The sequence below is a fragment of the Pleurodeles waltl genome, chromosome 1_2, assembly GCF_031143425.1.
Source record: "Pleurodeles waltl isolate 20211129_DDA chromosome 1_2, aPleWal1.hap1.20221129, whole genome shotgun sequence".
Taxonomy (NCBI): Eukaryota; Metazoa; Chordata; class Amphibia; order Caudata; family Salamandridae; genus Pleurodeles; species Pleurodeles waltl.
The window spans coordinates 621,562,483-621,706,661 of record NC_090437.1 but is presented as its reverse complement, the minus strand read 5'-3'; the positions used below and the strand labels follow the sequence as shown (position 1 = coordinate 621,706,661).

The following is a 144,179-nucleotide window of genomic DNA, read 5'->3' as shown; positions in this document are numbered from 1 at the left end:
CAGCTCCTGGATCTCCAACTCACCCTGCACCTGGCCGCCCTGAGCCTTGCATTGCAGGATCTGCTGTGTGGCCCGGGTCTGCAACCTCAACAGCCCACGGGGACCCCAAGGCACCATCTTTAAATCTGCAAACCAGCTCCTTTTCCAAGTGGCCCTCCAGGTGGCCCTGTGCCTGTCCCAAAAGACTCTCCAATGCTGCTCCTGCGGGAACCGGGAGCTGCCCGAGGAACTCCAGCTGTTGAAAGGTGTCCATCGACTGCTGCGACCATCCTGCAAAAGAAGAAAATGGTAATTCAAATGCACAATTTTATATGCATTTTTAAAGGTGACTGTTGATGGTTCCAATGGTACGTAGTTATGCACAGAAAGACTAACTTTATTAAAACTTTAAAAAGTCCACTTTCAAAAAGTATTCTAAAGATTTTGGTCTTAAAATGTATATAAACGTCTGAAGTATTTTTATAAATTCTGGTCTCAAGTTATTCGTTGAGTGTGTGTGGTGCATGATGGGATTTGTTAGTACAGCAAATACTTAGCACATCTCCTCGATTAGCCTAACTGCTCGACCAGCTACCTTAAAAATTGAAGCATTGGGTGGTCTAATTTTTACCTCTGGAAACCAATGTGTGGTTGCCTGAACCCCCTGCACAGTGTGTCTAGTTTTGCACACTACATGAGGGCCAGCCTCCTACACCCAGAGTCCAGGCCGCTTACATAATTTATTACAACAGAAGGGGCTTATCGATTTAACCACTTCGCTGCCAGGCCTTTTCCCCCTCCTGTGCCAGGCCTTTTTTTGCCTATTTGGGGCAGTTCGCGCTTAGGCCCGCATAACTTTTTGTCCACATAAGCTAACCAAGCCAAATTTGCGTCCTTTTTTTCCAACATCCTAGGGATTCTGGAGGTACCCAGACTTTGTGGGTTCCCCTGAAAGAGGCCAAGAAATTGGCCAAAATACAGGGAAAATTTTGTTTTTTTCAAAAAAATTGGAAAAAGTGGCTGCAGAAGAAGGCTTGTGGTTTTTCCCCTGAAAATGGCATCAACAAAGGGTTTGCGGTGCTAAACTCAGCAGCTTCCCAGCTTTCAGGAACAGGCAGACTTGAATCCGAAAACCCAATTTTTCAACACAATTTTGGCATTTTACTGGGGCATACCCCATTTGTGCAATTTTTTGTGCTTTCAGCCTCCTTCCAGTCAGTGACAGGAATGGTCATGAAACCAATGCTGGATCCCAGAAACCTAAACATTTCTGAAAAGTAGACAAAATTCTGAATTCAGCAAGGGGTCATTTGTGTAGATCCTACAAGGGTTTCCTACAGAAAATAACAGCTGAAAAAGAAAAATATTGAAATTGAGGTGAAAAAAACATCAATTTTTCTCTACTTTTTACTCTGTAACTTTTCCCTGCAATGTCAGATTATCGAAAGCAATATACCGTTACGTCTGCTGGACTCCTCTGGTTGCGGGGATATATAGGGTTTGTAGGTTCATCAAGAACCCGAGGAACCCAGAGCCAATAAATGAGCTGCACCCTGCAGTGCGTTTTCATTCTATACCGGGTATACAGTAATTCATTTGCTGAAATATAAGGAGTAAAAAATAGCTATCAAGAAAACCTTTGCATTTCCAAAAAGGGCACAAGATAAGGTGTTGAGGAGCAGTGGTTATTTGCACATCTCTGAATTCCGGGGTGACCATAGTAGCACGTGAATTACATGGAATTTCTCAAATAGATGTCTTTTTTACACACACCCCTATATTTGGAAGGAATAAATGTAGAGAAAGACAAGGGGCAATAACACTTGTTTTGCTATTCTATGTTCCCCCAAGTCTCCCGATAAAAATGATACCTCACTTGTTTGGGTAGGCCTAGCGCCCGCGACAGGATATGCCCCAAAACACAACGTGGACACATCACAGAAAACAGAGCTGTTTTTAGCAAAGTGACTACCTGTAGATTTTGGCCTCTAGCTCAGCCGCCACCTAGGGAAACCTACCAAACCTGTGCATTTCTGAAAACTAGAGACCTAGGGGAATCCAAGGAGGGGTGACTTGTGTGGCTCGGACCAGGTTCTGTTACCCAGAATCCTTTGCAAACCTCAAAATTTTGCTAAAAAAACACATGTTCCTCACATTTCTGTGGCAGAAAGTTCTGGAATCTGAGAGGAGCGACAAATTTCCTTCCACCCAGCATTCCCCCACGTCTCCCGATAAAAATGATACCTCACTTGTGTGGGTAGGCCTAGCGCCCGCGACAGGATATGCCCCAAAACACAACCTGGACACATCACAGAAAACAGAGCTGTTTTTAGCAAAGTGACTACCTGTAGATTTTGGCCTCTAGCTCAGCCGCCACCTAGGGAAACCTACCAAACCTGTGCATTTCTGAAAACTAGAGACCTAGGGGAATCCAAGGAGGGGTGACTTGTGTGGCTCGGACCAGGTTCGGTTACCCAGAATCCTTTGCAAACCTCAAAATTTGGCTAAAAAAACACATGTTCCTCACATTTCTGTGGCAGAAAGTTCTGGAATCTGAGAGGAGCCACAAATTTCCTTCCACCTAGCGTTCCCCCACGTCTCCCGATAAAAATGATACCTCACTTGTGTGGGTAGGCCTAGCGCCCGCAACAGGATATGCCCCAAAACACAACGTGGACATATCACAGAAAACAGAGCTGTTTTTAGCAAAGTGACTACCTGTAGATTTTGGCCTCTAGCTCAGCCGCCACCTAGGGAAACCTACCAAACCTGTGCATTTCTGAAAACTAGAGACCTAGGGGGATCCAAGGAGGGGTGACTTGCGGGGCTCGGACCAGGTTCTGTTACCCAGAATCCTTTGCAAACCATAAAATTTGGCTAAAAAAAACACATGTTCCTCACATTTCTGTGGCAGAAAGTTCTGGAATCTGAGAGGAGCCACAAATTTCCTTCCACCCAGCGTTCCCCCACGTCTCCCGATAAAAATGATACCTCACTTGTGTGGGTAGGCCTAGCGCCCGCGACAGGATATGCCCCAAAACACAACGTGGACATATCACAGAAAACAGAGCTGTTTTGAGCAAAGTGACTACCTGTAGATTTTGGCCTCTAGCTCAGCCGCCACCTAGGGAAACCTACCAAACCTATGCATTTCTGAAAACTAGAGACCTAGGGGAATCCAAGGAGGGGTGACTTGTGTGGCTCGGACCAGATTCTGTTACCCAGAATCCTTTGCAAACCTCAAAATTTGGCTAAAAAAACACATGTTCCTCACATTTCTGTGGCAGAAAGTTCTGGAATCTGAGAGGAGCGACAAATTTCCTTCCACCCAGCATTCCCCCACGTCTCCCGATAAAAATGATACCTCATTTGTGTGGGTAGGCCTAGCGCCCGCGACAGGATATGCCCCAAAACACAACCTGGACACATCACAGAAAACAGAGCTGTTTTTAGCAAAGTGACTACCTGTAGATTTTGGCCTCTAGCTCAGCCGCCACCTAGGGAAACCTACCAAACCTGTGCATTTCTGAAAACTAGAGACCTAGGGGAATCCAAGGAGGGGTGACTTGTGTGGCTCGGACCAGGTTCGGTTACCCAGAATCCTTTGCAAACCTCAAAATTTGGCTAAAAAAAACACATGTTCCTCACATTTCTGCGGCAGAAAGTTCTGGAATCTGAGAGGAGCCACAAATTTCCTTCCACCTAGCGTTCCCCCACGTCTCCCGATAAAAATGATACCTCACTTGTGTGGGTAGGCCTAGCGCCCGCGACAGGATATGCCCCAAAACACAACGTGGACATATCACAGAAAACAGAGCTGTTTTTAGCAAAGTGACTACCTGTAGATTTTGGCCTCTAGCTCAGCCGCCACCTAGGGAAACCTACCAAACCTATGCATTTCTGAAAACTAGAGACCTAGGGGAATCCAAGGAGGGGTGACTTGTGTGGCTCGGACCAGATTCTGTTACCCAGAATCCTTTGCAAACCTCAAAATTTGGCTAAAAAAACACATGTTCCTCACATTTCTGTGGCAGAAAGTTCTGGAATCTGAGAGGAGCCACAAATTTCCTTCCACCCAGCGTTCCCCCACGTCTCCCGATAAAAATGATACCTCACTTGTGTGGGTAGGCCTAGCGCCCGCGACAGGATATGCCCCAAAACACAACGTGGACATATCACAGAAAACAGAGCTGTTTTTAGCAAAGTGACTACCTGTAGATTTTGGCCTCTAGCTCAGCCACCACCTAGGGAAACCTACCAAACCTGTGCATTTCTGAAAACTAGAGACCTAGGGGAATCCAAGGAGGGGTGACTTGCGGGGCTCGGACCAGGTTCTGTTACCAGAATCCTTTGCAAACCTCAAAATTTGGCTAAAAAAACACATGTCCCTCACTTTTCTGTGGCAGAAAGTTCTGGAATCTGAGAGGAGCTACAAATTTCCTTCCACCCAGCGTTCCCCCAAGTCTCCCGATAAAAATGATACCTCACTTGCGTGGGTAGGCCTAGCGCCGGCGACAGGAAACACCCCAAAGCGCAACGTGGACACATCCTAAATTTTGGAAAAAAACAGAGGTGTTTTTTGCGAAGTGCCTACCTGTAGATTTTGGCCTCTAGCTCAGCCGGCACCTAGGGAAACCTACCAAACCTGTGCATTTCTGAAAACTAGAGACCTAGGGGAATCCAAGGAGGGGTGACTTGCGGGGCTCGGACCAGGTTCTGTTACCCAGAATCCTTTGCAAACCTCAAAATGTGGCTAAAAAAACACATGTCCCTCACATTTCTGTGGCAGAAAGATCTGGAATCTGAGAGGAGCTACAAATTTCCTTCCACCCAGCGTTCCCCCAAGTCTCCCGATAAAAATGATACCTCACTTGCGTGGGTAGGCCTAGCGCCGGCGACAGGAAACACCCCAAAGCGCAACGTGGACACATCCTAAATTTTGGAAAAAAACAGAGGTGTTTTTTGCGAAGTGCCTACCTGTAGATTTTGGCCTCTAGCTCAGCCGGCACCTAGGGAAACCTACCAAACCTGTGCATTTCTGAAAACTAGAGACCTAGGGGAATCCAAGGAGGGGTGACTTGCGGGGGCTCGGACCAGGTTCTGTTACCCAGAATCCTTTGCAAACCTCAAAATTTGGCTAAAAATACACGTTACTCACATTTCTGTGGCAGAAAGTTCTGGAATCTGAGAGGAGCTACAAATTTCCTTCCACCCAGCGTTCCCCCAAGTCTCCCGATAAAAATGATACCTCACTTGCGTGGGTAGGCCTAGCGCCGGCGACAGGAAACACCCCAAAGCGCAACGTGGACACATCCTAAATTTTGGAAAAAAACAGAGGTGTTTTTTGCGAAGTGCCTACCTGTAGATTTTGGCCTCTAGCTCAGCCGGCACCTAGGGAAACCTACCAAACCTGTGCATTTCTGAAAACTAGAGACCTAGGGGAATCCAAGGAGGGGTGACTTGCGGGGCTCGGACCAGGTTCTGTTACCCAGAATCCTTTGCAAACCTCAAAATTTGGCTAAAAATACACGTTACTCACATTTCTGTGGCAGAAAGTTCTGGAATCTGAGAGGAGCCACAAATTTCCTTCTACCCAGCGTTCCCCCAAGTCTCCCGATAAAAATGATACATCACTTGTGTGGGTAGGACTAGCGCCCACGAAAGGAAAGGGCCCAAAACACAACGTGGACACATCACATTTTTTTATAAAAAGCAGTGCCTACCTGTGGATTTTGGCCTGTAGCTCAGCCGACACCTGAGGAAACCTAGCAAACCAGTGCATTTTTGAAAACTAGAAACCCAGGGGAATCCAAGATGGGGTGACTTGCGGGGCTCTGACCAGGTTATGTTACCCAGAATCCTTTGCAAACATCAAAATTTGGCCCAAAAAACACTTTTTCCTCTCATTTCGGTGACAGAAAGTTCTGGAATCTGAGAGGAGCCACAAATGTCCTTCCACCCAGCGTTCCCCTAAGTCTCTCGATAAAAATGGTACATCACTTCTGTGGGTAGGCCTAGCGCCCACAAAAGGAAATGGCCCAAAACACAATGTGGACACAACATATTTTTTCACAGAAAACAGAGGTGTTTTTTGCAAGGTGCCTACCTGTGGTGTTTGGCCTGTAGCTCAGCCGGCCCCAGGGGGGGGGGGGGCAGAAATGCCCTAAAATAAATTTGCCCCCCCAACCCCCACCCTCCCCCGCCGGGAGCGACCCTTGCCTACGGGGTCGCTCCCCCTGCGTGACATTGGCACCAAAAAACAAATCCCCGGTGCCTAGTGGTTTCTGCCCCCTTGGGGGCAGGTTGACCTAAACTCAGCCAATCTGCCCCCAAGGGGGGCAGAAATGGCCTAAATACAATTTGTCCCCCAGGGGAGCGACTTTTGCCTGATGGGTCGCTCCCCATCTCTAAAAAAAAAAAAAAAAAAAGAAAAAAAAGAAAAATTCCCCTGGCGCCTAGAGGTTTCTGCCCACCCCCCCCGGGGGCAGATCGACCTAATAATAGGCCGATCTGCCCCCCGGGGGCGCAGAAATGGCCTAAAATAAATTTGCCCCCCCAACCCCCACCCCCCCTCCCCCTGGGAGCGACCCTTGCCTACGGGGTCGCTCCCCCTGCGTGACATTGGCGCCAAAAAACAAATCCCCGGTGCCTAGTGGTTTCTGCCCCCTTGGGGGCAGATTGACCTAAAATTGGCCAATCTGCCCCCAGGGGGGCAGAAATGGTCTAAATACAATTTGCCCCCCCAGGGGAGCGACCCTTGCCTGATGGGTCGCTCCCCATCTCTAAAAAAAGAAACAACAAAAAAAAAAAAACACAAAAAAAAAATTGCCCTGGCGCCTAGAGTGTTCTGCCCCCCCCCCGGGGGGCAGTTCGGCCTAATAATAGGCCGATCTGTCCTCCGGGGGGGCAGAAATGGCCTAAAATAAATTTGCCCCCCCAACCCCCCCCCCCCTCCCAGGGAGCGACCCTTGCCTACGCGGTCGCTCCCCCTGCGTGACATTGGCGCCAAAAAACAAATCCCCGGTGCCTAGTGGTTTCTGCCCCCTTGGGGGCAGATTGACCTAAAATTGGCCAATCTGCCCCCAGGGGGGCAGAAATGGTCTAAATACAATTTGCCCCCCCAGGGGAGCGACCCTTGCCTGATGGGTCGCTCCCCATCTCTAAAAAAAGAAACAACAAAAAAAAAACACAAAAAAAAAAATTGCCCTGGCGCCTAGAGTGTTCTGCCCCCCCCCCCCGGGGGGCAGTTCGGCCTAATAATAGGCCGATCTGTCCCCCGGGGGGCAGAAATGGCCTAAAAAAAATTTGCCCCCCCAACCCCCACCCCCCGCGAGCGACCCTTGCCTACGGGGTCGCTCCCCCTGCGTGACATTGGCGCCAAAAAACAAATCCCCGGTGCCTAGTGGTTTCTGCCCCCTTGGGGGCAGATTGACCTAAAATCGGCCAATCTGCCCCCAGGGGGGCAGAAATGGTCTAAATACAATTTGCCCCCCAGGGAAGCGACCCTTGCCTGATGGGTCGCTCCCCATCTCTAAAAAAAAGAAAGAACAAAAAAAAAAAACACAAAAAAAAATGTGCCCTGGCGCCTAGAGGTTTCTTCCCCCCCTGGGGGCAGATCGGCCTAATAATAGGCCGATCTGCCCCCAGGGGGGGCAGAAATGGCCTAAAATAAATTGCCCTCCCCCCCAGGGAGCGACCCTTGCCTAAGGGGTCGCTCCCTTTGCGTGAAATTCACGCAAAGAAAAAACTCCCTGGTGTCTAGTGGTTCCTACCCCCCTTGGGGGCAGATTGGCCTCATCAAAATAGGCCAATCTGCCCCCAAGGGAGGCAGAAATGGCCAAAATATAATTTTCCCCCAAGGGGAGCGACCCTTGCCTAAGGGGTCGCTCCCCACCAAAAAAAAAAAAAATGAAACAAAAAAAAAAAAATGGTCCCTGGTGCCTAGAGGTTTCTGCCCCCCCTGGGGGCAGATCGGCCTAATAGTAGGCCAATCTGCCCCCAGGGGGGGCAGAAAAGGCCTTCCCAAAAATATGCCCCCCCTGGGAGCGACCCTTGCCCAAGGGGTCGCTCCCTTTTGTCAATAACAATAATAAAAAAAAAAAAAACCCTGGTGTCTAGTGGTTTCTACCCCCCTTGGGGGCAGATTGGCCTCATCAAAATAGGCCAATCTGCCCCCAAGGGGGGCAGAAATGGCCAAAATATAATTTTCCCCCAAGGGGAGCGACCCTTGCCTAAGGGGTCGCTCCCCACCTCAATAAAAAAAAATGAAACAAAAAAAAACAAATGGTCCCTGGTGCCTAGAGGTTTCTGCCCCCCCTGGGAGCGACCCTTGCCCAAGGGGTCGCTCCCTTTTGTCAATTTCAATGAAAAAAAAAAAAATCCCTGGTGTCTAGTGGGGTTTCAAAAGCCGGATTGCAAGCAATCCGGCTTTTGAAACCCTCGGAGGGACTTCAAAGGGAAGGAAATACTTTTCCTTCCCTTTGAAGCCCCTCCGGGCCTCCCAAGTGATTGAAAAAGAAATGCTTTTGCATTTCTTTTTCAATCGCGCTGGAAGCAGAGCTTCCAGCGCGACTAGGGAGGCCCCTGTGACAAATCAGGGCGCGCTGACGTCACAGGGGAAGGGATTCCCCGGTCAGCCCTGACCTAGGGGGGTGGGGGGGCGGCCCTCGGGAGGAGCGCTAGCGCTTCTCCCGAGGGAAGCATTCAGGACGTAATGGTTACGTCCATGGCGCCACACGGGCGCTGCCATGGACGTAACCATTACGTCCGTGGCGGGGAAGGGGTTAAGAATAAGCTGTTTGGGCTGGCATCTGCTGCAGCAGTGTTCTAAACATTACATATTTTGGTGTTTGGAGAGAGTGTGGAGGAGCATAAAGTGCTACATTCTGTTTTGGGAAGTTTGCAGAAGTATGGGCTGACCATTAGGCTGGACAAATGTAAAATTGGAGTGAAAGGGGTTGAGTACTTAGGTTACTGGTTGGATGAGTATGGTGTGGCATATAAGCTGAAGTTAGTGAAGGCCATAGAACCGTGGTTCCCAACCTGTGGTCCGGGGACCCCTGGGGGTCCGCAAAGCCTCCTCAGGGGGTCCGTCAGTGCTTGAAATATTAATAGAATAATAAAGTTTATATTAATAAAGTGGCTAAATGTACAACTGGAAATTTTAAAACATACTATAAATGTTAAGGAATTTGAAATTGGAGGCTAAAAACGTAATTAGTATCCTCAGACGTGGAAGCAGTAAAGGAGCATCAAACAAAATATAGTATGGACGATGTGTGGCTTTAGTTGAATTTAGAAAAGCTCCAACCTTCCTATTAAAATATTTATTTTTATTTGACTTGTTTGCAAATAAATAAAATGTGTTCTCATTTGTGTATGTGTTTGACAGAATGCTTGTGTCTGTAATTTTTGTGTATTGTTTTACTGATCAAATAATCAACAATGTTAAGGCCAGGGTCCACGGCTTACGGTAATGACTTAGTGGGGCTCCCCGGATGCACTAATGATTCAGTGAGGGTCCCTGGGTTCCAGTAATGATAAAGTGGGGGTCCACAGAAGTCAAAAGTTTGGGAACCACTGCCATAGAAGATGCCTCATCGCAACAGAACAAAGACCAGCTCAGTTCGTTCTTAGGGTTAATGGTTATTATTCCCAGTTTGTCAAATGTTAGCAGATTAAAGCAAGTGCATGAGGAAGTTAATGGCAAAGAATGTCAAGTTTGAATGAAGAAGAGTATAGCATTGGCTCCAGCTTTAAAACCTTTTGACACATGGGGCAAGAGTATAATATGTACTGACACTATCAGTGTGGGGCTGGGGGCGGTCCTAATGCAGTACAGAGATGGCAAGGAGGTAACTGTAACATATGCTTGGCGACCTGTGATGGGGCAGAGTTGTTTTATTCCACAATCAAGAGGTTTTGGAATATTGGTGGGGGGTGAATCACTAGGAATTCTGTTTAGGGAATGGACTTTATGATTTGCACTGATCCTCGCACCCTGGTGGATGTTTTCACTTATAAGGGTGCCAGTCAGGCTTCATCTAGGATCACAAGGTGGGTGTTAAAATTATTGGAATTTACCTTCAGGACAGAATATGTTCTTTGCACATATCCTGTGCAAATCCTGTGGTGTCCGATTGACTGTCAAGGTTCCAAGTAAGTTGTCTAGATGAGGTTGGTGAGGGGGAAGAAGAGTGGCTCGTGGCGTACGTTTATACACTCACAGAGGGAAGTATATCACATGAGGCGTGGGTCCAGGCAGTGAAGGATGATGGTACATTACAAGAGGTCAAGCATATATGGCAAGGGATTGGCAAGCTAAAGGGAAGATGTTTGATGGGGCAGGGTCTTTCCAGAATGTGAGTGCACAGTTGTCTTTAGTAGCTGAAATGATAGTAAGAGGTCAACTTTTAGTTGTACCGGAGTGTGACTGGGTCACTTCTTGGGGTTGGCGCATGAAGGTTACACAGGCATGAGTGCAACTAAGTGTAGAGTAGAGTGAGGATGGAGTAGTGGTGGTAAGGGTTGGACAGAGATGTCGAAAGAGTGATAAGAGAATGCATACCATGCGACTGGAGGTACAAATTACAAACAACGGAGAAGTATCTACCAGTTAAAAGTGACAAAATGGATGTCCTGTGAGAGAAAATTGGTCTAAATATTTCTAGTACTTACAGGCACCTGGCCAAAATTTGCCATGGTAGCAATTGATTATTTCCCAAGGTGGCCAGAGATTACACTTACTGATCGTGTGACCACCGAAGATGTTATCAAATTGTTGAAGGAGCTATGAGAAAGGAAGGGGATACTGGAGTGTGTTGTGACTGACAGAGGTGTACAGTTCGTATCACATGAGATGGAGGAATTTTAAAAATTCAATGGGGTGGAGCAAATGAAATTATCTCTATATAACCCCCAGGGAAATGGCCTAATTGAGAGATGGAATAGAACTCTTGAGAGTGCTTACAATTGGTGTTCAGTCAAGGAAACCAATGGAGAAGTGAGGAGAAGAAACTGCAATGGGTATATTGCACTACATCTAACATCGTCACAGGTAAAATATCCTTTGAAGTTAGGAGTGGAAGAAAATCTACAGGGTTGATTTTCAAGTGTGTGGGAAAAGGAATGTGTTTTGGCAGGTAAATTATTGGAAAGATCAACAGGCATCATGAAGAAATTTGTGGAAGGAGAATGAGTGCGTGCACGGAAGGGGCAGAAAAAAGACCGGGGATTTGCAAGATGTTGGGAGCCTTTGAAGGTGAAGAAAGTGTACCCCTACACAGTATTGAGTGATTGGAAATGTGTGATACTACAAAAAAGTGGTGAAGGTTATAGACTGTTTGTTGAAGGAGGTGGCCAATGAAAGGGATGGGGTTCAGTCTAAAGAAAATGGGGCACAAGAGAAACAAGACTGGAGTCATGGGAGAACAATGTGGAGGCCTGTCTGGCATGGTGATTATGTAGTGTGTTAAGCCTTATTATTATTCATTTGATAATGTACTTCTCCATGATATTTCTGGGTATTATTTTTAAGAATATCATAACTCTTTTTCTTGTTATGTATATTATCCTACCTGTTTAATATGTCTTTGAGGGTATTAATATTTAATATTACTATTAGTATATGTGTGTGTGTGTGTGTGTATATATATATATATATATATATATATATATATATATATATATATATATATATATGGATACGAGTGTTAGTAGATCGAATTTTTTAAAACAGTTTCGCCTTCTAAATCACGGAAGGACAGAACAGAGGAAAGATTCTTTCCAACCCAGGGGCAAGGGCCGAGGACAGAGAGGCAGAGGAAGAGGAATCATGCAGCGAAGGTACGAAGAAAGAAAAGAAGGTCCCATAACATCGGGAATGACAACGAGAGCACGCAAAGCACCGCAATGACTGCGGTGAACCTGTCCAACAGAGTATTGACTAAAGAGGAGGAAAGTCTCCTACCCCTAGGCCTATCATTCTGCCCTACCAATAATTTGGATTATGTTCAGACTCGGATAGATCTTTTCCATTTTGTAAGGAAATTAAAATTGAAAAAATTGTATAAAAATAAAGTGGTAGGTGAAACTGTTTTGATGGAAAAAGATAACACTAGCAAACAATGCATCTCAGATATTGACCGGTTACATACATTATCTGTGTTGGATGATGATACGTATGCACATGATGATCCATTTGTGAATTTGGATAACTTGGGTATAGAAACAGATATTTCGTGCCCTAGTCCATTTAAGCCCAAATCTACCTTTTTACCAGCTGTTCAGAGTGAAGCTATTCAAGTATTTGAAAAAGATATGATAAATCAATTCAAGAAAATGAGATATGGTTCTAAGAATAAAGAATATGATAATCTTTCCTCCTCACAGAAATTGGCTCTGGATAGTCTAAAGAGAGATTCAAGTATTGTTATTTGGGAATCTGATAAGGGAGGCAATGTAGTTGTCCTGAATAAGAGTCAGTATCTACAAGAAGGCGAGCGACAGCTGAGTGATTCAAAATGTTATATTCGTGCTAATCTGATAAAGTTAAAAACATCCATTCTACAGTATCATGGGCTATTGGCAGAGTGGAGAGATAGGGGTTTATTGGAGTGGGATGAATATCAGTTTCTTAAATGTGATCAACCCAAGATTCCGGTCCTTTATCTTTTACCTAAGCTGCACAAGAGCAAGCAAAGTCCTCCTGGTAGACCGATTGTGTCAGCAATAGGATCATTACTTGAGGGCACTTCAAGATATACAGGTTTTTCCTTAGGACTTTTGTGGAAAGCTTACCTTCTTATGTGAAGGACACTATGCAATTTTTAAAGATGCTGGATGGCGTAGGAGGGGAGGATGATTTTCTGTTTTTAAGATTGGATGTTACGAGCTTATATACATGCATCCAACATGAATTGGGCCTTACAGCGGTCAGATACTACTTGAGAGTAAGATCTATATCACATCTAATGCATACTGAAATGATCTGGGATATGATCTGGTATTGCCTCACCAACAACTTTTTTTTATTTGATGATCAGATATACAAACAAGTCCAAGGGACTGCAATGGGTACATGTTTTGCTACCAGTTACGCAAATCTCTTTATGGGGCGGTGGGAGGAACAGGTGTCATCTGATATAGCAGATTATGAAGACAAAGTTATGTTGTGGTGCCAGTATATAGATGATATTTTCATCATCTGGAAAGGTGATGTAGAATTGGTACTAAACTTTGTTGAGGCTTTGAATGATAACTACAACTTGAAATTAAGTGAGCAGCACAGTAGTACATCTATTCAGTGTCCGGATGTAGAGGTGAATGGAGAGAATGGTTTGGTGCATACAAAACTATATAGGAAGATAACAGCAGGAAACAGTTTATTAAATGCTACGAGTGCCTACCCACCGAATTTGATTGAAAGCATTCCATATGGAGAGTTACTGAGAGCAAAACAAATTTGCAGTACTAATGAAAAATACCAGCAGGAATGTATGACCATGTGTACTAGATTTAAAGAAAGAGGTTATAGCGATAGGGTCATCGAGCAGGCTGTAAAAAAAAGTAGAGGGATGCTCGAGATTAGAGTTATTATATCGAGCACAACATCATACTATGACTGACGAAAAAATCAGGTTTGTTACGACCTATTCAAATCAGGCATATAATTTAAGACAGGCACTGATCAAAAGCTGGCATATTCTTCAGACAGATTCAGATCTATAAGATTTCATAGGAAATGCCCCAGTGTTAATGTATCGAAGGGGCAGATCATTACGGGATAATCTTAGTCAGAATATGGTGGTGAGTAGTAATATTTCTGACAATGTGAGACCTAAAGTGACAGGGTTTTACTGTCACCATCAATCTAAAGCATGTAAGTACAGTAATGACTATAAAAATGTAAGATTGGGTAATGGACAAAAGGATTATGAGATCAAGGGATTATTTACTTCCAGTACGGATTTTTGTGTATATTGTTTGAGATGCCCATGTGACAAAATATATGTGGGAAGTACGATACAAAAGGCAAAAAAGAGAATGTTAGAATATGTAAGGGCCATTCGTAACTTTGATCGTAGTTACACTGTGGCCCGACACTTTCATGAGCTGCATCAAGGGGATGAAAGGTTACTTAGTTATCTGGTGTGTGATCAAATAAAACTAAACTGACAGACAGAAAATGTTACATATTTTTTAATCTAAGTATATCATTAATTTTATGACTCTCTCCCCTAGAGGTTTGAATTTAAGTGAAGAGGTGAACACACATCTTGGTAGATAAAGTTTTTCTGGATATTTTCCTCTCTTTCTTCTTCTTTTTTTGACAATATCTAATAATTTAAGTGAGCTGTTTTTGTAAATATATGGTATTTTAAGGGTTTATTTTTGGGGTTTGGAGACTCGAAATATACAATTTTGGTGGGAAATATTGAGTAATGACAGTGATATTGATCAAGATTATGGGGACCTGGTTTAGATTGAGTTAATTATTAATGATCTGGAGTATCCAAGTAATTTTGATGTAATTGATTATGGACAATGAATCTGTATATATTAGGAATGGATTATAAGTCTCATTTAATCGATTGATTTAAGTATTTATATGGATTTATCATGTTTACGAGTCCTTACGAGATGGTGCCCACCTTTTTCAAAAATTGTATGGATGCATTTGAGATCGAGTCTTTCTTTTATGTTTATGGGTTTTGTATTTAAACATGCTGTATTGAGTACTTCCCCATCCGTGAACAAGGCTACGGCTGAAACGCGTTGGGAGGAAGTCCTTTTTTGTGCTTCTGATAATAGAATTTTTTTGCAACTACCAAAGGTGTCTTGGTTTTTTCCTTTAAATGGAAAAGGAAGTATTGGATGCAATTTAATAGGATTCCTGATCCCGTGCCAAGACCACTACATAGAGCCTCGATATCTTGGGAACATTCTGTTGAATATATATATATATATATATACACACACACACACATAGATAGATAGATAGATAGATAGATAGATAGATAGATAGATAGATAGATAGATAGACACACACACACGTAGCCTAAGTCATTGCTGGCTTGGATACAAATGAAGCAATTAAACATAGTTAGTGGGCCCAGGACCAGCTGAAGGATAAAAAATATATAAAATAAATATTTTTCCAGCTCTGACTGAGCCTTGGTTGTGCCAAAGTGTTTCCCGGATGGGACCTGGCCTACCTGGCCCAACTGCTAGAACCAGCCCTGATAGAGTCCTAGGACTGGTAAACAAATCTAGCTTGACTACCCTCATTACTATGTTAGCAGCTTCACATACCTGCCTTCGGAGGGTGGTAGTAATATGCGCACTCACTCTCATACAAATAGTTTATCAGTTCCAATTTATCTTGCGTTTTAGCATAGACGTTAAGGGTTTGCACCTATATCCCTGTGCCATGGTAATGCGGATTCTGAAGGGCAATTTGTGATAAGAGAACCTCATTACCCCACACAGAATTGGCTATCAAAGAAGTAGAATCTCTGCATGAAAATGATCACTTACAGATAAGGCCACTGGAATGATGCCGTAGGGTTGGACCCGATTATGCAGCAGGGTTGACTAAATTATGCGCTAAGAAAAGGCAAATTATGCAACCTAGTGCGGCACAATTTGTGATAGTAATACTTCACAAAGTTATTGTTTTTTCATACATTAACACTGTCTGGGCTAGGGTTTCATCTCATTAGTACCAGTTAAACATCCAAATACATCCGCAAGCAACTGTAAGCTGACCCGTCAACCTCTGCATGGGGCCTTCCCCAGTGCAGTAACTTTTGATTAATTTCAGCTCAAAACAAATATTTTTTGTTAAAATCTGCAGGTTATGAGCAGATGGTGGATTACGTGGCAAATGCATAATTATGCATAAAACGCCACTGCATATTCCAGTAGCCATGCTTATAAAACACAAGAATGGTAATGTACATTCTCCTCGACTCAGAAAGCGAACGTCAGGACTCTGTTTTTTAAATATCTTTATTATTTTATCACAGTGAACCAGATGCACATAACAGCAGAAGCAGTGGTACATATCCAAAAGGTGTGACAAAGTAATACATATCAGGCCATAGTTTAGTCTAGGAACCAATTGAGAAGAAACCAGTTGATCACTGAATATCAAATGAACAAAACAGTAACTCAACCACCTGTTGCCCACCCCCTTCCAACCGCATACAACCGCATACCCAACATATGATCACTCTCTGTGCACCATGAAACACATGTATCACATGGCACGTGGCAACCTCCTAACCCTCTGCACTCCCGGTCTGAACTATCTTGGGGGAGAACATCAGGTCTGGTTGTGAACAGCAGCCAAGGAATCTTCAATATTATAATATTTGGAGAACTAAGGGCCTGATTTACATTTCGGTGGACGGGTTACTCCGTCACAACGGTGATGGATATCCCGTCCCCCAAAATATAAATCCCATAGAAAATAATGGGATTTCTATTTCGGCAGACAGGACACCCGTCACGGTTCTGACGGGGTAACCTGCCCCCTAAAATTTAAATCAGGTCCTAAATTCTTACTTGCAGAATTGATATAGGTGAAACAGAGAGAATAATGCAGTGCTTAGATAAACACTCTTCGTTTACCATGTGTGATCAGTGTTACCCTCACATGGTTGCGCCAGAATGTTCTAACAGGTTGCATAACATCAGTCATGATGATGGTAAGTCCAATGAAGAGATCGTACCATCAACTTGAATCTACAGTTTTTTGCCCAACTATTAGGTGGGCGAGCCAACACACTTACAGGGAGAGCCGAGCCAAGAGTCGGATCTGGCTCTAGGAGCCTGAGCATGATATGATAAAATCTCTTCCAAATTTAAAAATAAGTGCATCTCATTAACATGCAGAGGCGTTTCACCTTAGTACATCAGATTGTATCACTGCATTGAGAGGTATTTATTAAAAGTGTTGGTTTTTAACATGATCTTAGAAACATTCCTGCCCTATCCCTGACAACAATACCACTGGGGAACTAAGAGGCAAGTCAGTTGCCAAGCGCACCTTATGTGCGGCCTACATCTTATTTTGCACATAGCAACATTACACGCTATCAAATCAAACACCATATGACTTTCTACAGCACACAATCTTAATTCATGTACTTGGAGGCGCTTTCTTTATGATAATAAAGAAAAAGGAAGCCGGGTAAAATAAAATATTTGCCTAGAATCACACAATTTGGTCAAGCCAGGACTGATCCTAAGCCATCTTCTTTTACATTATGCAATTCTGCAGCTAGATGGCTGGCTCTTTCTTTTGAACATCAAAGGTTTTTAAAAAAATTTATTTGTGCACGAAGGTGGAGAGTGAGTGGCAGGCAGAAGCTACATGAAAGCTCAGCTCGTTTTGATCTTGAACATCCAAGAGGACCTCGAGCTGAGCGAGAGCCAGACCTCTGCCTCCAGCCTTCAGTGACATGACCACCTAAGGACAAGAGGTTGCTATAAAAAGCATTCATTATGTTTTTTTGCTTGGTGTTTACGTTATAGGCTCTTATTGCCTTTAGTTACAATGAATCATCTAACAACTGTTAAATGAGAATGTCTTCAAAGATTTCCCAAGTCGCAGAGTATGTGTGGTTTGAGGTTCAACACTAATTATTAACTATAGGGATCAACAAAAATCCCAAATATGTCAGAAATTAAGATATGTAAAAAAAAAATAAAGAATCCCTCAATGGAACATAGTTTTTAAAATGTACATTTTACAGCTTTACGTTAAATGGCGATGGATGTTATTGCACAGTTTTGCACTGATCATATATCTACAAAGATGTTGTGGGAAATAAATATATATAGAACAAATGCAACTACACAGAGTGTAATATGCTATATATTACTATTTTTGAGTGTGAGGAGGGACCACGACACACAAGCTGCGAAACCTTGAGAGAGCTATGATGCCACTCCCCTTCCTAAACAATGGTAATAAATAGCATATTATACTCTGAAAATTTGGTTATTCAAGTGTATTTGTTTTAACAGAGAGTATTTAACAAAAACTAGGATCCAAGGGGTTAAATTGTAACGTAAGGTAAAATCAAACTGACTGGCTACTATTCCTCACTACTAGAAAAGCTGTTTCTCTGTGCGGAGTAGTTGTTACATGGAATCTGTGATGCAGTAAAAAGTGATTTTCAAATGTCACTTTTTCTTACTGTGGTAACAAGCCAGAATTTGACCACTGCTCAATAGGAATGAATGCGTAAATACAAGTTTATCAGAACAGTTGCTCTAAATAACATGTTACTAGGCTATATTTATTTTCACCACCATATATCAAAACCCATCTCAGGGTTAGAGTGGTGCATAAATTGTGCAAAAAAAGAAGAGGGAACTCTGGGTAATTTATCTAGCAAAGTTTTTAAGCGAGGATGACACTGCCAATCCTAAATTTAAAAGATTTTGCTGTACAAATGGCAAAAGACTTTGCCCCCTTCTAGCTCGGCATGGATAGCACCGTGCTAATCCTATGTTTAAAAATGTTGCTAGATAAACAGACATTTGAGGTGAGCAAACCTAGTGTTGCTCCTTACTGGAGCTGCTCTCCACCTAAATTTGGGAACTAACCAGAGTTCTCTCTTCTTTTTAATATATATATATATATACATATATATATATATATATATATATCGTGGCAATCACCAATGTGTAGTTCTAGCTAGGTCAGAGCTTCCATAGATGGAGAGTTTTTTGTTTCACTATTAAGTCTGGTGCTGCATGAAACCTTCCCAAAAAGGATTACATCCACCTGAGCTCTTTTGTGGAAAGTTTCTTGCTTATCTGTCAAGTACACGCTAAGAATAAGCAGAAAGGGAGACGGAGAGAAATTAGTCCTTAAAGAGGGGCTCAGATTGGACATGAAAGGTTTAAAAGTTAGGTATAGCTGAACAGTTGGCTCCATGGGAGACCCGCAGTATCGAAAAATTCATGTAACAGGGCCCCTTAATGGCGGTGGGAGCTTTTTCTCCCATTGCCCATTTGGGTACCAGTAATGAGCGATCTGATTGGCTGGCGACAACTATGAATATGATGTTGCCGCCACCATTACAAGACTCGGACCTCATGCCCTGAAAGCTTATTTTCAAAAGGGTGTAAATGGGCTGGGTAGGGACAACCTGACCCCTAGGCACTTGTGAGAAGACCCAGAAGGACCTCCCCTCGTCAGCAATTATAATAAATAATTTTGGGCAGTCGGAACCACAGTACACCCGCAGGGACCCAGTACAGCCCAGCCATGATATACCATGGGAGATGATATACAAGCTTCTATGACTGTGGTACCTGGTACCGGGCAAGCTTGGCCAGAGGAAGTTTGCATGGCGGGTGCAGAGGTACCCAAAAAATAATAGAAAGAAAAATAGAAAAGAGAAAGCAAGTTTGATACTTGAGGGGAGAGGGCAGAGGGCCTCCAGCCAACCCTCTAAAGGCCATGCACAGCTGGGGATTCAGGCTAGGTCCTGTGACTAACCAACTAGCTGCTCACAACCAAAGGCTATGTGCAGTGGCAGGACCGCCAACCACGGCGGGTTTGGGAGCATGGCCTAACCACAGACAAGGCCTGCGGCCAACCCCTTGCTGACCGCTTGCGGGGAGAGTGGGGGTGTTTAATTTTTAAATGTTTTTATCTCAGCCTAACGACAACATCACTTTAACCTTTGTGCTGTTTTAACTAATATATCTATCCATCTCTATCCAGATCTATCGCTGGCTATCAATCTTTATCACCATCTATATCTCTATGTTTATGTCTATATATATATATATATATATATATATATGTTCGTATGTAAATAAACATGGAGCATTGGGCCTCCGATGGTCTGGGTTGGCCATTATTTATTTCAGCAGGTCTTCTGTTTACCTAGACATTGCTATAATCATGTAGTAGTACTACACATGTAGTTAGTCTTGACTTATGCTTGAGCCTGGGCATAGCTGGGTGTCTAAAAAGCCGGGGTGAATTCACTGATCTTTTAAACACCAAATGTTTTTTTTTAACTTCTTGTGGCATGATTGAACTATGACCAAGGGCTCAGACTGAATACTTTCTGTAGGAAGCTGGCTCTGTATATACTATCTCAAAGTGAGAGACAGTGTGCACGGAGTCCAAGGGTTCCCCTTAGGGGTTGATAGTGGCAAAATTAGATAATACTAATGCTCTATTTTGTGGTAGTGTGGTCGAGCAGTAGGCTTATCAGAGGGTAGTGTTAAGCATTTGTTGTACACACACAGGCAATAAATGAGGAACACACACTCAAAGACTTAACTCCAGGCCAATAGTTTTTATATAGAAAAATACCTTTCTTAATTTATTTTAGAACCACAAGATTTAAGATTTGAGGTAAGTACATAAAATGCAAGGTACTTCAACACAGGTAAGTATGGAACTTTGAATTAAAGCAGTAGCACACACAGTATAGGTTAAAATGGCAATAAGCTAGTTTAAAAGTGGACACTGCAAAAATCAACAGTTCCTGGGGAGGTAAGTTTTGTTAAGTTTCTCAGGTAAGTAAAGCACTTACACAGTCAGTCTCCTGAGCATAGGCAGCCTGTCAGGTGCAGAGGTCAAAGGAGGGCCCAAAACACATAGGTGCCTATGGAGAACAGGGGTGCTCCGGTTCACGTCTGCTGGCAGGTAAGTATCTGGATCCTCGGGGAGCAGACCAGGTTTTTTTTGTAGAGCACTGGGGGGGGGGGGCACACAAACAGGCATACAAAACACACCCACAGCAGCACAAGGGTGGCCAGGTGCAGTGTGCTAAGTAGGTGTCGGGTTTGCTATAGGAAGCAATGGAGGGACCCGGGGGTCACTTAGGCGATGCAGGCAGGGCACAGGGGGGCTTCTCGGGCCAGCCACCGATTGGGCTAGGAAGAGGGCCGCCTGCTGGTCACTCCTGTACTGAAGGTTGGTTCTTCTCGGTCCTGGGGGCTGCGGGTGCAGTGCTTGGTCCAGGCGTTGGGTTCCTTGTTACCAGGCAGTCGCGGTCAGGGGGAGCTTCTGGATCCTCTCTGCAGGGGTCACTATGGGGTGCAGGGGAGTCGACTCAGGTTACTCACATCATCGCTGTCGCCTGGGAGTCCTCTCTGCAGTGTTTGTTCTCTGGAGCTCGAGCCGGGGGCGTTGGGTGCAGAGTGAGAAGTCTCACACTTCTGGCGGAAAGGTAGAATTCTTTCAAAGTTGTTTCAAAGTTGCAAAAATGATGCAGTTGGTGAACAGTGCCGCTGTTCTCTGGAGTTTCTTGGTCCTTCGGGTTCAGGGCAGTCCTCTGAGTCCTCAGAGGTCGCTGGTCCCTGTCAGATGTGTCGCTGTGCAGGTTCTTTGAGTCTGGAGACAGGCCGGTAGGGCTGGGGCCAAGTCAGTTGGTGTCTCTGTCGTCTCTGCGGGGCTTTCAGGTCAGCAGTCCTTCTTTCTTCAGGTTGCAGGAATCTGATTTCCTGGGTTCAGGGTCGCCCCTAATTACTAAATTTAGGGGTGTGTTTAGATCTGGGGGAAGTAGCCAATGGCTACTGTCCTGGAGGGTGGCTACACCCTCTTTGTGCGTCCTCCCTGAGGGGAGGGGGTCACATCCCTAATCCTGTTGGGGGAATCCTCCAATCTCAAGATGGAGGATTTCTAAAGGCAGGGGTCACCTCAGCTCAGGACACCTTAGGGGCTGTAATGACTGGTGGGTGACTCCTCCTTGTTTTTCTCATTATCCTCTCCTGCCTTGTTGCCAAAAGTGGGGGCAGTGGCCGGAGGGGCGGGCATCTCCACTAGCTGGGATGCTCTGGGGTGCTGTAACAAAATGGCATGAGCCTTTGAGGCTCACCACCAGGTGTAACAGTTCCTGCCGGGGGGAGGTGAAAAGCACCTCCACCCAGTACAGGCTTTGTTCCTGGCCACAGAGTGACAAAGGCACCCTTCCCCATGTGGCCAGAAACTCGTCTGGCTGTGGCAGCTGGCAGAAACTGGTCAGCCTAACACTAGGAGTTGGACTGGTATTCAGGGGGCATCTCTAAGATGCCCTCTGGGCGTATTTTACAATAAATCCCACACTGGCATCAGTGTGCATTTATTGTTCTGAGAAGTTTGATACCAAACTTCCCAGATTTCAGTGTAGCCATTATGGAACTATGGAGTTCGTGTTTGACAAACTCCCAGACCATATACTCTTTATGGCTACCCTGCACTTACAATGTCTAAGGTTTTGCTTAGACACTTTAGGGGCATAGTGCTCATGTACTTATGCCCTCACCTGTGGTATAGTGCACCCTGTCTTAGGGCTGTAAGGCCTGCTAGAGGGATGACTTACCTATGCCACAGGCAGTGAGAGGTGAACATGGCACTCTGAGGGGAGTGCCATGTCGACTTAGTCTTTTTCTCCCCACCAGCACACACAAGCTGTGAGGCAGTGGGCATGCGCTGAGTGAGGGGTCCCCAGGGTGGCATAAGACATGCTGCAGCCCTTAAACACCTTCCCTGGCAACAGGGCCCTTGGTACCAGGGGTACCACTTACAAGGGAATTATCTGTGTGCCAGGGCTGTGCCAATTGTGGGAACAAAGATACAGTTTAGGGAAGGAACACTGGTGCTGGGGCCTGGTTAGCAGGGTCCCAGCACACTTTCAATCATAACTGGCATCAACAAAAGGCAAAAAGTCAGTGGGTAAACATGCCAAGGAAGGCATTTCGTTACACCCTCACATAGGTAAGATGGCCAAACTACCAAGCCTGTGAAAACAAGCATCCTAGAAAAACAAAGGACATTCTTCTACTATAAGAGAGTCATTGCCCCAGATTTAAATCTGCAAGTAAAAGCAATACAATAATTCTACAATATTGACATTCGAGAGGTGTGCCTATGTAAATATTTGGGAACTGACTGACACAGAGAATAGAAAACACAGGAGTGGGAGCGTGGTATAATATTGGCATAACATGTCCCACTTACAAACATGTTCAAGTGTCATCGACAATAAGCCAAGCAAGAGTGTTAAGTATTTGTCTGCATCCATCATAGTAGCTATAGCTGCAAGCAAATGAAAATAATAAACAGAAGAACTACAAACTAGATCCACGGTCAGTGCTACTAATATGTATTGATGAAACAAAATCACATAAACATTAGGGTACTACAGACATGGTGGACTATATTCCTATCGGAGCAAAAGAGCCCCTAAAAATAAGCCACATACTTTGATTTTGTGCCATGGTGACTGAGTTCTAACAATACCTTTTAACTTGAGGAGACAGCATGGTGATTTATCTGTAGTGGAGGCTGCCCTGAACCCCCATAAATAACCTCCAATGCCCATTTCTTCACTATTTGCTTGGATATTGTCCCCAAAACTCTCTTTTTTACAACCCTGGTGTCATGTCTAAGAAGCAGTACTGCTATATAAAATCTATGTTCTCTTTTTAGGGGTGTGACTACAGGGCGACACCCCTTTCACTTGCTCAGTTTACGAAAAAAATTGCCTAACCTGATGGTAAGATATGGATCTTTTGGTATTTAGTTTATCGTTGCACACACACATTTACACTTAGCATGTCTAGGATAGTACATCATCACTGTGTGCTTTGTTCAAATTTTACTAGACATTTTAAGTACTAACGATGTGAGTTGCTTGATATTTTCTGTCCCACGTACTAGAGCAGATGAGGAACCTCCCCTATTTTTGACAAGTGCCCAGGCACGCAAATTGTGAATGCACTTTTGCATTTACGAATTAGGGTTTATGAATAGGCAATTCCTATTCAAAGCCAGAGACATATATAGGCCCTGAAGGAAGCCATGGACTCACTGGGCTCTTTGTAGAAGGCTGTAACATGAAGACCAGCTTAGCTGGAAGGGTAGGGCTAGCCCCCATCAATCGATGATAACAACCTTTGCAGTCTTTCTTTTTTAATCCAGCCAAATTAACCATTAATAAATTATTAGGTAGGGGTATGGAAGACGGTTAACTTTTACTTTCTCTGGCACTGGCAGACCACTCCTTCAAAAAAAAAAAAAATCTCCCTCCCACTGAAGGTGGTTGTAGCCCACTTGAACTCACGAGTATAAGGGTAGGAATGCCCAATGATTAATTCATGAAGAACACCATATTATGTGTGTGAAGGCGTTGCGATTCTCACTGGCACATCAGCCCCAAACTGGTGTTTTCAAAGACGATTAGTCTTTTTTTCTATTGGTGAGTGGACAGTATTGATAAGGAGGACAGAAGAATAGGTCTGTAGGACCTCTGTCTCATCTTGTGAAACAGACAAAATCAACAAAGCCACAAGTCAAAGTTAAACAGTTTCCAAAGGGAAACACACCAATTCGCACCCAACAGGGCAGAAGAATGATTCCCTCCTCAATAATCTTTGCAAGACCCAGGCATGGGTCAAAATGACACAGGGTGAGCAATTCCCAGCTGGTTTAGACCACTACAGATGAATATGAAAATGCTTATGTGGGAGTCCTCTCACTCCTGGATCACCTGAACGCCTCATGTTTCAGATGCTACCGCCACAGTGAAACTCAGAGGAGTCGCTTCCAAACAGGAGTAATCCAACAATGGAATAAAAGCTGCTCCCATGCCAGCACCCACTGAGCCACACCAGATGATTCTTTGAATGAGCGCCATGAAGAGATAACCATTACAGAAAGAGACGCGGCTGGTCAAGAAATATGCTTATCCACCTCAACAGAGCATCAAACAGCCAAAACAGCACTAAAGACAAACAGGAAAGAACAAAAGCTTTCCAATGCTCAATCTTAATAGATACCCACACCAATGGGTGCTGATACAGCCTCACAATGCCAATAGCCCTAAAACCCTTGTACCAAAGTCTTTTTAGCTGTGAAGCTACAACCATTATAGCCAGTCCACAGTGGGACCATTTTAGTCATCAAGAATGTGATAGCGTAGCAAATACTTATTTTATTTCCTTTGTACTAATCTGTAAGTAAAACTGGGAAAAGGGTACACTCATAGCCTTAGTCTAACTGGTACACCAAGCCCCTCATTACAGCTCAGGCAGAGTAGTATCCCCAGTTAGCAAACAGCCCTTCTCGATTACAATTGGACAGCTTTTCCATAACCTAGATATTCTGGGTGTTGGAACAATAGGCGCAATTTTACTGGCCAGGAAATCTGGCTGGTGGAAATCACGAAGATCAGGCAACGACTAGGGGCACATGCACAACCTGGTCCCAGCTGGCATCCTCCTATGGCACTGGGGAGCCATGGATCAGTCACCACTGCCTGACACCAGCCTCCTTTCAGACGCTCTCTACCTAATTCGCCCAGACCCGTGCTCCACATAGACCTCCCACTTTCATTTATCACCTGCTCAAAGCAAGTGGTAAAGGGGAAAGGAATTGCTCCTGGAATGGGAATTCACATGAGGAAAAGTACCCAGCAATTCTTGGTTTGCATAATATTCCTCATTATGAAGGCAAAGGGAGGATTTTGGTAAAGGGTACTTGTGGAAATATTATTGCAGGTCACCCTTTATCCCTTCACCTAAATCTGCCTTATTTTGTTTATCAGGTCCAGGTTGAATTGCCTTGAATATGATCTTTGGTTTCAGAAAAAAACATGAATAATTAAAAAGAAGACGAGTGATGATTGTAAGTTAAGGTACTAAAAAGATTTGATTTACATTATGTCTTTCACTTTATATATTAACTGAAAATGTGAAATTAAAGTTCAGTGAATACAAACCCTAGAAAACATTTAAATTCAGCAATGATGGTATGTGACACAAACTTAAACACTCACCCAGCTGTTTTTTTTCTTGACAGACAGCCTTTACTTCAGTCCCTTCTGCAAAAGTGTGTACTGAAAATGGCAGGAAAAGTGAGCTGTGAGGTGCATTGTGTGTTGCATATCATGATTGGGTGAATTTCATTGTTTTTTTGTTTGCTGGACAATAATTAACCTTTAACTAAGCATTTTCAGTTAATGTCAGTAATTTTTAAAATAGTACTTTCATCTGTCAAGTAACCATTTTTGTATGGCCTTCACCAGTGTAAAGCTAGGGATGGCCGCAGGGATAGCCTTGTGGTGAGAACCTGCAGCCCCACACCTGTGCATCCTACAATGATAGCACCAAACTATAGCCTTTATAGCATTACACTTTTTTAATTTCAATTTGCAAATTAAGCTTAGGAGTTTTTAGATTTGTGAAATTATGTTTTTTCCCCAAATACAAAATCACAAGCATGTGCTAGGAATTCACTTTCCAAAAACAATGTAACAATTCTCCTTGCAATTTTTCTGTGTTCATACATCTGGTGCCTAAAATTGGTCATTGTATCTCTCATCCTCTCATTGAAAATGTTTGCAGTCCTGGAATTCACAACTTTTTCGAAATTTGTGAATTCCAATATGGCAGACAAAATAATTCAGACTATCGCATTCTTTGAAAAAATCAAATGTGATTGATAGAATTGAGGACCCTGAACCTTTTTGCAAAGTTAACAGATTTCAATTAACCATCTGAAGCCTGCCTGACACTTTTTTCAATGTAAATATCCCAAAAACTACTGAACTGACATATCAACCACGAAAAGCAAGCTTTTCTGTGTAAGGTTCTACTTTCATGCCAAGACTCAAGTAAATCTGTGAAGCGGATTTTGCTGAAATGGAGAGCAACCAGCCTCATCTAGGGTGCCTGGAGATGGGAGGCATTTTTGTTGACAATGTGATGCATTTTTTCTTACTGTGATAACAAACATTGCACAAGGTCCAAGGTCAATGATTATTTGAGAGATACAGGAGATTCAGGGACCACTCATCACGTTGAGCGGGGGAGGGGGTGAAGGGTGGGCATCATTTTGTGTGACGCCACCAGTGAGTGACTCACAGATGCTGTAGGTCACGTGTGTATTTCAACTACAAATGATCCCGCAATTCAGGCCCTCTTATGGCTCACTCACAATCCCATGAGCCTGTGAGGAGGCTCCCTCAAGCATAATCTATTCTCTTTATGTTCACGGTTAAACCGTGATGATCTACGGTTTGTCTTAGTTAACCATGGCTTGAATGGGAATTACTGGATTGGGCACCATATATAAATCACAACAATTTAAAGTGATAACCAAGGATATGCCACTTACTGCATGCTGTGAATGTACGATGAGCGATTGGAAAACACAGATTTGTTATGCGGGGCAGTCTGGCGGTCTGGCACTAGCAGTGAATGTGCATTTTAATAGCCTCACACACACTGACCGCCTGGTACAGTTTTGTTCGTGTGGCTTAGGCCTTCTATCCCTTTATCAAAAGCTGTTCACATTCTGAATAATGAAGTCTATTGTTAATCCATATAACCGACAGAAAACAAAGGAATACACTTGCAGGCCCATCAGGACACATCCTGCGGGAGCCTTTCACTGCCTTCAATGTCCACAACTGTCACTTCATGAATCCTAGCCCTGACCCCTTTTCCAGACAGTAGAAAAATAAATTGCGATATATAAAATATAACCCAGGCGCTTATGGACACTATAAAGTACATGCTCCTGGACTCCCCTGCGCGAGTGTCAGCTGTATTTTAGATTTCATTCCCAACGATATTTGTTTGATGACCTGTGGGATGTGTGGTGGGATTCTATACAATACAAATCCAGCTCGTGGGCAAAACAGTGCGTACAGTGGGGGGATTCTGGGGTAATTCGAGATTGTGTACGTCAGTTGATGAGAAACATTCTACACTGATAGGAAAGTATATTTCTGCTTCCATGCTACTGTGGGCCCTTCCATGCTCAGATCACTCACAGAAGGATGCTGCTCAGGCTTGCTCTACTGTTTTGGGTCTGCACAACAAAATGTGCATGTGGTCAGTAGCAGATGTTTCAGCACAACAGCACATTACCAACTACAATTCTTATTACACGACGACTGTCAGGGACACAAATGTATCACGGCTCGAACATGAAGAAAGTGAAAAGAAAGATCTATACTCACTGCATCGTGATGAGAAGTTAGAGTGGTGAATATGGAAGACTGGGAGTTAGAATACCCAGGGGAAAAGCATGACAGAGCACTACAAATGATCACACCATTTGCACTAAGTTGTTGAGATTCTTCACTACTGCTGAACTTCACACTCAACTTTGCATTCCTCACCTTTTTTGGTTTGGCTCGCTGTCAGATTCCCAGTTTTGGAAAACTTTCTGATCACCCCCAGTTGGTTTGGGTAGAGCTTCTCCCTTGTTTAGTGGATCCCCTATTTTGCCACCAAGCCTGCAGTACGCTCCTGGTCTTGCTGTGATATCGACAAGATTCAGGGCCATTTTGCAGCTGCAGAGGGACCAGAGAATTTAGGCCCATATTTATACTTTTTTAGCTCCGCATGTGCATCATTTTTTGACGCAAAAGCGGAGCAAACTTACAAAATACAATTGTATTTTGTAAGTTTGCTCCGCTTTTGCGTCAAAAAGCAGGGCAAATGCGGCACTGAAAAAGTATAAATATGGGCCTTAGTGTTTAAGAGCAACAAGACTATTTTATGTGTTTCACAGAGATCACCACTATCATGATTTCTTTTCAACCTCCACATCTGATCTCTGGCTCGGGTTATCACCACTTACCACATTCAATACCAAGTACAAACGTATGCAGATGATATTCAACTTCACATCCGAGTGAAACTACATAAAATAAGCAAAACTACATCACAACAAGCCAGAAATGCATTTATTCCCAGATGAAGGAGAGCTCAAATTAGCATAATGATCTGAAAACCCTATAACTATACAAATGGCCCATGGACTACCTCAATTAACTTAAGTATAATCGGTAAAACATGCTGTGTTGTCGCTTGATACTGATTTTTCATTTGTACATCAAATTTCACCAGTCTTCGCTTCAAATGAAATCCAAGAGCATGCCCAACAACAGCACACACTTTTTCAATATCACCTACAAATGATCAGACTCAAAGCACGATAGACAGGACCCTCAGGCCACCATGCACACAACACAGTACTCAAGGTAAATTATTGGAAAAGCAGGGCACACCACAACATCATACACATTGATTAAATTTAACTTAGCACACCGCTCATAAGACGCACATTTGGATTGTGATGCATTTACATAAACACCACACAATGGACAACACGCAATCATACATAAAAAATAAAAAAACAAGCATTTGCAATGCAATGGGTCTCCCAATTGCTCGCGTTAGAGCTACTGGCGTTGTAAATTCTTAACTGGACTTTTCTTGCCACATAAATTTTAAATGAAAAGTAAAACATTCTTTGAGATAAGGGAGCCGATTCAAAGCACCATGGCTGCTATGAGCATGAGTGTGAAAGACCGACACAAAAGGAAAAAGAAGTTCACTCAAAGTCAAACATATCGGCAATTGTGCAATTATCCAACAATATCAAAGGATTTTTGAAAGGCAGGTCCATGAATGAGTGAAAGTGATGGGTGTGAGGAGGGCGTGGTTAAAAGCCCACAATACTTACAACAGGTCAAATCGCTTGCCTGCTCGATCTAAAAAGGGGAAAAAAAAAACACAGATAAGTACTTCAGCACAGGTTTCATATACATACAACACTACAAAGATCTCCCAAGATCAAACTTACTTTAACACTAAATTGTCAAGACCACTTTAAAACAGAACTTTGAACAAACAAAACTCTTCCAACCACACCCAATCAAACATCAATATTTGACACAGTCAAATGATGGTTTCTCAAGTTCAAGGGCTAGATTTCCCAGATGTGCACAAAGCCACTTAAAGAGTGGACTGAAATGATGCGACGATGTGGGTTCACTCTACACAATTGCAAAATAACTTGACATATAAAATGTTTCCAAAGAACTACACCAGCATCCAATACAATAAGGGATATTAGACAAAGTGCACTGCACCAACTACATGTCTTGTCTTGTGGGTGGTGCTGGGGGGTTAAGATTCTGTCAATTACCCTACCCTAACCCCATCCCCCTCAATATAGTTGACCCTCCGTTGCTACCTGTTTGGCAGTTTTACCAAATTGGGTCGCTCAGTGCCCATGGCACTCTGCCCATTAATCCCTCCCATCTCTTTGCACCAGCCCATCAACAGTGGACTATTATTTTACCTCACCCTTTGGCGCACTGAAGCGTCATCGTTAACAAATATCACTTGTACTCTGCAGTTTGGGGAATTCTATGACTGGTGGTTGGGATGCTATTTGACCTGTAATGCTTCCTTCTTATATTTAGAAAAATGCAATAACAATTGTTTGGGAAAAAAAACTATCCCTACTATGCTGGACTCATTCCTTTCACCTTTTTAGTTGGGTTAGTCTTTGAGTGGCACTACTGCTTGATGTCAGTCATGTTGGGCAGTGTGTGAGAGGCAAGCAGACAGTGGATTTAGAGGAGGCTTCAGACGCTGCATTACAGAGGTGATTCCAGCTGCACTGGGGTCATAGGAACAGAAAACGTGGCTGGGAACTTGGCTGATGCTGGGGGATGATGCTACTTTTGATACCCACCCTGTGTCTGGCAGATCTTATGAAACCTCATCATCCACTGGTGCACGAGGCCACCTGGACCACAGGTGAATGATTATAGTTAAGCCACAGAAACGTACACCATCACTCCTGCGAGGACGTTTAAAGGTATCTGCCTCTCAATCAATCAATCAGGAATTTGTAAAGCGCACTACTCACCCGTGAGGGTTTCAAGGCACTGAGGAGGGGAGGGGAGAGAAGGGGGAGTGAGGTGCTGCTATTGCTTGAACAGCCAGGTCTTGTGAAGTTTCCTGAAGGTAAGGAGGTCTTTGGTCTGGTGCAGGCGGGTGGGAAGAGTGTTTCTTTGGAAAACTCTTTACTACCTTGCACTTCAACTTGTGAGGGGCGAATGGGACTTGACAGCTGGATGAAGGGACAGCATCTGCCGTGGCAAGCAGTGAAAAGAGCGGTGGTGGCACACTTGTATCATCTTCCTAAAAAGAGGGAAAACTTTGAAATTAGATTTAGGGCTCTGGAGAGCAGACTAGAATGCATGTTGACATCTGCTCCTGGATGGGAGATCACAGTACAGATCTTGGAGTGGTGTCTGAATCAGTGCAGTCCAACAGTGAAAAATAGAAGAGAAATACACTTTCAAAACTGTGTGATGAATATGGTGTCCTTTGGGGGTGAGGGCGACTTCAGAGACTTGGAAATGGCAACAGTGCCGCATCCCAGAGTATTTGGCTGGCTAGGTGTGAGCCTTACAGACTCAATTGGATCATTCCAGAGTGAGGTGCTATTGTGATCAACTAGCCCTGAACCAATAGATCTGCCGAGTGGTGAAGCTGTAGTTTTGATGAAATTGCCTGAGGCAGCTCATAACAAGGTCATTGAAAAGTAAGCAACTGAGACTAAAGAGGTCACATACCAAGACCAATGTATCCTTTTCTTCCCCAGTATTAGCCCTGCTACATCCAACATCGTGAACGAAGTACCTTGTCAACTATGGTGTCCATGCTAGCCTGCAATACCTTCCCAGACTGAAAGTTGTGGTAGGCAAGAGGTCCTGTATATTTAAGCAGAAAGATTCTGCACATCAGTTCTCCTCTATAAAACACAGGTGAAACTTGAGATACTTGAAGATCGGTTATATATCAGACTTTATACAGTAAAACAATATCTTTAAGTCACATTCCTTTGTGTTAATGTTATAAATATTTTCGAGGGTCTGATTAAGACACACTGTTAAAGCCTATTCAGAATTCCTGAAGTACCCACCGAATGCAACGTACTAACCAAAGTTTAAAAAAAAAAAAAAAAAAAAAAAAAACACACATTGAGAATAGCAAAGAGTGGATCACCAAACTGGACAAAATGGTCCACAAAAACCGAGTAAAATTCATAATTCAAACAAAGCAGAGATGGGAATTGGATTTGGGCGACCAGCGGTCAATATATATCTAGATCGACATACTGTCTAATGGGCCACAAGTCTGTTTTTGCACGAGTAGTGGGAGCAGAGGTAGGGTGTGTCGCCAACCCTTGTATGAGGTAATGGCGTATGATCCATAGAAGATAAAGGTTGCCTATGTCTGATAAGGAGTACCATGCTTCTTTTAGCTAGCCGTTATCAGGCGCTGATGCTGAAGAAGACTGAGAAACATATGTTTGCTTATCATCCTGAAGGCGACGTGGGCTTAGAACAGAAAAGAGGATAGAAAAGGTAATTATAGAGTGCAATAAGACTGAGAAGGAAGAAGAGTTATACTTGTAAAATAGACACAATCATTTTTAGGCTACATTTTTGTGCTTTCTTACAACATAAGATGCTGACCATCATGATGGCAGGAAAAGCAAGGCAAAAGAAGAATGGAATGGAAAAACATACCACCCCACTCCGTTACACACTTTAACCTCTCCAGCTTCACCAAGAAAAAGTTCTGGTAGTGAAGTTGATATGGCTCTTAATCCAAAACCAGGAGATGGATGGCAGCCATGGTCCCTGTGTCTACGAGATGGTACCTCTAGTCCTAAAAAGCGTTCTTTCAGGGCAGTGGCAATTATAGTGTTGCTAAATCATGAGAATTAGGGTAATCATGAGGAACAATCCTATCGCTAGATAACACAGCATCCAGTACTAAACCAACACAAAGGTGGAAAAATCCTTATCAAATCTTAAGGATGGTTCATCCAGTAACAGCAATTCTCATGTTTTAGGAGTCCTTTGATCGGCAGCTGGGAGCATTGCTCGTCCACAATGAGCAGCTGTGCCCTGTCATGCCCCTCAACCCAGGCACTGGAACAGCAAGCAGAATTATTTCTGGGTTTCATGGCATAGCAATGGATTTAATTTTGTCTGGTACCAATAATACTTTCTCTATTACTGTATTGTGACAGCTGCAGGTACCTCAAACACACTGTGCCTTCCCCAACACCACAGGCAGCATCTATCAGATTTCCATTTATCCCATGCAAGTAGCTTAGCCAGAGTAGAGTAATAATACATCATCTACCTTGTACATAGATCCTTCCCTATGGGCTCCACGCCATATTGTGCATCCTGACAAAGACGCCCTCCCATTGGTCAGATGATTGTTTTTTTATTCTGCTCCTTCACCTGCATCCATATATTAAAGGCAGCCTAACCACTCCTTTTTTGACATAAGATTGGTGCATCAAGAGCCGGACCTGACAATACCTGTGATTTTCAATTTCCAGGAGAGTACAATCTACTTTATGGGTTTCAAAAGGTTTGACGTTAGGGCAACCCAAATCTTTTCAGGCAGTGAACCATTTATTCTACAATACTAGTGTGAATTCTGGGCTAGACCCAACATGGCTGTGCTGTGAAGGGAACAAGGTAGGCCGTAAGCTCTGCTAGCCCTGTCTCATCCTAATAAGGTTGCCATGTGGACTGGTTAGGAGTACACACTAATGGGTCTGAATTGCCTGCTTAGCCAAGGAACAGTCCATAGGGAGTAGTTGGTGATTATATGGTTCACAAAGAACCAGTGTTTGTCAGTTTCTTTGCACCGCCACTCTACTATATACTTCAGCTGAGTGGCTCTCCCCACTTGCCAAGGGTGCAGCACCACACATCTCCAAGCACTTAGAACGGCTTACATGTGAAAATAGTGCTCTAAATTCTGGTTAAGTTAGCTGACACCACCACTGGAAGCATCTGGAACATATACAGATTTCCTATTAGAACTGTAATTTTGACAGACGCAACCCTCCCCACCCTTGACATCACAGCAGCATGAAATGAACGCGCTCATTAAGGACTGCTCTCCTTAGAGTTAAGCTGTATTATTTGTAAATCAGTAATACATTGAGATGCCCACTTCTGGGGACACTGGGCAGAACGGGCTGTGTCCACTCCTTATGGTACTGAAAGGTTAAAGATATTCAATTCTTGACAGTTAATCTTGAAACAGCCTGGCCTATGCTAGCAGTCAAGCTTTTTCACGAGGTAGGGGGAGGGAAGGCGGTGTTTAGCCATTGAGAAAAGCACATCATTGGCATGCATAGTAGGTTTCATTCAAAGTATTTTTCTCTACACCCCCCTAACATTCATGTTACCTCTAACCCTGTAGTGGGCTTCCCCGCCTCATTTCACACCTGATATTGAATGAGTCCCAACCACATGAATCTTAATTTTGGCAATTACATGCTGGTGACCCTGGTTCTAAAAAGAGGCCCCATCATTACTACAAAACAGCCCGTGTTACAGGCACTACCAGCTCACTGCCAAAGGACTTTTTCCATCCAACCTAATGAGAATTGCATTCAGATATGTGCCTGTAAATTATCAATGACAAGCAGGGTTTTTCTGTATAATACACTCGTCTTGCCTAAACTTGAATAGCTGGTGTGCAGCAAGAATAACAACAGTTTATATTGCAGACAAATGTCTTGTGAAAGAAATGTTTATGCTTGTCTGGCCTGGTGGTGTTTACTTATTTCAGTTTGTTAAGTCACTTCACTTCTTCTGTAGGGATTTGAAGGGCTTGTTCTGGGGTAAGGTGGGAGACTTCAGCCTGTGTGTGTTGTCCATTTACTGTTCCTCAAAGCTAGCAATAACATTTTTCAAAACAGCTCTGTCTTGCTAACTACCACCGGGTCGTGGCTGAGATTATAATTTTTTACACTTCCACTTGTGCTCTGTTGGACTTGGAAGGGCCACAACTAGAGCAAAAGGGTAATGATCCGGGAGGGTGTTGTGTACCTTTTTATGAGCTAACCACCCTGAATTAGTTTAGGCGTCAAGAGTGTAAAACAAGAGTGAAGCGATGTGCTAAACAGCGATATTTACCTCTTGCACAAAATTGTTAACCTATGCAGAGAAACTAAAAATATAATAAAAGATCGTAGTACACACACATACTCCGTGGGTTTTCTCAAAAACCATGCAAAATGTAAATCCCCGCAGGAATCTGTAAATCCGGGGTGGTGGACCCATCAGCGGGCTTCAGTGCCACTTCACCAGCTGCACTGTTGATAGCTACACACCGGATCATGGTTCCCACACATTTCACATTTTTTATGCGACCCTCAGGGGCCAAGTGGTGATCCTGCGGTGTTTCTTCCCAAACCCCTATGCACTTTGTTACATTGGTAACTGGAGTAGTGGTGGTTGTGAGGGTTCTAGGAGAGGTACAGGGCTGTTTTTAAGCCCACTCATAACGGCCCCCTGACTGTAAACTAACAGAAGATCAAGTACACCACTTATGATACAGCTTAGCAAACCAAATCCCAAAACCAAGGCTGGAAGTTAGCCTGACTCGGTAACCCTGCAGGACAGTACTAATGCCAAAACGTGTGCGGCACAAATTACCAGCGCTTCATGCCTAGCAATGCAATACCGTCAACAATGGTGCGGATTTCACTTGCTAATACCACAGAGAATTTTTAAAGCGACACAGAATTTCGAAGCGATCTTATAATTTCCACAGCAGTAGATCGATGTGCGTGAGCGCTCTGTGAACTCCAAACTTCATGTCGCAAAGGACAACCTGCCAGATTCCTGTGGAGCTCCTATGAGAGTCCTATAGGATGATTTCATATGCTTCGCATCAAAGAACGTGAACTTTACTACACCAATTTTCTTTCTGCTGATTGCCCTGCACATCATTTCCTTTACCTTTCACATTAAGTAATTCTTCTGTAGACCCCTTGTTAAAGTGATTTTCTACATATGCTTCCACTTTCCATGTCTTCTTAGGACCTTTTTACAGTTTGTCAAGCCCGGCCTGAAAATGCTTCCTTTCTGTTTAAGGTGCAGAGAATTTTCATATCCCAAGGTTCTGTTACCAGGCAACAGGGTTCCACTTGCCAATTGCCACCATTTCCTTTTTGCAGCACTACAGGCCTCATTATTAGCAGATAAATTGCTGTCATTATGTGAAGTGGCTTCCTTTTGAGGTAACTCATTAACCTTAGGTATTTTACTGTGTGATTAGATTTGCTGAGAGCCACGGGCATGGAAAACCTTTGGCTCCTGGAGTGGAATTTTACCAAACCAGCAATTTAGCGCGCTTGGTTTTCAGAGGATTCTTCTATTTCCTCGTCAGTTGTTCCTTCGTTGTCGCACAGAGAAAAAATCTAACACCACATGGATTCAGTAGGTCAGCTGAAAAGGATTTTTCATGCTTGTGTATTACAGCATTTAATGCGAGAATTCTTGCCTCCTGTATATTCTCCTCTATTACTGGGCTGTGGCGTTCCTGACAGAATCAGAAACAAAACTTCACCTTCTGCCACAATACCTAAAAATATCTTCAGGGCTTTAAGTAGGATATAGAAAGAAAAAAAAGAAAAGAGAGTGGACTGGTGTTGAGTGCACTGGCCATAGAGTGTTGCAGAGTATAGTGGCGTAGAGTGCAGTGGCACGGAATTCAGCGTTGTAGAATGCATTAGCCTAGATTACAGTAGTGCATAGTAAAGTGCAGAGACCGGAGTGGTCAAGTGGCATAGAGTGCAGGGGTGTGGGGAGGTGAAGAGTGCATTGGCATAGAGTAGAGCGGTACAGGGTAGAGTTGAGGTGTATCGTGAAGTGGCGTACAGTGCAGTGCCGTAGACTGGAGTGATGCCGTGGAGTGGTGCAGAGTAGAATCCAGTGGTGAGGAGTGGTACAGAGTGGAGTGGCGTAGAGTGGAGTATTCATGGCGTGGTGCAAAGTCCAGTTGAGTGGCAAAGAGTGCAGTGGCATAGAGTGGTGCAGAATACAGTAGCATAGAGCGGTGAAAGCTATAGTGCCATAGAATGCAGTGGTGCAGAGCACAGTGGTGGAGAGTTCAGTGGCAGAGAGTGCAGTGTTTCACAGTAGTGTGTCAGTGCATTGGCATAGAGTGGTGTAGAGAGCAGTGGCGTAGAGTACAGTGATGCAGAACGCAGTGACCGTGGCGCAGAGTAGAGTGCATTGGCTTAGAGTGCAGTGGTTAGGAGTTGAGTGCTGTAGAGTGCAGTAGCATGGAGTGGGACAGAATGGCGTAGAGTGCAGTGGCAAAGAGTTGATTGTTTCAGAGTATAATGAAATGGCATAGGGTGGAGTGGTACAGGGTAGAGTTGAGTGCAGTTGCACAGAGTGGCATGGAGTCTAAATGGTATAGAGTAAAGGTGTGTAGAGTGCAGTGGCATAGAAGTAAGTGGTGCAGAGTAGATGAGAGAGGCAAACAGTGGATTGGCATAGACTGCAGGGGCATAGAATTGAGCGTTACAACGTAAACTGCATTGGTGTACAGTGTGTTGGCATAGAGTGCAGTGGCGCGGAGTGGAGTTGTGCAGAGTCGATTGGAGTGGTACAGTGGTACATCGTAGAGTAGAGAGGTGTAGCCTGAAGTGGTGTGGAGTGCAGTGGAGTATGAAGCTGGGTTCTAGTTGCAGAATCCCTCCATGTTTTGCTTGGTTTTTGATGCAACTTTGACTAAAGTTCACTAGGTTCCTGCTAACCAGATCTCCAGTGCCAGTGCTCCTTCCCCAAGGCCAGGCCCTTTAGCACCTCTGAAAGTCCCTAGTAACTGGTACCTAGGGCATAGGTACAGAAGAGGGTCCCTAAGAGCTGCAACACAACTTGTGCCACTCTGAGGGACCCACTTCCAAAATCATGCAGACTACCACTGCAGGCTGCGTGACAAGGTGCTCCAAAAAGTGAAAACGCGACATGGCACACAACCTGTGTGCCATGTCCCCTAAACACTGCATGTACTATTTATAAGTCACCCCTACAGCGGGCCTTACAGCCCTAAGGTAGGGTGCATTATATTACACATGTGTACATATCTGCAGGAGCAGGTGTGCCTCTGCTATGTCTTTATAGATTCTCAGACATAGGAAGTGGGCAGGGAAGCCAATTTAAGTAAATGTACTGGACACTGATGAACAGGAGTCCCTCACCTACATGACAGCTTCACTGAAACTAGGTATGCTTGCTATCAAAGATCTCATACTTATAAGCCCTCACTGATTCCAGTGAGGGGTTTATTAATACATTCACCCAGAAAGCACCTTAGAGGTGTTCCCTGAAAACCTACCAACGGCTGGTGGGCTCACTGACTAGTTCTAGCCAGCCACCAACAGATGAGTTTCTGACACCCAGGGGCAAGGGCCTTTGCTCTCGGGAGGTCAGGAACAAAAGTCTGCTCTGGCTGGTGTGGATACCTCTTAGGATGACCTGCAACTCTGCATCCCCAGACAGTAGGCTTCAAAAAAGCCCACCGCCTTTGGTATGCAGATCTGGCTGGCCTCAGAAGAAGATGCCGACACCCCTGCCCCAGGGACTATTTGGCACCTGGACAGGCATTCAAAATTAGCTTTGCACGAGGCGTGTTGCATTTGCAGACTGGACACACCCGTACGGTGACCAGCCTGAAGTGAACACAGCCATAGGAATTTCGCCATCTTGTGTGTGGTGGAATTATGAACTCTGGGACAGCGTGATGCCCACCTCCCAAAAGAAGTGGTCATCTAGGTATAGTAGCTCATTGACTACTACCCTTAACACTGCACCTGACCCTTGAGGAGCAACTGACCTATCTAGGCGCTGCAGCATCCAAGAACCCAGGAGAGCTGCCGGAGCTCTGCAAATTTCCAAGTTGAACTCCCTTGGAGTAGAGGAGCTGCTTCCCTGCATCTGCAGGCAACCAAAGATAGAAGTGCGAGGACTGGGATCACCAAAACCTGATGCAAGACATCACCACTGCACCTGAGCCGCCTAGCCTGAGCTGAAGCGGGCCAGCAGTGTCAACATGGTCTCCAGGCCCTCCAGAGAAGTAGCCCACCTTAAGATCACCCACTGTGGACTTCTCAGTGGCGTCTGCAGCCTGTTTTTGCAGATCACCCCTCTCTCACCGCAACCGGTAACTGCATGCAACCCAACAATCCAGTGCACCTCTGCACCCGGATGTCCGAACTGAGGAGAAGAGGACTACTGGTGCCACTATGTTCCCCAGAGCTTGCCAAACCCAAGTCCACTTGTTGGTTCGGCCGGGCTGGTGACCCAGTCCATGCCTGCAGGCTGTGTCTGTAGGCCCCCTGTACTGCAACAGATGACAGAAAACCCGACGGTCTAAACCACCTCTGCACCCGGCCGCCCAGAGCAAGGAGAACAGGACTACTAGTCCCCTACGTCCCTGAGCATAGTAAGAACTTGACCCAGTTGAAGGTTCACCCGGACTGGACACTCAAGCCCACCCCTGCAGCATCATTGTGACCGGAACGATCCCCACTGACTTACACGGGGCACCCGCCACTGACACTGCACCGGGCCGCCTGAGGTGACCTGTTGGTGTGGCCTAGGACCCTGCATTGTACTCACCTTAAGTCCCGAAGATTCGCCCTGTAAGTTGATGTGAAGTATCTGTGTGTCATGTATGTTTTCTCTACCATAGGGTAACATTTCAGCTACAGAAAAATTAACTGTCTACTTTTGAAAACTCTAAAAATCTGTATCTCAAAAAGTACTCACCTGATTCTGGTAATCCTAGTGTTTAAATGTATATAAAGGTATGTGTTATTTTTATAAATTGGTGTACGATATCCTTGAGTGTTTGTCTCATTTACTGTATGTGTGTGTGCCTTACATGCTCAGCAGTACCCTCTCTTATGCCTAACTGCTCACCCACACTACCACAAAAGAGAGCATTTGAGTTGTCATTTGTGTCTCTGTGATACCTTTGGGGTTTCCTGGACTCTTTGCAGAGTGTACCTCTTTTTGATCCACTATATAAAGAGACACCTTCCTACAAGTGGTGGAGAATGGAATGCTGCAGTGGTATGTAGTGGTGTAAAATGGAGTGGTGCAGAGTAGAATGCAGTGGTGTGGAATGGCGCAGAGTACAGTGGAGCATTAATGGTGTGGTAGCACACTGTCACTACAGACAACACATTTTCAGTTGATATGACTTACATTTGCACTGACATACAATTTTACCAATAAAACTATACAGAGCACAGATGAAAATGTATGGAAATTGCCATCACGTAGTTTATTGATTCATTTTGATCATATTAAAGTATTTGTTTCAAACACTTCAGAAATTACAAAAAATGTGCTCCTTTTGTGCGTTCATAATTCTGATATATTCTGAAATACTTCTACAGTTCATTTAAATGTTGGAGTGTGCTCGAAAAAAACTCTTTCCTATCCCTAGTATCCAGCAAGATTGTCACATAAATCCTCTTACTTTGAAGTCAGAGAAAGAAAAGTAAACAAGTGCCCTTGGAAGACAGCCCCTGACATTTGACCCCGGGCTTTGAATGGAGAGCAAATGTGATGAAATAAGAACAAGATTTAAAGGCTTGTTACCAGAAAGAGAGTTTGTGGAAGAATACAGAAAACACTGTTTAGGCAACAAGAAGGGCGAAGTGAACCTACAGCGCCTAAAGGGACTAAAGCCAGCAAATGGAAAGCCAGAAAGTGTGAGTTACAAACCACAAGGTCAGTGGTAATCAACCAACGAACTGCATTCCTAAGTCAACTTTCTGAAAGTTCTCAAGATGTCTTTAGCAAACCAGACAGCTACGCTGTCTGGTAGGCTGCGACCTAAAATGGCTTTGTTGTATATATTACTGAAAATGCTTCAGTTCTGAAATGATGAGTTGAATAACTATAAAGGCAGTGAAGGGTGATACTGCTGCTGAGTTTTAAAAAATGTTTGTCATCCTGAGCTTGAGGACAATAATGGAGTGCCTGATATGGACCCTTCTCAGCATCTGCTTTTTAGAACTGCCAGTGCGGTGCACTGGCAGGACAGGCCCACTTAAAGCCTTGCATATCTTCTTCACTATCTCTCTGTTGAGGTTAAAGGCCGTACAGTGAACGCCTCCAGCAAGGAGTGGTTTCTAATAGCACTGTTAGCTCAATCTCTCCACCAGGAAGTCCAGCTGAGTTTTAGAAGTGTAGGTATTGCAACCCTTTTTTTCACTACTAGTGAACTATTATGCTCCATGAGTGCTTAGTACACGTGTGCTTGGATATAGCTGGCACTCAAATAGACAGAAACAGACACTTCATAGCTAGTGTGTTCATTATACGATTGGCTGTGATGTGGAATTCTTATCATCTGATGCCATAGTATGGCTGTGACAAAGAAGTAGGGTTGTGCAAAATTATAATTAGAGGTCCTTTACCACGCCTACAGAGGTGGTTTAAAATGTACCATGCCAATGTCACTGGTGACATTTTGTATTTAAAATAAAAAACAAAACATGGAATTTCCTTCACATGACTCAGTGTTAAGACTTCCAAGCTGCCTGGAAGTCCCAATGAGGGCTCATTTGAAGCATCAAGACCAGTCAAAACTACAGGGGGCCAGATACATTCTCTGAAATGTCCCCATCTGTCACTTAGTGTGCATGGATTACAAACATGGGTAGGGCTCTGGTGGGCCAAAGGTGGGCAATACGGGACCAGGGCTCCCTGGGCCAGCCCACTGTGTCACAAAGTGCCCACAGTTATGGCAAACAAAGAAACGAAGGGACAGTGAAAAGAAGTGATTTGCCTATGAATTGCACAATGTGGTCAAGTGGAGCAAGTCAAATTATGAGCGGTCCTACTGACCCTCTTTGGTAACATTGGTAATGGGCTGAAAATACAATCAGGTTTCTACAGTAAAAATTGAGTGAAAACTTGAAAGTAAATTTTCCAGAGCAATTCACAAGACACTGCCTCGGAAACTAAAGACAGAAAAAGAGGAATGGTACAGTTACAATAATGACCTATCTTGAACTTGGCAATTATCAAAACTCCAGCATAGCGAATGTGCTACCATATTCACAGGCTTACTTTGCTCAAACCACTGGCTAAACCAAACCCATTTATAAACAGAGCACGTGATTCAAAGATCTGGGGCAAACAGAACACTAGCATTTTCAGAGGCTGGTAAAATCAGAAATATGGTAAAATCAGAACCTTTCTAGAATCCAACCCCAGATATAATGTGAAAGGGTATTATTAGACCTCACTGCATGGCACCAAAGGGGATACATGTATTTTATTTAGGACAAGCAGATTTCTGGAGCATCCTGTTCCTTCGCCAAATTTATATTTTATAAAATTTCATAAAAATCCATACCCTGGACAGGAATATATCACCATTTAAGAATCTGTTACTATTATAGTTTCGAGCAAAAAACAAAAAAAAAAAACAAATCATGCTTCTCGCCAAGAAGAAATACACTAATTAGCTGGCTGGGTGGCATTAGTCAGAAAAATCTGTTTACAAAACACATGTCACAGAAGGGCCAATGTGAAGAATGACAACTGCAGCTCTTCCGAAAGCTGGGTGCAAAAATGCATTCAGGTACAAATGCATACTGTCCTTCTCTCTTTTGACCCTAGTGGTGCATACAAAAAGAAGGTAATATCTATTTTCCAACTCCATCCTGGGTATCGGGACCTCAAGCCTTCATGAAAGGTGGTAAAATTTCCTAAAAGTGGGCTTTGTAATGCGGAGCTAGAGTGCATAGCCCATTTACTGTCTGCCAAGGAATTGTGGGTTGGGCTACCGCTCTCTAGTGAGCCTTTTTGCCTCATGAATATGGTCTCAGAGAGACTATGGGACTCTGTCTGCCAGAAGCTTGAAAAGTCATTGTGTCTGGCTGCCTAGCCCTGGAGTTTCCTTGGGTTAGTCTGCAGCCTCTGGCCTATCTGGGTCTCTCCATCCAGGTATAATGTCACATTTCAGTAACCTGTGCCAGAAATGAAAGAGCCTGGCAGGGGAGCCCCGCAGAGAGGTGCAAGAGAGCACCTCTACACTCAGAGGCCTTCTCTCGACAACTCCCTCGTAACTGAGACTAATAACTAGAAAGTCCCAATCATATCCAGACAACAACCCACTTTTACCCCAACAGAAAACAGTATTCACACTAGTTATACAAGAACCTATTTCTCAGTAGCTCTTACATCAGCATCTATCCCTCCTGAAGGAGATACATTGTCAGCTTTTTCCAAGGTCTTGTAAAGCCTACGCAAACCCTTATTATGGATGAAAGGATGAAACCGTAAGCCAGTCAAGGCTGCGTTAATAAATGGGCTTTGCAAACAATGGCATTCCTGACTGGAACATATGTGCGAATGTAAAGAATCAGCACAGCAGCCTGGATAAACCTCCATGGTCATACATACATATAAATCCAAGGTATGAAACTATACCTTTACAGAGAGACACAAAAGTTCAGCATGTGCTTACAGGAAGTATCCTAGCTAAGTGAACGTTTCCACCTGTATGATAAACCTATCTTCACAAGGGGAGAAGCAGTCTTAATTCAATATAGGAGAACAAACCGAATCAGGCCCCGTATTATGAAAAACCGAAGCTGTTTTTTCTCTTTCCAGGCCAGGACATAGGTCAGAATTCTCATTTTATTCCTGAGAAGAATTGCGGTTGGGAGCCTGTTAGTGAATCTTTGTTGGAACCACCCTTTTTGCTTTAATATGGGGGTACAACCTAAGGGACTGATTTGCATGTACCAGCTTTATTTTAAAAACTGAAGCATGTTAAAAGACAAATCTTCAAGGTCAACGCTTTCAGAGTGGCTCCTGTGCTGTTGATAAATCACAACTCATATCAAGGAGATTCATTTGAGGTTACACATTCCATGACAAGAATGCCTAAGAAATTTACCTCATATAACATTATTTATGTGATTACATTTCCTGTGGAGCTAACTGTATAGAGACATGCTAACCCGCAAAGCCAGAACCCAGCATAAGGAACAGAAGAAGACCATTTACTGATGTTGACTAACTTCTCATATACACCTTGCTATAGATATTCTGAGATGAACAATCATAGAGGAGCTTAAAACAACATGAAAAAGCCGGATAGTGATCCTGCATAACAAAAGAGCAGCAACAATTTTAAAACCAAAACTACTCCTCAATCCCCAGGTCAACAACACAAAATGATAATCAAACCCTTGTAGTAGTAGTAGTATTAAAGGGTTCTTGTCAGCCTGGAAATCCCCTGGAATTAGCAATATCGGCAGTGCATGCAAGGGCAGATGGCAGATCAGTTGGTGAACATCCTCTACTTTGTTGAGTGGTAAAGGGAGTAAGGATTTCTAATCTAAATACAATCAAATGTGGGATGCTATCTCATTGTGAGTTTGTTTATACAGTGTCCAGATAATGCGTTTTTTATCTCTTACACTGTTGGAAGCAAAATTGACTGTTTTACTGTATCTGGTTTCCCTCAAACGTCTGTCTGATGTTAAAGCTTTAACTGCTTCATCAATCTAATATACTCCTTGGACAAAAAATAACTTAACCTCTTGTGTGCTGAGGGCTTGTGCCGAGGACGACTTCAAGCTGTCCATTAGGAAAACAGACACAGGGGAAAGGAAAAAGTTGAGTTTTTCCTTTCCCCCTGTGTTTGTTTTTAGTGTATTCCTGCTCCACAATCATGGATGGGGCCGGAATCCTGAAGCAGAAATACACTCTGCTAAACCACCAAGGCATTTTTGTTGTTGGGGGAGCAGCCCCAAGGGCAAGGGTTGCTGCCCATGGGGGCATTATCATTTATCTATGTTTCATCCCTCCACAGGGGTGGTGGTGAGGGGGGGTTGGTTGTTGAAACCTACTAGATGCCAAGGATTTTTATTTCTGTGATAACTACCGGGAACAACCCCTGGGGTTTTTTTTTCTTCCAGTGGGACTTCTTTGGTGCTTGCTGTGTCTGTGCAGAGTAACTGCAATTTATACTCAAGTCTTGCTGTCTCCGGCAAGTGAGTGGTATCATTTTTTAGTACATAGGTCTTTGTGTGCTTTGTATTGACTTTTCCTTCCAGATTACTATATGCCAGTAGTTCTACTTTCTGCTTGATACAGCTACATTTGTTTATTACTTATTAAACACAGTGTTGGTTTTCATTGATGTATTTGTTGTGGTGCTTTTATTAGTAAGGATTATGGCTAGCCACAGGATTACCACTCAGCAGTTTGCTAGCTTGCTGTTTCAATCTTCCCTGACCATTGTTTTGAGACTGCCTTTGTATTAGAGGCAGAAGATGAAGTCCAAAATTCTGGCAGTAAATGTTCTGCCCAAGAGGAATCATCTGATGATGAAGCCACTCTAAGTGTGGAGGAAGTGACTCTTATGCTGATATACACTGAGTGGATCAAGAGGAGTCTAGATTGCAGTCTAGGACTGAAAGGCTTTCCACTGGGAGTGATGAACTCTTGGTTGCCACAAACATGGTGCAACCTGTGGTGTCTGCCTTTACTGGTATTGTAGCATGAATACTGAAAACCTTTTCCCTATAAATTTCTTTCAGTTGTTTATTGGCAATGTATTTTTGGATGAGCTTGTTGACCACACTAATCTGTATGCTGAACAGTATTTGAGGGACAACAGTGCCAGACTTGAGCCCAGCTCTAGAACTAGTTGGTGGCTTCCCACAAATCTGGATGAGTTGAAAAAGTTATTGGGTTGATCTTTTTTGATGGGCTTGATAAGGAAGTTGTTGCTGTCTTCATACTGATCTACTAGTCCCTTGATGGCAATGGCTATGGTATCCTGCAACTAGGAGTTGTGATTGGTGTTTGCTTCTGCTTCGGACTCTGCATTTTGTTGTTAATGCTTCAGCATTGCCACAAGATCACCCTGATTATGAACATCTCTTTGAGATTTGTTCCACTCTTGTTCATGTTGAAGATCGCTTTTAAGAAATCTGTGTTCCAGGAAAGGAAATAGCTGTGGATGAGTCTTTGGTCCAGTTCAAGGAAGGTTTGGTTTTTAGGCAGTACATTCCTAGCAAGAGGGCACGTTATGGAATTAAAATGTATATGCTGTCTCAAAATAGTACTGAATTGATCTATAATTTCAGGGTGTAGACAGGTAGGGAGTGTTCTAGTAAACCCCCTGGTTGTCCATCCACTTTTGGGGTCAGTGAGAAAACTGTGTGGAAACTTGGTAGAGAACTTCTTAGCAAAGGTCACCATTAATATGTATATAACTTTCACAATGGTGTGCAATTGTTCAAGGAATTGTTCCAAGTGGACACTGTTGCTTGTGGCACAATCTACCCTAACTGTAAAGGTTACCCTAAAGAGTTTGTATGTAAAAAAGTTCAGTGTGGGTGGACAGCGTGGGCAGGACAGTGCAGTGCTCTGCATAGTGATGAACATCTACCTGTGCAATTTTCCAACAGGAGAGATGTCCAGCAGTCTGACAACCATTCATAATGAGAGTACCTTACCTGTGACTGTTTGGGGTCAGGTTGCTGAACCGAGCAAACCTGTGTACATTTTAGACCACAATAAGTACATCGGTGGTTTAAATAGAGTAGGACATAGGTTGAAGCCTTGCACAGCCGTTTGTAAGGCTCACATTTCGTATAAGAAATTGGCTATTCATTTGTTTCATTTAGCAACCTCCAATGTTTTTATTGTATTCAAGGATTGTTCTCCAGAATCAAAGATGACTTTTGTTCTGTTTCAGCAGTCTGTGATAGGCAGCCTGGTTGTAGTGGAGCAGGGAAGTGCTCCTTGAGTTGGAGTGGTGAAGGATGAGGCAAGATTGAAAGATTGCCACTTTCCTGATTACATTCCTCCCGCACCCCATCCCCCAAAAAAAAGAAAGAAAAAAAAAAGTACCTGTAGAGTCTGTGTCCAAAGAGGCATGCAGAAGGAGAGTTGTATGTATTGCCAAGAGTATCCCGCATGTTTTAAATTGTATCACACACAACGGAATTGTTGGGAGCAACCATGAGCGTAAAAGTGAACTGACTGGTCTATCGTTTTATATATTAGTTTGTGTTTTGTTTTTTGTTCAAAAAAAAGTTTTTAAAAAGTGTGATGACAGTTTGTGTGGACTGGCGCCTGGCTGGCGAAGTGCTTGGACTGGAGGTGTGCAGGGTCAGGTGCTTGGCTGGCTGCATGTGTTGATGGCCCTTAGCTGGTGGTGTGGGCTAGTGATGTACATGGACTGGCGCTTGGCTGGCGGTGTGCATGGACTGACCCTTTGCTGGCGGTGTGGGCTGGTGGTGTGTGTGTGTGTGTGTGCTGGCACTTGGCTACCGGTGTGCGTGGATGGTGATTGGCTGACAGTGTGTATGGATGGCACTTGGTTGGCAATGTGCAAGAACTGGCACCTGGCTGGTGGAGGTGTGTGTGTGTAATGACTTGCTGCTGGCCACTACACACACACATTCTGTCAGACAAATGCCAGTCCACACACTCCGTCAGTTGCCAGCCAGTGTGATTGCTGTGTCAGTCAAGTGGGCGCATGAAAGGGATGTGCCATTGAATGGCACTGTCTGTTGATGGGACTGCTGCAATGTGCTGAACCGACAGCTGCCAGTGTGAATGGTTTTGTGTGTGTCACACACAAAAGGTGTGTGAATGGCCTGTAAAGTGGCTGATGCCTTGTTACCGCTTTACAGCTCATGAGCTGCAAGTCATTGGCTCAGTTTTTTTAACTTTCAATTACTAACAGCGTATTTCATTTCTGTGAAATTTCTTGTTAATAAAATTTACACTCTGAACCGTTCACTCACCCTCGTGCCAAATCCAACCAGTATGTGTGTGCACTTGAGGAATAGATGGTTGTGCAGTAATATTTGTCTTTTCTGTCTTTCTCTGACAGAGTGTACATTGTTTCTAGGAAAAATCAACCAACTCTAGACATTTTTGTAAACCCAACACCCAGGAGAGTACAGGGCGGTGTGCCTTGTGGAACCCATCAAGTTTTCTTACCCACAATGCCCTTTAAGCCTCGAAATTTGACTACAATCACATATTTCCTTGCATTTCTGTGCCATAGTCTTCCAGAATCAGAAGGAAACCACAAAATTCCTACCACCCAGCGTTTCCCCACTTATCCCAATAAAAATGCTCCCCCCCCCCCTTGTGTGGCTGGGCCTAGTGCCCGCGACAGGAACGGATCAAACTAACATCAATGGGAGTCCTCGCAAAGGGATCTTCAATGACCTTGATTTGATTTGTTCTGTTGCAGGCACTAGGCCCAGTCACACAAGTGAGGTACCATTTTTTATCAGAAGGCTTGGGGAAATGCTGGTTGGAGGAAATGTGGGTCGCCTCAGATTCCAGAACTTTCCATCAAAAATGTGAGGAAAATGTGTTCTTAACTCAACTGTTGAGGTTTGCAAGATGATCAGAGTCACACAACCTGGTGAAAACCTCACAAGTCACCCCATACTGGATTCCCCTAGGCATCTAATTTAAAAAAAGGTACAGGTTTGCTAGGTTTTCATAGGTGCCGTCTGAGTTAAGGCTCAAAATTCACAGCTAGGCACATTGCAAATAAAAAAGGCCAGATTTCAGTGGGAAATTGTGATGTTTCCATGTTGCATTTTGGGCTGTTTCCGTTTCCTGTTGAATGCATTAGGCCTGCCCTCACATGTGAGGTTCCATTTCTATCAGAAGATTTAGGGAAACACAGAATAGTAGAACAAGCTTTATTACCAACTGTATTTCTCTGCATTTGTGCCTTCCAAATGTAAGTGTGTGAAAGAAAGATGTTCTTTTGAGAAATGCCCTTTAATTCACAGGCTGATATGGGTACCCACAAATCCAGAGCTGGGCAAATGACCACTGCTTCTAAACTCCATATCTTGTGCTCATTCTGAAAATACATAGGTTTTTTATAACTATTTTTCACTATTTATATTTTACCACATGAATTGCTATATATCCAGTACACAATGAAAAACCATTGCAAGGTGCAGCTTAGTTATTGGCTCTGGGTACCTGGAGTTCTTGGAAAACTCACAATTCCTATATATCCCCGCAAGCAGAAAGGTCAAGCAGACGTAACAGTATATTGATTGTGTAAAGTTACAAATTAAAATGTTGCCACAAAATGGCAGTTTTTTCCTACTAATTTTCAATTTATTTTAATCCCCACACTCCTTTTCTTTGGGGAAAACCCTTGAAGGATCTACACAAATGACCCATAGCTGAATTCTGAATTTGGTCTAGTTTTCATAAATGTATAGCATTCCGGGATCCACCATGGGTTTCACACCCTTTTCCACCACCAAACTGGAAGGAGATTCAAAGCACAAAAAGAAATAGGAAAAATGGCTAACTCCCAGTAAAATGCCAAAAGTGTGGTAAAAAAATGTTGCTTTCTGAATCAAGTCTGCTTGTTACGGACAGCTGGGAAGATTGTGATTTTAGCACCACAAACCTTTCATAGATGACATTTGCAGGAAAAAACAGACACTTTCTTCTACAGCACTTTTTCCCCATCTCCCTCTGCCCAAAAACTAAATTTAGCTATATTTTGGCTAATACCTTGGACCTCTCCAGGGGAATCCACAAACCCTGGGTACCTTTAGAATCACAAAGATGTTGGAAAAGAAGTATGCATGTTTGGCATTGATAGCTTGTATGGACAAAAAGCTATGGAGGCCTAAATGCAAGCTACACCAAATAGCCAAAAAGGCTTAGCACTGGGTGGTGTCGGCAGGTGGAGGAAATTTGGGGAGGGAGAGGGGGAGGGGGGGGGAGAGGGTTTGACAGCCTGTCAGCGAAAGGGTTAACATATTTTTTTTTAATCATGTCTTCAACGAAATCAAGACTTTATTTCACTAAAGCTAAGAAAACCTCAATTTTCATTGATCTTTTTCCACAAAAGAAGCCTGAAAATTGTTTTCTTACTCTAGCTTGAGAGTACAAATAACTGCAAGTAAGCTTGTTTGACCTCCTTATTTGCCCAAAGCTGCAAATAAATACCTTTGTCAGAGACAGCACCTATTCAAAATTACAAAACTAAAGATGATATGCTGGCATGGATGCTTTAAGAGTCAGCAGACAGTGATTTGACATGACCTCTTCCTTGTTTGTTTCCCATGTGCTAACCAGTGGATGAATGAAATGGAATGTACAAAGCTGCCATTTGTGTATACTTTAACATTCTATGTATTTATATCGTCAATCCATATCTTACTAATAACTTCATTTTATTGTATCCATAACTGCCTATCCCTCATCTGCCTCAACGAGGGTGGGTGGACTGAGAAGCTGTCAGTCATATATACACCAAATGGCTCTATATTAAATCCGCCACCTGCAATTAGTCCTGGCTTTTTGCCAATAGCATTCTGAAACTTTGAAGGCCATAACTATAATGGAAACAATACAAGTCCCAGAAAGCAGTGTTCTCATAGTTAAAAACTGATTAAAGGTGTGCCACAAAGCAGAGGGCAGTTTGGAAGCTGCACAGTCTTTTTCTGTGATAGAAGGGAGACATGGACAAGGTCAATCAAATGCCAGCATTAACCATGAAAAACATGCAGAATTTATTTTACAAGTGCATGCTCGCTCAGAGAGCATCTTGGCTTTTAGAAGGAACAGCCTCTAACCACTCAAGAAGTTTAGCCCTCAATGGCCAATGGATCTTCATCTGGTACACGCCAACCTCACTCAGGGGACATGTACCAGTAAAGGAGAATCAGAAGAAAGGGACCTTCTAGAAGAGGGTTTAGCAAATCGCCCATATAATCAGGCATTTCCAAACCATGGTAAAACTTGTGGAAGCAGCAGGCAACCTTAAAATGAGCAGACTATTTCACTGGTAGCCATAGGCTTACTAGAGGGACATTATATTTATTTTTAAGGATCTTCGTAATGGTGGCTAAGTTTTGAAATAGCTAAATATGATGTGTTTATGAAGGCGCAGGTAAAAGCTGTGACATTACTCAAACTTCAAGAGTATATATGCTGAATTGACCTTCACATGCGCAAGTAGGTATGGAAGGTAGGTTTTTTTCAGCTGAATGAGAAGGAAATTTGATTGATCTACGTTTGGAAGGGAAGATCTTCATTAAGTGAAATACCCAAGGAACAGGCAAGGGGACTTGGTGAAGGGTGCTAAATGGACTCATGTTCAATATGCAGCAGCACGGTCTTGTTGCTATTTAGTTTCAAGAAAGTGCTGCTGATCCACAGCTTAATGGCACAAACACATTCCTGAAGGTTGGAAAGAGAATGTGGGACATTTGGGTCAAGAAGCGCAATCAACTAGGTTTTGTCTGTGGGTAAAAGAAAGTAGAGAAAAAGAGAATCCACATAATATAAACAACTATGTTGGTGTGAAAGAAAACAACATTGGGATAGCATCTACAAATCTAACATACGTCTAATGCAAATTAGCCAGGAAGAATGCAACAATAAAGCAAGGCAATTGCTGTTTCAATGGCCAGAATTTGACCCTTGATTGGTAGGAGCATGTAATGCTAAAATCCATACATATTTTTTCTTTTCATTTGTATACAATTTCAGTCAATGCAAGTAAATAGAAGCAGGGACGTGTTAAAATAGAAACTTGCATATAACTACTAATGAGCAGGTGCCAAAAAAGTCTTGTGGAAGGAATTTTAGAAATCCTTGAGAGTAAGATACGCTTAATTCTAATAGGAGTCGACTCTACTCATTTTGAAATCCTCACTTCATTGTGCCAGCTTGAGAAGGAGGCTACGCTTTGCTAGCATGAGACAGAAGAAATGTGCAATGTACAACATGGAGTATCTGAAATATAATCGGTTTAAAATGTGTAAGTGTGCAGTAATATCTAACACTAAAAAATCAACATTGCAATTAAAATATAAAAGTGCATGTTAAGGTACACTAAAGAATTACTATTTACACAAAAAACATAACGCATTTAAGCACACTCCTTCGGGATACCTTGCACACTTCTGCTTGATCCAACACGTTTTTCATTTTCAGAGGCCCACTCCTGTAACAGACAAATCTTTCAGGGTAGGTATGAGAAACAATTCAGTTTGTACAAAATACATAGCAGCATCAGAAGTATGGGACAGAACAGCCTTTCTAGCAGTTGAGTCAGCGAGAGCATTCCTTCAGGACACTTCGTCATGAAGATATTGGTAGGCAGAGCATCTGACCACTGAGATCTCTCGGCAACAAAGATTTGATCAAATTATGCACATGTTGACCGTTTTTCACTGGGGTTCCAGCTGATGTTGGAAATTCCATTTCCAGCCAGAGCAGCCCAAAGAGATGCATCAGTCAAAGTGCCCCAAAAGTTCAAGTATATAGTTACAATCTTTTTCTTGGCCAGGATATAGGCTCGAGTTAAAGCAATAAGTTCAACAACCTGAGCAGATTTACAGGTTTCCACAATCTGATACACAACACATATAATGTACCTTGTCAGGACACTCCTCATTTCCGAGACATGAACCCATCAACAAAATATATCAGTTCACAACTTGGTGCAGGAATGTCAGTTAAATTGATACATGGTTTGGTGATGTGAGCGGTGAAGTTCGACTCTTCCCCACCATCAAGGGTGGGCATCAGATGTTCAGAATTCGAAGCGGGATAGTGAACATGAGTAATATGAGAAGCAGACAGCAACAGTATTTCATTCTTTGACAATCTGGGAATAGAAAGATGTTGAGTTTTGGTGGCAAGGAGAAGAGCAACAGCACGAGGCACACCAAAACTCAGGGTGGAGCTTAGTAGAGTATTTTCAGATACTTCAATGAGATGGGCAGCCACAGCCTCAGAGCAGAGACGTGGAGAGAGCCCAGCCACGATTAGGTCCAAACTGTGGAAGAATGCACTACACACTTTTCCTGATCACCCATGGTCTTGGACCAGTAACCCAAGCACAAATCCACATTTATGGCAATACAGAGTAAACTGTTTGGAACAGTCAAGAAGCCCCAAAGATGGTCACAGAGGTTGGGGCTTGTGTTATTTCTAAAAAAGTGTTTTGCGCCTCTTTACACCACTGCTAGGATTAACGGGTATCTTTTTGGACATAATCATCATATTTACTTTTTTTGGCCAAAGACCATAAAAGTACAGTACGTCTTCACAAAATAAATGACATTGCATAAAACGAAAGCCAATTAAAATATCATAGGGTAAAACAAATTAAAAAAATGCAGATAAAATCTCTTAAATGATTTAGAATTGAACAAAGTGCATAATGCAAATCCACATAAAAAACAACACAAAATTGAACGAAGATCACAGTTAAGAACAAGTAGCTACAACATGACACAACCCCACAGTCTAAAGGGCATAAGTTGAACATAGTCTGCTATTTATATAAGTGAACAGCAGACACCTCGTCTAAATGCAGAAGCATATGCTAGTGTGAAACAAGCAGTAAATCGAGGATTATAACAACATAACATTAACCCAGCCCACCATAGGAACCAGCCCCTATGCAGAGGGACCAACTACTTGAAGAATCTTGTCAGAACAATAACTCATACGTTATAGCATTTTAGCAGCTAACTGGCCCACCACAGGGCTAAAGCGCCTTTATACAGAGGTGCCAAGCCCACTTAAGATATCTAGACAGGGGAAATACAATAGGTCCAGCTGTCCCAGTTTTCAATATACGCAGGGCTGTTGCACACTGCCTAACTACCAAGTTGTGATAAAGAGGAAGAATCCATCTGTCTTGCGGGGCTTTTTATTTATGACAATACAGTAAGAAATGGACATTAGTTTCAGCAGTGTTGGGGCAAAAAAGGCAACCCTCCTGACCAGAACACCAGACTCCAACGTGGCAGTGTTGGAGCGTAGCTCTAATAATCAAAATTAATATGAAAATGTTTATGAAATAATGCATAATAATGTCACATAGAAAATGTAATAATGTGTTTTACTAACCTGAGTCCGAAATGTGCCCACGGGGAGTGGCCACCAATACATACGGGGACTAATGAAATTGACTAATAATTAGTTATTAATGCACTAATATACGATTTTGTATTAATATTAAGAACTATACATTAAGGTTTTGCTAATTAATTCACTAGGCCTTCGTTAGCATGAGTCGGGCCTAGCTGCCCGGTTTCATATTAAATGTGTTTTTCTAACGTGCAGTGTGCTGACATGTAATAGTATTTTTCCAGAAGATGAGTGTAACTGTAGTAGATCCGTTCTCATGAAACTCGACTTGCTCAAGGAAACATTCTTGCTGAATGCAACAGTGTAGACTAGCAACAGGTACAAGGTCGCCTAAACCGGTATAGACAATGGAACTACTGACTGGGGATGCGAGAAGACCACGAAAATATGATATCCTACAGGATATTCTACCCGGTGGGGACGTCAATCACAAGAACCAAGAACTGTTATGAGGTGACAATTTTGATGGTATGACTGGAAAACCATTGGATGGAGATAGTGGGGTGCCAAACCTGCCCAATTAGAAATTAGGGGACTGTACAACAGAAAAGGGATAAAAACCTTTGACACAAGGAGCCATTAGGAGATGCCATTGCAAATTATTCTTGCTATTACCCAGACACTTTGTCACTCTGCCTAAAGACTTTGCTGTTTGACTCTTCAAGCCATACTCACCCTTACCTTGCCCGTTCTATACTTCTCCTCCTTATGAGGGAAGTGTCCCTACTTACCCCGTCTTGCTGAACTTTGCTGTGTTTCCTGGCTGATGGCGAATCAACTGATGTCCTGAAGACGAAGACTGACTCTGTATGCTGACCCATTACGGAGGGTAACTATGTGATGATGAAATTGTAATTGTCTGTTTGCCTTTCCTTTCTAGTTACCAACTGCTTCTTTTGACAGAGACCATAGTTAGATGTTTTCTAAATTTGTGTTGCTAAATTGTTTTGCATGAAGCCCAAAATGCCAATGCTAATTCGAGGTTAGTTAAGGAGTTCACTAGATGGACGCAGATAGACAAATGACTGAATCAATGCTTTGTTGAATAACGCGCTAATGATACTCTGCTAAGGTTAACCTATGTTGACGTCGTGTTATGTTCTAAAGTTCGTGATCTTTGCTTTGATGAAATCTTATTCGAGTTGCCATATTACGACAATGATAATGTGCTTCATGGTTTTAAGACTAATAAACTTACTAGTAGAATTGTAATCAATAGGGAATAAACATCATAAAATCGTACTAAACTGGTCTGGTTAATCATGACTGAAAGGTCATGGTGGTTTCCGAGTCTTATTAATGTTATTGATTAATCTAATTGATTTGTTATGGTGAATATTGATGACGTTATTGATTGACATGGTGATTAGTTATCTCGTCTTAAGGTGTCTTCAATCAGGGTCAAAAGATTTACCGGCCTAAAACGAGTCCCAGAGTGAGTAAATTATCTAGTGAGGGACGTGTTAGCAGTTCTGGTAGCAGAGGACGGTTTGGCCCTTTGGGGGCCCTAGGACAAGGGACCATTGTTTAAAAGTGTTTTTCGAAATAATGCAAATTGGAGGTATGATGTGTCTCTAAGTCCCAAATGACTTTCCCGGAATCTCAGAGCTTGCCTAAGTGAGTTGGGTATGTTCTCGGCACCCTAGCATGTGTGAAATGGAATTTGCGCTTGCTCAGCTTATGCATATCGCCGGTGATTTGTGAAGTTTGTGTGAATTTAGGCCAAGCAATGTTTTAGTAGGAGTGGGCGTACTCCGCAGTATGAGAGTAGGGAAGTTGGCAAGCTTCATGTGAGTGTGGCGCTTCGTGCTCAAAAATTGTCCACGTGGTTGTTGGTGATGTACAGACCTGTCGTGGTCTGAGACTCCGGAGTATATATTGAGAAGTGTATGAGACACTTGGTTTATGTTGTAATTTGTGCGGTTTAATAGGTCAATCGGGCGTGGTTGACAAGTCGAGTTTGAGTCAAATGTGTGAATGCAACCTTCGTTGGAGATTTGGCAAGTTCTAAAGTGCACTAGAACAAACCATTGACAAGTCGAGAGTAGGATTTGCGGGTCGAATTCTGCCTGCGAGTGCGGGAGCTGAGAAGGAAAGAGTAGCGGCCGAGGCTTCAAGTGAAATCTCTGTAAAGTTCTGAAGAGATTGTGTTACCCTTCCTGTAGTAAACTGGCAAATTTGAGTTTATTGTTAAGGTGCTCGCAATATATTGCATTAGTTTCTGTGTGAGGAAGACAAATCGCAAGACTTTGTCAGCCGCAGTGTGTGTGAGTGTGACGTCATTGGAGCCGCGCTGGGATAGGTCAGTTGCCGAGAGGGGTCGCACACGGATTGGCAGCCATCCGTGAGAGGCAATTAGTTGAGGAGGTAGGCGAAGAGTGTTCTGGGAATTAAAGTCACTTCCTGATTAGATTCTAAACAAATAAAAGACGCAAAAATGAAGATTTTCAAGGCTCTAAAGAGTGCTTTGAGGGGAGATACAAACATTACAGCGAGTGTGGGGGAGCCTACACCGCCAGAGGATACTCCGGCTTATACCGTAATGGAGGAGAAGGGAGTCGCGCCATGTCTTTGGCTAAAGCAGTGGTGCAAAATGACAGAAAAGGAGGGATGTTTGGCGTTTCTGGAGTACGGAACGTTTAATATAAGGATTTTGGAAAATTTGCGGCGGGTGTTAAGTGAACAAAAACCGCCTCCGAGACCAGCTCAGTTTGAGGCATTAGCGATTTGGGATTTAATGGCCATACAACAGAGGCAGCAGAAATTTGTGAGGAGAATGAGAAAAGCAGAAAGGACTCAAGCGGAGGCTAGATGGGATAGTGAAACCAAGATGTGGAGAAGGGGAATAGTTGACGGAGTTAGGATGTTTCCGGCAATAACACAAGAAGCCAAGACAGAGGGAAAGAAGGCCACTTGTAAGACAGACAAGGGCTCTAGTAAGCCAAAGGAGACTCAGAAGTCTTGGGCAGATCGATCGCCACCATATGCCATGAATGATAATGTACCAAGTACTAGTGCGGGTCCTGAAGGTCCGACACAAGATAAGGGAATCACAAATACAGTACAGACAAGCAATACAGTTAAGATACAGAATGGTGTCGGTGTACCCACTGCACCAGACACGCAGATACAGTTGCAGCCACCGCCAATTCAGAGGGTCTATCCTGATGTCCCAGTATTAGAGACTACTATGAGTTTGATGGTGCCGCCTGATCCAGTGTACACAAAAGCAAAGTTAGTGTAGATTGAGCCAACTCCACAATTGCTAGCCCAGCCGCAGCAACAGCCGGTTCCGAATTACACTTCGGTCGCAGGACCACAGTCAGTAGCCACAGCACCCATGATGAATCAAGCTATGGGAGTTAATGCCCCACAGTGTTAGGGAATTGGACAAACACCAGCTGCTATATCATTGCCAATTACTGTTGGTCCGCCAGTACCGCTGTATGCGCAAGCTAAGCCTAGCGTATGTGACCAAGAAGTAATGACCCAAGAGGCGATAAGAGGAGGGTTCACAGGAAACTTGCAGGGAATAACACAGGGGGGACAGACAGCTGAAAGGTCTAGATCCTTGTTGGACTTCAGTCCGATTGGGGTTCCTTTGGAGACAATCAGGCAAGCAGGGTTGGGTACCTTGAACCCACAGGTGATGAGTGCAAGTACGTCACAGACATCAATGATGTAGTCTGGAAATGTCTTGTTGCAAGGCTTAAAAGTGCAACAATTGAATAAGTGGTTAGACAAACTCAACACTCCGCAGACTACCTCAGCGACTACAGAGAGATCAGAAAGAGAGGAATACCTGAATTTTGTGAAGTTGGGTGTGGAAGCAACAGAAATAGTAGAAGGAACAATGGGGGTGAACAGATTAGAGTCATACACGGAAGCAGAATTGAGGTTTCTGTGCCCCAAAATAACCAAAGAAGGGAGCAGGGTACATCAGAGGTTGGCACACCTAGCGGACAAATACGGCATAGACTTAGACAATACTTAGCATCTGAAGAGGAGTTATAGGTTAGATTTTGAACCTAAAGATTTCGATCACATGAGATCCACCGGAATGAAGGCACATCTTAAAGCGATATTGAAGAGTCCTCAAATTTGGGGAGCATTAGAGAAGTGGGAAGGCAGATGGGCAAAGAAGAGAGATAAAGAGAAAGGTGATTGCCCAGAACCAAAGGAGGCGAAAGCTGTACCAGACATGGGAACAATAAAAATGTTACCAATGAGAGAAACAGCTGGAGGGGTTCTAGTCCATGTACCGTGGTCTAGGGGTGACATCCTGTCATTCACAAATGACTATCCCAGGTTGAGGGAGAAGCCAATAAAGTGGTACTAGCAGATGGACAGGGTTGTGAAGCTTGCGTCTTTGGGAAGACTTGAAAACCCTGTTTGAGATCATAGTCCCAGCTGACTTATTGTTTGGGTGCAAGAGGGGTGTGGATTGGCAGACAGAGGAGCCGGCAAGGGACAAGATTACTGGAGCACCGTCTTCTGAAGTGATGAGGTATTACCATAAGGTGATTGAGTTTTTGAAACAGAAAGTGTCGCCGAAAGTTATTGATTGGCAGAATACTGACATAACCTCAAAAGAGGGCAAAGAGTCGATACATGCTTACCATGAGAGGTTGTTGAAGGCATTCAAACACTACAGTGGTACTGAGGTCATAGAACCGAAAGACATGAATCACCTTGTGTTCAGGTTCGTTGAAGGGGTGAGACCAGAGATTAGCCAGATGATTAAGAATCATTTGATCTGCTGGCAAGCGAAGCCGATTGATGAGGTGTTGCAGTATGCGAAATACTGTAGTGATGAGATTGAATTGAAACAGAGAAAGATGAAAGAAAAGATGATGGTGATGCAAATTAAGGCAGCTCAAGCAGGGATGCAGGGAAATGGGGTACAGCAGGTGGTACAACAACCTCAAGGAAACGGAATGTTTCAGACGCAACAAAGAGGCAGAGGTCGAGGAAGTTTTGTGAACCGTGGTCCAGATTTGAATACCGTTGTGGTTCAAAATGATGTGCAAGGGGTGAAAAAGGTGTTACCATGTCACGCGTGCTGGGGCGCCCAATGATGGTGCAGGATGGTGTTGTTCAACAAAGCAATGATGTCGGTACATTTCAAAATGTGAGGGGTCCAAGAATAAGAGGTCAAAATCCGAACTTCAAGAATAACATGGTGCAGATGCAGGGTCACTTTAGCAACACAAAAGGATGATGGACGGAGTGCTGAACAATGCAAACACTCACCCCCAGTCACAGATCTGGGTTTAATCCATCGTTCTTTTGCTCACCATGCCACCCCAGTTTGTACCCAGCCATATGCAAATCAGTCTTGACCCAGATGCAGGGTCTCCAGCCTATGCAACAAATGCAAATGCCACGTGTTCAACCAGCACAGATGCAGCAGGTACAACAGCAGATTACCACTAGCTCCAATAGGACAGCAACAGGTGATGCTTCCTCAACAGGTCAAACAATGAGTCAAAATGATACAGTACAACAGTTCCCACTGCGTGGTGAGGATGAAATAAACGATGAATGGTCGGATGATTGTTCAGATAGTGAGGAGTGCAGGCTTGCAGCATCCCTAGAAGTAGATCTACTTCTCTGATCAGAGGGGACCTTATGTTCAGGGAAAGGTGATAGGTCATAAGGTTTCGTTCCTAGTTGATACAGGAGCCACACGCTCTACAGTCAGAAGTGCAGAGGTTCCTAAATTGCCACTTTCGGGGCGTACCATAAGGGTGGTAGGAGTAGCAAATCAGCTCCTGACAAATCCGATTACAGATCTGGTCCAAGTTGAGATTGGTAACTTCCAAGGATTACATAGATTTGTAGTCTGTGACTCGAGTCCCGTATCCCTACTGGGAAGAGACTTACTTTGTAAGACGAGGTGTTCGATTACCTGTTCTAATGGAGGGATTGAGGTGCAGACAAACAGCGATGATGAAGGGGACGATGGTCAGATCTCAGAGACGGAGACCGCAAATGAGGAGTACCCTTTGATAACCTTCTTCCCGATGTTCACAGTGACTGATTTACCAGTCGAATTACAGGGAACAGTGACAGAAAAAGTGTGGGACTTGACAGGAAAGGAAGTGGGATTAATAAGAGGAGTAGAGCCAGTCAAGGTAGAAGTGAAGCCAAATGCCGTGTTTCCCCAGGTACTGCAGTGCCACATGGCACAAGATGTTCTTATACAGGTGACGCAGATAACTGCAGACTTTGTAAAGCAAGGGGTTTTAAAAGAAGTGATGAGCAGCCCGTGTAATTCACCAATAATGGGTCTGAAAAAGGCTTGTTGGAAAGTTCGAATTGTTCAAGACCTGAGAAAAATTAATGAGATTGTGGTAAAATGTTGCCCCATAGTGCCAAATCCAGCCGTGATTATGTTTCAGGTTCCATGTGATGCAGAATGGTTCACAGTTGTGGACCTGTCTCAAGCATTCTTTTTGGTGCCTCTTCATGAGGACAGCCAATTTCTCTTCAGTTTCAAATTCCAGGACAAGGTTTACAGTTGGTGTCGAATTCCTCAAGGGTTTTCTGAATCACCTTCCATCTTCAATCAGATATTGAAGGAGGACTTGGTATAATTAAAATTGCCTTTTAGTTCGACTCTAGTACAGTACATTGATGATTTGCTAATTGCGTCCAAAACAAGAGATGACTGCAGGTACAATACTATTGTCTTACTGAATCATTTGGGGAAGAACGGACATAAAGTGTCCCCAAAGAAGTTACAGTACTGTCAGAAAGAGGTGAAGTACTTAGGTCACCTGATTGAAAAAGGGTCGAGGAAAATATCCAAAGAAAGGGTGACAGCCATATTGCAGATGAATCCCCCGACAACCAAGAGGGACGTTAGGATGTTTTTGGGAATCGTGGGCTAATGTCGTCAGTGGATTCCCAACTTCTCGATTATCTCTAAACCTTTGGTGAGGTTGACTGTCAAAGAAATTCAAGACGGCCCGGGTGCCATAACCATGTCGAGGAAAGAGATGAGGGCATTCATTGAACTGAGGGAAAGCATGTGCAGGGCACCAGCTTTAGGTATGCCTGATTACACAAAGCCTTTTGTATTGTTTTGTCATGAACGTGATGCTTGTTCTTTTTCTGTCCTGACACAGGTCCATGAAGGTGCAAACCGCCCAGTAGCATATTTTTCAGCTACTTTGGACCCAGTCGCAGCAGCCTTACCGGGTTGTTTGCGTGCAGTTGCAGCAGTTGGTCAAAGCCTCACTCAGTATGAAGGTATAGCGATGGGACATCCCTTAACAGTAATGGTCCCACATTCAGTTGAAATTCTGTTGACCCGAACAAAGCCTCAACATATGACAAATGCTCACCTAACTAAGTATGAAACAATTATTCTGGGGTCACCAAATGTTTCCTTAAAAAGATGCACTGTGTTGAACCCAGCAACTTTGCTTCCTAATGAAAATGCAGACATTGAGGATGCTGAGGAGGTAGTACATGATTGTCTTGAGGTAACAGATCTGTGCACCAAACCGAGACCCGACATTAAAGATACCCAATTGGAAGAAAATGATTACATTATCTTTGTTGATGGTTCATGCCTGAGAGACTCAGTAGGAGTACTGAGAGCTTGATATGCCGTGTGTACAATCTCTGGTATCCTAGAAGCATCCTGGCTCGAAAGAGTATTCTCTGCTCAAGTGGCTGAATTAATTGCTCTTACTAGGGCATGCCACGCTGCTGAGAACCTGAAAGTCAATATCTATACTGATAGCAGATACGGATTTGGAATTGTCCATGATTTTGGCCAGTTGTGGTCAAAGAGGGGTTTCAGGAGCTCTTCTGGTTCCCCAGTGAAAAATGGCGAAAGAATTAAGGAATTGTTGCATGCGATTCAGTTACCTCTTGAAATTGCCGTGGTGAAATGCAATGCTCATGTTAAATCACAAGACTTTGTGTCAATGGGAAACGGATATGCAGATCAAGTCGCGAGGTTTTGTGCCTTGAACTGTATATTGTTTCGAGACCAATGGGAATTGTTACCTGAAACTGAAAATGAGACATGCTCAGGGTATGCATTAAGGGTGGTTGACACAATGGATGAGTTGAGATCGTTGCAGGGACGTGCCAGCAAAGAGGAGAAACGCTCCTGGCTCAAAATGCAATGCATACAGAGATCTGATGATTTATGGGTTTCAGAAGAGGGGAAAATGGTTTTGCCAAACAGCCTTTTGTTACAGTTTGCGAGGTTTTACCATGGTCACGCACATGTTGGGAGAGACGCAATGATCAGGTTGTTCAAATTCGATTGGTTCAATCCAAAATTCAGACAAGCTGCAGAAGTTATCTTTCACAGGTGCATTATCTGTCAGCAGATGAATGCGGGGAAAGGGACCGTGGTGAATTTGAGCCACATTGGGAGAGCAGGATGTCCATTTAGCAGAATGCAGATGGATTTTATTGAGATGCCTGTATGTGGAGGTTTGAGGTACGTGTTGGTGATTGTGTGCATTTTCAGTCACTGGATTGAAGCTTACCCTACACGTAGAAATGACAGTCTCACAGTAGCGAAGCTGCTGCTTAGGGAGTTGATACCACGTTTCGGGTTTCCGATCTCCTTAGAATCAGATAGGGGAAGTCACGTCAACAATGAAGTGATTAAGCTCTTGTGTGCTGCCCTGAACATTGAACAGAAATTACACTGTAGCTACCGCCCGGAAGCATCAGGAATAGTGGAGCAGATGAATGGTACCCTGAAGTCAAGAATGGCAAAGATGTGTGCAGCCACAAATTTGAAATGGCCAGATGCATTGCCCTTAGTGCTGATGTCAATGAGAAACACACCCGACAAGAAAACAGGACTGTCTCCTCATGAAATTCTTATGGGCCGAGCTATGAGATTGCCCGCAGTGCCTGCAAATGCTCTTGTGAATATCACAGATGATATGGTGTTGGACTACTGCAAGGGTCTGGCTGACGTGGTCCGCTCTTTCTCTCACCAGGTGGAAGCTACCACATTGCCACTGATAACTGATCCAGGTCACACCCTAAAAGCCGGTGACTGGGTTGTTGTCAAGAAACACGTGAGGAAGTTGTGTTTGAAGCCACGATGGAAGGGGCCGTAACAAGTAATACTGACAACTACTACGGCTGTGAAATGTGCAGGACTTCCAAACAGGATCCATGCCAGTCACACAAAGAAGGTGACGTGTCCAACTGATGAGGAACTCGAATTGTCGAAAACAACAGCTGCAGAGAAGGAAGTCTCAGGGCCGGAGAGTAATCAAAGGGGAACTGAGCCTGATGGAGAGCCCGTTAAGGACGGCTTGGTCACTCAAACACCAAAATAAATCCAGAGGGGTGACGGTGAGCCTATCTCAACTGAGGTGCCAGGAGGACTGACCCAAAGAGAGGTTCTCCCAGAAGCAGACGGATTCGAAGTTGAGCCCTTGACCGACCCTGAAGGCGAAGGAGGCGAGGTAGGAGGTCAAAGTGTTCCGACTCCTCCTGAGCCGCATGCAGATCCATCAAGAGAAAACACCATAGCACAAGAAGAGGGCACTGTTCAACATCCTGAAAGGCTGAGCGGTAGGAGAACACTTAAAGGAGATAATTGTCCGGAACCACAAGCTGCGTGGTCCTTAATGAAACAATAGAAGAAGAAATCGACACAACAAGGAAAGAAGATCTCAGTGAAGGAGAGTTGCAGGGTGATCGCAAACTGAAAAGAAAGAGTTGCAAACAGGAGGTATGCAGGCCCTGAATGGGCTTATGCGACATCAGCTGAGTGGCAACAAGAATTCTTGGCATTCTGTTTTCATCAAAAAATTCCAGGTCAATACTACGGCACCTGAATTCAACCATAAAAAGAGACTGTGTTAAATTGAAATTAAATAGAGAAAGAAACCTAAGAAAAGAGACTCATAAATTACCAGATGTGACACTGTTAACCTGAATTGACTCTGAAAAACCGATTATGACAAGCTGCTAACCTGATTTGACAAAGGATCCTGGGAGTGAGTGAAACACTGTAAATACTTACCAAGAGAGAGACTTTGCACTAAAAGAGAAAAAAAAAAGGAGCTTTTAGATCTTCCTCAAGTTGATTGTTTGCTTTATATTATTCTGCTCTCTGATTCTTTACAGATCATGAGTAACACTAGAAATAATGATAATAGGGGTAGGATTCGTAGATGGTTGAGTGTTATTTTGGGTGTTGCGTGTGCAATAGTAATTATAGGTGTGATTGTGGGAATGCCATTAGTGGATAAGAGTGTGACTAACAATGCTCCAACTCCTGAGACTGCTACACTAACACCATGGGAAATATTAGAGCAGGATACGAAGTATTTGCATGAGGGAACTAATATGAAAAAGGAACTATCTACTAATGTCTTCTATCACTTGTTGAATGAGTATTTTGAAACAATGGATGCGAAGAACTGCTATGTGTGCACGAAAATTCCCTTGTCAGTACAAGAAGGGGTTACTTATCATAGTTTCCGCTTACCTATGGAATAAGCTGTAGTTTGCAATTAACAAGATTCTATGATCAAGAACATGTTCAATACTTCTATTCTAATCTAAATGTAGTGTTTTCTTTTGTGCCTATAATTGAGTTTTTAAATAAAATAGCTAAGGAACATAACATAAAAATAGTTAGGGGTTTCTTTGAGCCAACACTGACATTTGGGACAGCTTATGCGCACCGCAATAATCTAACCTGCTTACTAACGCCTGTAGGGAAGAGCTTCTTAGATCACACTGATGACAGAAGAAAAGCGTTAAAGGAAAAGCTAGAAAATGAATTAGAAAAACGAACGTTTGCGAATGATTATGCTTATAGTGCAATAAAGGCGCAAGCCAAGCTATCTGTAGATGCATTACACGTAGGAAAGCTTTGTATATAGAGGCCAAAATCTGATCATGACACTTTATTTTTGGGAACGAGTGAATGCAGACATGTGTTTTTGTTTCAGAGTAAGTGGACATTCATGTTAAATGGACAGGATCCAGCGATCCCTGGGATCTAATACATATGTAGACTTAATGCTTATTACTGTCTTCCAAAGGGATGGTATGGGACATGTTATTTGGGAATAGTTTTCCCAAAGATCTATCAATTTGACAACTTAAAGAAGTTTCCTAAAATGTCTGAATTACATCATACTAGACAAGAGCGAGAGACAGCGGCTGCTGTCGTAGGTGATATATTTGGAGCCATAAGTCCTTCAGTGGGGGTTATCTTAAACTCCATAAAGATTCGAAAGTTGTCTATTATTGTGGATAACATGCTGACAAACTTCTCAGGGGCTATACTCCTGATGGATACTGAACTTGCTGCGGAGAGGGCTAGGACTCTTCAAAACCGGCTTGCTTTAGACTTCTTTTAGCGAAGAGGGGCGGAGACTGTAAGATGCTTAATGAGCGCCACTGTTGTGCATTCATACCTGACAATAGTAATAAGATTAGGAGTATGCTTACTAACCTAACAAGAGATAGTACAGATTTGAAGGAGTTGAAGGAACCTGGAGTTTGGGAAAAGGTTGGAAAGGGAATTGCTAAAGTAGGGAATTGGTTTAGTAGTATTTGGAATGGGATACTTGCAGAAATAATATGGGGTATATTGATTGTTCTAGCTTGTTTATTCGGACTATGGTTATTGTGCAAAATTAGTAGAAGAATTAGAGAAAAATTGGCAAAACGCAATAAAAGTAAAGAAGAAAAGAAAAAGGAGAAAATATTAAAAGAAACTTATGCAAAATTAAGGAAGGGAGAAGAAATTGAAATGCGTAATTTAAGAAAGTAAAAGGTTGTGAAAGGAAAGTTTTTTGGTGTGATGACAAAGTGTCATCAGAGGAGGGATTGTTGGAGCGTATCTCTTATAATCAAAATTAATCTGAAAATGTTTATGAACTAATGCATAATAATGTCGCATAGAAAATGTATTAATGTGTTATACTAACGTGAGTCCGAAATGTGCCCACGGGGAGTGGCCATCAATACCTAGGGGTACTAATGAAATTGACTAATAATGAGTTATTAATGCACTAATGTATGATTTTGTATTAGTATTAAGAACTATACATTAAGGTTTTGCTAATTAATTCACTAGGCCTTAGTTAGCATGAGTCGGGGCCTAGCTGCCCGGTTTCATATTAAATGTGTTTTTCTAACGTGCAGTGTGCTGACTTGCTGAAGGACATGTAATCGTATTTTTCCAGAAGCTAGAAGATGAGTGTAACTGTAGTAGATCCGTTCTCATGAAACTCGACTTGCTCCAGGAAACATTCTTGCTGAATACAACAGTGTAGACTAGCAACAGGTACAAGGTCGCCTAAACCAGTATAGACAATGGAACTACTGACTGGGGATGCGAGAAGACCACGAGAATATGAAATCATACCGGATATTCTACCCGGTGGAGACGTCAATCACAAGAACCAATAAACTACGTGAGAACTGTTATGAGGTGACAACCATTGGATGGAGATAGTGGGGTGCCAAACCTGCCCAATTAGAAATTAGGGGACTTTACAACAGAAAAGGGATAAAAACCTTTGACACAAGGAGCCATTAGGAGATGCCATTGCAAATTATTCTTGCTATTACCCAGGCACTTTGTCACTCTGCCTAAATACTTTGCTGTTTGACTCTTCAAACCATCCTCACCCTTACCTTGCCCGTTCTATACTTCTCCTCCTTTTGAGGGAAGTGTCCCTACTTACCCCTTCTTGCTGAACTTTGCTGGGTTTCCTGGCTGATGGCGAATCAACTGATGCCCTGAAGACGAAGACTGACTCTGTATGCTGACCCATTACGGAGGGTAACTAGGTGATGATGAAATTGTAATTGTCTGTATGCCTTTCCTTTCTAGGTACCAACTGCTTCTTTTGACAGAGACCATAGTTAGATGTTTTCTAAATTTGTGTTGCTAAATTGTTTTGCATGAAGCCCAACATGCCAATGCTAATTCAAGGTTAGTTAAGGAGTTCACTAGACGGACGCAGATAGACAAATGACTGAATCAATGCTTTGTTGAATAACGCGCTAATGATACTCTGCTAAGGTTAACCTATGTTGACGTCGTGTTATGTTCTAATGTTCGTGATCTTTGCTTTGATGAAATCTTATTCGAGTTGCCATATTATGACAATGCTAATGTGTTTCATGGTTTTGAGACTAATAAACTTACTAGTAGAATTGTAATCAATAGGGAATAAACATCATAAAATTGTACTAAACTGATGTGGTTATTCATGACTGAAAGGTCATGGTGGTTTCCGAGTCTTTTTAATGTTATTGATTAATCTAATTGATTTGTTATGGTGAATATTGATGACGTTATTGACCTATTGATTGACATGGTGATTAGTTATCTCGTCTTAAGGTGTCTTCAATCAGGGTCAAAAGATTTATCGGCCTAAAACGAGTCCCAGAGTGAGTAAATTATCAAGTGAGGGACGCGTTAGCAGCAGTAAAAGATCATAATTGCAGCATTCCAAAGCTGAGGCAAATATACAGGGACTTAGCCTCCGCTGGAACAACTCCATCCAGATACCATTCATATTGAGGGCAGGGTTAATGGCTCAGGAACTTGTCTACAAACCCTTGAATTTTGATTTACGCCATGATCTTAAGAGGAGATATTCCTAATAAATACACTTTCTATGTTTGGCTGTAGTCCCATATATTGTGACAGGGACCTCTCAAATACTCAATTTAATTTACAACATAAAGATCTTACAGTACACAGCCTAGGAGTAATACAGATTTTATCCAAAGAAATTAAGCTCCTGCAGAGCTGCTTTGTATGGCATCAGCTATACGGATGTCCACATCCTAACCCAAAAAGTCAGCACTTTTAGGCAGACATCTTTATCAGCTCTATTCAATTTTAAGTCCCACCTTAATGGTGTTGGGGGGTTTCTGGACGGAAGATTCACTAAGGACTTAATGAACCTATTTTCTGTTATGGTGAGCCTAGTAGCATCAGCCTGACCCCATATCTCTGCCCCACAAAGTGCTCGACCCAAGGTCACCACCCGATACACCTCAAGCACTGGGTAGACATCTCTAGTATATAACAGTCTATGTTTCCAAGCAATCGCCGCTGACTTATGGGACACAAGAGAATTACTTTTTTGTAGCTGTAAATCACAGGTGAGTTTCTCCAAAACCCTAACATCGAAATAATCAAAGTCATACTTGCTCTGTGGGGGGCCCATCAAAAGTCAAGGTGTTTCTAAACGAGCAGTGAGGGTTTATTACTATCAATTTGGACTTCCCGGCATTAATTTCCAGGCCTCTACATTTACTAAAGTCAACAAATTAATCAAGCAGATGTCGTAACCCCATGGAAGTACAAGAAATCAACAGGGTGTCATCTGCAAAGAGCAGGACTGGTACCCATACTCCAGCTATCTTGGGAGCATTGTGCTGACTTTTTTTTTTTTTTAATAAAGATATTTTTATTGATTTCAAACAGGTACAAAACGTAAATATACATATTCATCAAACCAAAATAACGGAAAATGAAACGTACAATTGATAAAAGCATTGTGATAAGAGCTCCTTTCTTGACACTAAACAATAAAATCTAGAGTAAACAATAAATAATGAGAAAGCGTCAAGTGCGAATTGTACAAATTATTAAATGTGAGGAGCATAAGGTTTATTAGTGGTTGAGACAACCGAGGTATGACCAGGGACCTGATTCTATCGGGTATTAGGTTTTGTGGATGCAAGGTATGCGTGGACCAATGTGTCATGTGGTGTTGAGTTTGGAAAGTTCCGCCTCGAGTTGTGGGCTATCATCAAGTGAGAGAGGGGGTCGGAGGGAGACCTTGTCTGGGGGTCGCCCCCTCTGTGTGGACCCATCTGGGGTGAACCCTTCCTCTGCAGCGGTCTCAGTCTCCCACACACCCTCCCACCTCCCCCATATCTTGTTATATTTGTTTGGGCATCCTCTGGCCTCATATACGGGTTTCTCACACATCGCACACCAATCAACCCCTCTCCTCCATTTGGACAGTGTGGGCGCTACTCCTGCTTTCCAGTCTGTCATAATGTCCCTCTTTGCCACCAGACACGCCACACCCACAAAGATACGGTCCGCTCTCCCTAAGTTCAGGTCCTCCATAGCCCCCAGAAGGAGTGGGAGTGGGGCTGCCTCCACTTCCGTATGTTGAACCCCAGAGATCTGTCTCATTGTCTTCCAGTGTGTCGATATTACGGGGCAGTCCCAAACCATGTGAAAGAAGTCAGCGTCGGGGCTGGAGCATCGGGGGCAGGCGGAGGTGTGTCGAGAGTTAAGCTGTGTGTAGGAAGAGTGTCTGGAGTACTCGAAATCGGGATGATATAGCTAGTGTCTTAGGGGCCATTAATGCGTCTGTCCAGTCTGAATCCTCAATCGGGCCCACCCACCTCTCCCATCTCCGCCGAAGACCCGCAAGAGGGGGGGCTGTGTTAGCGAGTAAGGCACTGTAAAGCTGGGAGATTCCTCCCCTACCTAGGTCTCCCATCAGGGTTCTCGCCTCCATAGGGCTATGTTCTGAGATGGTTTCCCCTGGTTTAACATGTACCGAGAGTGCGGGTTTTAGCTGCAAGTATTTATGGAATTGAGTGTTATTTAGGGAGTATGATTCCCGGAATTCTGCGAAGGATCTCATGTGTGAATCCCCCCAGATGTCCCCAAGGGTAGATATCCCTATTATGTCCCACTTTCAGAAGCCCTCTAATTTTGAGACCTCACTCACGTGGGTCCCCTGCCACAGGGGGGTCTGTTGGGTAAGGCATCCCCACCAGCCCAGCAGTACTATCTTTGTGACATCAGGAGTGTCACGGGGGACACAACCCCCATATAGGGCGTCAAAGACCCCGGGGTGACAAAGTGACTGCAGTTCACATCTATAGGCGGGGTCGGACCAGCCTCCTCCCATCCAGTCGTTGATCACTAGGAGGTGTGAGGCCAGGTAATAGAGGTATATATTTGACATGCTTAGCCCTCCCTCATAGGTGTCTCTCTGGTATGTGGCTAAGGCCAGTCTAGGTCGGGAGCCGTGCCACAGAAACCGACGAGCCACTGTGCCATCCTCGACAAACCACTTTTGGGGAATTGGGTGTGGAAAGTTCTGTAGGAGGTATAGGAATCTGGGGAGTATCATCATTTTGTAAAGAGCTATTCTTCCCAACAGATTGAGGGGCAGGTTTGTCCATCTCTGGAGATCAGTTCTAACTTTTAGTGAGCGGCGTGATATTCAGTTCCCATGCCTGATCGGGTAGCAAGGCTATGTGTATGCCTAAATATTTGAAGTTGTTCTTACGGATTGGGATATCTATTTGCCAATCGAAGCACTCTCTAGAAGGGTGTAGGGGAATCAGGAGAGACTTGCTGGGGTTCAGTGTTAGACCCGAGGCCTTAGAGAAAAGGCTCAAGAGTTCCAGGATCCGAGGACCGCTTGTGGCCGGGTTTGAGACATAGACGAGCACGTCGTCTGCGTATAGCGCCACTCTGTCCTCAGGGCCTTCTGGCCATGCCCAACCCTCCATCAAGGGATCTTCTCGCAACAGCTTCGCTAGGGGTTCTATCACAAGAGCCAAGAGCAGCGGGGACAGCCCTGACGAGTACCGCGACGAATGGGGAGTAAATCGGAGACCACTCCGTTCACCTGGACCCGGGCCATCGGGTTGGAGTAGAGTAATTTGACGAGACCTCGGAACTTTGGTCCGATCCCGTTACGTCGGAGGACTTGTTCCAGGTGAGACCAGTCCACTGTATCGAAGGCCTTTTCAAAATCTAAGAGAAGTAGGGCCAGTGGTGACCAAGACAGGACTCCACGACGCGCCAGAGCTGAGTGCAGTCGCCTAATGCAGTGTCTTGTGCCCCGGGAAGGCATGAACCCACATTGGTCAGAGTGTATTAACGAGGAGAGAACAGGCTTCAGTCTAGTGGCTAGTATTATTGCCAGCACTTTGATTTCAGTGTTGAATAGGGAAATGGGCCGGTATGCCGAGCAGCTGCGAGACGGAGGCTGGGTCTTTGGAATTACCACAATGGTGGCTTGGTCAATCCCAGATGGGAAGTGGCCCACCTTTTCGGCTTCCTCATACATGTTGAGGAGGTGGGGGCCTAATATGTTGCTGCAGCGACTGTAGAGTTCTGACGGAAAGCAGTCTGGGCCGGGGGTTTTGCCTGAGGATAATTTGGTTATTGCCTCTGCTATCTCTGCGAGGGTTAAGACTGCGTCTAAGACCTCTTGAGCTCCCTGGGAGATCCGAGGAAGCATGACATCCATCAGAAGGGGAGAGTCCCTCTCTGCCAAGGGTCTGGGGCATTCCGCGTACAGATGCGCATAGTATGCGGCAAATACCTGTGCGATGTCTTCTGGGGATCTGACCAGTGTCCCCCGACTCATCCAGGATTTCCGGGATGACCCTGTCAGCTAGGGGTTTTGTGGCCAACCAGTGTATGAGCTTCCCGTTCTTGTCTCCCCAGCCATATATACGGGCAGCCTTCGCTCTCCAGATATGTTTTGAGGATTCGAGTGCTAGGTGCTTGAGCTCTTTCCTAATCTTGGTGAGTCGTCTCAGTGTGGAGGATTGCAAAACTCCAGAGCCCTGGCGTTCGAGTCATAATGCCCTGGCCTCCAAGGCCGATATCTGTTCGTCACGGGCGCGTTCCCGAATACATACAAGATGTTTAGTATAACCCCGAAGGGTGGCCTTGCCCGCCGCCCATATCGTGCCCAGGGTTTGCACAAAACCCAGGATATATTCGTGATATTGGGAGAGGTGTTCTCTGATTTCCTGGGTGTATTCGTCCTCTTGTAGGTGCCAGGCATTCAGGCGCCATATTGGGCGTTGGGTCGGGTCCAGTCCTCCCAGTCTGACACAGACAGGTGAGTGGTCAGAGACCCCTCGGGGCAAAATCTCTGTGCCCGTGACGTTGATCACATCTTGGGCCGGCATAAATGCAAGATCTATTCTTGCCTGTGAATGGTGAGCCGCTGAGGTGTGCGTATACTGCTTCGTCCTTGGGTACCAAGTTCTCCACACGTCGCACATACTAAGGCTTTCTGCCCATCCGCGCAGGGCAGTTGCTTTCGCGGTTCGAAAGGCCGAGACCTTCCCTGAGACATCCACTGAAGGATCCAGGACTGAGTTAAAGTCTCCACCCACGAGGGAGGCACCCTGGGGGAGGTTTGCCAGAACCGGGCGGAGCTCCCGGAGGAATCTATCGAGACCGGTCAGGGGCGCATAAGCACAAACAAAATTGCAGGGGGATCCGTGGAGCAGCCCGGACACCGCCACGAATCTCCCTTGTGGATCGGATTTAGTAGAAGTGACAACTATGGGCAACAGTGGCATACTTCAACCCTGGAAGCATCTGTTGCCCAACTACCCAACCTGGGTAACGCAGCAAGTTGGAAAGTTATTATATCGAAGTGATGGACCCCTCCATGCAGACGGATTATTAGACCGTTAGACAATGAAAGTTAGTTGTGGCCCGGCAGCCGGAGAGCATGTCGGCGGCCAGCCCCTGCTGTATGTTTCAATGTGTATCTGGTGGCCTCATGCGAGGCCCTGTCCTCCCAGCAGGCACCCGCGGGGAGACGTTAATTATTAACCAAGTATGGGGGATTGGCTCAGGCTGTCGCCGGCTGATGTCTGCACCGGGGAACGAGAGCCTGGAGCTCCCGCCCCCTTTACCTCTAACTGAGGGCCTGTCCCCATTCCAGGACTCCGTTCGGTCTCGCTCCCGGGCCCCTTCTTCTCCCCCTTTCTGGACCTGGTACACTTGCGACCTCTCCGCAGGGCCAGCCGGGGGCCAAGGTCCTCCTGGGCAGTAGCGCCCGTCCCCAGCAGACCCCTCCGGCTCCCAACCCCCTCCTCCGTCAGCCAGTCCCATGCCTCCTCAGGTGAGTCGAAGAAGAATGTTTTGCCGGCCATGATGACCTTTAGGCATGCAGGAAAGAGGAGCATGTATGACAGTTGCATCGCCCGTAGCTTCTGTTTGACTTGCTCAAAGGACCAGCGACGGGCCTGGACCTCTCTGGTGTAGTTGGGAAATACTAAGATCTTATCATTGTTCCAGCAGAGGTTGGTGACCCGTCTGGTCTCTCTCAGGATATTGTCCCGGTCTTTAAAGTTTAAAAAACGTGCGATAATGGGTCTTCTGGGGCCTCCAGGAGGGGGCCACGGGGCCAGGGCCTTGTGGGCCCGTTCGACGGCGAACCATGGTGAAAGTGCGTGCTCCGGCATCCAGGTTTTGATCCATTGCTCCAAGAATTCAGGTGTTTTGTTTTCTTCAGCGCCTTCTGGAAATCCTATGAATCGGAGGTTGTTGCGGCGGGCGCGATGTTCGGGGTCTTCTGCACGTCGGTGTAGTTCTCCAGTGCGGGACAGCAACTGGGTTACTTTGGTTCGGAGGTCGGCCAGGTCGTCTTCGGTCTGGGAAACGCGGGCCTCCACAGTGGTGATGCGACCCACGGCGTTCCTGAGATCCTGTCTAATAAGGCCGACGTCCTCTCTGACCTCAACAATTTTAGTCTCGACTGCGAGCTGCGAGGTCTGAATCGCTTGTAGGATGGCGTTTACCCCGTCTGGCGAGGCAGGATCCCCAACAGGGGCATCTCCGCCGCTCCGCGTGGCGGCCGGTGCTGTGAACTGGTCAATCTTTGATTGGGAGGTTGATGGGTGTTTTGATGCTTTATCTTTGCCCATGGCTCAACAGAGGGGGCCCCATCGCCACACCGGTGCCCTGCACGGTTCCGCTCCTGAAGATCTATCTCCACTGGTTTCCAGGGCCTCAGTTGGGCCAGAAGGACAAATATTCAGGCCTTCAGTGCAGGGGACACCAGGCAGAACATCGAGACACACCACTCCGCCGTCACCAGGGGGGACCGGTGGGCCCCGGGGTCCACTACTCCCCCAGAGGTAAGATCAGGATGAGCAATGGGTCTCGCCTTCAGCCCAAGAAGTCCACCTCAGACCATCACGGGCCAAAAACTCCGGGTTCAGTAGGAGCTATCAAACCCTTTTGCTCTGTGACTGGGCCCAGCCAAGAATCCGGGCCAGCAATCCACAAGCCTGGCCCACAGGTTCAGGTAGATGACTCTGTTCCTCCCGGTGTGCCAGGGCATGTCACCCCGTCATCGCCCATCACTGCTGCCCTGATATCCTCTTCCTGGTCCAAGGGGGTAGAACCTCCAGTCGTTTCACGTGGGGCGGCCCCAGCAGAAAGAGGCCACAGCCCTAGGGGCCCCACAGCCGAGGGCCCGCTGAGTCGTGCCCCAATTCAGGAGAGGGGCGTAACTCCCCTGGGTGCCCCACCCGCAAGGAGCCCCGCGTTGTTGTTTCTGGGGGGCGGCCGATTGCCTCCTCTTCCTCTGGTGTCCTGCGGGGTCCGCCTGGCCTCCGCCTCCTCTCGTGAGCCTCGGGGCTCCTCCACCGGGCCCACGCCTCGAGGGCACTCCGCGCCGGTCTGCGCACCCCCCACCGGGGCCGCCCGACGGCACCGCGCCCCGGGCCCAAACGGAACGCAGTGCCCTCCTCAAGTCGGGGTCGTCCTCAATGCGGGTGCACCGCCGTCCGTCCCTCTGCCGTCAGGTCTCGGCCCCACCCTCACTTTGGAGCCGTTCTTCATTCGGAGCCCCCAGCGGGGGAGCGCCCCTCAGCCACCAGGCCTCGTCCCGCCGCCATGCCAGTCACCGCGGCAGGGACCGCCCCACAGGATTGCAGGCACTCCGCGGCCGCTACAGACGCCGCAAATGTTGCATCTCATTCAGCGCCGGTCGGGGCATCCGCAGGGAGGATCACGGCCATCGAAGGAAGTCTGGTACGGCGATTACTTAGGGCGGATGACGGAGGGGTCCAGAGCACTTTCAAAGTGCGGCCGCCATCTTGACGCCCGAAGCCACGCCCCTGCTGACATTTAAAAACATCATCCACCCCTCCATTCATAAACAATGAAAAGAGGGTTAGGGCCAACACGCAACCCTGGTGCATACCTGGCTCAATTGGTATCCTTGGAGTTAGATCACCTTGGTCGTTCCACCTCACCTAGGCAAACAGGTCTGTTTGTAGTCTAATTAAAGGATTAGAATAAATAATTAGGGAGCCCCATCTGACCCAGCACCTCCCAGAGTGTTTGTCGCAGTACTAGGTTGAAGGTGGCCCTCATGTCCATAAAGGCCACAGAAAGCAGTGTTTTTTACCAATGGCAACATACTTCCAACAAACAGTCATAGAACTAAATGTCTGACCCATTGTCCCAATCTTCTCACGAAAATCTGCCTTTTAGTGTAATATAACATTGTTTTTAGCCATTCACTCATGGATCCGCATTAAAACTTGGCGACAAAAGATCTTCTGGGAACTACTGAGTAAACTTATTGGTCTATAATAGCAAGTACTGCTGTGCCCCACTACGACTATTTTGCAAAATGTTCTGTGATCATGTTTCTGCTAGGCTGCCAGGATCTGTTTCCATTGCGATTCCACCCATGCATTCTTGGCCCTGAGCAAACAAGACTTATAAAACTTCCTTGCCAGGCTCGTTTCCCCTTTTGTAACAACCTTAATGGTTTTCACCAAACTTCTCTTGGCAAGCCCACATGCAGATGAGACCCAATGGTGGGTTTTAAGTCTAGCTTGCAATTTCCCTATTTGCTTCGTAAATGCTAATGTTAAAGCTCCAAATCAATGCTCATGTTTTGTGATAAAACCAGGCATGTTTCCAAAGGAATACATGATCTGCTCAAAGGTCCCCGAATTCTTAACTAGTTCATCATATATACTGGCCTGATACAATCATTTTCACTAATATTGACCCATTTTATGTTCCTACAATTATTAGTACAACTCAATGGGATTTCAAAAGAATCAGGAGCCTCCTCCGAAGCAACACCAAAAAGTCCTGGACTAAAACCTGTGACCAACGCGTTATGATCGCTATCTGCCCTACGAACAACTCTCATGTTGGTTATATACTGCAAGAGTCTTACATCTAACGGGATGTAGTCTGTATGGTTTATGAATACTCCTCATTTAAAGCTCGGCCTGGGACAGAAATCAGACTTTGTGCGGTCACTGGCAGCTATTAAGCTATGAAGACAAAGATGGAATAATTAAAGAGCCACTTTTGGCCACCGCATGGCCGGGTTTGTCGTACCCTTGGTAACCTTGCAAACATTGTGTAAGGATGGAGGGCGGGCCGTGCCAATGGGGCTTTTTTGGATCTTCCCTAAGCTACTCTCTTGTGATTCAGAGTCATTCCTATCTGCAATATCACTTGTACCAGACCTCCTCGGCCTGTTAGTCCTGACAAGCACGGTGGCTATCGTGTCTACCTTCTCTGTTATAGATTGCAGCACTCTCCTTAATTTGCCTACTTCCACCCTTGCCAATGTTAATTGGCCAGCAATATCACTGCCCTCTACTACAGGGGTTTGGCTGGAATTCCTAGAAGCAGGAACTACCTCATTCCTAGGTTGCCGCTCCTAACTCAACTGAAGCACCTCTGACCTGTTAGCGCACTCTAAGTTGACCATGAAAAGGGACGGGAAGATATCTTCCTGCTCTGAACCTGGGACTATCCCAGCTGTCATGCTTCTGGGCAGAGGGCTCGATGTTCACAATAGTGGTTAAAACATTAGCCAAGGGTTTGTGATCATTTCGCTCTAGACCCCTCTTTGTTAAGTATGGCTTGATGCCAGTACTCCTAGGCCTACTTCTGTATGGGCGCATCTCCACTTTTATCCTTATTCAATAACCCATCAACCTCTTCTATTAACTCCTCAATTTTGTCAAGCGTACAATTAAAAGCTGCATGTTAAGCTGTTTGTAGCCTTCCCTGTATCTCCAGCGTTATCGATAGCTTTTCGTTTACCTATTTTGGACCAAAAGATCAGTGGCCTGTAAGGCTTGGAATACTGATTTTTTATACTGACCACTTAACAAATCCAACCAAGAGGAAACACACAATACAAGCTGGAATTGGTGCCCTCCCCCCCCCCAGGCTCACTTAATTCACTTAACAATACACAAACTAGCATGAAGAAAGTCACCGATGGCCAGTCAAAGTAAAGTTACGGGAAGGGAAAGAACTGTTTTGCACACAGGTACTGAGGTCCCAGTGTACCTAAAAGTCCAAACGAGACAGTAAGAAACAGAGGCCAATTCAGGCATTTATCCTACCGTAGGGGCTGGGGTGTGGTCCTGCACCGCCTCTACCAGTCTCAGGACAGGCGCAGGATGGGCACAGCTGGATAAGTTCATGTTCTACATAGTGCCAGGAAGGCCACACAAGTGATGATGATAGGGGTTCCTCCTTGATTGCCCGTGTGTTGCCTGGGACTGGAAGGCCCTGCTACTGTCCCCACAAGACCCCAGCACCAGGCAGGCCACACATATGGTGATGATGAAAGTGGCTCCTTCTTCTTTGCACCAATGCCGCCTGGGACTGGAAGTCCCTGTTACTGCTGCCACAACATGGAAATAGTCTTGCAAAGGCTTTGACATAGCCAAACCTTATTATTAACAATCCCCAACCATACGCAAGATGTCAGTACCTGGGAAACGGTCACTGGATGAGACAACTTACGAATGGCTTCAATGTAGTTGGGTGACAAGTAGAAATCGCCAGATGATATTTCATGGCAAAAGCATTGCATTCAAGAGAGGGGAAAACTGCATTTTTTTTTTTTTTTTAAAGTCTTGTGCCCCCTTCCTAGTCTATTCATTGAGGAGGTAGTGCGAGTTCACATAGCAGTTATCTAAACTAACAAATACTAGAAGCAAATTAACATTCTGAACTGGAGTGAAACCCCCTGGGGGGGACCATCCTATCCAGAGCTTTCTTTAAAGCTTGTAAAAAGGATGTGCTCACTCCCCTAAAACCTGGTAACACCGGTGATCAGCAGTGAGAATAGGACTTGTGTCTGTACAGTGCCTTACAGTAATTTGGTGTACACTACCAATCCATACCCAAGATCAATTTGAGCCACTCCTCCCTGATTGGCATTTCTCCCCTAAAATCGGGTCTCTGACTGAAAGCTCTACATCTGCGCTGGCCAAGCTTGAAAGTTACACTCTGCCCCAGCTCAAACATTTCTGCAAGGGTTTGAGCTTTCTACTAAAGGCTTCTCCAGGAAGGTGGAGCTGCAAAAGGAGCTGAGGGCCTGTATAGAAGCTAAGGATGCACTACTTGTGAGCCAGAGGAGGAGGAGGAGATACTGGATGAGGAGGAGGAGCTGCTGGACCAGGATTCACTGGAAAATCTGAAACTGCTTGTGGGACAGGGGGCAATATCTTGCTAGCAGCAGTGGTTCCCCCCAGGGCAGAGAGCAGTGTATCATCCAGGGGCCTGTCTCCATAGGAGCTGAATGACAGGAGGGAGTAGAGAAAGCTTAAGTTGGAGTTGGCAAAATTAAAGATGGAAAAAGAGAAAGCTTTGATAGAGAGAAAGCTATGGAGAAAAAGAGACTGGCCATGGAAGCACAGCAAAGGAGGATGGAGCATGAGCGGGGCCTCAGACAGCTGTGCATCAAGGCGATGGAGGTGGAGTCTAGTGGTAATAGCGGCAGCACACCTGCAGTATTCACTGGTGAAGAAAGGATCCATATCCCAAATGAGTTGGTGCCTAGTTTTGTGGGGGGGATGACATTGATAACTGGTTCTCAGCCTATGAGGTGGCTCTAAGGGTGCACACAGTCCCTGAGGAGTACTGCAGGGTAGGTTTTGGAGGTATACACCCACAGTGGAATGGGGAATACTCCCGACACTAGAGGTAGGGGGGGGACAGAAACAATACACTCCCATGAAGGCCATGCTTATCGATATGTTTGGGATAACCCCTGAGAAATACCAACAGAGGTTCAGGAACAGCCACAAACTTCCCACACAGACCTGTGTGGATTTCCTTGATTATTCCAGCAAGGCACTGAAGGGTTGTGTGAGGGGCAGCGTGATAGATGATTTTGATGGGCTGTACAAACTTATTATGATGGAGCACATCAATTAAATTTGTTTTTCAGAGCTTTGCCAGCACATAGTGGACAGCAAGCTGACTGACCCCAGGGCACCTGCTGAAGAGGTGGACCACTGGGTCAGCACCTGTGTGTCCAAAAAGTCATCTGGAAGGAGTGGGAGGGAGGTGTACCCCTATAAGGGTGGTCAGGTTTCCCACCTGAAGAGAGAGGAAGAGGGAATAAAAGAAGACCTCACAAGCACCTCCAAAGCAGTTCACAGGTGAAAGGGACCCATTCCCAATCTGGCCACCAGAAGAAGACATCCCCTGACAAGAGTCAGAGTAAACCCCCCAAGTGCTCTGAGTATGGGCACTACAAAGGGGATCCCAAGTGCCTCAAGAGGGCACTGCCTCCCACTGGAGGTAAGACACCATGGGTGGCGAGTGTAGTGCTTAGGGAGGAGTTTGTCCCAGGTAGCAGGGGTGGTGGACTCAGTGAGGTCACCCTAGTGTCCCTGGGTGACATGGAGATGGCCCCAAAAACATGTGCCCTCCAATACCACAAAATATAGGCAGGGGGTTACCATCAATGGGAAAGGTGTTGAGGCTCTGAGGGACCCATGTGGCAGCATGACCATGGTAAGGACTAATCTAATGCTCCCAGAACAGATTTTACACAATGTATTCTACCAGGTTGTGGTAGCAGACAACCATGAGGGTCACTACCCAGTGGCCCTTGTTCCATTTGAGTGGGTGAGGGCTCAGGACTTCTGAAGGTAGCTGTGAGCCCTGCCATTCCCGTGGATTGTTTGCTAGGTAATGACCTAGAGCACACTACCTGGAGGAAAGTGAAGGTCAGGTCACACCTCGAAAAGTTGGGAGTACCCAAGTGGGCTGGCGCAACCACCATGTCCATGGCTGCCCAGGAAGGGGGGGGGGGGTCAAGAAGGTCTGGAGCCTGGAAGATTGGCCCAGGCAGCTGCCAAAAGGAGAAAGAGCAAAGGGTGTAGGAAACCAGATCCTGAATGTCTCCCAACTGAGGTGGATAGGGTGCCAAAGATGATGGCTCCCAGAGCTCAGTGGAGATGACACAGCCTCCCTTGGTAAATTGCTGGATGGTAAGTAGAAAGAGGACCCACCAGGAAGGAATTCTGGAAGGCGCAGAGGGAGTGCCCAGCCTTGGAGGGCATGAGGCAACAGGCCGAAGCCCAGGCAGCAGGTGATGCCTCTGGTAGTCACCACATTTACTGGGAGGACAACCTCCTATATAGTGAGTCTAAGGAACCTGTGCATGGCCCTGGTGGTCCTCCAATGCTACAGTACCTTCCTACTAGCCTGGCTCACAAACCCCCTGGCAGTACATCCTAGCCAGGACAAGACCTTTGCCAGGCATGTCCCCCACTTTTACTGGTCCCAGAAGAAGGTTTCTTCAGATGTCTACTGTAGAACCTGCTTGAACTGCCAGGTCAGTGGGAAGACAGGGCAGCAGCTAAAACTTCCCCTGTTTCCCCTTCCTATTTCTGTCGCTTCCTTTGGGAGGGCAGACATAGACATTGTAGGACCCATGGATCCCCGGAGAACCTCTGGTCATAGGCTTATCTTGGTAGACCAGGCAGCTAGGTACCTCTGAGTTCTACTACTGCACCTCAAATGGCTAGTACCCTGAGGGGATTTTGTACCCAAGTGGGTATCCCCAAGAAAGTGGTGTATGACGTGGGCATCAACTTTATGTCTAATTACATGCAGTCAATGTGGAAGGAGTGTGGAGTTACTTATAAGTTCACTACCCGCTACCATCCACAGAGCAATGGTCTTGTTGAGAGATTCAACAAGATCCTGAAAGGCATGATCCGGAGAATGCCTGAGGCTCTGAGACGTAAGTGGGAAGTCTTGCCATGCATACTCTTTGCTTACTGAGAGGTGCCACAGAAAATGGTTGGGTTTAGCCCCTTTGAGCTTCTGTGCAAGCATCCTATTAGGGGATCTCTTAGTCTGGTGAAAGATGAGTGGGAGCAATCTCCTGGAAAACCTCCCCAGGGTGCAGCTAGCTACACCCTGGCCTTCAGAAGCCAGATGGCCAAGATGTGGAAGCAAGCTCCAGACAACTTAGAGGCTGGCCTGAAAGTGATTAAGCAGTGGTATGACCAAACACCTTACGCCTATTGAATTGCAACCTGGGCAAAAAGTGTGGGTGATGGAGCCTGGGCCCTCCAAGACCATTGGATTGGGCCCCACAAAATTGTTGAGAGGAAGGGGGAGGCCGCCTACTTCGTGGACTACAAGACCTTCAGACACCCCCAAGGCTTCTCCATCTCAACCATCGCAAACTCCACATTCAGAGGTCCGAGGTCAAGTTGTTGGTGACCGATGGAGGGGAGTGAGAGGAAAGTGAACCTCTCCCTGACCTCTTAGCCTCCAAAGAGAAGGACGAGTCAGTGGAAAGTGTGAACCCTTCCCCTACCCTGACTCCTGAATAGCACAGGCACTGTCATCAGTTGTTCTAGAGACCATTCTCCCCCCCTCTGTTTTCCCTTACTCCTGGGGTTACACACCTGTGTGCCCACAACATTGATACAGGGGACAGATAGATAGCACATATGGCAGAGTGCTATGTAATTAAAAGGCAGGACATATACTTTTAAGTTGTCCATATCCTGGTAGTGAAAACCCTAAAATTTGTTTTTCACAACTGTGAGGCCTACCCCTCTAATAGGACAATATTGGAGATTCCTTAATACATTTAATAAAGTGTAATTCCTGATGAGGAGTAGACCGGTCATGTTTAGTATCTATGGAATTGTAATGATAAATCCTCTTTAATGGTAAAGTCGGATTTACTATTACGATTTTGAAAATGCCACTTTTAGAAACTTGGCATTTTCTTGCTCTTAGCCCTGTGTGCCAGTAGCCCGTCTCCAATATACATCTGGGCTAACAGCCGGTTTCCTGCATTCCCCCTAGAGAGCCTCACATGAAGGAAGGGTAGGTATGACTGAGTGGCCATCTGCATGTTGATGAATCATCCAGGGCAGGATAGGAGGGAGGATCTGACACACCTGAATAGGCAGTGTCCTGCTCCCACACAAAGGGCTACTTAACCCCTATAGTGAGTCTGGAACCAGGCAGGAAGGGAGGACCTCTGTACACTTCAAAGACCACTCTTTCAAGTCACCCCACTTCAAAGTCATAACTGGGTAGAAGTACTGGACCTCTGACCCTGCCAAATCAGTACAGTTCTGGGCCTATGTAGGACTCTGCCAGGAAGAAGGATTGCTGTGCTTCTGTAAGGAATGTCACTCTGGACTGCAACTCTGGAAGATTTCTGCTGTGCTGCCCTGCTGCCCTCTGCCCTGGTGAGAAAGGACTGGACCGATCTTGCTTGAACCCAGAGTGACTCCAAGGGTTTGCCTCCTGTTCTTCTGAAGTCTCAGGGACACAAAAGACTTCGACTCACCATCACCTACAGCACCTGAGTTTTGCTGGCTGCAAGTCTTGTCCTGCCAACTGGTGCCAATCCAGTTGTGGGCCCTTGGAAGTGGATATAAAGTGTTAAAGCTCCCAAAATCCAGAATTGGTCAGAACTGGTGCATCTCCTTCGACACGGCACATCACTGTTCGAGGTCTTCGCATTGCCAACTGTGCAGCTCGATGACGATGAATCACCTTCATCATAAAGGGTTTGCTGACAACGCATCTCCGACTGCGCGATTGGAACCAACACATTGACTGCATCCAAAGCGATCAACACTGACGCATTGCCCCCTCTGCTCTTCACATCGGAAAATCGATGTTGACGCATCCTCCATCCAAAGGTACTTTTTCAGCGGGACAAGGTTGGTCCCTGCATCCGACCCACGCTCCTTAGCAGTCTGCCTGAACTTTCAGACTTGACCTGTTCAAGCTCGACCAGATTGGCCGGTTGGCTCATTAAGTTTCTAAGCACTATATATGCAGGCATTCTTTTAAAAAATCATATCTCGATTGCTACTGTTTTGATTTTTGTTGTTTTTGTCTTGTTCATTAAATTAACTCTTTTCTAACCAGGTGTGGTATCTTTTTATGGATCAAATCTGTTTATTGTTTGAAACGTATAAACATATAAAATACAGCACATCGCAGCACAGCGGATAAAATACACCACCGCAGCAAGAAAGCTCCAGATCTATAGACAGGAGTCCCTCCATTAGATCCCTGAACCATGCCCAAAGAGACCTCACTGCCAGCCTCCTCTTTGCGATCCAATGCGCAGACGGCGAACGCACAAAAGTCTTTCAAACTGCGAGTCCCGCACATGATAAACCAAGCAAACATATAAGTAAAGACATACCAACAATGCTTCCCTTCCAGAGTCCATGTCGTCCCTCGGTCTCACCACTCCCCCACCCCACCCTCCCACACAGCCCAGCCCTCCCAAACATCTCTCCACACAGGCACTCTGACCAAGGTTCAAGTCAACCCCAAAACTTTCAAATAAGCCGGACATGTCAACTCTGTAAAATCTGTGGATAAAATCTGAAGGAATGGCTTCTATAATATGACCAAGTCTCCCACCCGCTGCTGAGAGGCCAAGGTGAGCTTTTCCATGGCGAGCATAAACCACAGCTTCTGGAGGCATGAGGTATGCATCGGGACCCTATCCGTACCCCACACAGCTAGAATCAGCTGCAACGCTGCGTTGAGTGCCAGGGCCATCTGTCACCCCTTTAGCGATCTCCGGGGAAAGGCGAGGGGATTGGGCAACTCCAGCAAGATGTACGATGGAAATCTAGGGATCATAGTATGGAACGCTGCATTGATAACATCTATAATGCCCTCCCAATAACGATGGAGCTTGGGACAATGCCAGAGTAAATGCACAAGCGTGCCCATGCCTCCACACCCCCTCCAGCAGAGGCTAGACTTAACGGGGTCCCATGCGTGTATCCTTGCTGGAGTGTAATACCAGTAGGAGGCCACCTTATATTATGTCTCCGTCCCTGCTGCATTATAGGCTGTATGAGTTATTCAATAGAATATACTGTCCCACTCCTCATCTGAAAATTCCCTCTCCAGCTCCCTCTCCCATCTCAACTGCCCCTTAGACGTTGGAGGGCGCTTCTCCCCTTGCAGAAGCCGATAAATTTCTGAAATGACTCTTATCATCCTTCTTCATCAACAGCCATTTCTCGAATGGCGTAAGAGGCCTATCTATTAGTGCTCTGTTGGCCGGTAACAAAGCCCAGTGCCATATCTGATAATACATCAGCCTATCCGCCTCCGACAAGCCATACGCCTCCCTCATCTGATCAAAGGACAGCACTCCTTGCTCATCAAAGAGGCTTCCTACCCTCTTGCAACCCCCCTCGTACCACCATCTCAGGCCTTCCACACGGGGCCCAGGCTCGAAGTCAGGATTCGCGCCTATGGGGGTCATCGGAGACGGAAAAGAAGTCAGCCCCGATCGACAGGCCACCGCGTCCCATATGCGTAACGTTGCTCCCGTGATCGGGGAAGAATAAAGTCCCCCCGCCCTGTGCCGACGCCGAAGCCAAGGCTCCTTCCGTATATGAGATCCCGCCACCGCCTAATCCATAAAGCACCAATGTTTATCAGTGAGTGGGCGACTCCACTCTAAAAGAAAACGCAACTGCGTCGCCTGAGAATATTTCAAAAGGCAGGGAATAGCAAGCCCCCCGCTCTTAGGGCGATATAAAACCCGTCGCGGGAGACGTGCCGGCCAACCCTCCCATACAAATCTCAGCACCGCTGATTGAAGAGTGGCTATCGTCCGAGGTGGTGGAGTCAGAGGAAGCACCTGAAACACATAGTATACGTGGCAAGACTGTCATCTTCACCGCCGCCACTCTACCCAGCCAGGACAGTTTGTGTTTTCCCCAGGACTCCAGGTCTCGCTGTACTTCACGAACCAACTTCGTGTAATTCAAGCTCGCCGTCTTTGCAGCGGAAGTCGCCAGCTCAACCCCTAGATAGGAAAGGCGCGAAGACGACCAAAGAAAGGGGTATCTAGCTCTCAAGTCATCCTCATGGTCCGAGCTTACCGACAAGCTAAGGACCTGAGACTTCTGTATGTTCACCCGAAATCCCGGAACCTGGCCAAACTCAGCAATTATCTCCATAAGCGCAGGCAGCAAAGTCGCGGGCTCCGCCAGTGTAAGGATCACATCATCTGCATACAAGATAATGAGATGGTGGTCTCCTCCGAATTTCACACTGGAAAAAAAAGGGCTGTCCCGCAAACGCTGCGCCAGGGGCTCCATATATAGTGCAAACAGAAGGGGAGAGAGCAGGCATCCCTGTCCAGTCACACGCATGACAGGAAACGGCAGAGAAAGCACGCCATTAACCCGGACCGCCACTATGGGACACCGATAGACGCATCGGATCCAAGACCTAAAACCGGGGCCCAGTCCGTAACGCTCAAGTACTTGGAAAAGATACGGCCAATGAACCCTATCGAACGCCTTTTCCGCATCAATAGTGAGGAAAAGCGCCTCCCTACAGGATCGATCTATTTTGTCTAACAGATGCAGAAGCTGCTTTGCTTCGTATTGTCGCTACATTGTCGGTTTGGTATAAAACCTGACTGATCCGGATCAATAAGACCCGGCATATAAAGATTAAGGCGAAAAGCGAGAATTCCAATGAATATCTTAGCATCTATATTCAAGAAGGAAATCGGCCCATATGAAGCGCACTCCTCTGGGTCTTTACCCAGCTTATGTATAACTGCAATGGTAGCGTCCAACATGCTAGGCGCCAGGGCCCCGATGTCCGAAAAGAATTGAAAAGCCGCACCAAGAGCGGCGCGAGCTCCATGCAAAAAGTCTTATAGAATAGTTCCGTAAAACCATCAGGGCCAAGGGACTTGCCGACTTTTAGGCGAGAAATCGCCAATATAACCTCTTCCAACCTTATCGGTTGGTCCAGAAAAGACGCCTCCTTCTCACCAAGAGGAGTGATTGCTATGCCCTCCAGGAAAGAATCCAGGGCCATACTATCCCTCTCGTCCGCCGCGTATAACCCCCAGTAGAACTCCGCAAATGCCTCGGCAATCTGATCACTCGTGCGCGCCTCCTTTCCGGTAGGAAAGCAGACCAGTTTTATCGTCGACGCTGCGCTCGCAACTGGTGCGCCAAGAGCTTTTCGCACCTATTGCTCCCAATGTAGTATTTATGCTTAAGTCGCACTACTGCATACTCCGCCCTGTCCCAATCTAGCCGCTTCAGCTGCTGCCTCACCTTCTCTAATTCCTGCCAGATTCTGGGCGTGCCAGTGGATTTATGGGAACGCTCCAATACAGCCACCCTTTGCTCCTCCCTTATCTCTCTCCTTGCCTTATTATCTCTCGCGGACAGTGCTATCACCTCGCCCCGCACTACTGCCTTCAGGGCCCCCCACACAGTCTCTAAAGAGGTGCTGCCATCGTCATTAAAGCGAAGATAGTCTGTGATCACGCGCCGGAGCAACTCCACCGCTGCCGCACTCTGGAGCAAAGAATCCCTAAAACGCCAGCCCAGAGTACCCACCCGGTCCACCTCCATGGTAACCTCTACAGTAATAGTAGCATGATCAGTCAAGGCTCGAGGCTCAATCGTGGCCTCCCTAACCCGGGAAATAAACTCCTGTGAGGCCAGAAAAAGATCGAGCCGTGCATAAGTCTTGGTCGCCGCTGAGTAAAAGGAGTAGTCCCGAAGCGTGGGATGCGACTTCCTCCACACATCCTCCAAACCACATTCAGCCAGCCACTGACGCCCCGCCTCCGACAATGCCCCAGCCTGCCCAAAGCGGTGACCCGAGTGGTCAAGCTCATTATCCATCACCAAGTTAAAATCTCCGCCCACCAAAATGGCACTATCTGGCGAGTTAAGCATGGGGGGAACCGCCTGTCTCAGGAAAGCCTCCTGCTGGGCATTCGGAGCATAAAGGGAAGCAATAGTGAAGGAGAAGGCCCCAAATCTTATTCTGATAGCCAGAAACCTGCCTTGCACCTCGTGTATTTTCCCCACTACCTCCCCAGCAAAGGTCCTCAAGAGCAGTATTGCCACCCCAGCATGTTTTGTAGTTGCTGAAGACCAAAATTGTCTAGGGAACCACCTTGAACGTAGGCGAAATGTGTCTTTTGCAATAAGTGTGTCTCTTGTAATAAACAGATATGACTCCCGGATTTCTCAAGACCCGACAGAATCGCTAACCCCTTGGTCGGGTTGTTAAGCCCACGGACATTCAAGCTTAGACACTTAACTGTCATACAGCGCAAAGAGAAGGTCGCTCAAGAGGTGAGGAGCTCCACGGAGGGACCAAGACCCAGAACAGCACCCAGCCGCTCCGAACCACATGGCCAAACCGCTGTGACCCCTAATGACCAGACTCCCAGGGAAGCAAGCCAACATATAACTATAGCGCACAACAGGTGCTCATAACATAAAAGTCCTCTCACACACATCCTAAAAGAGGAAAAAGTCTCAGCAGGGCCGTAGAACCACACAAGGTCGTCCACCAAGTCCAACGACCCTGCCGCCAGGCCCCTCTCAAACGGCCGTAGGCCTGCAGTAAGCGACCCACAGCTGTCCAACGGTCCCCAGCCGCCCATCGTCTAGGCACTTGTCCCAGCTGCCACGCTGCTCACTGCCGATTGACGTTCCGACATCTGTTCCGATGCAGTAGGGCGCTGCTGTTTCCTCCTCCTCTCTTTCCTCCGCCAGCGCGGGCGATCCCCGCCGACCGGGCCCAGCTTCGGACACCGATCCTGGTTATCCCCCACCAAGCCCAGGATCCGGTTCGCTTCCGATATTGACTTCACCTGGCGAAGCTGATCCTCCCAGCGGAAGACAAGGCAGAACGGGTGACCCCAAGAATAGGACACAGCATGTGCACGCAAATGCTCTGTAATAGGCTTAAACTCACACCGCCGTTGCAAAGTCTGAACCGAGAGGTCCTGGTATAATTGAAGCTGATGCCCTCTAAAGTGGACCTGCAGGAGATTGCGTGCCTGTTGCAATATGCTTTCTTTCAGACCAAAGTTGTGGACACACACCAGAATATCCAGCGGGCGATCCCCAGCTCCGGCAGCGCGGCCCATGCAATGGACTCCATCCAAGGCGATCTCCCGGGACTCCTCTAGGCCAAGGACCGAGCGGATCAGCGCCACCACAAAGTCTCCAATGTCTTCCTTCTCAGCCCCGGTCAGGACCCCTCTAATGCGGATATTATGTCTGCGTGACCGATTCTCCAGGTCCTCCACCGCCATCTGAAGGAGATCCTGCTGCTCCCGCAATCTTATGAACTCCTGTTGCAGGTCTGCCACCTCCTCACCGCGAGCGGTTTCACCATCCTCAACCTGTGCTACCCGCTCACCCAGGGATGTAAGCTCAACTCGCAGCTCCTTCACCTCTTGAGATATGTCTCTACGGAGTTCCTGCCTATCGCTCCGGAGCGACTGGAACAAGGAGGTAAGGAAGCCCTTCGTGACTGGCGCTGCCTCGTCCTCTTCCATCTCCCTCCTTGCCTCCGGAGACCTCGCGGCCGGCGGCTCTTCAGGGGCCCCACCCGGCACCGGGCGTGCCCTGTCAGCATGTCTCTTACTGTCCGATCCCGCTTGGGCTTGGAGGCCGCCATCACCTCTGCCCTCTTACTGCGATTGCACAAGTAACTCAACCGGGCCTCTTCACGTTGTCACCAGGGGACCGAGTCCCCCCTCGCCTCACACCCCCAGCTGCAGCTGCTGACCTCTCCACTGCAGAGCAATCTGTGAGTCTCTTCCACGTCGCTGCTTGCCTCTGGTTTAATCAGGGCCACCACGTCGATGAAGGCTCCACCGCACCAGCGCCAGGCAGCTCAAGAGCGACCCAGCCTGCTCGCCGTCTCTTCTGGGGGCTCCTCTCTAAAGGGCCAAGCAAGGTGGGCGCAACCGTCTCTGGGGCCCCGGCACTCGGCTCACCACCGGGTCCCTGTCATGGGCCCCACCTCACCTCAGAGGCGCAGCCCCCTCCAGGGCTGCCGCCGCGCCTCCGCGCCCAGCCAACAGGCCGCTGGGCCCCAGGCCCACCACGCAACTCGAACATCTGCACTCCACGCCTGCCGACAACAGGCGCTGGCTCAGGCTGCGCAGCTCTGCGCCGTCGCCAGTCTCGGCCACAGGTGCCCCCGACTTCCCACAGCACCAGGCAGCACGGCAGGGCACCCCGAGCCAGCAAATGCTGTGGTCACAAGGCAATCTCGGAGGCCTGGGTGGCGGAGCTCGGACCATCTTGGCCACGCCTCCGTGTGGTATCTTTTTGTGTGGCGTTTTCACTGTTTTAAGTGTTGCACAAATACTTTACATATTGCTTCCTATGTTAAGCCTGCCTGCTCTATGCCAAGCTACCAGAGTGTGAGCACAGGTTAATTTATGGTGTGTATATGACTTACCCTGACTAGGACTGTGATTCCAGCTTGGATAGGGTGCATACCCCTGCCAACCAGAAGCCCAGTTTCTAACTTGGAGTCTACGTCTTGTCTAGTTATTGCACCCCTCTACCTGGGATTCTACTGCCACTCAGTCAGATCTCAATGCTTGCACAATACATTCTTGTACTCCATCTGCCAGTGGTCCCTTGGCCGCTGCTCATTTCCAGGTTTATCAGTGGCTGCACCTCTGGCTGGCATGGCACACATATCCAGGAAATCCTCTTCCTTTTGTTATTCACACTCAGTCTCTTGTGGTTTAATGACTAGGGGAATAGGTAAGGAGAAAATGGGACAATAAATAAAAACACATGCCTTAATCTTTGCCTAAAGTAACTTAGTTAGATTTCCAGTTTCTTCTGGGAGTCTTTCATCCACAGACTTAGGATTCATGCTTACATGTACAGGCCTCCTCATACCATTGCCAAAGGTATGGCAACTGTTCAGCATCCATCTTGTTTTTTCAGATTGTAGCTTCTTTTTTTAAATGTCCTAGTCTCTCTATATATACATATTGAAGGTACCATGTTCTTGAAAGGACTTCTTCAAATTCTTGTTATTGAGTTCTATCCATTTTTTGAGATACTTGCACACGGTTTTACCACACTGGTAGTACATAATGTGGGCAGGAGTCCCACTCGGTGGTGGCTCAATAGGTTTAGCTTTTTCGGCAGTCACCATTTCTTTGCGTTCACGCAAACACAAAAAACAGGAAAGAGGATTTGTTGGCCTTCTGCCTGTAGCTCATCCTGTTTGTGGGGACAGAAAGGAAACAAAGTAGAGTAGGGATTTTCTCAGTTATTTCTCTAAGTGGTCTCATGGGAGAGGTATCTTACTTTCACACCCAACGGTCCCCTTGTGTTAGTCTGAACTTTGGTTCAGTAAGGGGCTGGAGTGGCTAGATCATAGGGCTCTTCTGACACACATTCATCTTTTAAGGGATTGTGTTTTGTTTCCTGGCACTCCTGCCTATCTTTTCTGCTTTCACACTATTTCTAGAACCTATTCGGTCAAAACCATAGACTTGCACACATTCAATCCTCCCATTCCTACTTACTCAATAAGTTTAGTATCCCGTTATTTCTAACTCGGATGATGCTTTTTTGTGCTCCTTTAATACATTTCAAATATAAGACAATAATAAATGCCATGCAAGCAAGCAAGATACACTAAGCGGTCACACTACACCTAAAATGGTGGTTCAATCTGCTTACCCTGTGGTTTAATCACCGGCTCCAGAGTTGGGCCTTGGTCCACCCCAGTTCCCCTGGAAAATCTCTCCCTTACTTCTGGTGCCTGGGGTGGACATGAGGAATTGGGCCCATTGCTCTCCTGTTTGCCTAGCGAAGATTGTTCACGGCACACAATGCACCAGCTTCTGTAAAAGAAAACAAAATATTTGGGATAGCACACAGAAGTTTAACATAAGTTTAATGCAATAGAGCCAGTAAGCATTCGAAAATAAAGCAAGGCAATTGCCGTTTCAATGGACCAGGCTTTTTCTTTGATCGACTGGAGCAAATGATGCTAAATTACATAACATTCCTGGTCATTTTTGTACAATTCCAGTAAATGCATTTAAATGGAAGCAGGGGCAGGTGATAAAATATAAAGTTGCATATAACCGCTAACGAGCAGGTGGCAAGAAATTCTAGTAAGAAGGAAAGCAAGAAGCCCTTCAAAAGGAAGATCTAGTTAACACTAACAGGAGCAGACACATTGCTGCATTCTGCCAACGTCAGAACAAGTCTAGGTTTTGCTTGCACTATTCAGTCGAAATGTGCAATGTACAACGGATCTGAACTATAAGTCATTTAAAATGCATGCAAATGTAGTAAATACTAAAGCTTTAGAGGTCTTAACACCAGTACAATAAACGTCGTTCTTGATTAATAAAATGTAACAGTGCATGTTAAGGCGTACATAGGTACTAACATTTTCATTATAAACACAAAGGCATTAAAGCACATATGTAGGTAATTTCACTTTCCCATTGGTGATTGTGTATGTATATATATATATATATATATATATATATATATATATATATATATATATATTTTAAACTGTATTGTCAAGAATGGGAATCACTGAGGAACACCACATTGTATCACATACCTAAAAGGTGATAAACCCAAGGAAAGAATCCAATCGGCTACTACTCCTGAGGTCCTAAAGTCCTGGTTAGAAGGACACCAAGATCTAGAGTGTGCAATCCAGCAGATAAATCCAGTATGATCATACCCTCTGCTTACCCTTCAAGTATATTTCTGACATCATCCACTGCTCTGGCCAACATAGATTTCTTTTCTTTTCCCAGAAAAGAAGGGAAAAAAAAAAATCAAACTGCTAAGAATCCAGGAGGTCGGGGTGGTCCAAATAGGATCAAAGCTGCCAGCAACAATTCTCTGCAGAACGTTTTCTAGAAAGGTGATGCAAGTGATGGGACAACAGTTTCTACTAGCGAACAAAGAAGTGTTTTCTTTATTTCAAGAAGGAAAGCCTCCACACTCCTCTTCATCATGAAGGCACTGAATCAGTAGCCAGGGAGCAGTTGAACATTTCTGGATACAAAAGATGATCATGGCTGCCAGCACTTACATGGTTGACACTTTATAGATAATACGAGGTGACCCAGACTTAACTGTATATCAGTTCTGTTACCGCCGCCACAGAGGTGGCATAGAAGGCCGTCCATTTGTACTTCGTATGTTATGAGGATACAAAACTGGACAAAATTACATCTGCTATATGGAACTGTTTGATGGTATAATAGAACTTTTGAATTTTTGGTATGAAAGTGTCATTTCATCCCCAAAGTCTTCGGATGGAGTCACTTTCTTCATGTAACACGAGAGCTGCAGAATATTTTTTAGGTCTCACGTAATGGCAGCATCAGCTGTCTTGTCAAAAGATCTACTGTGTACAATACCAATCCTTACAAAAGGGCTTTGGGTCATCCCATTGCGTATCGTGTTTTTTTTTTTTTTGGTCAATCTCGTTTGCTTGCTTCCTTTTCTTGTGTTTTGGTCTTCCCTGGAGCACAGCTTCTTTATCATTATTTTGACTGGATGACTTCACTCATATTGTTCTTCTGCCTACGTTAAGGGAACTACTTTTTAGGGTCGAGCGAGCAAAGCGCTCTGTCCCTGTTGTAATCTCTCTGTGGGCTTTTAACCACGTCCATCAGTTTGGTTGGTTTGTGGGCTTGCCTTTTAAAATTCGCTTCATTTCGTTAGTGAAAGGCATGCATACGTCATGCCTTTTCCGGTGGTTAGCCCTCCCGAGTGCACTGGTAAAGTACTGAAAACATACGAGGCTCCATGTTTTCGGTATGGTTTCTGGACTACATTTTCTCTTTATTGCGTAGATGTATGTTGTTGGATGACTCCATGTTACAGGACTAATAAAACAGTTTTTAAAACAGATGTCTTTGAAAAAGTTCTTTAATGTCCTGCTTCGTGTAGGCTGTAGAATCAGTTGACACCGTCTCTGTATTATTTATATATTCTTGAGGCCCTACTTCCTTGCAGCAAAATTTAGTCCTGACAAAGCCCCCACAGAATATTAGTCCCCAAGGGGGGTTGCATGCATCTAGGGAGCCTTATAGTAATGAGTTAATTAACAATAATATTGGTCAGACATACCAGCCAATATGGTAGTACTTTTATTCAAGCATAGGTAACGCCAGTGTTATTCAGCATCTACCAAGTAATATGGTAATTTCTTCATGCACATAAACACCCTGGACAGATACAGTTTGCTTTCTTGTAGACCTCTAAGTGGAAGAATACATCTTGGGTAAGCTCGCAAGCCTCTCCCATAATAAAAAGCGATGTCACATTATATCAATATTAACTCTGCAATAAACGGTGTAGTTTCAATAAAAACTAGTGCTATTCGGTGATTTTCACTGGTAATAAACCAATCGATTTAATTCTCAGCACTTGTTCATTAATTTTTATTTAATAACTGCCCTTGAGCTCACAGTGGCAAAATAAAATAAAACGCATGTACATACAAAAATTAGGCAACAGACCATTCAGAGACAAATCATCATATTCGTGTAAATTAACTTGTGTCCAAGCAACACATCTAGTTTAGACAATAATACGTATCCTGTTCTAAATAACCTCACAGTCAAGTACCTTTCAGCCTCCAAGTGATTTCGGAGTCATCAGCAGGATAAGGAGAATTTACAGCATGTGCACAGGAATTTCTGAAAAAGTAATTAATGACGGTACTACTGAGTCGGGTCAAATAATGGGCCACAAACGGTTCCTACATGATAATAATGAAGAAATTGCTGTTAGGCAGAGAAGATATTTAGTTATATAAAGATTCAGGGGTGACATGCATGTCAGGTAACCTGTGAGAAGGTATACAATTCATGAAAACTAAAAGGACACTGGGAAAGCATCATAGTCATGATGAAAGCCAAGTAACCCATTGAGGTATCAGTGAGTTGGATGAAACATGGTGACCCGGAGACACTAGAGATACTAAAGCTCATGCTAAGTGTTTTCAACGTTAGCAGTTGTCCTTTAAACAAAAGGAACATCTGGATACCTTAGACAATTTAACTTTAAGATCCCTCAAGATATTAAAGAGCACCCTTGGTTCTCAAGGTTGAGCCCGCCCAGATACACTAGGTAGCTAGAGGAGGACTCGGTGATGGAAGCATCCCACTAGTAATACTAGTGGGTGAGATTCCTGATAAAATCCTAGGGTGGTTTTGTTGGGTGGATGAAAAGGGACAGTTAATAACACAGAGGGGCTGCCTCTTGTGGATTTTTCTTCCCATTTCCCCCATCTAGACATAATCCCATGGCCAGGTCCCACACCTAGCCGCTGCCTGTGAACATGCAGAGGCCCCAGACACAATGAACTGTCAAAGCAGATAGTAAAACAGTCCTCAAACAGCCAAGTGTTGCTTGACAAAATATTTACCCACATCTAACATGTCTGCAAACAACAAAAATAACACATTACACAATATCACGCATTAAATTAGATCAGATGGCATATGGATGGAATCCTAATTTTCAAATACAAAAAAAGTGATGTAACCGCTTGATACAATGCCACTAAAGAACAACGGAATAGCAATTTGATAAAATGTATGATAAGGCCTCATGGGTTCAACAACACAATGACCAATAACGTCCTCGATGTCACAGGCCTTGACAAAATACAAAAGCATTCCTAACACAAAGAAACAGTTCTGCAATTACCATTTCTCATCAGTGTCACTCCAACGACTTAGTTAAGCCATCGTGCAAAGTCTTTTAAACTCATGAACATACTCAGTCTCTCATTTTCACATTTCAAAGTGAAAGCAGGGTTTGGAAGATAGACTGAAGGTGTTAGATTCGGTGGAAGGGTATATTACGGATGTACCATAACTGGTACATTTCAGGACTTTTTAAATGTTGTGATGTAGCCACTACTGACCCCTAGACCACCCTGTCAACCGTAATTTACCTTTATCTATGTATTTTAAGGGTATGTGTATGTGCAATTATAGCTCCGGTTGGCCCTTTGCTCAGAGCCACATGGCCAAAGGCCATGCTCATCTGGATCAGCAATGCACCGATTAGTGCAGGGCCTGGCTTCAAGTCAGGTCTTGCCCCTAAAGCCTCCATGCAGGCCCAAAGGCAGCCTCCAGTTGGGATGGTGCCACAAGGTAGCCTAGGACCTGATATGAATGGAAAAACACACATGCAACTGAAGTTGAGTGCAGGAGGTTGGCCACAGGGCAAAAGTAAGTGCCATGCACAACCAGAGTTGCGTACATGGGGTAATAAGTGCAGAGCCTCGCCCAGGCCAGCCCCTGCTGTCCCCAACAGGCTGGGACCTATACTCAAAGACTGTGAAGAAGGACCGAAAGCATACATTAGCCTGTGTGAGGTGCAAGAAGGAGAGGGATCTGTTGCAGCTGAATTTGACACGAAGCATGACGTGGCCACACACACACCAAAAGCATAATTCTTAAAGAATGCTACCTTTTGGTAGGTATGGCTGGCGAAGGTGCATTGGGGAGGCCCACTTCTTCCCTTTCATTCACAATCCCTTGATGGAGGCTGGAATTTTATGCTGGTGTAGTTTGTTATGTGGTGGGCAGCTGTTGCTCCAATCCCCTTAGGGGTACAGTTGGGGTTAGTTCAACTTGTTTTCAAGATGGATCTAGGAAGAAAGGACTTAACAGCCAGACTACGTTTTGAGCGTGCTGATGGCTGGGCAGACGCTGGTCTTCTGGCAGTCAACACCATTAGCAGGAGATGAACCCTACATTTCAAATTGTTGAAAATGCACTTCTCTAAAGAATACTACCGCAAAATGCATTAATAGTCCAAAAATTTGCTGTCTCTCTAATCACGTGTAGACTTTATGCATGTCTTTGACCCAATAAAGCGTCCCTCTGCCTACTGGCTAGGTTTGTGTTATATAAATACCACATATATTCCAAAAACCCTGTTCTACACAACGGAGTGGGTCTATAGTACATACAGAATATGTCTGCATGGCTTTATCGGGAAGTAACCCCTAATTGATGGGGCTTAGCTTGGGCCACTATACTTCCACAATACGCTTACCGAACTCTCAAGCTACGGAAAAGAGGGTACCATCTTTCAAAAACACTATTGGCTATGAGCTCTGCCATTCTTTTAAAGAAAACATGGGGTCCACAACTGACCCAGGGGAGATGGGGAAGCTTTTAAAGTGGTAATTAGGGACTACCACATTAGAAAAACATATGGGGTCAAGATGGAACTGTATTGTGTGATGGAATCCCTTGAAAATCGATGGGGGATCTGGAACAGACGGTCTCATACAGAAATTAGTTATGTGAAGGATTGACTAAGGATGAGAGGTGTGCCCAAAAGATGGTGTGAGATGTTTAGATTGCTGAGCCTATGTGGCTAAGCGACATGATGAAGGAGACAAGACTTGGAGAATTTTAGTCCAACTAATCGAGCCCCTATCCAACACAGCCTCAATAACGTGCATGAAATACAGCTGAAGAGAAAGTATACATAACAGGAAATCAATCCGGTATTTCTGGATTGCTATGTTACATTATGCACAAAAGTCGATGAAATAGACCGGGAATTTGGGATTTGAATAAATATTTAGACAAGGCTCGGATAGTCTCTCTTCTACCTGAACAGCTGTAGCAATCAGAATTGTTACTGACTAAACAGGAAATTAAGAAAAAGGAATTTGCCAGAGGAAAATCCCCAGGCGCAAATAGCCTACCACTAGAATTCTACCAGATGTACAGATACTTTGACACCTAGAGTAGCAACAATGTATGCCTCGGCGACCTTGAAAGGCCTGCTGCTTCCTTTGACAAAAGTGTCACTGATTCACCCTCTCCGGAAGCAGCACACAAGATGTTAAACATCAATTAAAAAAATCCTCAGCAAAGAATTTCAAGCAATATGCTCTATTTACTGCTGGCTGTTCGTGCTGTCCAAAGTGAGTTTCTCCCTTGCTTTAATCCCTTTCCTACTATACAGAGATTATTCTATGTGCTTTAACCCCCTCCATTTTCTGTGGCCCGCCCAGGAGTGATAACTATTGATCTAGAAAAGGTCTTTGACACAATCATCTTGACATATACTTTCACAATACTACAAAAATTGGGCTTTGACTGGAACATGTTAAAATAGATCTTATTACAACACGGATATTTCGCCAGAGTTTGGACAAGTAGAGTAGTCTCAAACCAGTACAAGAAAGACAGCAGTAAGTGACCATCTGCGTGCAGGGTTGCCACCTGATGGATCAAAAATCTACTTGAGTTTCTGGCTTCATGAAGAACCAATTCAGAACTGACCCTCAGAGACTACTGAGCATGGACACAGCAGTAGTACTAGCTGCTTGTCCATTCATCACACATATACTGGTGCATGCCTGCACACGGCTTCCCCGCAACTGGATCACTGCCCTACCACTGATGCAACAAATAAAGAAGGTTATTTATTTACCCTTCTGATGCCAGAAAGGGTCTAGAGGTGTGCTGCTCAAGCAGAGGCTCGTTCATGTTGCAACTAAACAGCAATACAGTGTGGAATCCATTCGCTTACTGTTTCTTTGGATTTCCTCCACATTTGTCTACCCTGGTGTTCAAGTATGCAGTACTATGGACTAAGAGGTTTTGTCTCTGCTAGTCATCATCCAGTTTGTCATTATCACATCAGTTTGCCAAAGGCTGGTCTTTATTTCTTTGCCCTAAAACATTTGCCTCCTCATGTGCAACAACAACCAGACCCTCATTTCAGGCAACGTTTTTCACTAGAGTGAGCTACATCAAAAGGCTCCAACACATGTAAACTAAGGACATAGGTCTACACCAAGGACACAGAACTCTGGGGGGACCAACAACACAAGCTTGCTCTTGTGCAGTTCCACTCTGTGTCTATTACAAATGCTTAACACTCATTCCAATGTGGCATAAGCTGTGTAGCAATTTAGATCTAGCATTTGGTTGCACTTCACCAAAAATGTATATAGTGCAGTGTGGTGTCCCCAGAAGTCTCCACAGACTACGATCACCTACAGCGCCTACCTCTTTACAGGCCCTTTCTCACTTTATGGTAGTTAAATACACTCACTACTTTCTACTTTGGTGGGGCATTCTGAACAAAATCCCAATGAGGCACTATATTTTCCTTCTTCCTCCTTTGCAGTCATATACAGGACACTGGTCCCTCACAGTATGAGTGGGTATTGTGTAACAAGCACATACTCCTTGTGGCACATCATATCAGGGGTAGTGTTGTGAGCATTTCTGGTGGGTATGCACTTGGAAAAGAGGAACACCGACAAACATGCACAGCGATGGGTGCTTGCACACCTTTCAGGTAGTGGAAAAGCACACCTCAGTCAGGTAGTTGGCCATTTTTAATACACAGTTACTGCTGTTAAACGTAGAAGTCGTTTATTTCCAAGGTAGCAATGGAAAGGTACGACAAACCTATGAATAGAGGGTGCGGGAAGGTAACTTATCCATGGGGAACATATTTTCCAGGTAGACAAAAGGGACATTTCTTGTGTATATGCACGTTTGCAACACATTTACGCGTGAACATTTTCACCCGATGGCAATCCCTATTGCGCACGCTTAATTTCAATGCATTGAAGCACTAAAGGAAATCGGTCTGTAGAATTCGTTCAGCATTCATGGGGTTCTTCAGGATTTAGTTAAAGGTTTCAAACGTATGGCAAATAATCGGGAGGTGACTTCCTTCCTAAATATTAAACGGAGTGCAATCCATGGAAGTTTTAGGTTACTGGCTCATATTTTTGGACGTGTTGTAATTTTTATTTCTGGTCTTAAAACAGTCAAAGAAGACTTGAGTGAAAGAGGGACAGTTTGATTTGTATTTTGACCGTGGACTTGCTGAAGTGTACGATAGCTGAAGGTAAAAAACACAGAGAAACAATATGATTTTTTTTTTTTTTTTTAAGACAAAAAACAGAAGTCTCCCTCTAAATGAGGGGTGTTGACGTAAACTTTCAAAGGCACCTTTACGGAATTTTAGTTTGCTTTCACTCCTTTTGTTGGTAGACGGTGAACATCGAGTAGTCCAAACTGCATGTAAATTGTAAGAATAACGTTTAATAAAGCCTACCTGACAGACTTCAACTGATAAATACAATCCTAACGCAGCACAATATTTCAGGCGTTGGGATAAAAAATGCAGACACCCACGTTTCTGTAATGCCAACCATGTATGCCTTAGTAAACCTCACCCTTTTAGCTCGCAAAGGAAAATAGCTACGCGCCGACGGAAAACTTCAAAGGGTTTTCCCGACCCTCCTTATCCTCCGTTTGCCCCCTCCCTCCGCGCGGAAGCCATTGAATTCTGGGATTTACAGCTTCCTCCCAGGGATCACCTGTGCTGCCGTTTAAATACCAGTTTGTTTCTTCAGCTGTCTAACTTTTTGCTTTCCGCTGACCCCCGGTTTTATAATGAGCCTGTTTATTTGCTCTTGCAAATTGGGTTTTTCTAGATGACAAAAAAGAACAAAACACGAGCCATCAAACACTTTAGGGATGGGGCGAGCCTTTGATCATTGACCCCGCAGAAGGGACATACATACCTTCCGCCCGCTGCTACATTTTAGGTTCTTAATTGCGCCAAGATACTGAAATGCGTCCGCCCTTTTATTTTTGCCCCTTTTTTAAAAAATAATATTGCGTTAACGATCTCGTAAAGAATAAAAAATCCTTTACTTGGTTCAACCGGAGGTAAAAAAGTGTTCGTGTAGTTTTTGAGGTATAGTTACTCAAACATTCCTTTAAAGGTCCCAACCAATTTGCTGAGCAACCGAGACGTTTCTCCCAGTGCCCTTTTAACAGCGCACTAGACCCAAAAGGAAGAAACAAACCTGTGATGTAAACACGTCTTTGGACAGACGCCATCTTTTCCTCGATAGATATTTAGCCTGTGTGGCAACCTAGGAATGAAGGCAGCGTGCCAATCTCCTATCTGTTAGAAAAGCAGACAAACATGGAAGTAATACATGGGTGGTGGCGTGTATTGGTGGCGTGTATTTGTGGCTTGTGGATTTATTCCAATCTGCTGCTGCTGCTGCAGCTACGGAGCGTCTGAAGGGACAGCCACGTGCTGGAGGCCTCACGCAGGAAAAGAGCTCGTGCGATTTCTGTTTGACTAGGAGCCTTGCCACTGTTGAAGTTCAAAGTGCAGTCTCCAGTATTTAGCTGTTCCTACCCTGTGTGTTTGGTAGGGCAGGAACGAATGATGCAACCCTAGTTATTATTTCCCGAGTCTTGTCATTTCTCAAAGCCGTACCGTACAAGAAGGTTGCAAAGGTATACAGCATTTTGTGTTTTTTCCTTCTTTAATTATTGAAGGCAGTCTCTCTGTCTTTTACGTCAAGGTCCCCTCGCATTGTAGCGTTCGCCCACTGTGCGCCCTCCAGCTCCCCATGGCTTTAACCTTCTATTAGTTTAGTCTCGCATCATTGTCTTTTACAAACTTTGATGAAATTTGATTACACACATTGCTTCCATATCACTCAAACTGATTGATTTACTGAGGACGTTTGAGGTTGATTTACTGAGGACGTTTGAGGGGCTCATTTGACCCCCATATGAACAGGAATACAGTTGTGACTTTGAAGTGTAAGACTGGTATGGACGCTTTTTATCAGCACTCTTTGCCAGCTAATTATTGAACGATGATCTCCATTATTCCTTATCCTATACGCAAGGACACTGTAATTATGCGTCAGGAGAGGGCCAAATTATGTGGCAGAGTTGAGTAAATTATGTGGAAGAAAAGGCAAATCTCAATTTTTGAACTTGTAACACTGTCTGGGCAATGGTTGCACCTCATTAGTACCATTTAAGCACCCAAATATCAGTAGTGGCTGCTGCCAGGAAGGGGTCGGCGGCAGCACACAGAGCAGAGGTTGTGTGTGTGTTTGGGGGGTGTAATAGCAAAAATAAACTTACCTGCTGCCTCCGTGTTCTGCTGCTCCAGCTGCCTCTCGTCGTCTTCCGCCCTCCCCACCCAATCCAGACGCTTCTTTCATGCTGTTTCACAGAAAGAAAGAAGCACTGGGATTGGCCTGAGTGGGCAGAAATGCTGCTCAGGGAGGGAGTGCGACACTGCGCTTGGTCTCCACCGGCTGTGCAACACAGCCAGGTGGAGAGTTCTAAGTGCGTATGTCAGTTTGGCTGACCTCGGCTGTTGAAACTGTCATGCGCACGTAGAAGCACACCATCAATCATCCACTTGTTGGTGTGGAGGATGCTGGCCCCACCCCACCCTATGAAACCGGAAAAATAATAGGATAGTAAAATACTTTTAATATCCCTTTATTTTTCTGCATTTAAGCAGCAGTGGGGCGATGCTCCTCTGCCATAGCGGATGGGCCGCCCCTGGCAAATATAGCAATAAGCAACAAAAAGGAGACCAGTCCAGCTTTGCAAAGGGACGTTCATAGTGCAGCAACACATGTTGCTGCATGTTTAGTAATATTTTTACTGTTTGAGCTAGAAACAAACATCTTTTTTTTGTTAAAATCTGCAGATTATGTAGTAGATGATGGATTATGTGGCAAATCTATAATTATACGAAAATCCCTGCAGCCGCACAATCGCATAATTCCTGTGGTCCTGCCTATACTTCCTCAGTCTAATGCCCCAGTTATTACCAGCAATCTTCTTTGCTCTCAGTCCATCTCGTTCTCGTCCCAGTCATTACAGATAATTTAGATGACAGGTAAGTTATCTGGTTATTACAACTGTGTTCCTTCCTCATCCCAGTCCTTACAGATGAGGAATACCAAAGCTGAAGTCCTATGACCACTCTATAAACCATACAACTCAGTCTTGAATATTCAACACACCAAGTGTTAATGTATGGTTAAAAAACAAATAAAGTGCAACGTTCTCACCATTTATAATGCTCAATGAAACATGCCTAACCCCATGGAACTGACGTTAGTTTTGGCCACTGAGAAATGAACTGCTGAATCCGTCCTCCAACCTTTGACAGAGGCTCCGTCATTCAGGTATAGTCACAAACGTTGAATCTTGGTGTTTGTGTCCTGTTTCTGCCACTTAACAGACTTGAGGTAGGACTTCCCTTGAAATTTTGATGATTGGCCCTAGCCCTGGTGTCCTTGATGGTTTACAAATAGACATTTTTGATTTCAAATGTACTTGAACCTCTAGAGAATTGACACTGAAATTACAAATAATGTTTCCTCTTCTTAAAGATACAATGCAGCTTATCTTCTAGCTCGGCACCAGATAGTCTGGAACTCTTGAATGGCATCTTAAGTGCAGTTGACCTCTGAGCTGCTTCAGTTGGCCAGTCCTTTAGGTACAAGTTCCTCCTAACAGCTATAGAAGCTCCACTCACCAGGGCTACTGATCTGACCGCATCCAACGATATGTCAGATAGAAACCCTTTCTGACGTTCCATGTACTTCAGAGAAGGGAGACAATCTGATTGATGCTGAATAACCATAAAGAGATTCTCAAAATCTCAAAGTAAAGGTTGGGCAGTGTAGGACCCATAATTCTTGACTTTTAAGGCAACACGAGTTGCTGAGAAAACCTTCCTTCAATGAAGAGTCCACTTTTTTGTCTGATGATCCCTTATCATATTTTCCTCCGCCATGGAGAATGACTGACAAAACTTGTGAAAACAGAATTCACATGAATGTTGTCTGGCATAATTACCTTTATAGTTTCCAGGTGAGAGAGCTTGGCTATGAATCTTGGTAACTTGATTTTATTGGGATCTTTCCATTCTTGTTTGATAACGTCCAATACAAACTGCTGTATGGACAACCCGGGTTTTAAAATTGCTTCAGGAGGGATTCATCTGAGGTGTCCGGCCTCTCCAAAACAGTAAAGTTCATTTCATCCTTCATATAAGTCAGCAAATCTGGCATCATCTCCTTGAGTGATGTATTTGCCTTTTAAGTCAGAGGAGGAAAGAGCCTCTTCAGGAGAATCCGAATTATCTGTGTCACATACTATCTCTGCCTTCTCTAATGCAGGTGAAGAAACATTCTTTTTAAATGCTGCCAGAGTCAGGAAAACAATCCTTCCAATTCTTTATTCTTTCTCCTGTCTAGAATGTCTTCTACATTTTGGAGAAGAATATCTAGATTACCCTGAAGAAGCTGAAGGAGAGGTGTGTCTTTTTGAAGTATGCTTGTCAGTACTGAAAAAAAACGGAAATCAAGCTAACTATTGCCAGGAAACTCCCAACTTCCAAATAAAGTAATAATGCTTACCTGTGCTTGCATATAAAGCCCAAAAAAGGGCATGATGCTCCCAGTATGAAATGAAAAAACATTCAAATGCCAAGTGCTCCTGTCCTATCCCGCATGCGTGAACCCAAAACAACGCTTTCCAGGAAGACGGCAGCAATCTCCCTCTGCCCATACCAAAAGGCAGAGGAAGGAAATATTTTGGCAAAGAACTCCCGAGTTTTACCAACACAGTAGGGGACATGGCAACACCAAAAATATAATAATGGTACAGACACTCCTGGCACCGTATATGCAGATGGTCTGAGACTACAACGAGACTTAAGAAAATAAATTATTCCATAAATTCACACTTATTTTCAGCTTCAACATATCTGATTGCCACAGCAACCCTCCCAAGGTTAAAAAAATATATAATCAAATTCATAATTTGGCAACATCAATCTGTAATGTTGGGAGTCACTCTAAGAGTCTAGTTGTATCTATTTCACCATCTGCAGAATCTGTAACACAAATTCTACATATGACTCCTCAACTCCCAGTCATTATCTAAATATTGACTGTGATGCCTAGTTCCCTCACCTATACCAGGAGTATAGATATAGGGCCTCATTACGAGGCTGGCGGTCTTTAGATCGCCAGTCCCACGGTGGCAGTCAGGACTGCCGCTGTTGTGGCAGTCCGGCCACCACATTAGGACCCTGCCAGTCAGACTGCCAGGGTTCCGCCATCTCCACCGTAATCGGTTTCACCACCAAGAAAATGCTGGCAGAGAACAGGTGGAAGGTGCCAAAGGGGGACCCCTGCACTTCCCATGGACAGTGCAGTGGTCCCCCTGCCCAGCACCGTCAAAGTGTTCACTGTCTGCCTAGCAGGGTACGAGGGTGCTGGGGCACCCTGCAGGCTACAGCATCGCCGCCGGCTCAATTACGGGCCGGGGACAATGCTGTGGCCTGTTTCCCGCTAGACTGGCGGGTGGAATCTGAGGTTTCCGCCTGCCAACCGAGAGGGAAACTCCTAATAAGTCTGGCGGGGTGGTCACCATGAAAGCGGCAGCCACCCTGTCGGGAGTTTGGCAGATGGGATTTCCCGTCCGCCAAATTCATAATGAGGCCATATTGACTGGTAATTCTTTGTTCAACAATGTGTCTAGTAAAATGCATCAGAACTACATTAGTCAATCCAATTTATATGTCAACCACCGTCCCAGTAAAGGACTCTCGCAGATCCTCACTTCGGGAAATGCTGCTTCCACATTGGAGGCATGTACTCCGCAGGCCAGGCAAAAGAGGTAGGCATACACTCATGAGTGCAGCCCCCTTTATGGAACCCAGGTTGGGTGGGTGGGGCTAGCATTCAAGGATCCTTCTGCTTTGTTCCTGTCATGATGTGACATCACCTCATCTGTAATACCGGGGACAAGGGATGCAGGAGTAATTAAATGGATCCCACCACTCTCACTGGAACTTCACTTTTATTTTATTTTTGTTTTTTTGCCAATATGAAGGCCATGGCCACGTATTATTGTGTTTGGTACAAAAGGGACTGCCAATCCCATGAAACTCCCAGGGGTATGCAAGCTCAACCTGGAAGGGAGCCCAACTCACACGGTGTGTGGTTGGAGAGCAAGGACTGTGAAAAGAAGTAGGATTAAGAATAACAGAGATTGCTAGAAAGTAATCTTGACATTATATAGTCTTTACTAACGAGAAATACTAAAGCACAAGTGCATGTTGGTCAGCCCTACAAATATACATAGTGCTCTGATATTTATATATGCTGCAACATCTGACGATGTTTAATTGAATAAGTACGTACAGCATCTGAGTACATTAAGTTTTAGCTTCTCGTTTGTTCAGGAATTAACATCCCCTCGTCTTCCCCAGGTCCAACTCATACCTGTGCCTCACTCGGGTTGGCCGCTGTTGGTGGTCCCCTTCAGAAGACACGAGAAGATACCTCAAGTAAATGCCTACACCAGTCTTACTCCCTTCACTTACCCTTACGTCCTTATTTCTCCAACTTGCCTCCTTTGGATTGCTGGAATCCTTTGTTCCCATTTATTCTTTTTTCACAGTTTTATATTTTTTGAGGGTAAAAACCGGAACATAATGCGCATCTCGTTATAAACCACTAAGCTGACCTTTCCACCCCCCCTGTTTCCTCGGGGTTCAGTTATTGAACCCCCCCATTCTGCCCGATACCCGCTCCATCACAGCCACCTCACTTAGCTGCCAGGACCTATCCAACTCTATCCAACTCCCCCCCCTTCCTTTCATACCTCCCTAATCCCTATGACTCCTCACACTCCTCCCCTCTCCTATCGCCCCACCGCCCCACTCCTCTACTATGGCCCCCTAGTTCTGCCCTTAATTCCTATCCTTCTTGCAACGCCAACAACGACAACTCTCCTCTCACCCCTGGTGCACCAACTCCTGCTCTCACCCTAAACCTTTCCCCACCTCTGAACCCTATACCCCTACTCCCCTCCCGTTCCCCCACCTCTTCCTGCCGTACACTGCCTAGTGCACCCCCTCCTGTTTCCATCGAGCCACCCATTACGCCGTGCTCTTCCTTACTCTCTCTGGAAAAAAAGCTAGGCTCTCTAATCACCGCCATCTCCCAACTTGAAGCTACCATTTTAGTTTTAAGCTCCAAGATCTCGACTTTTCCACACACCTCAATTCCTTTGGCTAACACTCACCCTTCCACGAGATGCACCTCACCACCACACCCCACTATAGCTAAACATAGCCAGTCGTCTGCAATTCCACACAAGCACTCGAACGCCACCCTTCCTTCACTTCCACTTCCCAGTAACCCTGTAATCTACACTATTCCGACCATCTCCTCTGTCAGAACCACTCGCCCACCTAAATCCTCCCGAGCGCCCTCATATAAGCACAATATCCCTATCACCCCTCATAGCCCAAGTGCCCCCGTCACCAAAACAGTTGCGTCAGAGCTGCGCTGTCTGCTCCACAACTGCAGATCTGCAATAAAACGCAAACTTGAAATCTCCGATACCATCAACCAGCACAATATTGACATGATCTTCCTCACAGAGAACTGGTTCAACGATACCTCTCGCTCTATGTTTGATCTCCTTGTACCCACAGGCTATTCTATACTTAGAAATGACAGAATTGACAAAGTGGGGGGAGGTGTTGCGGTCATCTTTAGAAACTCCCTTCAACTTAAGGCTCTTCCTAACAGCTCCTGCCACACTTTTGAATGCCTATCACTTGAGCTTCAATTGCACCACCGCTCACCTCTCAGATTCCATGCTATTTACCACCCGCCTGGTAGCAGCCCTTCGTTTATGGAGGAACTCACGGACTGCATCAGCGACCAATTCACGCAAAGTGACAATCAGATCTTCGTGGGTGACTTCAATGTCCACTGGGGCTCGCCTCAAGACACAAATGCGAATTTGCTGGCCACCTTCCTCTCTGCAAACGATCTTATCCAACACTGCACAGAAACAACACACTCTAAAGGCTCAATCCTAGACCTTGTCATTTCTAAAGCAGGCTTGCTGACTATCGCTACCCCTATTCATGTAGACTGGTCGGACCACCTCCTCATCCCATTCTCTCTTCACCTATCACACTCTATAACTCTGGGCCAGCCTAAGAGGGCTACTTCCTGGTTCCGTGACACTAAAAATATTGACCTCAGTACCCTCTGTAATTCTGCCTTGCTATCACTTCCAAGGCTAGACCCGGACCTAGATGTCAACGAACTCACCTCCCAATGCCTCACAGTCCTTGCAGTCGAAATCAATAATGTCGCTCCTCTCCAAAGCAAAAAGAAAAGGCCCACTCCCTCAGCACCTTGGTTCAACAAACCCCTCTATGAAGAAAGGAAGCTCATAAGAGCCCTTGAGAAACAATGGAGACAAGCACCCTCCACTGAAAATTTGGCCACGCTTCGTTCAGCAAGATCCAAGTACCACAATCTCATCTTCCTTGGAAAAGCGTCGCACTACAAATCCCTCCTTGACTCAGCCAAAAATAGACCCAAAAAACTATTCGACCTCATCAAGAACCCTAACAGCTCTCCCCCAACCTCCAAATTGGAAGATTCCACAAAGAAAGCAGCGGAATTCGCTATATTCTTTGACGAAAAGGTAAAATCACTTGTAGATCAGGTCATTCATCCTACCCCCACAGAGGAGTGCAAATCCTTAACCATTTGGCAAAACTTTGACCCCATCTCTGACGATGCTCTCCTTAAATGCATCCTCGATACAAAGCCCTCTAACCATTCTCTTGACCCCATCCCTAGTGCCATTGCCATTGACTTCTATACTAATTCTCTTTCCTACTGGACCACTCTGGTCAACCTCTCCCTCAGTCAAGGCTCCCTTCCTGTGTCCTTCAAAACTGGGCAGGTCACCCCTCTGCTAAAAAAACCCACTGCTGATGCGAACGACCTCAACAACTACCGTCCCATCACTAACCTACCCTTTCTTGCGAAAATCACAGAAAAATGTGTAGCGAAACAACTCTCTCGCCATATCAAGTAAAATGATCTTCTTGACAATTTCCAGTCCGGCTTCATTCAAAACCGCAGCACTGAAACAGCCCTGCTGCTAGTGATTGATGACGCGCTGCGGATACTCGATTCAGGGGAGTCTTGTCTTCTAATTCTTCTTGACCTTTCTGCAGCCTTTGACACTGTCAATCACAACACTCTCCTTAACACTCTTCAACAGAGAATGGGCATGGAGGGCACTGTGCTCAAATGGTTTGCCTCCTTCCTCTCTGATAGATCCCAAATGATCAAAATAGCGAACAGTCTTTCAGCTCCTGTAGCAGTCAGTCAAGGTGTTCCTCAAGGCTCCATACTTGCACCCACACTGTTCAATCTCTATTTAGAACCGTTGGGAAATCTGCTGAGTAAATCCGGGATCCACTATCATCTATATGCGGATGACACTCAGATTTACCTTAAGGTGGCCTCCAATCACGATCTCTCCTTCCTTAGCTCTACCCTCGACTCCATTCAAAACTGGATGGTAACTCATCAACTGATCCTGAATCCCTCCAAAACAGAATTCCTCCTCCTTTCCTCCTCCCTTTCTCATCCCCCAGTGCAAACATGGATGGATCAGATCAATCTAATGAACAATAAGCCCATCATTGTCGAGAGCGCAAAATCCCTTGGTGTCATTCTCGACAAAAAACTTAATCTACTCTCCCACATTAACTCCATTGCAAAGTCTGCTCGACACCAACTGCGCCTTCTTTGGGGGATTCGTCGCTTCTTCCCGGAGTACGACCTTAAAACCCTGGTCCAAGCGCTGGTTCTCTCCAGATTGGACTACTGCAACTCTCTTCTTACTGGCCTTCCCAAATCCCACCTTTCCCCCCTGAAGTCTATTCTCCATTCAGCAGCTCGTTTCATATATGGGGCCAAAAGAAGCGACCACATCACACCCATTTTATCCACCCTCCGTTGGCTTCCCATAGAGGCAAGATCTATCTACAAAACTGCATGTATCACCCACAAAGCCTTGCACTCCTCCTCCCCTCGCTACCTGGTGAATAAACTGAAACTCTCTCCAGACCATCACGTAATGCAGAAAAGTTATTGCTTGAACCTCCCATTTTCAAGAAGGAAAGATTGATGGCCCAATCCTTTTCAGGCAACGCGGTGAGAATCTGGAACTCACTTCCGCCTCAGCTTCGGACCACCAGGCCTTCAAAACTGACCTCAAAGCTCTCCTCCTTCAAAGACACTTCCAAAGTTAATTCAAGCCCTCTGTTTCCAGAAGGAAGTCCTTCCATTATAGGATATTCTGTTCTCCATGCCTATAGAAGTGCCTTCCCAGGGTGTTTTTGTGTTTTGAGTGTCTGCCATTTAGTGCAGTATTTTACCTCTACCTGTATCTTGTACTCGTTTGTAACATGCACACGGCACCTTTCCTTTTCAACGTATCATTTGCTACCTCTTATATCTTGTTTGCTTTTGATACATGCACAACGGCCACCACTGCCTCATGTAACGTAACTATTGTTTTAGTGTTTTGAGTGTCTACCACTGATTGCAACTTTTTTTACCTCTATTCGTACTTTATTTACTCTTGTAACCTGCACACGTCACTTTTTCCTCTCATAACGTATCGTTTGCTACCTCGTTTATTTTTTGCTCTTGATACGTGCACAATTATCACGATTGCCTCTTGTAATGTAACGCTTGTTTTTGTAACAGGCTCACTTGTAATTTGTCTCCTCTTGTATCTTTCCTTTGCCTATTGTGAAGCGCTCTGACACCTTCGGGTAAAGTCCGCGCTATATAAAAACGCATTAAATAAAATAAATAAAATAAATTGAGCTGTATCTCCTTACAGCCCCTTCCCTTTCTAGCCTTATACATATCCTTATATAGAGGCATCGCCAAAACTGTGACCTTTGGGTTTTGTACATGCACCTGAAATCTCCAAGTCCCTTCATGGCAATGGCGGGGCAGTGGCGTGGTACCAGGGGGGCCTGAGAGCACTCTCCGTCTGTTCCTGACGTCTAGCTCGGTCTGAAGCCCCTCTGTTATGTCCGTACAGGAAAGCAGCATTGGGTCCCTCTCGGTCTGGCCTCTGGGGGGTCCAGGATTATTCTCCTTATTAGTAGGTGCGTAGCTTGATCTCTCTTCCCGGGTTTTTGCCTGTCTTTGGCATTTCCCTCAGGTTTCCTGCATCTGCGTCCTCATCGTTCTGTGTGTTATTAAGCATAATCTGACTTCCGATTTTCTCGTTGTTTGCACTCTCTCGTCGTGCCTGTCCTTCACTCCTTTCTACTCTCACCTTTCTTCTACATGTTCCACTTCCTCTTTATCCCATTTCAGGGGCAGTGTGGAAACAGTAGCACGCTGAAACCCCAATGCGACTGGAGGTGAGTACAGTGTCATCTAGTCACAAGTGCCACCCTTGGTTCCTGAAGTGAAGAAGTGTTTAACAACCCTGCCCTTCGAATTACACTCCAAATAATCTTATTCATAGGGACACCTTTTATTGATAAATATACTGAACCCTAATCCAGCCTTACAGCTTCTGCAGTGAAAACTCCCATTCTTTCAAAGTCAGGTCCCATTCGTTCATTCCAGTATCCACAGCCAGGTCAAAATTGTGAAGCAATGATTTTGCTGAATAGACTACACATGTGTTTTCAGCCAGGTATATCAAATATGTCTTCCTTCCATCCCCAGGAGCAAAAACCCATACTGCATTGATAAAGGTTCTGGTGACCCACCTACTGAAGCTTGGGCAAGGTGGTGCTTTTGAAGGTGGTAATGACATTATTGTGCTATAATCCAGTGAGAGTATGGAGTGAAATTGTCTTTTTTGGACATTATTTGCTTTATCATATTCAGCAAGTGTGGAATGTATACGCAGCATGCAAAGCAGAGCTCCATCTCAGTCTATGCTCCAAGCCCATTGTGAGACAATGTATCAGCTAAAAAGGCAGCAGCAAACTAATGTACTATTCATGAGACGTCCTCCCTTTACCATTCTATACAGTTTACCCCTTGATTGTTTTGTGATGAAACTGCCCTCTTTTTTCTTCCCTTTTCATGGTCAGGCCTGGCCAAATGTTGTTAGAGACCCTCACTGCTTGAAGGCTGGTTATTCTCCTAATAAATTGCCAGTATCTCTGGATCTCACCATCAGGTTTCTCTTGTTCTTGTAAAAGAGATGAAAGGGGGAATGCAAATTTGAACACTTGTGGCTACTTGCAAAAGTTTTAACTTCATGGTTTCAAAAGCTGGCCATTGCTGTCCTAATCCATCTCAAATATCTCAAGTTTCCAATCCTAGCACACCCAGATCTGACAGTGCATTGTTTTCAGACCCAATGCCCTAGGGCCTCCAGACCTCATGGCATATCCATTCAAGCCCTCATGGCTTGTCCCATCGGTACATCCTAATCCTTTTCTTCCAGAGAGCAGGCTTTCTGCACCTTCTTTGCACCGGGTCTCCAGATTTAATGGCATAGCCAATTCAAACCTCATGGCTTTTCCCATCTCAACTTCATTTTTCATCCCTTACAGAAACGTGGGTCTGTGATGATCCAGGTACATAGCTGGCCTTGAGCTTGTGTGCCAAGATCAGGAAAGGAAGTGACGTGGAACTGTTCTTTGAAAATGTTAGTAATGAAATGACAGATAACAGACACAAGGTATTTTCTGCAGAAAACGGTAAAGGTTGAAGGTCACTTCCTTGATTATATTATTAGGTTTGCAAAGAGCAGTATTGGAGTTGAAATTGATTCTCCTTTCTTCCTCGTAAACATTATAGCTAGTATCTTAATGTGTTGTCTTGGATAATATGGATCTCTAACAAAATATCAGAACTAACAATTTAAAGATACAGAAATATTGTGTCAAAAATATTGATTACGAAAAATATTGTTTCCCTATACTTATAATGTTAAGTACAAATATATCGAACAAAATATTGCTTTACACTAATATTGTTAAAAACATACAAAATATTGTTTATATACATATATACATATATATATATATATATACATATATAATTATATATGTATATATATATATATATATAGTTTAAAATAGGAAATCTTAAATATTTTAGCATATACCATTAATATAATGCAAATAAAATAATGTTAAATGATATTTAATACCATATATAAATATATATTTATATAAACACACACATGTGTATGTTTATATCTACATATATAATGTAGCACTGTTATTAAAAATATATTTTACTTTATATATATATATTTTTTAATTTAGTACTATGAAAGGTGCGCACACACACACACATATATATACACATACATAAAACATTAAAAAATTCAAATAAACTGCAAAACATTAAATAAATAAATGAATTAAATACATATAAAAACTTTAGAATCCAAAATAACATTTACTAGAAATATTTCAAAAAGTGAAACAAATCTGTATATATGCAAATAATATAAAACTAAACAAACAATAATAGTACGTATATCTAAACAATAGTCCTAAAAGTATTAAAGTCTGAAAATAATAGATATACTATTCCCACTCCAGTTTATGCAAAAGTAGTAAAAGCATAGGTTTTCACTACTTGGTCAGATTTACTATTCCCACTCCACTTTGTGCAACAGTAGGGAAAGTGTTGGACTTCGGAGAGGTAAAATTTACTATTCCTACCCCAGTCTGTGCAACAGTAGAGGAGGCACTGGACATCAGAGAGGTTACATTTATTATTTCCACTCCTGTCTGTGCAACATTATGGAAAATGATGGACTTTGAAGGGGTCAGTTTACTATTTCCACTCCAGTCTTCGCAGCAGTAGGGAAAGTGTTAGAATTTGGAGGGCTAACGTTTACTATTTCCACTCCAGTCTGTGCAACAGAAGGGCAAGCATTGAACTTCAGAGGGGTAAAAGTTACTATTCCCACTCCAGTCTGTGCAATAGTAGGGAAAGCCTTGGACTTTGGAGGGGTTAAAGCTACTATTCCTGCTCCAGTCTGTGCAACAGTAGGGAAAGCTTTGCCCTTGTGAGGGGTAAAATGTACTATTCCCCCTCCAGTCTGTTGAGCTGTAGGGAAAACATTCAAACACATAACTTATTTAAATACCCCTATTAGTTTTTAAATACCCCTATTAGTTTATAAGAAATATATAAGACTTAATAGAAACATGTAATATGTATACACACACACACACACACGTGTATATATACACATATATATATAAAACAATCAATGTACATGATTATTAAAAAATTTAATAATTATCAATTACAAATATTATTTATTATTTAACTTCTCACACTATGCCCACACAAACCTAGTAGCCCACACCTAAAATATAACTAAGATAAATAACACAATTAACATAATAATCAATTAAATAAGTATTAATAAATTATTTGTTAGTTATTACTTAAATAACTTCCCACCCTATGTCACGATTTGCACGCTTCTTACCTCTGTAATTTGCCAGTCTCTGTGCACCACCTGGTTTCTTGTTTATTCTGGATTGGCCAAGGTAAAGGCGACCCTTTCCAGCAGCCATGGTGCTGCCGACAGTACAAAGCCTAGCAGGCTGTAATCTCCAGAAGGAGTCCCAGATGAAAAAAAACAATATTGGTAAAAAAAAAACTCAAATCACAGGAACCCCTGAGAAGAGGTAAAAGGAAAAAACAGAGAAAAATGACAAATCAAGAACAACAAAACTGCATGCAAAAACGGGATAGTTCCAAATCACGGGAAACAGGAGCGTGGAGCACCACCAGGACGGAAGTGTTTGCAACGCAAGGAACAGAAAACCTTCTGTGTGTTTATACTGACAAACAGGAAGTGACATGCAGGAAAATCTAAAGACACCATCTTGGATTGGGAAAGCCACATACAGGTGAATGGAAAAATAGCCATAGTAGAAAAGGTGGTAAGCAATGCATGCAGGGAAGGAAACAGACTCCTAGGAAGAAGAAGAAAATATGTCCAAGGAAGGCGAAAAAAGGAAAAGAAAAAGAAAGAAGAAAAAGAAATCCAAAAAACAGGTGAGCAAACTATGGGGGCTGCGAATGAGCGCAGCATGACCCAGAGCCCAAGAGAGGACTCCCAGGCCACGCTGTGGCCCAAAAAGCAGGTTGTGGCCCAAAAAGCGTCCCGCAGCAGGACCGACCGCCCGAAACGCGGACTGCCGATCCGACCCACGAGGGGGAAGCCGCTGATCTCCGCAGCGTCACACCCTATGATCTTACAAATCCAATAGAAACAGCTAATATAAAACTTAATAAATATAATTATTGCACTGTTTAGAGAATTATTCAATTATACAATGAACTAATTGTTAATTCATTAATTAACTTCCCAGCCTATACCCATAGAAATCCAACAGCCTGCTCCTAATATATAGCTTATTATATAAATATAATTACACAGCTTACTTAGTTAATAATCAATTAAATAATTGATAATAATTATTACTTAATTATCTTCCCACCCTGTACTCCTACAAACCCAGAAGCCCGCACCAAATATATAACTAAAACATATAATAATTACATATGTTACATACATAATAGTCAATTAAATATTAAAAAAATGAATAATTCATTTTTAATTATTACTTAATTAACTTCCCTCCCTATATCCCTACAGAATATATACCTTAAAAAAAATACACAGTTTTTAATCAATTAATTAATAATACATTCATGATTATTTGTTAATTAGTAATAATTAACTTCCCACCCTGTACCCCTACAAACATCGCAATCTGCTACAACACTATAAATTACTATTAGAAATTAAATTAAACATTATAAATCACTTAAATCACAAACTATATTTAAAACGATTGTTTACAATGATACAAAGTTTGACAAATAAACTTAATATATGAAGTAAAACATAAAGATGATTAAAAAACGATATTTTTTACAACTATATTATTGAAAAATATATTACCAACAAAGATATTCTTGAAAACGATATTACTTTCCTAAAAAAGTCAATATTCTTGACAGCGATGTGTTTGCATCACAATATTTTTGCATCACAATAGTTTTTTTGAAGATATTTCTATGACACGATACACATACCGGATGATATAACATATACCGCTTACCAATTTGTCACTAGTATTCTCCGCTGAAGTCAATGTCAGGTAAAGACTGTTTGCAGTGGGTGCAAATATATTATAAGGGGTGTATGTCCACAGCTCTCGGTTCCAGTTGTGTCATGCCATCATTGTTTCATCTTCCCTTGTACCTTTACAGTTTTTCTATATTTTTCGATTTTGGCTATGTTAAAAAAGGTGCTACTTGAACACTAATTCCAGTGCTCTTAAGAGACAGAATTGTCATTTTCTGGGACTAAAGGAACTCCAAAAGGGTCCTCCCACTATTTGTTCTCAAATGAATCCCACATAGTGTTGGTCTGGGCCTAGGCTGGCCTTAGCGTTTGCGTTGCTCTAGCTGAAAATGCCCAGTTTTGCCACGTCACACTTCCTTCTTCTCAGTGCAGACAAATGAGAAAATCAACGAGATAGTTTGGTAACATATACATTGCTCCCTTAAATAGGACTGTTGGGAACAATAGATTTGACATGGTACATGTAGATTTCAAATCTCTGCGGCATATATCACCAGAAAATACATCAGACACCTCGTTGGCAGTGGGCATACCTGGCATGCACTGGTGAAACAAAAATTAAGGAATGACGAGATTGCTTTAAGCATATAGGAGGTCTGTGTTTTTATATTTTAATCTCAATAAGCTGGCCTCAGCCTTGCATTGAAAACCCTGTGACATAATATATGAACTCTGTGACAATTTTGTGTTTTTATTGGCGCAGACTTCACACTGCTGATTTCTGTATGAAAGCAACCAGTATGATATAATAATTATGTGGGTAATCCTTCTTATTGAATGTTTGTCAGTTTTTCCAAAGTTCCTATTTCACAGAAAATACATCTAAAAGTGGAATATTCCCTTAATTGACAGTACTGAATTAAATTGCAGGATATTTAGGTTCCTTAAACAAATAAAGATAATTACATTTTGAGGCAGCATTGCCTCTTTCAAAACACTTTCACAAGGACAGTGCTGCTCTTAGAGCATTAATCAGCACACCTGCAAGCTCACTCTTGCAGGCAGTTGTATGACGGAACCACACATGCAATTACCACGCATGCCTTTACAACTCTGTCATTACAAAGAATGCGTCATTACTACGCATTCATTTACAACAACATTTTTTACAACACATATGTTTTTACCACGCATACCTTTACCACAAATATTTCATTGTAAAGGCATGGTTGGTAAAACCACATGCGTGGTAAAAATGTAATAGGTTAGTATAATATATAGTATATATATATATATATATATATATATATATATATATATATATATATATATATATATATAAAATAAACATATACACAGATGCATATATGTATTTGTGTAATATATATATTATATATATATATATATATATGTATATACAAAAATAAAGGTATATATATATAAGTAAATGTATATATATTGATTCACCTTGCAATCCAAACATCCCTACCCACCCTAAAAATGCCCTTACCACCTTAAAACCCATACCCACCCTACACCCTGAAAATGCCCTTAGCACCCACAAACCATACCTACCCTAAACCCTAAAAGGTCTGTGCCATCCAAATACCCACTCTAACCCCTAAAAACCCTCTATCTATCTATCTATCTATAAATATATATATATATATATATATATATATACACATATATAGATAGATATAGATATATATATAGATATATATCATAAATAATTAAATTGTAGACCAGCACTCCAAATAACTTGGATATTTACTTAAGGCTTGTAAAGTCTATTTTATTTACATTTATATATTGGATTTACTTAGGATTTATTTTATGTCTATGATAGCCAATGGTATATTTTCTATGGGAGGGGGGGCTTCTGTAATGATTTGGGCCAATGAAGGAGACCGTAATGGTTGAAACGCGTTGCCATTGCAAGTTGATACTTTCTTACTTTGTGAAAGACTTTACAAGCCTTATCGAAGTTGTTTGGAGTGCTGGTCTGCAATTGAATAGTTTATGATTATTTATGGGTCCTGTGCCCATAGCGGTGCACCAACTTCGCGAGGCAAAATCAGGAAGAACAGCAGGAATTGGTTGGTTTATATATATATACATATATATATATATACACACAGATACATATACACTTAGGGCTTCATTATGACTTGGGGGGTCTGACCATCAGTCTGCCAAAGCCGTGGGGATGAGACGGTCGTCAAGCCAGCGGCCTCACCCCCGTCGTATTACAATGTTTCCACCGGACTGACTGGCAGAAACGTTGTATTACGACATTTCCGCTGGTCAGTCTGGTGGAATCCGAGGAGAATGCCATCCCATACCAGCACCCTCGGAATGCGCAGTGTCAATGTACTGCAAAAGAGTACCTTTTAGAGTGCATGTTTTTAATTTCTTTGCACTTTGCATTATAACCTATTGTAATACATACAGGGGGTTATTCTAACTTTGGAGGAGGTGTTAATCCGTCCCAAAAGTGACGGAAAAGTGACGGATTTACCACCAGCCGTATTACGAGTCCATTATATCCTATGGAACTCGTAATACGGCTGGTGGTATATCCGTCACTTTACCGTCACTTTTGTGACGGATTATCACTCCTCCAAAGTTAGAATAACCCCCATAGTTGTATAAAACATATTTTAAATATTAGCATATTATTTTGAACACAAATATTGACAGACATATCTGCAGTCTCAGAAAAACAATGAATATTAAATAGATGACGCTCAATTTTTGCTAAAATCGAAAAATAATGCAAGTGATATAAAAAACTTAGTGAGTAACGTGTAATATTATCCTATATTGTCATCTTGGGATTCATATGACATTTATAAATGATAGGCCTTCTGCCTCGCAGTTTGTGAATGTGCTCAGAATGCCACTGCTCCCCATTTTCAGCTGTAGATGGCCACTGACTACACCGCCTGCACCTACAATGTTTCTGGTCTTGATTTTGAGTCGGCTCTTAGCCTTTGATCCTGCTACAGAAGGAATGTATGACTTAACTTGATTTTCACTACCCTGAGTTGGGAGACCCTTTGGAAAATTAGGTGGACCTAGAAGTTGAGAATTTCTAAGGGAGGGTGCACATCCACCCAGAGAAGAGAGTAGAGAATAGGAACCTTGCCCCTAAGCAAGGCAGATTTTAGAGTTGTTATAGTTATACCCTTTGTTTCTTAGGTACTGTTCATCAGCCATGCCAGGAAAGAGTCATTTTGTTTGGGATTATTATTTCTTTGTACAATGCTAAATGCCACTGCAACCAGAGCCAGATATTCAACAACCCTCCAATGTTTCCATGAATGCTAGTTTAAACCAAGGACTGTGATTATTATCCAGCTGTGTAGGCCCTGCACACATTTTTGTCATCCTGATCCGGGCTCCCTTGGTACCATCAACCATGGCAATTCAGTGATATGCTCTGGACTTGTTTTGACCCCCCTACTTTGCTTACTGTGTGCTGCTGTATCACGGCTTCAGGTCTGCCAGCCCATCTATAAACCAAGCACCAGCTTGCTGTAGTCCTGGAGGGTACAGCTTTACATCTTTGTTGCATCCTTCCCTGAATTCAACCTGCATCATTTACACCACATCTGCTACAGATTATAAGTATTTACAGCACGAAACACCACTATTCTACAAGCACACAATAAAGCCTCACTATTCTGGGTACTGGTCCAGAGTGCACCCTTTGGTGTAAAGGATTGGGACAATACCTAGGAACTGCAATTGCCTGCTAGGAGCTTCAATATAGTATGCATTACTTGTGGTCAGAGTGGGAGAGGTTTCGTCACTGGGACCTATCAGGTTAGATGACCATAGCCATTAGGCCCATTTATGGTTTCTTACATTTAATAATTCAGAACATTTACATCTAGAATGTTGATTTCACATGCATATTATCAAATGCTTTTACATAACATATACTTCTGAGCTAGAAGCCGAAATGGTGAATTTCCGGTGCATCCCAAACCAACATATAGTTCACAGTGTAAGAGTCACATTCCAACCGAGAACAAATGTGAACTAGAATGTGGTTGTCATCTTTGAACTCAAGAATACCAAGTTGTTTTCCTAGAGAACCTTGCTCCACAATGACCTAATTTTGTTTGCTTTTATTTTGCTCAGTTTGAAGACTGAATTGTGCTACGATCGTCTCTGGAAATACCTATTTGTTATAGCAGCTGAATTTCTTCAGTGAAAGCGATTGTTGTTGGAGTGCTGCCATGTGTGTTTATATGGATTTGGGTATTTCATGAAAGGTGGTATTGTTTCGTGACTGAATCTATTGAGCTAAAGTTAGGTTTTTGTCTGTGGACTGGTCTCCAATTCCTTCTATATTCTCAGGACTATGTACTTGATTTGGTTTTCTGTATGTACCATTCATAAACAGTGTTTAATATTATTCCAGGTGAACAATTTTTATTCATAAGCACATCTAGATGCAGAGTGTTATCCAACTGTAAAAGGTTTAACATACATTGGGGGTCATAATGAGTTTGGCAGACGTTCTTAACTGTCTGCTGAACGTCCGACAGGGAGGTGGCCACCACACAGGCTACCTACCCGCCAGACCTATTAAGAGTTTCCCGCTCTATTAAGAGACCCTCTGGCCTAGTGGGAAACAGCCTACAACATTGTCTCCGGCTTGTAATCGAGCCAACAGCAATGCTATAGCGAACAGGGTGCCCCAGCACCCTCGCAATGTTTACTCTCTGAAAAGCAGAGAGTGAATATTGCAATGGTGTTGGCCAGCGGTGCCCCTGCACTGCCCATGCCCCTTTCTCTGCCAGCCTTTTCATGGCGGTGGTACCGCCATGAAACCGCTGGAGGAGAAGGGGGTCACTATCCCTAGGGCAGCGCTGCTTGAAACACTGCCCTGGCGTATTAGGATGTCCACCGCCTCCATATCGCTGGGATCTCCGATCCTGGTGGTGCTGGTGGTTCCCTGGTGGCCCGTCCGCTAGGGTTGTAATGTGGCACTCAGACCTCCGCATTGGCCGTGGTCCAACCGCCATCCGGGAGTCTGGCAGTCTAGTGACTGCCAGACTCATAATGAGGCCCGTAGTATTTTAGATAGTATGCGTTAATTTATTTCAGAAGATTATGTAGTAAATGTTGTTTGCTTATTCTCTTCAGTACTCAAATGTATGAGATGAATCCATGCCAGGTCCTTCAACAGAGGGTGCTATATAGTAATACGTATCTTTCCCAATTCTCCTTACCACAAAGTTCTCTGGGGTGGCTTCTTAACCTCTTTAGAGTACAAAGTAGGTGAGAAAGAGAAGCATCGAAATCCAGAACCCTGCAGGGGGACTGTAAGCATGACATTGTCTTCCTTCAGGCTGTAGTTCACTGATGTCAGGCATGCTTATATTATAGTTCCTGTATGTACGGAAATCCTATATGTAAAGGTATATACATATACCTCACATATATGTTACCTGCTTTCCTTACCCTTGTTTAGAATACTAGATGTTTGCTGCTGTTTACAGCAGCCAATAGGCAATATACATTGTTATAATGTCTTACAGGGCAAATCTTATTTATTGCAGTAGGACCAGTTGTGATATTTTCCTTTTTGCAAGCCCATGCTCTCTTGCCCTAAACTCTACTTTCAGCTCTGCCTGTGTCTACTCTAGGATGGCTATAACAAGCTATTCAGTCCCCCAGAACTTAAACTTGTCATACACTGTTCAGCTCCAACAACCAATGCAGGGGTATACAGCCCTGCCCTGCCAACTATTGCCATGAATGGGCATTCATAAGGGACTCCTGTTTTCCACCAGATTATTATTTGCCATCCACCTGCATATTGTGCTAAACCCACGCTTTAGGGACAAACATTAGTACCCAAGGAGATAGAATGTGCTGGTCAAATTAAGAGAGTGCACCAGCGACTCAGATCCAATTATCCTCACAGCCTGTATTGCTGTATGAGTTAGAGCATTTTGCAACACACAGATTGGACATTTTGTGGCATCTAATTGAGTTTTTCATAACATCTTATTTTTTCATATTCATTAGTTAGCATAGTCTTTCAGCTAAAAAAGATGCTCATTATCACAGCTATTGCACTTTGTGGTAACATTTTAATAGATTAGCCCAACTCTTATCCCCTAACAATCCTCATTTGGCCAAACATTCCCATGACTGGTGTTTGTCTCTAAAACAGTCATATAATAGAGAACAACAAACTCATAGTGGTATCAGCTTTACAGATAGGTGCTTAAATCTTTCTTCGTACTAACATCAGTCGTTATTATGTGTATTTATTAGACATATTAACGTTTGATTTTACACTATCCCTCAGCACCCTCAGCATCTGTAACAGTGTTGCACACTCCTCAGGCCTAACTTTATGGGCTTCTGTTTCTTTTGGCTTGTAGTTGCATTAATACAGCGTTTCATACCCCTTATGAGGCTCTGAAATGCGTTACTGGATGGGTAGAACACTACATTGTCAGGCGTGCATAGCTGGAAGAATGTCAAATTGCAGTAAAGGGTATGTGGAAAAGTTTTGGTGTTGTGCATGATGACCAGTGTCTCTTATCCTGATATCATGAACTGGCTTTAAGCATTTAGTGGAGACAAGAGAAGGGTGGAATAGAACACATTCATTTTATATTAAGTTATTTTTGTCTGTTTGGGTGGGTGCGAGTTATGAGGGTGGCTTGTGTGAGAAGTGTTTTAATTTCCTGTGTGGTGAGTAGTGGAATGGACGGCTTGTGTTCCTTCTAATGATAGCTACAATAATGCCTGGAGTGTAATGAAGAACAGAGAGCGAGATAGTTGCAGATGTTGTCATGTCTAGAATCCTTGAGGAAGAGCCAATTCCAGTTCTTGGGGGGGGTGGGGCTTGTTCCGAGTCATCCTATGTCCCTACTTCTCCTTTGTGAATCTTTTTATCTGTTAGAGTGATCCCACATTATTTATTTGGGAAGTGTCTTGCCTGACTTCTTGAAAAGTGCTGTTGGACATGTCTTTGTCTTTGTCTGGAGGGAATTTCATAACCTTGCAGCTTCTAAGGAAAAGAATGCTCCATCATTGCTTTTCTTCTTTCTAGTAGTGAGGATTGATTAGCCAAGGGGCTGATGTGGAAAGGAAGGTTCTGTCCAATGAGTATCTATGGAATTTCTGCAAATAATTTGCCTTTGCACGATTAGCTCTGTGAGCAATGCATAGCACCTTGAAGATGGAGCCAGTGAAGAGTTTGGACCGCTGGAGCAATGCAGGCAAATCGGCAGAAGTGTAGGAGCTCTCTTTATGCCACATTTGTTATTCTTTTCAGACTTAGATGGATGCCATTTCTGTAGTCTTTGAGACAGGAGAAGGATGATAGAGGTCGGCAGCTTTTGAGGCAATACTAAATGAGTGAAGATGCATAAAAGAGTTTGCATGATGTAAAAGATACATCTTATAATTTTGTTAACTTGATGGCCTAACGAAATTACAGTTCATGGTCACTTACTGTAGTTGATGTCACTGGAGGACATTCGGCCTGTCACTGAGAGTAAGCAGCTTATTGTCAGTCACACCTATGCTTGGGACAGAGCATTAAGGATTTCACCTCTGCTGCTTCTACAGCAAGACCTGTCCTCAATAATGCCCTACCTTACCTTACCCTCCACTTCCAAGACCTCCGACGGTATGTCATTCTTCTCAAAATAACCTTCAGCCAGCAGACCCATAGAAGGCCACCTGATTAAACAATAGATCTGTCTAAAGAAGGCACATAGAGACTGTTGTTGCCTCCATTTTCCTTCTTTGTCCTGGTCTTAGTAGACAGGTTGTTGGGTGCCTTTCTCCTATTCCTGGTTCTTCGTTTTTTTAGAATGGTTTCTTTGCAGTGGTGTCATAGAAGTCTTGGATGTGTGGCATATTGATGGTGGTGCACTGCACTGTGTGTTGCACAGTCTATAGAGATCCTGTGTAGTTTATTGGAAGAGCAGTTTGCTTTGGTCATCTACAAGTAGTAGTGGATTTTTTTGCATGCGTAATGATGCATAATGGGTGATTTAATGCATGATTTGTATATTCTGTTGTGGAACTGAAGACATGTTTTGTCATTGTGGTTCAATGTTCTCCACTGGTGTTGTAAAGCACATAATTATGTCTTCTGCTTGTATATCTGTTTTTTAATTGGTGAAGGTAGGTCATCTTTATGTGAGGAGGTTGTGTGAAATTCTTGAGGGCTATCAGCTTGTCACATGCTTTGACTATCTAATTGTATAAAGGTCCACTTCTGTTCTTTAGCGTTAGTGTGAATTGATGGTAAAATTGAAGTCAGGTGCTTGGGACTGAGCTTGTTGCACTCTCTGTTGGTAGCTTCTTTGGTAGTAGATTTCTTGTGAGATGATCACGATGAAGGAGCTGAGGCAGTAATCAGTCCAGGCTATGGGAAGGTGTCAGTTTTTGTGAGGAATACTGCTGGAATGAAGATGGTTTCCAATGTGTTTATAGGTCAACGAGTCACACTCCAGAGGCATGTTGGGATACAGGGATACATTTGGGACTTCAAGGTTTGTAATGAGGGTTTTCTGTTGGGTGAGGTCAGGGCTGTTGGACTAGATGATCAGGTTTTCCAGATTGTAGTGAATTGATGTGATGTCTAAAAGGGCACCTCCATCAACGGAGGCATTTTTAATGTTCTTTTTTTCAGCAGATATCTGTATTTCAACAGTAAAAAGGTAGGTATGCAGCAATGAATGAGAAGTGGTTCACATTTGGTTATATCACATTCTTGTAAGCCAGTTGTCTGTAAGGTGTTCGTGAAATATCTGCTAACCCTCCTGTAGCCTTCTTGTGGCAGCTTTGATTGATGGTTCACTATGCAAGTAGGATGGCCTCATTAAGGATCAGGGACGTGTCGTCACCTCGAAAGATTTCCATGATGAAGTGGCGATCCAAATTTAAGTGCAGGATGAGGTAATGGATTTATTTTTTTGAAAGGAGCTTTTATTGGTTTTGCGAAAACAATAAAATTAAGATACATACAACCTGGCATCAACTGGTACCTAGAGACGGTCACCTCACATGACGGTAAAGTGACGGATATACCACCAGCCGTATTACGAGTCCATTATATCCTATGGAACTCGTAATACGGCTGGTGGTATATCCGTCCCATTTGGGACGGATTAACACCTCCTCCAAAGTTGTAATAACCCCCAATGTCTTCTAATGAAGAAAAGAAGAGAGAGATAAGGAGAGGGAGGACCCTCCCACGAATCACTACTAGAGATGACACCACACATTGAGCCGTGCAGCTCATAGGCAAGTTAAGTGCACCACGTGGCCTCCCATTTCCCCCACACTTTATTGTATTTATTCGGGCACCTACTGGGCGGGTGCCGCACCACAGGAATTGACGTGCTACCGTGTCCATTTCCCTGAACCATTTCCGAGGAACTGGGTATGGGAAGTTCTGCAGTAGGTAGAGGAGCCTAGGGAGGACCATCATTTTATAGAGTGCTATTCTACCAAGCAGATTGAGAGGTAGGGTCCGCCAACGCTGGAGGTCATCTTTAACTCGTCTGGTAAGTGGTGCGACATTTAGCGCCCACGCCAGCTCTGGTAGCAGGGCTACCTGCACTCCCAGGTCCTTAAAACTGTTGCGCCGAATTGGGATGTTTTGTTGCCACTCAACGCAGTCTCTGGAGGGATGTAGGGGGACCAATAGGGATTTGCTGGGGTTCAAAGTCAAGCCCAATGCCTCAGAGAAGAGACCTAGGATTTGCAGAATTCGTGGACCACTTTTGGCCGGGTTGGAGAAGTATATAAGGACATCGTCCGCGTATAGTGCCACACGGTCCTCCGGTCCAGCGGGCCATGACCAACCACAGGGTCCCCTCTCAATAACTTTGCCAGGGGTTCTATCGCGAGTGCGAAGAGCAACGGGGACGGTGGGCATCCTTGGCGGGTGCCCCGACAGATAGGAAACGGGTCCGAGATCACCCCATTCACCTGGCCTCGAGTAGTCGGGTTAGAGTAGAGGAGTTTCACCAGACCTCGGAATTTGGGCGCAAATCCGTTACTTAGCAGGACGTGATCCAAGTAGGACCAATCCATGGTATCAAAAGCTTTCTCGAAGTCCAGCAAGAGAAGAGCCCAGGGAGATCGGGCTAGGGCCCCGTGGTGGGCCAGGGCTAAGTGTAGGCGCCTGATACAGTGTTTTGTACTTCGTGTGGCCATAAACCTGCATTGGTCAGGGTGTACCAGTGAGTGAATCGCCTCCCTCAGTCTAGTAGCAAGAATTTGGGATAACACCTTAATCTCGTGTTTAAGAGAGAGATGGGATGGTACGCCAAGCAGTGTCGCAACGGAGGTTGGTTCTTGGGGATCACCACAATAGTGGCCTGGTTGATCCCAGAAGGGAACCAGCCTGTTTTTTCTGCTTCCTCGTACATATTTAGCAGGTGAGGGCCCAGATGTCGCTGCATCTATCGTATAGCTCTGCCGGGAAGATGTCTGGGCCTAGTGTCCTACCTGGTGACAGTTTGGCTATCGCATCGGTGATCTCTACAAGGCTTATGGCTTCGTCCAGGCTTTCTCTGGTCGCTTGTGAGATCTTGGGGAAGACAAGATCATCTAGGACAGGGGACTCCCTTTCGGCCAGTGGCCGGGGGCGCTCTGCATATAGCCGTGCATAATAGGAGGCAAAGCTCTGTGCAATGTTGCCTGGCATCCTATAAAGAGTTCCCGACTTGTCAGCTATTTCAGAAATAATTCTATCAGCCAGCGGTCGAGTGGCTAACCAGTGTAGAAGTTTCCCGTTCTTGACACCCCAGCCGCACACCCGAGCTGCTGATGCTCTCCAGATATGTTTTTCAGTTTCCAGCATTAAGCGTCTAATCTCATCTTTGACTATGTTAAGTTGCCTCGAAATGGAGGCTGATGCGGAGGCCGCATGTCAGCGCTCAAGTCGCAATGCCCTAGCCTTTAGCTCTGACACCCGCGAGTTGCGTGCACGTTCCCGTATGCGAAGGAGATGCTTGGCATGTCCTTGGAGAGTAGCCTTCCATGCAGCCCAAACAGTACCCGGTGATTGCACTGACCCTAAGTTTTGCTCGAAGTACTGATTACGATGGTCTCTGACTGCTAGGGTGTACTCCCTATCTTGTAGATGCCAAGCATTCAGGCGCCATATCGGATTCTGGGCAGGGTCAGCGCCTCCCAACCGAATTTGTATTGGTGTGTGGTCTGAGACCCCGTGCGGCAGTATCTCAGCCCCGGTGACACTGGCGATATCCAGTGCTGGCATGAACACGAGGTCAATTCTGGCGTGTGTCTGGTGGGCTGCTGATGTATGTGTGTATTGTCGTGCCCTGGGGTGCCAGGTTCTCCAAACCTCACACAGGCCAAGGCTCTCAGCCCAGCCACTCAAGCTTGACGCCCGACAGGAACGGCTGGTGGATATGGTACCCGAAACATCCAGCCTGGGGTCTAGGACGGAGTTGAAATCTCTGCCTATTAGAGTAGTCCCCTGGGGGAGTTTAGCCAGCACCTGGCAAAGTGAGAGTAAGAAGTTATCAAACCCAGTTGTGGGGGGCGTAGGCACATACGAGGTTAATCAGCAACCTGTGGCGTGAACCAGTCACTGCAACAAATTGTCCCTGTGGATCGGACTGGGTGGGAGTAACCACCATGGGCAGTGAACAATGGAGTAGAATGGCCACCCCCCTGGAGCCCCTCGATAATCCAGAGTGGTAGACCTTGTCATATCCTCACGCAAGCATGGGGCATTTAGTGCCAAGTAGATGGGTCTCCTGTAATAAGACCACTGAGGGGGCGTACCTGCGAAGCATGCTAAACACGGCGGACCTCTTGATCTTGTCTTGGAGGCCATTCACATTCCATGAGAGGACATGCGTCAGTGAGGGCCACACGTGGAGTACGTTGGTGTAGTGGAATGTTGAGTGCCCGTCAGTGGGCCTAGGGGCGACCGTCTCAGACAAAGGGATAAATTAAAAAAACAATAGAGGAAACTTATTGAAACATCACTGCTTAACCCCTCGGTGAACTTCCCACCCCCCAACCGCCCCCACCCCATACTTCTACCCCGGAAGCATCTGTCACCCAACAACCCAACCCAACCAAAACAACACAGCCAGATGGACTGTCATTGGAGTGGAGTGGTGGACCCCTCCATACAGACGGATCATTTGCAATCAGTAGATGGGAGCCAAAAACTATAGGTGGTAAGCAATAGGTAAAAAGCATTAAGCAGCAGGTAGGACCCCGCTCTAATCTGCATGTGCTTGCGCCGGGCAGTATTGGTCATCTCCAGAGTACATCGGGGAAGAACCGTGTCTCCGCAGTCAGCCAAGTGTAGGGGTTTGGCTCAGGCTGTCCCCTTCCATCGCACATGTTGGGCCTTGGATCTCCGGGGTGTCTGCAGGATCCCTTTCTGTTTGGGGGCTGGGTCTTAGTCCCACGTCCTCGCCTACAGGGCTGTCGGGCCCCTCTGTCTCCCACGTCGGGACCTGGTGCGCCTTCGTCTTCTTCGCGCACCTGTTCGGGAGATGGAGCCACGCCCCGGGGAGCCTTTACCGGACCAGGAGGGCCCCTCCGAGTCCCGATGCCCTCCTCTGTCAGCCAGTCCTATGCCTCCTCTGGGGACTCGAAGAAGTAGGCCTTCCCACCCATAAGGACTTTCAGGCACGCCGGAAAGAGGAGCATGTACGAAAATTGCATTGCCATGAGCTTTTGCTTGACGTGTTCATACGACCGGCTTCGGGCTTGGACCTCTTGAGTGTAGTCTGGGAATATCAAAATTTTGTGGTTATCCCAGTGGAGGTCGGCGGAACGCCTGGCTTCCTTAAGGATATTGTCCCGGTCCTTGAAGTTTAGGAAATGTGCAATCATCGGTCTTTTGGGGCCGCCCGGGGGGGGGGGAGGGTGCGCGAAGCCAGGGCCCTGTGCACATGCTCGATTGAAACCAGGGTGAAAGAGTTTGTTCTGGCATCCAGGATTTGATCCAGCGCTCTAGGAACTCAGGGGCCCGGTTTTCGTCTGCTCCTTCTGGAAATCCAATGAGGCGCAGATTGTTACATCTGGAGCGGATTTGGACATCTTTGGCGCGGCGGTGCAGTTCGCCAGTTCGAGTTTGCAGTTGGGCCACCTTGGTCCTGAGATCCGCCAGATCGTCTTCGGTTTGGGAGACGCGACCCTCCACCTCTGTGATTCGGCCCAGTGCATTCCTGAGATCTTGTCTTATAAGGCCCATGTCCTCTCGCACTTCCCTGATCTTGGTTTCCACGGCCAGTTGCGATGACTGGATAGCCTGAAGGATGGCATTAACCCCTTCCGGGGCAGGGCCCCCAGAAGCCACGGTCCCCTCCTCGCCCGAATCCAAGCCCCCCTGGCCGGTCTCGCTACAGGCCTCTCACCCCCGGGGATTGCTGTGGTTAATTGCTCCCCTGAGAAGGGGCCTTCTGGAGGCGGCGTGTTCACGTCCGCTGTTGTCCATGGCCCAGACTCTCTGGCAGCTGGCCCAATGTCACACGCCACAACCGCTGCTCCGGTGCCCCCGCTCCTTCTTGGCCCCTTCGGGTCCCGGCCGTACCTTCAGCTCGGGGGGTGCCAGGCAAGTAGTCGCTCCACTCACCTCCCCTCAGCAAGTCAGCTGCGGCTCCATCATTTGGTGGGGAGGGCCAGGGCCCACTTGTTCTTTCTTTTTCATAGGGGCCTGGTCCCCGGGGCCACAAGCACTCAGATTGGCCCAGTCACTGTCACACGGGCCCTCCGCGCCCCGCGCGTCGAGCCCACCAGCCGCCACCTATCGCCGCATGACAGGCAGGGCCGGCTCGTCCTCCTCCTCTTCTTCCCCCGGGGGGGCCGCACCTCTGCCTTCGCGGCTCAGGACCAGATCCCCTGCCCTGGGGGATCACCACTGCCGCACGGCAGGTCCTCAGGTCTCGGGCCGGCTCCCCAAGTCCAAAGTACCGGTCTATAGTTGCCGAGGCACCGCCTCCTCGGCTGCCGCTGCCGTGCCCTCACAGGGCTCGTCTGGAGCGCCGCACACCGGGCCCCACCAACAGCCTTCTCTGGCCCACTCACTGCCTCTACGGGACGGTGCACTCAGCCCAGGCAGCAGTGCTGCAGTCAGGAGTGTGAGGAGCGGCCTCGTTCCCGGGCCGCCATTTTGGCTGCCGAATCGGGCCCGGTCGTCTGCGGGTGCGCGGTCACTGCCGCGATGCGATTAACGGGTCACCAGGTTCCCAGCTGGCCAGGGAATCCGCAGGAGCAGTCAGGGTGTGCATCTTAACGGGATAGCGAAGGCTTCCTCGGGCGGATGACGGAGGGGGTCCGGAGCACTCTTAGAGTGCGACCGCCATCTTGACGCCCGAAGCCACGCCCCAATCGAGGTAATGGATTTTTAAGAGGTTCTTGTTAATTACTTATGCACTGACGAGGAGGCAGCTCATCTGTGGGTGTGTAGAGGTTTGAAGGGGGTTAGTGGTAAAGACTGATGGTGTGGAGAAATAAGACATAGGGAAGATATGGAAGTTAAGATAGAGGTGGAGGTCTTCTTTGATGGCTCCGGAAAGTCGATACATGGCTTCAGGAGGTTAAATGTTGCTGGTGACTAGGTGGATGAAGGATGAATATTGAGAGGAGGTAGAAAGGCTGTAGTAGAGCAAGGAGAAGAGAAGTGGGAGAAATAGAGGACAGGGAAAGGAGAGAAAGGCAGAGAGAAGGGAGCGGGTGAAAGAGAAAAAGACTATCAGCTTCATTTGTTGTGTATAGAAGGGTGGTGTGTCTTCTAGACGAGCAGGGAATAGATTTCACACAGTCTGTGGTGCCTAAAAAGAGGTAATAAATATGGTGTGTGAGGAATGTGTTGTGAAAAGTACAGGGGAGATAGCACAAGGAGGATTGTTAGGCAAGGTAAGAGTAGCTGGAGAGGAAAACAGTTTGACTGTGTGTTAGTCGTCCCGTTTCTAGGGGGCGCTGTAAGGGGACTGTCGGTAGCCTGGGAATCACCTTGAACACTTATCTAGAGTCCCTTGCTGACTCCCATTTGTTTTTCTTTTCGCCATGGTATGCTTTTGTAGAATTACATTTGCTTCCTGGGACTGCAAATCCCATAATGCACAGCCTGGTAGTCAGGAAAGCCTGGATTCTGTTTTACATTGTTTTCTATGGGAGAAATCCAGTTGCTCCTTTTCACCGGATCCTCTCCTCCAGGGCTTGGGAGTGTCTGAAACTACACACACCTGAGACCTCTCTTGTGCAGCCCAGTCATGTGATTCCACCTGGTGTTTTCTGCAACTTGGAACTGCTTATAAGCATCCATTTCCTCAATATCCTTCGTCGTGCATTGGAGTTTGATTCCTTTGTGTTACAGACCCCTTATCGGATGGTGTTCCAGTCTTGTTCCTGTTCTGTTCCGGCTTGAACCTGTTACCTGTTTCTCTGCCCTCTTCCTGATTGTTGCAGCCAGAGTCTGCTCCCTATCATTTAGCCTTGTACCTGATTGTTTCTTCCAGAGCCTGCTCCCTGTTTCTCTGCCCTGTTCCTGCCTTGTTTCAGCCTGAACCTGCTCTCTGTTTCCCAGTCCTGTTTACTGCCTATTCACACTCCCTGTATTACAGCCCTGTCCTTGCTTGTTCCAGCCTGAGCTTGCTTTCTGTTTCCCATTCCTGTCTCTGTTTGTTCCAGCCAGGAGTTTGCGCCCTGTTTCCAGTCCTGTTCCTGCCTTCGCTTCAGCCTGAGCCTGTTCCCAGTTCCTGCCCCAGCCTCCTAGTTTGTTCCTTCTGTTTCCATTTCCTCTTGGGTATTTGTGTCTGGTAAGCGTTCTATCAGTCTTCACCAGTGTATAAGTGTTTTCCTTTCTTCTGGGATTGGCTCCTGGGTTCCAGGAGGCAATTCCAGCCCCCATCCTTTGTCTAGTGTTATACATTGTCTTCAGTGCCTAACAGTGACAGTGTGCTATTGCTGTATTTCCAGGAATTGCCACTGTGTTTCCAGATGGACCCACAAGAGCTTGTCTTGTGTATGTAAGTACTATCCTTGTGTGTCCTCTAAGGGTCCAGAGACAGATTAACATCTGCTGCCTCCTTTCTATGAGGCTGGCGGGGTGACTATATGTAAGAGCAAATTGCACAGAAGCATTGACATTCCCTGTTGCTTTGCAAGGTTCTGCGCCCTACCCTGTGTACAACCCTAGTGTGTTTGTCCATTAGTAATCCGTTTCCTGTTTGTTCACACAAGGGTAGCTCTGCTTTTACTTTCCTGTTTCCAGTGCTTGTCCATAGCTGTCCTTTCCCGTGTATGCCTTTAGCTGCTCTTCTGCCTAGTACACTACCTATTTGGGATATTCTGTGACCTCAAGGGGTGTCCCAACCAGAGTCCTGATCAGACCCGCCCAAAACCGTGACAGAATGCACGACCCAAAAATGTCAAGCTCCTCAGGCAGTAAAGGCACACACAGACCTAAAATGTTTTCCCATCACGTTAAGGCACCCCTTTCTAAACCTATACATTCCCTGAAGACCTCTAAAAAAGCCCTTAGTTTAAAGGATAGACTTGTTAAAGAAAAACATAACTTACAAGTTCAGTACTACACTGAGTGGCTTGCTAATCTTTCAATGATAGACTATTATGTTCTTTATGGCTATGACTCCCAGTTCCTGTCTGTAGAAGACTTACAAGGACGTAATGAGTTTTTGCAGCATCTATTAGCTGAAGCCAGAAAGAATGTTTGTAACCGTGGAAGTGCTTTTGCTACCTCAGTACAAGACACTCACACTAAAGAAAAGACGGTTAATTCCTTGCCTCATGCTAGTGCATCCCAAGTTCACTTCCAGGACTCTGCCTTAACAAAGAACCCTGACACTGTCCAAGAAGCCACACTAGGGATTCCCTTGTTTTCGTTTGAGTGCTTTGAGCCATCTAGGTCGGTTCCTCAGAGTTCAATGTGCTGTGCTGACTCTTATAAAGACTTATCAGTCCCTCAGAGCTTTCAAGTCAGGAGGATAGAACCTGCATCTAAGTGATCAGTAAAGACTGTGGGATTCCTTAGTTCCACTAAAAAGGCTTGAGCTCTACCCAAACTGGATGATAATACACCAGTCTCAATCCCTAAAAGCTCTGCTAAACCCTTTTCTATTCTGAGTGGATTTGATAACAATATGGACATACACACTAAAAGAGCAGATCTGGCAGATTAAAAGACAGATATCGGACTTCTATGATGAATATGTTGTAACATACACTAGAAATCTTGCACGTGGGCTCTTTTAATCGATGCATCTTTCACTGTTGACAGAACCAGACATTCTGTTTATCTGTAAGGTAGAAGAAGTAACAAAGCAGCTGATGGAAACTACTGCAAGGCAATTTGAAAACCTGTAAAAAGAAAATGATCACCAGCTTTGGCTTAAAGAACAGTATGCTACCTCATGTACCTCTCCAAAGACAACTATAGAGCAGATTGTCCCTGCTATTAATTAATGTTAAAAGACTGCTCCAGTTATAAATATATCAGCCTCTTTTTCAGACTCTCTCTCATCTTGTAGTTCTCCAAAGAATATCCCTGTACAGTTGACTGAATCTCTGACATCTCTGAGAGACGTGACACCTTTTGATTCAAAGGATGGATCAGAGTCTTCAGAAGAAAGTGTCTCAGCCCCTCTATCAGAACAAGTAAAGCCAAAGGAAGAAGAGAGTTCTGATGCAGACTCCAATATCTGCACCATAAGAAACCAAGATATGATTTTACTGGAGATTAAGGGCAAGTTGTGCAACAGTGTTGAAGAATCTGAATCTAGTGATGACAGTGGTTCATGCCCTGCGGTAAACAAACCTTCAGTGCTGTTCAAATGATGCACACACCAGAAATGTCAAATTGTGGGGATACTCCTGCCCTTTCAAACGATATCATAAAATCTTCAGATAATGAAGAGACTGTTCCTGTTTCAAGAGAATTATTGGATTTTTCTGAACATGCAGAAATACCTGCAGTTACTAAGAATGTAATGGACTTCTCAGAAAGTCTAAGAATCTCTTCTTTGTCAAAGCAAACCATGGAGATTTCAGACAAGGAAGAAAGACAGCAATCTGCAACTGAACAGCATGTCATAGGAAATGATAGCCTTCTCCTAGAACAGGGCACAGTTGCAGCCTCAACCACTGATCCTGACTTGCTGTTCCATGCCACTGTGTTTCCTGTTTCCAGCTCAACGGTTAGTGAAGAACAGATTTTTGATCTACCGGTATCTAATCTTAATGTAAAACCAGCCACACCAATGCCACCTGCTGTGTCTCTGAAATTAAAGACTCCTGAAAACCAGCACTCTGAAACAGAAGTATTAAAGGAAGTAATGTCTCCCACCAAAATTAAAGATAAGAACTTGAATCTTATATTCGAAGATCTGATGATACTTAGTGTACTCAGGGCCAGATGTACGAAAAATCCAAATTGCGATTTGCAATTTGCGAGTCTCTGCGACTCGCAAATTGCAAGTCGCAATTTGGGATGCAGAAAGGTGTCTCAGACACCTTCTGCAAGTCGCTATGGGGTCGCAAAGACCCACCTCATTAATATTAATGAGGTGGGTCGCAAATTGCGGCCCCATAGCGACTATGGGCACTCGCTAACATGGAGGCCTGCTGACGTCAGCAGGCCTCCATGTTAGCGACCTGCTGCTCAATAAAGCAGGTTTTTTTTTTTTTAAATGTAGCCCGTTTTCCCTAAGGGAAAACGAGCTGCATTTTAAAAAAATCCGAAACCTTTTGTTTCGGTTTTTTCAGGGCAGGGAGTGGTCCCTTGGACCACTCCCTGCCCTGAAAAACTATTTTTGGGTGCAATCACAAACTGGAAGGGGTCCCATGGGGACCCCTTCCAATTTGCGATTGTGTTACCATCCACTTGAAGTGGATGGTAACTGCGATGCCATTTGCGACCGCATATGCGGTCGCAAATGGTATTGCATACCATTGCGAGTCGCAAATAGGAAGGGAACACCCCTTCCTATTTGCGAGTCGACTCGCAATATGCATTTGTGCATTGCAACCCCACGTTTGCGAGTCGCAAACGGCGATTTTCGCCGTTTGCGACTCGCAAAAGGGTTGCTACATCTGGCCCTCAGTGTTTTATTGCAAGAAACCATCATCAATTCAAAGGCAAAAGCTAAAAATGTAGATAACAATGTAAAGGCGATTTCTGAAGAGACTCCAGTTATATTTCTTTCCAAAGAACAACATTTCAGTGGTAACAGAGTTGAAGATCAACTACCTGTAGTAGAAACGCGTTGCAAAGAAACCATTTCTGATACCACGAATACACCACAGAGCACTTGCAATGCAGAGATCTCAGTCTTGTCTGAAGATCACCCTAAACAGTTAGCTTGTGGAACTTCTACATTTTCAGATGTTAATCCAGTTTCTAAAGACGTAAAAACTCTTGTTGCTCCTGAATTTGATACTCTGAAGTCATCCAAAACTAAAGAAAATTTTGACTTTTTCATGTTTACCTTGAGAACACCAGTTACCCATGTCTCCCAAGACCACAATCAATGTAAATACTGCTGCGGAAACAGACAAATCCTGCTTGTCGGAAGGTGTTACAGACCTGACAGTTACTAATACGCCAATTATCTCCTCCAAAGAAGAAGGTACTGAACAGGAAACTAATGTCCTAAAGAATACTGCCCATAATGCCATTCCCGATCTCCTGGCTCCTGAATCCACTTCACCAGAAACCAACTCCATGCACTCCTCCCATAGCAATCGAACAATAAAGAGGAAAGACATTGGAGCCCATATGGGTATTAATACATGCTTTGCTCATTTGATGATTCACCTGTGGCAGGACTGTAAACTTATCAACCAATGTTGGTGTTGGATTTTCTTGCTGTGGCTTTTCCTTTTCAACTTTCTTCAGCAAAAGGATTGCCTTCTCTTCTTGAGCAGACTGGTGGGGGAGGGGGATGGGGTAGAGGTATAGTGTTACAACTCTGTCGTCCCATTTCTAGGGGGCGCTGTAAGGGGACTGTCGGTAGCCTGGGAATCACCTTGAACACTTAGCTAGAGTCCCTTGCTGACACCCGTTTGTTTCTCTTTTCGCCATGGTATGCTTTTGTAGTATTACATTTGCTTCCTGGGACTGCAAATCCCATAATGCACAGCCTCGTAGTCAGGAAAGCTGGATTATGTTTTACATTGTTTTCTATGGGAGAAATCCAGTTGCTCCTTTTCACTGGATCCTCACCTCCAGGACTTCCGACTGTCTGAAACTACACACACCTGAGACCTCTCCTGTGCAGCCCAGTCATGTGATTCCACCTGGTGTTTTCTGCAGCTTGGAACTGCTTATAAGCAGCCATTTCCTCAAGATCCTTCTTCGTGCATTGGAGTTTGATTCCTTCCCCTTATCGGATGGTGTTCCAGTCATGTTCCTGTTCTGTTCAAGCTTGAACCTGTTACCTGTTTCTCTGCCCTCTTCCTGACTGTTGCAGGCAGAGTCTGCTCCCTATCTCTTAGCTTTGTACCTGATTGTTTCTTCCAGAGCCTGCTCTCTGTTTCTCTGTCCTGTTCCTGCCTTGTTTCAGCCTGAACCTGCTCTCTGTTTCCCAGTCCTGTTTACTGCTTATTCCTACTCCCTGTATTCCAATCCTGTCCTTGTTTGTTCCAGCCAGAGCCTGCTCTCTGTTTCCCATTCCCGTCTCTGTTTGTTCCAGCCAGAAGTTTGCGCCCTGTTTTCCAGTCCTATTCCTGCCTTTGCTTCAGTCTGAGCCTGTTCCCAGTTCCTGCCCCTGCCTCCTAGTTTGTTCCTTCTATTTCCATTTCCTCTTGGGTATTTTCATCTGGTAAGCGTTCTATCAGTCTTCACCAGTTTATAAGTGTTTTCCTTTGTTCTGGGATTGGCTCCTGGGCTCCCTGAGGCAATTCCAGCCCCCATCCTTTGTCTAGCATTATATGTTGTCTTTAGTGCCTAACAGTGACAGTGTGCTATTGCTGTATTTCCAGCAATTGCCACTGTTTCAAGCTGGACCCACAAGAGCTTGTCTTGTGTATGTAAGTACTATCCTTGTTTGTCCTCTAAGGGTCCAGAGACAGATTCACTTCTGCTGCCTCCTTTCTATGGGGCTGGCAGGGTGACTATCTGTAAGAGCAAACTTCACAGAGGCATTGACATTCCCTGTCACTGTGGGAGGTTCTGCGCCTTACTATGTGTACAACCCCAGCGTGTTTGTCCATTAGTAATCTGTTTCCTGTTTGTTCACACAAGGGTTGCTCTGCTTTTACTTTCCTGTTTCCTGTGCCTGTCCATAGCTGTCCTTTCCGTGTATGCCTTTAGCTGCTCTTCTTCCCCAGCACACTACCTCTTTAGGATATTCAGTGACCTCAAGGGGTGTCCCAACCATAGTCCTGATCAGACCCACCTGAAACCGTGACAGATATATCCTGTGAAGTACCTCAGCTGAATTAATCTAAATTGGGCGGCTATCACCGCTGCTCTAGGGGCTTCCACTACCTCCCTCCAATCATCGTCATCTAGGTGGCCTAGTTCTCCCTTCCTTGCCTGCCGTACTCCCACCATCGGGTCTGGCACATTACACATTAGCATTTGAAATATTTCTGACAATTTATGCTCCTTGAGATTTGTGAGAAGGATTTTGGCCTCCATCGGGGAAAATTCAGAGGTAGCCTCCACTGGTTGTATAATAGAGAGATGGGCATGACAGAGCTGTAGTTACCTAAAAAACTGTATACAGTGCATGCCATATTCCTCCTGCAGGTCTTGAAAGGAATTAAGCATCCCATTATGAAGCACATACCCCATCATTGAAATGCCTATAGCGTCCTAGGCTGAAAAGCCCCTCAGGATCGTCACCTACAGAAGTCTGATGCCCTGCCACAACAGGGTCTCCAATGTGAGATGATCAGCCCACCATACAGTATTCAGGGCTGTGTTCCATACCCCAAACACCACACAAGTGGCATGAGGGAGAGCCACTGAGACCCTCCCTTCATATAGTAAATGTGGAATGTTATAGCCATCCATCATACAGCCCTCTGCCACATATGCAGGATTCGCAAAGTCCCCCAACCACCACTCATTCACAACCATCAGATGCGCCACCCAGTAGTATAGGAGCATGTCTAGTGTGGCTATCCCTTCCTCGATGGCCGGTTGACAACATTTCACCAAAGCGATGCTGTGACTACACACCCAACAGCAGCAGTCGGATTGTGCGTTGACCTTACTGAAGAAGGTTGTATCGATCTGGAATGGATGGTTATGCAGTTGGTTGAGTAGACATGGTAGGGTCACCATTTTTAAAATGGCCGAGCGCCCCAAAAGAGGAAAAGTGGACCAGAACTTGACGTGCCATCCCAGGGCAACTAACTGAGGCACCAGGTTCCATTCAAAGGATTGGGGCACATCATCGGTTTCCCTGCCACCCACGGCATATCCACTGGACAAGGAGCTATGGGACCGATTGCACATTTTTAGGCATGCATCTGAAGGCCCGACTAGGATCCAAAGATGCTGAAAATCTGTAGTGCCCTAGGCGCTGACACCTCAGGATCATCCAAAAACAAGAGGACATCATCGGCATACAATGATGTTCTGTCGCCCACCCCCTCAGACAACTGAAAGACCCTGAGAAGTGCATCAACCCTCACCCAGGCTGCCAGGGGCTCACTCACCAACATAAAAAGCAGAGGTGACAAGGGACAACCCTGACGGGTGCCCAGCGCCACCGGAAACCACTCCGACGCCACCCTTTCAACCGGTGCTACTAAACTGGTGTAGAAAAAGCGCACATAGCTCACAAACTTTGGCCTGAACCCCACCCGGACGAGGGGGGCGAACAAAAATAATAGCCTTCTGAAAACCGATGGAAAGAAGGGCTCCTTGATCACCGAAGGCCTCACTCACTGCAATTGCATTATGAACTCTCCACAGATTATGCCGGGAAGCCCAGAAGGGCATGAACCCAGGCTGGTTGGGGTGGACAAGGCATGTAATTATTCTCATTAGACCGCCAGCCAACATTTTAGCTATTTTCAGTTCTGAATTCAAGAACGAGATTAGTTGGAAGTCTCGTCAATGCGTTCCCTCAGTGCCCGGCTTCGGGATTACCACAATCTAAGCCGTCCTGAGATGAGGGGATAACTTGCCTTTCCCCAAGGAATCTTGGAAGGTTTCCAGTAGTAGCGGACAAGTCTATGGCCGCACTAGGGGCCAGAACTCAGCTGGGAAACCAATGGGACTCAGCTCTTTCCTAACATGCAGCTGAGCCAAGACTGTGTACAGCTCATCGCATATAACATCTACATCCATCGCTTCCTGCTCTTCGTTGGTCAGGCAAGGCATCAGCAAATCTGATACAAATTGAGTTAGGTCTGCACAGGGGATCAGGGGGTCAGCACTATACAACTGTTGGTAATAGGCTGCAAAGGTACTTGCGAAGGGCTCACTTCCAGTCACCTGTGAACCATCAGCTGCCAACAAGTAAGCTACCGGGGCTCCCCCTTCCCGGGGGGTGCTCAGCCAGTGCAACATCTAACTGGCTTTATCGCCCCATTGATAGCCTCTACTGTGGGTAGCTAGTCATGCCGCCCTCACCTCCTGAGCAAGCTATGAGTGTGTAGGGAGTGCTGTAAGAGGGATTCCTGCTGTGACGTCATGTATGGGCTCTCTATGTTGAGTATACACTCTTCAAGGTCCCTGACCTTCTGCCGATCTCCATCTTTCTGACCCTTACAGTACTTAATGATTAGACCTCTTACTGTAGCCTTCTGATCTTCCCAATGTGTAATGTGTAATGTGGAAAGATACAGAACCCCTCTTGTCTGCAAGGAATTGCTGACACGTGTTTTGGCACAGCTCCCTGAAATTGTCCTTTTGGAGGTACCAGCGGTCCAAGCTCCTTCATGTCCACACCCTACCTGGGCCCCAAGCCAGCTCCACCACCACTGGCGAGTGATCAGAGAGTCCCAGGGCCAACAAATGCACATCTATGACCCTGTGGCTATCCCAGCCCTGCATGAAAAAGTAGTCCAATCGGGGGAAGGAGTAGTGTGCCCTCGAGTAGAAGGTAAAACCTCTCTCCGCGGGATGGTGTGCCCTCCACACATCAATCAGGTTCCAATTATGTGCAGAGGTCACAAGGGGAGGGGATCCCCGACCCCGCGGTGATTGAAGAGTGGTCGAGGCTTGTGTCGCACACCCCATTGAAGTCCCCACCTGTTAACCATGGTGCATCCAGAACTTCCCGTATAAAGTCCCCCAGTCTAGCTAGGAAATCTAAGGCTGGGGGTTGGGGCATATACGCTGAACAGTGAGATGGGGCGTCCATGGAAAACACCGGATATTGCAACATAATGACCCAATCTATAATGCCATACCCAAGAGACCACAAAGGGGTATGCCCCTACCTAAGATGGCTGTGCCCCGAAAGCCCTGGTGAAACCTAGAGTGGTAAACCTGGTACCTTACGGGCCAAGAAGGGACACTTGCTGCCCAGGAGGTGGGTTTCCTGAATCATCACTGTGTCCACATTGAACCTCAGTGGTGCCTGGAGCACCACCCCTCGTTTAGCTTATCCAACATCCCATTAATGTTCCAGGACAGGACGGACAGTGTACCTGGTGCCCACATCCCTGTGTAGGGCACTTCTGAGAATTAGAGTCAGTCATGGCCCAAGTGTAACAATGTGCTGTGTCTAAGGATTGTGTGCATCCTGCCTTTAACTGCGCTCAGCATCTGCACCTGGAAAGGAAACATAATCAGAAACAACACCCCAATGCCATCCCCTCACACAATATCATCCCCATACTTTGTAAACTGGAAGTACCTTTTGTGTGATGCATATCGTCCCTGTCGCCCATATCCCCCAAAAGAACTAATCCCAACTAAAGAAGATTATTAGGGCCCGGGCCAAAGGTGGGGCAAATCAAGAACAGCAAAACGGAGCAGTGAAAACATTTGTGCATCACTCACAAGTAATACCCCCAGAGAGCATCATGATGTAGCAGGAGCAACCTGCAGGGGATAGTCAGTACCGGATAGCATCAAGTGATCATCCCTTGCAATAGGCAAATCTTCTTCAGTGACTGCGCGTGCAGGACCCAATGAACTGGACTTTCATCCCTGAGCATTTTTGCCGTACGCCATTCATGTGTTTAGCCTCCACCATCTCTCTGGGCCTCCCTAACTACCTGCATCTCATAGGGGGATAAGCAGCCGCTGTGCATCGCGGAGGTCTCTCCTCTATCCAGTCCCATGCCGCCTCAGGAGAGTTAAAGAAAAGCCTCTTGTCTTGGTAGAGTACCTTCAAGTGGGCCGGGAACAAGAGCAAATTTGTAAGATTCATGGCTTTCAATTATTGCTTGGCTTTCTGGAATGACCGGTGCTGCTGTTGCACCTTCAGGGTGTATTCCAGGAAGATCAGCACCGGAGAAGATTGGAAAGTTAACTAACCGGCCTTACGGACCACCCTGAGGACTGAATCTCTGGCCAAGTAATTGAGTACATGCACAATTAACTGTCTAGACCGAGCACCGATCAGTGCTCTATGCGCTTGCTTATCTTTGGGGACCCAACTGTCAACCAGTCCCACATGAAATTCATTGGCACGGAGCCCTCTGCCTACTCCGGTATGCCCACCAAATGGAGATTATTCCTGCCTGACCTCCCCTCTGCATCCTTGGAGCTGCATGGTGGCCAGGCATTCCCCATTTGATTTGATGGTGTCTTTGGCGTCCGACACTCTGCCTTCTGCCTCAGTGACCCTATGCGTGGTGTTATGTAAGACCTATCTGATCAGTGCAAGGTCCACCTTAAGTTCACCCATCTTGCCTTCCAAGGTGACCTTGAGGTCCTTAATGGCATTAAGGATAGGTGAGGTCTGTGCATCCTCATCTGGTAAAGGAGCTCTTCCCACCTCTCCCCCCCCACCAGGGCCTGTTGTGTAGCGTATTTGTGCATCTTTTGCTGGGAGGCCATGATGGCCAGCTTATCTCTCGCCATGCTGGAGGGGTCAGAAGGGAATGACAATAGGAACTCAAAGTTGTTAGGTCAGGGCCCATGTCCGAATGCAACACCAACCCACTGACAGAGTCTGGAGCCAAGCTTCCAAAGTCAGGCTGCTGGGACCCCCCGCGCAGTGCCCCCTGCTCAACCTTGCACAGCAGTGCTATCCTTCCCGGGACTGGTTGTCAAAAGGGAAGGAGAAGAACTGCAAGCAGTCCAAATGCCCCCTATGCTGCAGTCACTGATCAAGTCCAAGTGGGGCCCAATCTAAAGTCCCATCCGTTACCCCTTAGAGAAAGCGTGCCTCCCATAAGCCGGGTGGTAAGGCGACTCCAGCACCAACCATTCCAGCATCCCCGGAATGACATTGTGCCCCTCAGTTCCTTCAAGTATGGTAGCAGCATCCATGCCTGAGGCTAAAGGCGAGAGCCATGCGCACTTAAAGCAGGTCTCATCCCTCCAGGTTGTGTTTACCTGACCCAGGCAGACGTGACATACAATGTCCCAACCACCGCAAAGCAAGTCTTGTCTAGAGTCTTACAAAATCTCACTCCAGACAGTTATAAATTATAGAGGGCCTGGGCCCTTAGCACATTTATAGGGAGTGCCCCCAGGAACAATGGCCTCTCTCCAACCAGGGGATGGGGGAGCTCTGTCCAAGTGCCCCTTCCCAGATGTAGGGTGTGCCCCCCTCAACTCCAAACGCACTGGCACCACTCTGGGGGCCCCTGACACTCAGCGGGGGACACGGGCAGGGATCCGTCATGGCCCGCCCTGCTGGATTCAATGCAGCTGCAGCTCTCTCCAGTCACTCCAGTGGCTACGTCACACAACCACGGTCGGGCCCCGGAGATGGCCAACACCTCCAGCAGTGCCACAGTCCCAATGCAGGCTGCTGCGGCAACCAACGGGCCCCGCCTCACTTCTCTATCTGCTTCCCAGGCCAAGAACTCCCTCCTGGGGCTCCACAGGTATGGGTGGAAAGCTGGCAGCACCATATGGCCAGCAATGTTCCTTCAGTGCCTCCGATTCAGACCCTGGCACAACCCACACCTCCTCTTCTGCGTATCGCAAGATCACTGGTCTATAGGGGGAATGACAGCTCTGGCCCGGACAGCTATTTTGGCTCTCCAGGGATCCAGTCTTGACGGACAAGCCCGTCCGTGATGACGCTATGGATCACCACCACTATCCAGCTCGACCGCGGTCAGATGGCCCTGGGGAGAGGTGGTGGGAAGACGGATTAAGTGCTCTTCACAGACCAGCCGCCAAGCTTGCTGGCTCTTCCTTAACTGTTACTCCTATTTCATTCAAGCCTCTTTCCTCCTTCCCTTCTTTCTCTTCTTTATCCTCAGTCTTCTGATACATTGTGCACCTCGTTTGCCTGCATGCCTACCTCCTCCCGAATCTTAGTTATCCAATCTCTCCCTTGCATTTGCAATGTTTTTCTTTTTTCATTTATTGCTTCCATAAAAATGCAATGTGATGTGCTGGGTATACCCTGAATCTAAGTCTTACATTCTTTATGCCTACTTCTGTACTTCCCTATTTCAGGAAATATTTTGCATTGCTGTGTTAATGTGTTTTGAAAAACCCTAATAAAACATTTACAAAAAGGGGGCACAGAGCTTAAGCAAAGTGTGGGCAGTTGGGAACGTTAGGAGGATACTCATAAAACGTAGTAAGAGATAGTACATTACCAGGGATTGAATGGCAGGGAAAGGTTGGAAAGTCTAGTGATTACAGTGATGAGGGGGTATCAGTGGGAACAATATTCCTGGGAAATTGGTGAGCATGCACCTATGTTGAGATGAGATGCAAAGATTGTTTTTCTGGTGTGGGACATCTGTGGGTTTGGAACAGTTGTTGCTCCTGTGGTTAATGCACCCCATAGAATAGTACCCCACAGATAGGCACAATTCACAAAAGGATGCTGTTACCAAAAATTATGAAATTTAGGAGTTTCTAGAATCTACCTAGAACTGACCAGTCTACAGAAAAAGGCAGATTTAAAAACCATCCAGTGACTTTAGTAGTCTGGAGAATCCACATAGAATTGATCTAGGCATCCTACAGGAGTACACTGCTTTAAAAAATCTCCAGTGAAACTAAACCTATGGGGCACACCTTAAAGTGCCACAGATTGAACCAATAGGAAGACTCATCTTTCAAAAGCCACTAGACACTTAGGTGTAGGTTTCACAAAGTAATCATGAGTCTACAGTACCCTTCTAAAATAGGAAGGCACAGCCCACAGAAAGATAGCATTTTCTTAAAGCCATTAGGGACCTTAGGGAGCTGTGGTGTAGACTTTATGCCAACACAGGCACAACCCAAGGGAGGACACAGCTCACAAAAATTACCATCACCATTCTCCTCACGGTGGGATTACACTTGACATATAAACAGTGGCAATATTTCACTATTTATTTTAGTTCTTGATATAGCACAACACAGCCCCTCGACACAGGATAACAGAGCACTTTACAATATGGAACAGTGGCGCATATTACAGGTGAAAGCAAGACAATTTAAATAGTCAGCTGCATTAAAAGTATAACAGTACAGATACAGATAAAAGCAACATTTAGCATGTACAGTGCCTGGCGTCAAACCATGAATGAAGATATAAGAGTTGTAGGAAAGTGCACTTTGAGGTTTCCCTAAAAAGCAGATGTTGCTGTGTCTGATAGAAACCAGAAAGGCATTCCATGTCTTTGGCACATATCTGAGTAACACAGAGAGTTGACGTCCTTGTAAATCTCGGTAGCCAGGTACAACTTAGCTTCTTAGGATTCTGTTTTGCCAGATAACTGATGTTTCATCATATGTATGATGGGTCAATCAGGTGGATTGGCTTGTAGGTGATTCACGCAGTATTGTACGCACCATTCCTGTGGAGGCTACCTTAGGGAGGTGATGATATGTATTATGCACTCAAATCCTTTTGTGTTAGAAATCCGACAGGCAGCAACATGGAGGACTCCTTTGAGCAGAGTTACTGAGATGTGAGAAAGCCAGATTATAAGGTTCTTGAAGAACATATGCAGTTCTGATTAACCTACAGAACAGCATGGACTTTATGTCTGATCCTACCCAACTCCCTAGTCCTGTCCCTGTGAATATGGATTCACAGCATGTCATTTCGAGCCCCCTATACAACGTTCTTGGTAAAATACTTGCCTATTAAAATGTGATCATTTTATAAAATCAGAAAGGCTTTAGCATGGGCACCTTCCTCAGGCTATCAGACATATGTCTCCTTCCTGGAGAATCCTTCTGACAGAACACACATGAAACTCCAGTGACATCCTAAAGTAATGAAGTACCCACCTTCCTGGAAATTGTGGAAGGAAATTACTAATCCTGATTCGACCTTGCTTGCCTTTCATTTCTGTCCTTGGGTCCTGGCACAGATCAGAACCTAAAAATGAGGAACAAATATGGTTGTGTTTGATATGATATGATAGAAATCTATAAAGCGCAACAATACCCGAAAGTTACAAGGTGCTATATGCAAACCCTAAGCTAGCCTGTGCTATATTCTAAGAAATGGAAAACCATCAGGTGAGCCCGATCCAATAGCTAAAGGCAAATAGGTAGCTCCAACAAAAGCCCAGAGCAACAAAATAATTATAAACAAAGATGCAAAGTTTCTAATGCTTTCCTGAAAGGAAAGTGCAGCTCAACCTTGAGAAGATGATGAGGAAGGGAGTTCCAAATTCTTGCCGCAGTCAAAGAAAACGCTCTACCTCCCCATCTCTTCTTACACACTTTGGGGATGACAGCAAAGTTCTGAGATTCTGATCTGAG

At 45.0% G+C, this 144,179-nt stretch overlaps 1 long non-coding RNA gene across 1 annotated transcript; it reads right to left on the bottom strand.

The window, feature by feature from the left end:
- Window positions 1-25,793: 25,793 nt before the first annotated feature.
- Window positions 25,794-96,324, bottom strand: LOC138295734 (uncharacterized). Its single transcript, XR_011203673.1, has 6 exons — window positions 96,268-96,324; window positions 93,156-93,226; window positions 90,222-90,385; window positions 51,621-51,672; window positions 29,486-29,513; window positions 25,794-25,841 (listed from the first exon to the last, which is right to left on the bottom strand). It is a non-coding gene; the product is annotated as an uncharacterized lncRNA (long non-coding RNA).
- Window positions 96,325-144,179: the final 47,855 nt, after the last annotated feature.